This window comes from Topomyia yanbarensis, chromosome 2, assembly GCF_030247195.1.
Source record: "Topomyia yanbarensis strain Yona2022 chromosome 2, ASM3024719v1, whole genome shotgun sequence".
NCBI classification, from domain to species: Eukaryota; Metazoa; Arthropoda; class Insecta; order Diptera; family Culicidae; genus Topomyia; species Topomyia yanbarensis.
The window spans coordinates 379,010,506-379,123,091 of record NC_080671.1 but is presented as its reverse complement, the minus strand read 5'-3'; the positions used below and the strand labels follow the sequence as shown (position 1 = coordinate 379,123,091).

Below are 112,586 nucleotides of genomic sequence, written 5' to 3'. Positions count from 1 at the left end.
TTGACCACGATTCACTTTTTTGGATTTTGGCACATTTTTGCCTTTCTCATATAGAAAGGTTATGCAATCACTCTGAAAAACGTCAACCTAATCCCGGCCCGGAGGGCCGAGTGTCATATCCCATTCGACTCAGTTCGTCGAGATCGGAAAAAGTCTGTATGTGTGTGTGTATGTATGTATGTGTGTGTATGTGTGTGTGTATGTGTGTGTGTGTGTGTGTATGTGCGTATGTGTCAAATAATGTCACTCATTTTTCTCAGAGATGGCTGGACCGATTTGCCCAAACTTAGTCTCAAATGAAAGGTGCAACCTTCCCATCGGCTGCTATTGAATTTTGGATCGATCGGAATACTGGTTCCGGAATTACGGGTTTCAGAGTGCGGCCACACAGAAATTTCTCATATAAACTATAGGAAAAATTAAAAATAGAATTTTTATTTTTGATGTTAAATGTGTTCAAGGTGCATGAAACGTCGAGATTTGATGCAAACTCGAAAAAAAAATTGACCACGATTCACTTTTTTGGATTTTGGCACATTTTTGCCTTTCTCATATAGAAAGGTTATGCAATCACTCTGAAAAACGTCAACCTAATCCCGGCCCGGAGGGCCGAGTGTCATATCCCATTCGACTCAGTTCGTCGAGATCGGAAAAAGTCTGTATGTGTGTGTGTATGTATGTATGTGTGTGTATGTGTGTGTGTATGTGTGTGTGTGTGTAAGTATGTGCGTATGTGTCAAATAATGTCACTCATTTTTCTCAGAGATGGCTGGACCGATTTGCCCAAACTTAGTCTCAAATGAAAGGTGCAACCTTCCCATCGGCTGCTATTGAATTTTGGATCGATCGGAATACTGGTTCCGGAATTACGGGTTTCAGAGTGCGGCCACACAGAAATTTCTCATATAAACTATAGGAAAAATTAAAAATAGAATTTTTATTTTTGATGTTAAATGTGTTCAAGGTGCATGAAACGTCGAGATTTGATGCAAACTCGAAAAAAAAATTGACCACGATTCACTTTTTTGGATTTTGGCACATTTTTGCCTTTCTCATATAGAAAGGTTATGCAATCACTCTGAAAAACGTCAACCTAATCCCGGCCCGGAGGGCCGAGTGTCATATCCCATTCGACTCAGTTCGTCGAGATCGGAAAAAGTCTGTATGTGTGTGTGTATGTATGTATGTGTGTATGTGTGTGTGTATGTGTGTGTGTATGTGTGTGTATGTGTGTGTATGTGTGTGTGTGTGTATGTATGTGCGTATGTGTCAAATAATGTCACTCATTTTTCTCAGAGATGGCTGGACCGATTTGCCCAAACTTAGTCTCAAATGAAAGGTGCAACCTTCCCATCGGCTGCTATTGAATTTTGGATCGATCGGAATACTGGTTCCGGAATTACGGGTTTCAGAGTGCGGCCACACAGAAATTTCTCATATAAACTATAGGAAAAATTAAAAATAGAATTTTTATTTTTGATGTTAAATGTGTTCAAGGTGCATGAAACGTCGAGATTTGATGCAAACTCGAAAAAAAAATTGACCACGATTCACTTTTTTGGATTTTGGCACATTTTTGCCTTTCTCATATAGAAAGGTTATGCAATCACTCTGAAAAACGTCAACCTAATCCCGGCCCGGAGGGCCGAGTGTCATATCCCATTCGACTCAGTTCGTCGAGATCGGAAAAAGTCTGTATGTGTGTGTATGTATGTATGTGTGTGTGTATGTGTGTGTGTATGTGTGTGTGTGTATGTATGTGCGTATGTGTCAAATAATGTCACTCATTTTTCTCAGAGATGGCTGGACCGATTTGCCCAAACTTAGTCTCAAATGAAAGGTGCAACCTTCCCATCGGCTGCTATTGAATTTTGGATCGATCGGAATACTGGTTCCGGAATTACGGGTTTCAGAGTGCGGCCACACAGAAATTTCTCATATAAACTATAGGAAAAATTAAAAATAGAATTTTTATTTTTGATGTTAAATGTGTTCAAGGTGCATGAAACGTCGAGATTTGATGCAAACTCGAAAAAAAAATTGACCACGATTCACTTTTTTGGATTTTGGCACATTTTTGCCTTTCTCATATAGAAAGGTTATGCAATCACTCTGAAAAACGTCAACCTAATCCCGGCCCGGAGGGCCGAGTGTCATATCCCATTCGACTCAGTTCGTCGAGATCGGAAAAAGTCTGTATGTGTGTGTGTATGTATGTATGTGTGTGTGTATGTGTGTGTGTATGTGTGTGTGTGTGTATGTATGTGCGTATGTGTCAAATAATGTCACTCATTTTTCTCAGAGATGGCTGGACCGATTTGCCCAAACTTAGTCTCAAATGAAAGGTGCAACCTTCCCATCGGCTGCTATTGAATTTTGGATCGATCGGAATACTGGTTCCGGAATTACGGGTTTCAGAGTGCGGCCACACAGAAATTTCTCATATAAACTATAGGAAAAATTAAAAATAGAATTTTTATTTTTGATGTTAAATGTGTTCAAGGTGCATGAAACGTCGAGATTTGATGCAAACTCGAAAAAAAAATTGACCACGATTCACTTTTTTGGATTTTGGCACATTTTTGCCTTTCTCATATAGAAAGGTTATGCAATCACTCTGAAAAACGTCAACCTAATCCCGGCCCGGAGGGCCGAGTGTCATATCCCATTCGACTCAGTTCGTCGAGATCGGAAAAAGTCTGTATGTGTGTGTGTATGTATGTATGTGTGTGTATGTGTGTGTGTATGTGTGTGTATGTGTGTGTGTATGTGTGTGTGTGTGTATGTATGTGCGTATGTGTCAAATAATGTCACTCATTTTTCTCAGAGATGGCTGGACCGATTTGCCCAAACTTAGTCTCAAATGAAAGGTGCAACCTTCCCATCGGCTGCTATTGAATTTTGGATCGATCGGAATTCTGGTTCCGGAATTACGGGTTTCAGAGTGCGGCCACACAGAAATTTCTCATATAAACTATAGGAAAAATTAAAAATAGAATTTTTATTTTTGATGTTAAATGTGTTCAAGGTGCATGAAACGTCGAGATTTGATGCAAACTCGAAAAAAAAATTGACCACGATTCACTTTTTTGGATTTTGGCACATTTTTGCCTTTCTCATATAGAAAGGTTATGCAATCACTCTGAAAAACGTCAACCTAATCCCGGCCCGGAGGGCCGAGTGTCATATCCCATTCGACTCAGTTCGTCGAGATCGGAAAAAGTCTGTATGTGTGTGTGTATGTATGTATGTGTGTGTGTATGTGTGTGTGTATGTGTGTGTGTGTATGTATGTGCGTATGTGTCAAATAATGTCACTCATTTTTCTCAGAGATGGCTGGACCGATTTGCCCAAACTTAGTCTCAAATGAAAGGTGCAACCTTCCCATCGGCTGCTATTGAATTTTGGATCGATCGGAATACTGGTTCCGGAATTACGGGTTTCAGAGTGCGGCCACACAGAAATTTCTCATATAAACTATAGGAAAAATTAAAAATAGAATTTTTATTTTTGATGTTAAATGTGTTCAAGGTGCATGAAACGTCGAGATTTGATGCAAACTCGAAAAAAAAATTGACCACGATTCACTTTTTTGGATTTTGGCACATTTTTGCCTTTCTCATATAGAAAGGTTATGCAATCACTCTGAAAAACGTCAACCTAATCCCGGCCCGGAGGGCCGAGTGTCATATCCCATTCGACTCAGTTCGTCGAGATCGGAAAAAGTCTGTATGTGTGTGTGTATGTATGTATGTGTGTGTGTATGTGTGTGTGTATGTGTGTGTGTATGTGTGTGTGTATGTGTGTGTATGTGTGTGTGTGTATGTATGTGCGTATGTGTCAAATAATGTCACTCATTTTTCTCAGAGATGGCTGGACCGATTTGCCCAAACTTAGTCTCAAATGAAAGGTGCAACCTTCCCATCGGCTGCTATTGAATTTTGGATCGATCGGAATACTGGTTCCGGAATTACGGGTTTCAGAGTGCGGCCACACAGAAATTTCTCATATAAACTATAGGAAAAATTAAAAATAGAATTTTTATTTTTGATGTTAAATGTGTTCAAGGTGCATGAAACGTCGAGATTTGATGCAAACTCGAAAAAAAAATTGACCACGATTCACTTTTTTGGATTTTGGCACATTTTTGCCTTTCTCATATAGAAAGGTTATGCAATCACTCTGAAAAACGTCAACCTAATCCCGGCCCGGAGGGCCGAGTGTCATATCCCATTCGACTCAGTTCGTCGAGATCGGAAAAAGTCTGTATGTGTGTGTGTATGTGTGTATGTGTGTGTGTATGTGTGTGTGTATGTGTGTGTGTGTGTATGTATGTGCGTATGTGTCAAATAATGTCACTCATTTTTCTCAGAGATGGCTGGACCGATTTGCCCAAACTTAGTCTCAAATGAAAGGTGCAACCTTCCCATCGGCTGCTATTGAATTTTGGATCGATCGGAATACTGGTTCCGGAATTACGGGTTTCAGAGTGCGGCCACACAGAAATTTCTCATATAATCTATAGGAAAAATTAAAAATAGAATTTTTATTTTTGATGTTAAATGTGTTCAAGGTGCATGAAACGTCGAGATTTGATGCAAACTCGAAAAAAAAATTGACCACGATTCACTTTTTTGGATTTTGGCACATTTTTGCCTTTCTCATATAGAAAGGTTATGCAATCACTCTGAAAAACGTCAACCTAATCCCGGCCCGGAGGGCCGAGTGTCATATCCCATTCGACTCAGTTCGTCGAGATCGGAAAAAGTCTGTATGTGTGTGTGTATGTATGTATGTGTGTGTATGTGTGTGTGTATGTGTGTGTGTATGTATGTGCGTATGTGTCAAATAATGTCACTCATTTTTCTCAGAGATGGCTGGACCGATTTGCCCAAACTTAGTCTCAAATGAAAGGTGCAACCTTCCCATCGGCTGCTATTGAATTTTGGATCGATCGGAATACTGGTTCCGGAATTACGGGTTTCAGAGTGCGGCCACACAGAAATTTCTCATATAAACTATAGGAAAAATTAAAAATAGAATTTTTATTTTTGATGTTAAATGTGTTCAAGGTGCATGAAACGTCGAGATTTGATGCAAACTCGAAAAAAAATTGACCACGATTCACTTTTTTGGATTTTGGCACATTTTTGCCTTTCTCATATAGAAAGGTTATGCAATCACTCTGAAAAACGTCAACCTAATCCCGGCCCGGAGGGCCGAGTGTCATATCCCATTCGACTCAGTTCGTCGAGATCGGAAAAAGTCTGTATGTGTGTGTGTATGTATGTATGTGTGTGTATGTGTGTGTGTATGTGTGTGTGTGTGTATGTATGTGCGTATGTGTCAAATAATGTCACTCATTTTTCTCAGAGATGGCTGGACCGATTTGCCCAAACTTAGTCTCAAATGAAAGGTGCAACCTTCCCATCGGCTGCTATTGAATTTTGGATCGATCGGAATACTGGTTCCGGAATTACGGGTTTCAGAGTGCGGCCACACAGAAATTTCTCATATAAACTATAGGAAAAATTAAAAATAGAATTTTTATTTTTGATGTTAAATGTGTTCAAGGTGCATGAAACGTCGAGATTTGATGCAAACTCGAAAAAAAAATTGACCACGATTCACTTTTTTGGATTTTGGCACATTTTTGCCTTTCTCATATAGAAAGGTTATGCAATCACTCTGAAAAACGTCAACCTAATCCCGGCCCGGAGGGCCGAGTGTCATATCCCATTCGACTCAGTTCGTCGAGATCGGAAAAAGTCTGTATGTGTGTGTGTATGTATGTATGTGTGTGTGTATGTGTGTGTGTATGTGTGTGTGTATGTATGTGCGTATGTGTCAAATAATGTCACTCATTTTTCTCAGAGATGGCTGGACCGATTTGCCCAAACTTAGTCTCAAATGAAAGGTGCAACCTTCCCATCGGCTGCTATTGAATTTTGGATCGATCGGAATACTGGTTCCGGAATTACGGGTTTCAGAGTGCGGCCACACAGAAATTTCTCATATAAACTATAGGAAAAATTAAAAATAGAATTTTTATTTTTGATGTTAAATGTGTTCAAGGTGCATGAAACGTCGAGATTTGATGCAAACTCGAAAAAAAAATTGACCACGATTCACTTTTTTGGATTTTGGCACATTTTTGCCTTTCTCATATAGAAAGGTTATGCAATCACTCTGAAAAACGTCAACCTAATCCCGGCCCGGAGGGCCGAGTGTCATATCCCATTCGACTCAGTTCGTCGAGATCGGAAAAAGTCTGTATGTGTGTGTGTATGTATGTATGTGTGTGTGTATGTGTGTGTATGTGTGTGTGTATGTGTGTGTATGTGTGTGTGTATGTGTGTGTGTGTGTATGTATGTGCGTATGTGTCAAATAATGTCACTCATTTTTCTCAGAGATGGCTGGACCGATTTGCCCAAACTTAGTCTCAAATGAAAGGTGCAACCTTCCCATCGGCTGCTATTGAATTTTGGATCGATCGGAATACTGGTTCCGGAATTACGGGTTTCAGAGTGCGGCCACACAGAAATTTCTCATATAAACTATAGGAAAAATTAAAAATAGAATTTTTATTTTTGATGTTAAATGTGTTCAAGGTGCATGAAACGTCGAGATTTGATGCAAACTCGAAAAAAAAATTGACCACGATTCACTTTTTTGGATTTTGGCACATTTTTGCCTTTCTCATATAGAAAGGTTATGCAATCACTCTGAAAAACGTCAACCTAATCCCGGCCCGGAGGGCCGAGTGTCATATCCCATTCGACTCAGTTCGTCGAGATCGGAAAAAGTCTGTATGTGTGTGTGTATGTATGTATGTGTGTGTGTATGTGTGTGTGTATGTGTGTGTGTGTATGTATGTGCGTATGTGTCAAATAATGTCACTCATTTTTCTCAGAGATGGCTGGACCGATTTGCCCAAACTTAGTCTCAAATGAAAGGTGCAACCTTCCCATCGGCTGCTATTGAATTTTGGATCGATCGGAATACTGGTTCCGGAATTACGGGTTTCAGAGTGCGGCCACACAGAAATTTCTCATATAAACTATAGGAAAAATTAAAAATAGAATTTTTATTTTTGATGTTAAATGTGTTCAAGGTGCATGAAACGTCGAGATTTGATGCAAACTCGAAAAAAAAATTGACCACGATTCACTTTTTTGGATTTTGGCACATTTTTGCCTTTCTCATATAGAAAGGTTATGCAATCACTCTGAAAAACGTCAACCTAATCCCGGCCAAAATTTTTTTTCGACTCTCATAAGGTTTCTGGATTTTAACAGGGGCGTAGTTGATTGTTTACGGAGAGGGGTTACCCCCCCCCCTCTACTGTTGACTTCCCTCCTTTAAAAATCTCCTTAAATCACCCCTCAGACCACCACCCCATCCAGCCCTCATACCCCTCCCTTTCAACCCCATCATCTTTAAACCACCACTATATCACAAAGCATACCAATTTAAGCTGGGGAGTCGTTCGTTCATGGGACTTTCGCCCTCCTCACATACCCACCCCCGCATGACAAAATGAGTTAGCAAGCAGATAACATTGATCTAATGCTGATTAGGCTAATGGAGTATTATATTTTTTTATTTCAAGTGTTTCACCGTCAACTCAAGTTCGTGGCTGGCATGCCATTGTGTATAAGTGCAAAGTGTACTAAGAATGTAATGGACATTTCCACAATTATGTTGAACATAAAAAGCCTCCGTGCCATAGTTTAGAGAAATGAGAAAGGCACAATTGCACCGCTAGGTGGATTAAAACAGGTTTTTTTTGAATTGGGCACCCTTTGGCCAATATCGACAATCACGAGAATTTTACCCATCATCCACCGATCACATCCGCTTACAGGAACTCATTAAATTCCAGTAGCCAAGCTTCACATTTGCAAGCAAACTTTCACCTCGTTCGAAAATCGGAATGACCTTTGGCACACCTAGGGCAATGAGCCATTGTTGACCATATGTAGAGCAGAATGCGCCATATTCGTATAACGCCTTGGCCAATTTGAGTTTAGGTTATGTTCAAAAACGAGTATTTAACAATTTTCATATCATTTTCTCTTTTCGATGACCGACAGGGTCCCAAAATAGGCTCATTACCCTATAATGATGCTTTCATTTCGCCACCAGTGTGTATGGGGATAATGCGTACTTGGCCTCGATGCGTGTGCTATCCTCATTGGCTATCCAACTCACGCACGATGACCACTCCGAGGACGTGGAAGGTCAGTGTTTATCGCGATTTCGCATTATAAATAAATGCTGATGTGTAAATTGCTCATTTAATTAAATATTTTCACCGAACACGTCCACCGATCAGCACCACACGTTCACGAGGTATACAGTAGGGACCCTAGCGGCGCCTACAGGATATTCACGAATCTGCGAGGTTACCATAAACTTTACGCAACAACAAGATTTAGTGGAATTAAATGGACAGATGTTTTCCATTTAATTCAACTAAAATAATAATAATGAAGAAGGGTAATTGTGACATTCCACTAAGTCGCTCAAAAAGTTTTGGTCTTTAAATAAATTGTTCCATAAACCCACCATAAATGCAAAAACAGGCATAGGAGATGTATACAAATGTCCTGCCCAATCCAGTGGCGGATCCAGGGGTAGGGTCCTGGGGGTCCGGACCCCCGCCGAAATTTTTTAACCATCTGAGAAATTTTAAAATAGTTTCTGTTTCAAATTCGTTCTAAACTCAAATTAATTCCAAATCAGGTTCGACCACAAAAACTGATTTTAATTAAATGAGACCGATGCAATACATATTATGTATTGTATAATGAACATTTCAAAAACGAAATGTTCAGACCCCTCCGAATTTTTTTCTGGGTCCACCCCTAGCCCAATCTCAGCATTCTTGCATATTTTGCCCTGGTCGCGGTTTGAGAACACATCTCGCGTGTTTTTTGAAAACGGCCAATTGGCGATTTGCGACAAAACTAATATTAGTTATGCGACACCTATGATTCAGCTCATGAACAGGCAAAGTGATACAATTTGTATTTTTTCACTCGCAGGTGAGTCGAAGCTTCCAACATAAACTTCATTTTCTTCTCGGAAAAAGCTTGAAACGGGTAAGAAATTTTGTTTTATTTGCGATTATTCTGAAATTTGAAATTTAAATTTGAAATTTGAAACTATTTGGTCCATACATTTCTTAGAAATGTAATCAGGATATTATGGTGGTTATAAAAATACTTTCCATAAATAAAGTTTCAACTGGAAACCGAGACCCAATTAGTACCCAATTATGTTTAACTCCTTCATATTTTGGACTACGTAGGAGATTATGTTAAGCCTATCAGAGATGGATCAGCTGTGTATTACGCAAAGCTGACACTTTTCAATTAGCCGAAGATATTCTTTCCTCGCGTGATCGGGAGAGTTTCATGAACTTACACCATCTCATGAAGGTTTGGCTTGACTTAGGAGAAAGGATTAATGATGTTGAGGCGACTACGGTATCCAACAAATTACATTTTGGAGCCGCACACATGTAGCTCTGCGAATGATATTAGAAACCACTACGTTTTGCATCCGTTTCGCAAGATATTTACTCATTATCTTATAAAATGAGAGTTTTTATTCGTTTTCGTAAGCAATTCTCAACAAATTCAAAGGTGACTTATTGTTTAAAAGTTTTTTTTTACCAAAGTTTACAGAAAATATATGCACTATGACAGAACAAAATGAAATCAGCAACACTTTACTTCTAGCGCTATCTGCAATTTCAGGCAAACTGTAACTCACCGAAAACTGATGTGACCTACAATCAGCGAAGCCAGATTTACAGACATGTCTGTATTTTACAGACTTTTGATGTCTCCTACAGACGTAGCCAGAGACAGACTGTTTAAAGGGTAATAGTGTTTAGTAATTTGCGCTAGAATAACTGTTTTCGAATACTAGTGATTCCTTCACAATAGAATTCTACTTTCAATCTATTTTTAAAGTAAAATTTTAGTGTAACTAGGATTTACACAACCATCTACAGACTTTTACAGACATTTTAGTTACTCATCTACAGACATTTCAAAAAAACATGTGGCATCGCTGCCTACAATCAGCGAGTATTGAGATATTAATCGAAACGTACACGCCGCACCAACTGCTTCCTAAATGCCGCTGTAAGGTTGCCAGTAAATTTTTGGTTTTACTAGCACATGTATGTGCTATTTGCGTTTGAAATTAAGTAATGTAGTGGTACTAATAAGCCTTCCATGTTGGTTTAAACGCAAGGACAGTTTTTTTTTAAAACAGGATTTGATTAATTAGTTTAATTCAATTAACCAATTTTATCAATTTTGTATTTAAAAAGAATTTTTGAATTATACTGAACGTGGTGAATTTGGCACCACTTGCAACTGGTATAATCAACCTGCACAAAGTGTTGCATAAAGCAGGGCTGTTTTTTGGAACAACGTGTGTTATCAATCAGCCCTTCGTTATGCAAAATCACGATACTATGACAGATGGGCTAAGCGCGGCGTTTCATGGAGCGCGGCCGTTCCTTTCAATCGGGAAAGGCCGCGTGGAATTTTGGGGAAATAATAATGGTTTGTCCAGAATTTCCCCTCAAAGTAAATTTTAACAGGATGTTAATTGGCCCTTTGCAAAGAACACGCGAGTCATAAGGTTGTGAACACTGTGCAAAATATTATTTTGCACCTTGATAATTGCATAAATTAAGGCGATTTAATGACACACTTTAATGAAAACCCGTCAGTAAACAAATTTGCATGCTTGTTCGCGGTACATTCTGCCCCGTTTTCTATTTTTCCTAAGCGATGCGCTTCTCGCCATCATCCCTACAATATATTACTGTTTCGAATTCATTCTTCAGAATGCATTCGGCAGTGGAAACTTGTAGTACATGCAGCACTCATTTTACGCGATCCATTTAGGGGAAGATGGGGTAAAACGCACCCCCTAAGGAAATATTATCATAACTAAGCTACAGAACATCAATTGGGAGAATTTAATTAATGATATCGTTTAGCCATCATTTTCCTCTGTAATCAAAATCATAACGCTTTGCAAAATATTCAAAAACATAAAAATAATTCAATTCCTCAAAATCATTAAAAATCACCTTTTGAAAAATAAGCGGGGTATAACGCACTTGTGCGGGGGCAAAATGCACCACAACAACGGGGCTAATGCACTACAACAACGGGGTAGAATGCACCGCAATAACGGGGCATAATGCTCGGCGAACAAGCAAGTAGTTTTGTTTTCTAACGAGATTTCACAAAAGTGTGCTATTAAATAGCCTTAGGTTATGCAATTGGTAGGTTTTCAGAACGATTTTTCTGTTTTCGATTAAAAACCAGGAAAATCAGAGAAGAGGGCATTTTGCCCCCGATGGAGCAGAGATATAAATTTTGCAAAAAGTGAACTATTTAGTATATTTTTCATATGTAGTGCGACAGAATAATGAGCAACGGTATAAATAGAACTGGAATGCACTGATATAATAGTAAAACGGCATTTATAACAGCTGAAAATCCTTGTTGCACGAGCCACAATAATTACATGAGAAGAGCACGTTATTGTTTTTTGTTTATTTCTCGAGTTGCTATTGATGTACGGTTATCAAACTTTGACAGTGTAAGTTAACTATGACGGAATTTCGACTGGTGTCACCCTTTTCTACAAATTTTCAGCCGTTTTCCATTTAAACAAGGGGTGCATTTTGCCCCGGGGGTGCGTTTTACCCCATCTTTCCCTAATCTGCGGCCAACATTGACAATAAAATTATTAACAAGATTGCTTCAATACATCAATCCAATTCAAATTCTATTTGAACAATATTTTCAAGATGACCTACTTCTGCTTATCACATCCAGAGCTTCGTTGTGCCTCGCACATAGATGGCTGATACGGCAGAAACATGTATGCAAGCTGCTTGTATGCAATAATTTCGTTGAATTTCTTCTCGTATGCAAGTCGACTGGTAGAGGAGAGTATCCCACCTAAATAAATGTTAGTTTTCATCACGATGTGCTGAATAAATGACTAGCATTTCAATTGGACATTAGACGAGATAATGCTCAATGATGAAAGATGCATGAATTTTTTTTCTGCAGTGCAATGTATACGTTCATCCCATTTTTTAAGAATAATTTTGTATTTCTATTCAAATAAAATGCACCAGTTTTTTAATTTGTCATAAAATTTAACTAACGATGTGTCTCGTATTTCTTTTGTTTCGATTATAGAGGATCATTCGCATCTTTTAAAAAAAATTCAACTTATGTCTAATTTCTATAATTTATTTCTGTGAATATCTGATTTGATTCCAAGCAGCACGCCTTGTTACTGTATTGTATTTCCAACTTTCTAGGTAACGTCTATGTTATGGAAAAGCACATATTACTTATATGTATACTTCTCATTTCATGCAAATATTGTGAAAGGACTCGATAAAGGACCATTTATAAATTATGCAACGCGAAAAATGGCCAAAATTGACTCCCCCTCCCCATATAACGAATTGTCACAATTCATCTTATTCCCCCTCCCCTAGTACGTTAAGAATCGCTTGAATTCTGTTTTTTTTAAACGCGTTACGTTACGTTCTAGCCACAACAAGTCACATTTTATCGTACCTCTCCACCTCCCCCGCGGGTGTTGCATAATTTAACCCTTTCATGCCCAACTTTTTTCTAGTGAATGTAGGGCTTCAAAAGTGTTTTTCCCTGAAAACGGTGGAATCAATAAACACGAAAAGTCTTATTTCATAAAGATAGGTGCATCCCTCGCAGTGCTAGAAGCTGCTCAATTTTTACCTTCGAATGCTCAGTAAAATTCCCCTAGAATATTTACAATAGTCCAATTGTGTGGAAAACGTAACCAGACACAATCTAAATTGATAAGTTTTATCAGTTTTCATTAATATTGCAACATATCGAAGATATATGAAAAAACCATTTTGCGTCGTCAACGTAAACTGTCCCTGGCAGCACTGCTCCATTGAAATTCAGTCAGACTAATTGCAATAACTTCAGATCTAGAGCTGATCCTTGTAACTGTTAGTACTCAAATGAAAGGCAATAGTCACATTTATTCGCCTTACTTGTTTTTGTGAGCAAATCTTGCCTCAATCAAAAGTTATAGCTATTTGAAAACGTTGTTGTTCACAAACAACATGGGCATGAAGAGGTTAATAATGGTACCGAATTATAAAGTTCAGCTTTAAAAGGAATAACAAAAGAGATATTGACGACTTGTTGGACAGTTCGTGAAACTTTCGCAAAGTTTCTGAATAGATTCACAATTGTTATAGATGTTTACATACTAAATACTATTGGTCAACTCTACAGTGATTTGTTTCACAATCAGATGAAATGCCCGTAATCATTTCAACATTGCAAACTTTCAACAAGTTGCAAATGCTACTTGGTATATGTATGATAAGTAGAGATATGCGGCATTTTACCAACCTACATAAATTTACGCTAATTTTCACCTCGATTCACTGATTATTATCCATCGCTTTCAGTGTGGTTGTGAGATAATTTACGTGAATAATACGTAACGAAATAATATTTGTAATTAAAAGAGTTTAAACATTATAAATTATGAACTTTGAAGAGAACCGTTTGCTTATTTCAGCTATATCAAGTAACATTATATAAAAATGTTATTTTTGAGGTAGCTAGTCTGGTATACGATAGATGTGCAATAAACGTGCTTTGAACTACACACCTGTTCGAAGAACGGTTCGTGATAGCTCTATCTATTTCGATACCTTATTTTTGTTTACCTCTATGAATCACACAAACAACCCGAAATGGCTAAAACTCAGTCAGCGCAGTATTGCATATCTATGTTAATTATTTTAGTTAGTCCGTTTATTCATACACATCTGCTCCACCACGAAATGAAGCATATCGTTGCTAAACAAAACGCCTCAGATGTGTCATTGCAGCAACTTTTATTTGACCGCTTCGGAAGTAGCACAGTGCATTGAGCGCACAACGTTCTGAAATTCAGGTGAAACCGTCTTAGAGTTTCAGAACAGTCGCACAGTGCAGTGGCCGGACAAAACCCAAAAAAGTATCGTTTCAAAAATTGATATTTTCTATTTTTCTTAAGTTTCTTGTGTATTGAATAACATTTTCTCCGATTTTCGTGACCACATGAGATTTATAATTGCTATGATTTGCATTTTCGAAATCGCAGCATCCACACTGATAATGTAAATTCGTGAATATAATGAAATCGATCATGCAATGCACGAATTCATTCGTCGTTTTCTGCAACGAAGTATTTTCGTGCACTGTAAATAGTAGGTTTCATTCATTTCATGAACAAAAATGGCCGCTTGGTGAACGAAGGCTTTCGTAATAAACGTTTGTGTATATTACGAACAATCTCGTTGGTAGCACGAATTCATTTCGTTCATCTCAGAGAAGTTTTCGTATTTAATGGCGTATTATTTTGACATTCCTCCGTCCGAGAAAAAAAATCAATCTTATTAGCATAAGCATAAGCATTAGAGATCGCCCGTAGTTGCTACTCCGTTATTGACCAGAACCAAATTAGGTTGCAAAATATTCATTGGAACAACAGGCTTGTGAATAACATGATGAGCCACATTGTACAATCTATTCTGATCCCTGCATGCTGATCGATACCGACGCCGGCCACGTCCGAATCATCTACATCTCCACATGTATCACGGGAAGGGGAGAGTTGTTAGTAAGTGTGCCAATAGCGTTATCATGTAATAATTGCTCTGGGCAGCCGGCTGTGGAGAATTTGGAAAATTTATCATTTGTTGTATTAATACGATTAGCAAAATAAGCAACTTGAACTCCGGATAGCCGTCTATAAGGAGCACTGCTTATATTTTTTAATAATATTCAATCACGCGATGAATTTTTTCGTGGCTTCTATCGAGTCGGTGCTGATTTTACCCGGCGATCGTTTGAATAAAATGAGGAATCTTATACAGAAGGTTCATCAGACTCTTCCATAGGTGTCGCGGAGTTGGTGGTTTGGAAGGGAATAGGGTCTAGAATTCGCTCCAAGCAAGCGATACGACCTGTAAGGCATAGTTTATTAGGTAGTAGTTCAGTTAGTTTTCGAGAACACGATCGCTCGAAAAAGAAGATCTTGTTTAGATTTTGGTTCTTTTTAAACTCTGGGCAGCCAGCTACCGAGAGTATCCTATGTTTGCTAAACAAAAGCAACTTCAACTCCACACAGCCGATCGTGGGAATATTGCCTAGAAAAGCTAATCTTATCTGCGTAATGGGCCGGATCACTATTTATTGCGGCACTATTTAGACTAATTTCGCTACTCCTTCTCTACGATATATTTTTTGGGTTGCAAACTACCGAGTGATAACACGTTATACTGACAAAGAGTTATGATAGCACTGGATGTTATAAATCAACGAAAGTATCTTTTTTTATCTTAAATACGTTTATTTAGGCCCAAATGCTTTAGCTTAACGAGGCCGATAATTCATTTTTTTAATTACATGTCACATGTTAGTGGGGGAAGGGAAAGCCGTATTTAGGGGCGGCTTGCTCCCCTCTTATGTAAGTAAAGGAAAAAGGTAGGAAGTGGGATACATATTGTGTAATTGACATCGTCGTTTGCTGATTGATCATTGTGGCGGATATGCACACTTTGTTGTAGTGTTGTAGTTTCCAGCCTGTAATCGCAGGGGCGAGGGGAGGGTCGATATTTCGGATAATTATTGGCACTCTGATGCTGTCATGATGTTCTCTATATCATCTGCATGTGAGGTATGTCATGATGTTCTGGGTAGACGGTTATCAAGAAGGGTATGCACCGAAGACTCGTGAAGCAATGCCATATTGTAGATGCAGGGATAGGTTGGTGAGATTCTACTGTGAATGAGAGAGGGGAAAATGTATTAAACTTGGACATCAATGGTTTTCAAAAAGATATAGATAAGAAAAATATAGGGGTGGTCACGGCTTGCCAGGACGTCCCGGACTGGCACATAGGGTGATCTACCTCGGGCCCGAAAGGAATCTATTAGTTGGGACCTGGCAACACAGTACTCTGCGCACAGCCAAACAACATGCTCGATGTCGTGATAGCCGTTCTCACAAACACAATGATTACTTTCAGCAAGCCCTATACGACGGAGATGCGCGTCAAACGAGTAATGGTTGGACATGATCCTTGACATCGTACGAATAAAGTCCCGGTTCACATCCAACCCCTTAAACCAAGCATTCGTTGATACCTTCGGGATAATGGAATGTAGCCACCGTCCCAGATGCCCATTGCTCCATGAGGTTTGCCAACTATCGAGCGTCCTCTGACGAGAGATACTGAAAAATTCGTTGAAGCAAATTGGTCTTACGTAAGTGTCGCCTTCTAATGCGCCCACCTTGGCTAAAGAGTCCGCCTTCTCATTGCCCGCAATAGAACAATGTGACGGGACCCAAACCAAGGTAATCTGGTAAGATTTTTCAGATAAAGCACTCAGATATTCCCGTATTTTCCCCAGGAAATACGGTGAGTGCTTTCCAGGCTTCGCCGCACGGATGGCCTCAATGGAGCTGAGACTATCCGAAACGATGAAGTAATGGTCTGAGGGCAGGGTGTCAATGATCCCGAGAGTATACTGAATGGCAGCTAATTCTGCGACGTAAATTGAAGCAGGATTATTGAGTTTGAATGAGGCAGCACAAGATTTTCGTTGAAGATACCGAAGCCTGTGGACCCGTCGAGAATTGATCCGTCAGTGTAGAACATTTTGGTGCAGTCGACTTGATGGTATTTGTTATAGAAAATATTTGGGACCACTTGTGGGCGAAAATGATCCGGAATTCCACAAATCTCTTCCTTCATGGATGTATCGAAAAATACAGTGTGATCAGAAGTATCTAAGAGATGAGCACGGTTGACGTTATACGTAGATGAATTGATGTTCTGTGCCATGTAATCGAAGTACAAGGACATGAATCGGGTCTGAGAATTAAGCTCGACAAGCCTTTCGCAATTTGCAATCACCAATGGGTTCTTCAGAATATCGCATCGAATGAGCAATCGATATGAGAGGTCCCAAAATCGATTTTTCAGCGGAAGAACGCCCGCCAGCACTTCGAGACTCATCGTATGGGTCGAGTGCATGCAACCCAAGGCAATACGCAAGCAACGATACTGGATTCGCTCCAGTTTGATGAAATGTATGTTCGCAGCGGAGCGAAAGCAGAAACATCCGTACTCCAACACTGATAATATCGTTGATTGATACAGCCTGATTAGGTCTCCTGGATGGGCACCCCACCATGTTCCAGTTATTGTACGGAAAAAGTTGATCCTTTGTTGGCACTTCTGTTTCAGATACCTAATGTGACATCCCCAGGTACCTTTAGAGTGGAACCATACCCCGAGATAAATATCTCGGGGTATGGTTCCACTCTAAATGTTGAAGCCTGAGCAATAGTTTGATCCATTAATTGAAGCTGTAGTTGCGCTGGTTCACGCTTTCTAGAAAATACGACTAGCTCAGATTTCTCCGTGGAGAACTCGATACCCAACTGGAGAGCCCAAGCAGACAAATTGTCCAAGGTATCTTGCAGTGGTCCTTGCAAGTCGACGGCTTTAGGACCTGTAATAGAGACCACACCGTCATCTGCAAGCTGCCTTAGCGTGCAGGAATTGACAAGACATTCGTCAATGTCATTCACGTAAAAATTGTAGAGGAGAGGGCTTAGACATGAGCCCTGGGGAAGGCCCATGTAGCTAAATCGTGATGTCGATAAATCGCCATGCGAGAAATGCATTTGTTTTTCAGACAACAGGTTTAGCAAAAAGTTATTTAACATTGGCGAAAGACCATGCTGGTGCAACTTCTCATAAAGAATGTTGATCGAAACTGAATCGAAAGCCCCCTTAATATCCAAGAATACTGATGCCATCTGCTCTTTGTTAGCATATGCCATTTGAATTTCTGTTGAGAGCAACGCAAGGCAATCGTTCGTCCCTTTGCCTTTGCGGAAGCCAAATTGTGTATCTGACAGTAAGCCATTTGTTTCGACCCAATTATCGAGGCGAAACAAGATCATTTTTTCGAATAACTTCCGGATACAGGACAGCATTGCAATCGGACGATACGAATTGTGGTCGGAGGCTGGTTTTCCTGGTTTTTGGATGGCGATGACCCTCACCTGTCTCCAGTCATGTGGGACAATGTTACCCTCAAGAAATCTATTAAATAAATTCAACAAGCGTTTTTTGGCAGAGTCTGGCAGATTCTTCAACAAGTTGAATTTGATTCTATCTAGCCCCGGGGCTTTATTGTTACATGATAAGAGAGCAAGTGAGAACTCCACCATCGTAAACGGTGTTTCGTTCGCGGTATTGTAAGGCGACGCGGCGCGGTAGATTTTCTGTGCCGGGGCGGAATCCGGACAAACCTTCTTGGCGAAATCGAATATCCAACGGTTTGAATATTCCACGCTCTCGTTAGTACTGTCTCGGTTTCGCATACGTCGGGCCGTGCCCCAAAGAGTGCTCATCGATGTTTCTCTTGTTAACCCGTCGACAAACCGGCGCCAGTAACTGCGTTTCTTAGCTTTCATTAAATTTTTCATTCGCTTTTCTAATATCGCGTACACTCGATAACTAGCAACTAACCCGTCATTCCGGAAGGTTTTATACGCGGCAGCTTTCTCCGCGTACACGTCTGAGCACTCTTTGTCCCACCACGGGTTGGGAGAACGTTTTTGGGTGTTCACGTCGGGTACTCGTTTCGTCTGAGTTTGAATCGCGCTATCGAGAATCGAGTTGGACAAAAACTTATATTCTTCCTCCGGGGGAAGTACCTGTGTTGAATCGATAGTTTTGGAAATCTCAGCAGCGTAGCTCTTCCAATCAATGTTTCGTGTGAGGTCATAAGGAACATTGATTGGTGCCGATGGTCTTGAACCAGTGGTGATTGCAATTACAATTGGTAAGTGGTCACTACCGTGGAGATCAGATATTACCTTCCACTTGCAATCTAACCGTAGTGATGTCGAGCATAAAGATATATCCAGTGCACTTGCTTGCGCAGGTGGTCTAGGGATCCGTGTCATTTCCCCTGTGTTCAGAATTGTCATATTGAAGTTGTCACAAAGGTCTTGAATTGTCGAAGATCGATTATCGTCATATAGACAGCCCCACCCCGTACCGTGAGAGTTAAAGTCTCCAAGAAGCAGGCGGGGCGAGGGAAGGTGTTCAATCACGTTGGAGAATCTTCGATATCCCATCATGGCCCTAGGAGGAATGTAAATAGAAGCAATGCAAAAATCTTTGCCTTTGATTGTTGTTTGACAAGCGACAACTTCAATGCCTGGCGTCGAAGGGAGGTTGATTCGATTGAAGGAGTAGCACTTTTTGATCCCTAAAAGTACCCCCCCCCCCCATATGAGTCTTCTCGATCCAAGCGGATAATGTTAAAATCGTGGAAGTTGAGGTTTATATTAGAAGTTAGCCATGTTTCACATAGGGAAAATGCATCACAATGATTGTAATTTAGCAAGTGTTTTAATGAATCAATTTTGGGGATAATACTTCTGCAGTTCCACTGTAAAACAGTGATCAGATCCCTGATTCCGTCTAATAAGTTAGCCATCGAAGGATACGATCGCTGTAAGGAGGGGCCATTGTTCAGTCAACTGTTTTAAAAATGTTCTTACTGTTGGTAGAATAGCAACCAGCAAGCTTTTCATAGGATCGGTAATGTTGAAAGCTGTGAATATTCAGTCCACAATGTCAGAAAATTTAAGGAATCCCGTTTTAGGTTGAGTATCTGACTGTAAAATTGGAGCACTTGGGATTTTTGGTGCCCCGGGGAGTGCTGGGAACTCCTGGTTGTATCTCAATTTCCCAAAACCAGGAGGTATTATCTTCGGATTTGTACCAGCACTTCCAGTTAATGAATTATTTTTATTTTGTACCCTTGTTTGGGACAACCTAGGACCCTTACGAGGAAGTTCAGATGAGTTTTGATTAGGTCTTTTCCTAGAGTTTCCAAGCGGAGCCAAAGAATGCCCCTCGCAAGGGTCGTTAGAGGCGTTATCGTCAGTTGGCAAGAGAGCGAATGGGTTTTCGGAGATAAGTGGAACAGCTCTTTTAAGCATTTCTGCGTAAGAGCGTCTGGAGCGATCTTTGGCGGATCGCTTCAGTTTATCCGCGCGAAGTTTGTACGTTGGGCATGTCAAAAGTGCATGCGGATTCTCCCCACAGTAAACACACTTCTCAGCGGGCCTACTGCAAGTATCATCCGCATGGCGTTCCCCACATTTACCGCACCGTTGCTTGTTGCTACAGTAGGTGGCCGTGTGACCTAGCTGCTTGCAATTGGAACAATTCATGACCCGCGGTACAAACAGGCGTACAGGTAGACGAGCTCCTCCCACTTCAACGTAGCTCGGAAATGCAGATCCAGCGAAGGTTACGCGAAACGAGTCTGATGGATAGTAATTCCCATCTTCGATGGACTTTGAGTGCAATTGCTTGCACTCCAAAATCTTAACTGATTGAAGGTTAGGGTCCTTAAAGCGGCCAGCCCCATCATTCATCAGATCATCGACAGTTAGACCCGCATCACTTACCACACCGTCGATCTCCACATCACGAGAAGGGATGTAGACGCGATACTCCCGCGTAAAGAGGCTATTGCTAACGATATCATTGGCCTGTTTCAAGTCAGTAACGACTACGCGCAGTTTATCTGACTGAACCTTTTTAATCTCGGTTACGGCCGAGTAACGTTTTGTCAGCTCCCGTGCAACAGTTATGCTGTTTAACGGTTTATTTTTGGGCCGAAAGTATACCACCCAAGGACCAGCGGATCCATCCTGGTAAACCTTAACTCGGGGGGGCTGTGAGACATTGGGGGGAAGTGGATCGACCATAACATTATCTGTCTCAGTATCAGATATATGTTCTTCTTCCCCATAATATTCGTCTTCGGAGGGTGATCCTTCTGTTTGTTCCATTTTGTTGCGGGAGCAACACGCTCGACCGCACTGTTTAACTTAAATCAAAATAAAAAATCAAAAGCAATAAAAAGAGAAAAAACCTGTTTTAATCCACCTAGCGGTGCAATTGTGCCTTTCTCATTTCTCTAAACTATGGCACGGAGACTTTTTATGTTCAACATAATCGTGGAAATGTCCATTACATTCTTAGTACACTTTGCACTTATACACAATGGCATGCCAGCCACGAACTTGATGAGCTACGTGTCGACGGTGAAACACTTGAAACAAAAAAATATCATACTTCATTAGCCTAATCAGCATTAGATCAATGTTATCTGCTTGCTAACTCATTTTGTCATGCGGGGGTGGGTATGTGAGGAGGGCGAAAGTCCCATGAACGAACGACTCCCCAGCTTAAATTGGTATGCTTTGTAATGTAGTGGTGGTTTAAAGATGATGGGGTTGAAAGGGAGGGGTATGAGGGCTGGTTGGGGTGGTGGTCTGAGGGGTGATTTAAGGAGATTTTTAAAGGAGGGGCGCGAACAGTAGAGGGGGGGTATAACCCCTCTCCGTAAACCATCAACTACGCCCCTGTTAAACTCCAGAAACCCTAAACGAGTCGAAAAAAAAATTTGGCCGGGATTAGGTTGACGTTTTTCAGAGTGATTGCATAACCTTTCTATATGAGAAAGGCAAAAATGTGCCAAAATCCAAAAAAGTGAATCGTAGTCAAATTTTTTTTTCGAGTTTGCATCAAATCTCGACGTTTCATGCACATTGAACACATTTAGCATCAAAAATAAAAATTCAGTTTTTAATTTTTCCTATAGTTTATATGAGAAATTTCTGTGTGGCCGCACTCTGAAACCCGTAATTCCGGAACCAGAATTCCGATCGATCCAAAATTCAATAGCAGCCGATGGGAAGGTTGCACCTTTCATTTGAGACTAAGTTTGGGCAAATCGGTCCAGCCATCTCTGAGAAAAATGAGTGACATTATTTGACACATACGCACATACATACACACACACACACATACACACACACATACACACACATACACACACATACACACACACATACACACCCATACATACATACACACACACATACAGACTTTTTCCGATCTCGACGAACTGAGTCGAATGGGATATGACACTCGGCCCTCCGGGCCGGGATTAGGTTGACGTTTTTCAGAGTGATTGCATAACCTTTCTATATGAGAAAGGCAAAAATGTGCCAAAATCCAAAAAAGTGAATCGTAGTCAAATTTTTTTTTCGAGTTTGCATCAAATCTCGACGTTTCATGCACATTGAACACATTTAGCATCAAAAATAAAAATTCAGTTTTTAATTTTTCCTATAGTTTATATGAGAAATTTCTGTGTGGCCGCACTCTGAAACCCGTAATTCCGGAACCAGAATTCCGATCGATCCAAAATTCAATAGCAGCCGATGGGAAGGTTGCACCTTTCATTTGAGACTAAGTTTGGGCAAATCGGTCCAGCCATCTCTGAGAAAAATGAGTGACATTATTTGACACATACGCACATACATACACACACACATACACACACATACACACACACATACACACACATACACACACATACATACATACACACACACATACAGACTTTTTCCGATCTCGACGAACTGAGTCGAATGGGATATGACACTCGGCCCTCCGGGCCGGGATTAGGTTGACGTTTTTCAGAGTGATTGCATAACCTTTCTATATGAGAAAGGCAAAAATGTGCCAAAATCCAAAAAAGTGAATCGTAGTCAAATTTTTTTTTCGAGTTTGCATCAAATCTCGACGTTTCATGCACATTGAACACATTTAGCATCAAAAATAAAAATTCAGTTTTTAATTTTTCCTATAGTTTATATGAGAAATTTCTGTGTGGCCGCACTCTGAAACCCGTAATTCCGGAACCAGAATTCCGATCGATCCAAAATTCAATAGCAGCCGATGGGAAGGTTGCACCTTTCATTTGAGACTAAGTTTGGGCAAATCGGTCCAGCCATCTCTGAGAAAAATGAGTGACATTATTTGACACATACGCACATACATACACACACACACATACACACACACATACACACACACATACACACACACATACACACACATACATACATACACACACACATACAGACTTTTTCCGATCTCGACGAACTGAGTCGAATGGGATATGACACTCGGCCCTCCGGGCCGGGATTAGGTTGACGTTTTTCAGAGTGATTGCATAACCTTTCTATATGAGAAAGGCAAAAATGTGCCAAAATCCAAAAAAGTGAATCGTAGTCAAATTTTTTTTTCGAGTTTGCATCAAATCTCGACGTTTCATGCACATTGAACACATTTAGCATCAAAAATAAAAATTCAGTTTTTAATTTTTCCTATAGTTTATATGAGAAATTTCTGTGTGGCCGCACTCTGAAACCCGTAATTCCGGAACCAGAATTCCGATCGATCCAAAATTCAATAGCAGCCGATGGGAAGGTTGCACCTTTCATTTGAGACTAAGTTTGGGCAAATCGGTCCAGCCATCTCTGAGAAAAATGAGTGACATTATTTGACACATACGCACATACATACACACACACACACATACACACACATACACACACACATACACACACATACACACACACATACATACATACACACACACATACAGACTTTTTCCGATCTCGACGAACTGAGTCGAATGGGATATGACACTCGGCCCTCCGGGCCGGGATTAGGTTGACGTTTTTCAGAGTGATTGCATAACCTTTCTATATAAGAAAGGCAAAAATGTGCCAAAATCCAAAAAAGTGAATCGTAGTCAAATTTTTTTTTCGAGTTTGCATCAAATCTCGACGTTTCATGCACATTGAACACATTTAGCATCAAAAATAAAAATTCAGTTTTTAATTTTTCCTATAGTTTATATGAGAAATTTCTGTGTGGCCGCACTCTGAAACCCGTAATTCCGGAACCAGAATTCCGATCGATCCAAAATTCAATAGCAGCCGATGGGAAGGTTGCACCTTTCATTTGAGACTAAGTTTGGGCAAATCGGTCCAGCCATCTCTGAGAAAAATGAGTGACATTATTTGACACAAACGCACATACATACACACACACACACATACACACACACATACACAAACACACTTACACACACACATACACACACACATACATACATACACACACACATACAGACTTTTTCCGATCTCGACGAACTGAGTCGAATGGGATATGACACTCGGCCCTCCGGGCCGGGATTAGGTTGACGTTTTTCAGAGTGATTGCATAACCTTTCTATATGAGAAAGGCAAAAATCGATAAGAAAAGTAAAAAACGAAACACTTCACCAGTTGGTTTCTGACGAGCTGGTAGGTGAATTGATCCTTCGTTTGTTTTATCCGTCACCCGCGTGACCTTCATACAATAGAGCTGATATAGCTCGTCTAAACAAAGCCGTCTTTCAGGCAAGAAAACTGTTTAGTAACTTCACTGCACTACCTTTACCTTCACAGGTAATAATTATCACTCGAGGGACTGTTTATTAGTAATGCTTTACTGCAGCCACTGCCACAGCAAGCACCTTCGTACTACCGAAAAAACTAAACCACACCGGAGAGAACAAAAATCACTTATTTCCCGGTACAAAGTTGGGTTACGAATCATCAACGAAAGTATTTCCTATTTCTAATATCGGATTGCTTGTGAAATATACGTATACAAACGATTATATCGAGCATTGAAGGGAAATACAGAGGATCGTTAACCTGATGCACGGGATTGTTACCAATAACGGAACATGAAATAAGATTCTTTAAAACAGACGCGGCGAATTTTTAGTACGTATTGACCCGCGATCATCGATACTAGTCAAATAAATGTCTTATTGGAGCTGATTTTCGAATAACTTTTACGGTATTGTTTTCTCGGCTAGATCTGTTCGTACACTCTCATTCTGCTACTATCGGCAGAAGGCTGATAGCTCCCAGTCGTCGCCGTTCTAAGGACCAAATGTCATCAATAGACTTAGACTCGCGTGGAGTCAAGAGATAGAATTGAAAGCTAACCAATGAACGCGACAGTAAAGCACTTATTCTTCGTGCTGACATAACTGAAGGTAATTGCCAACCGGTCCCCGATCCCTCTCGCGAATTGTCAATTCTCAAACCATATACATGATTGAAGTCATCATTCCACTCAAATAAGGCCATGTGTTTTCCCTAAGCACATTGAATGCTCTGTGGATCAGTTCCCCCGGTGATAAAACAAATCCTAAACAGACATAAAATTGGTTTGCTCAGTCCAAAGAAAAGTTTGCCGACCGGTAGATACGTGTTCCCTTACAGCGCCATCACATCAACGAACACCCAAAATTTACATGCGACAAAATATCTGCAATCCAGAATATAAAATAATCAAAACCTCTACTCATTTGCAATAAAATAAGAAAGCAAAAAAACAGTTAAATACCCAAGGCGGCTCATTTTCAAACATAGTACCGCCGATGAAACACCCAATAAAAAATAGGTGACAAAGGACGCGGACGAAAATAGGTGAGCACCGACCGGCTAGTTTGCCACATATTTTTCGGGCGAATAATTTTGGGGCGACACCTGGTAGTCGCTAGTCGCTGGTGAAACGCCAATTATTTAAATATTCCATTTTTTCATTTTTCGGATCGATTTTTTTTTCTCAGGAATTCATTTTTCTCTTTTTTTATGCACTTTTATTGTCCTTGCATCGGGAATCGATAGCCCGTAATGCGAGGAAAAGATATTTTTGCATTTGCCGGAATTCGATTTTCACAAACTGTCACCACTCGCGTCTGTCGACAATATGCCGAAAAATGCTTTTATAAACCACTTCACTTTGTATAATCGTTAAATTGCACCGTTACTTACACTTTCGATAACCGGGAGGCAGTAAACTGTGCCGAAAATGATGAAAATTAACCGACTCGAAGGGAGCTCTACGAGAGTCAACTGCTCGCGACGAAGATACACACGCGAATCCCCGACCGAGAAAAAATCAATCTTATTCATACAAAACCAACGAGCAGTTCGCGATGGCTCAACTGAATCCGACCGAATCCATATTCCGTATTCTGGATCAACTGAAAGCGTAAGAAGTTCAGGAAATCTTCCTGAAGCCGGCGGACACGAATACGGTTACTTAATAGTCAGACCGATACCGTCGTGATGATCAACAATTATCTTACGTATAGCAACAAGGACGAACGATTCATCATATGTACGATGAATTCGAATATTTTATGAAAATTGTCTGCACGAAACTAATTCGAATATATTCTATTAGTGTAGGAACCTGTTCACAATTCCATGAGCACGACTTACGTGAATATTAGACTTGGATTCATAAACCAGTTCAAGAATACATGAATAGTATCTCATGATTTCATGAACTATCTTTCGAGAACGGATGTTAGATCGTTAGGTACTAATATATTTGGAATCATGATATAATTCAGGAGGATTGAATGCATTCATGTATAAAATTTCGAGTTTTGTGACGTTCACGAGAAAATATCCAGAATGTATTGATTTTGTGACCTAATGCAATGTTCCTAAACCTATGAATAATATCATGAATCAACTTTTGGTTTTAAGAATTATGTTCATAAAATTGTGAATTAATTCATATTCATAAAATCGATTTGTTAATGACATAGCGGAAATCGTAACTGAAGTTCACAAAACAAAAACAAATATTTCCACTAATAAAAGCGTTATTCGGGCGTTAGTGAAGGGAAATTGAACATAGTTATAAAACACTTGATTTTTGTTTGTAGCCCTTGTTTTCGTATCATATAAACGTGATTGTTCCAGAATTCATGGCATTTTATTCACGATTTTTGGGAAAAAAAATTTTCCGTGTGTACCTGGCGTCTAAAAGGGGGTAACCCACGATTCGATCGTTCGTTGCTTATCATTCATTTTAGAGTTATGATGTCTTTATCCAGCTGTTTATTTGATCGTACTACATTCTGTCGCTAGGGCGGCGCTGTTATAAACTTTTTAATTGAACTAGATAGAATGATGGTGTCTACGACGTAATTATGAGTCGGATACCTACAAGTATAGAGTTTTATGCAAACGATTTCACTCACACTACTTGGGGGTTTGTTTTCCTCCAGCTGTCATATATAAAACTGTCAGCCAAATTAAACATTTGAATTAGCTCTCGTAAAGTATTTATAATGGTGTTGAAATGCTCTATGTCGCTGTAAAACTGATCGGGGGACGTACAATTCCGGTTGATCATATTTCATCATGAAAATAATCCGACCGAAAAGTTATTTTCGATTTGTTTTCCTCCATCTATGACAGGTGGAGGGAAACAAACCGTTGAACACACTAATACAGTTACAGATTGTCAAGTACTCTATATGTAACTTCTGATGATATGAGCTTCGTAGATTCTGCGGATTTTGTTAAAAGATAATTTTTTACCCAAAAACATGCTTATTTTAAATCCAATCCTGTTTAATTGTTCAGCGTGTTTCTTCTCTAAGTGATTCTGATCCACTGTGATGAGAAAACCAGAATAAGTACATAATCATCGTCAAATATATAGTTAGACCTCTAATAGATTGGCAGTGTAAATTCGCTTCGCATTTGAGTAAAAGACTTTCTGCAACCAAATATGCATTAAAAATCAAATCATAATCATACGCCAACTTGGATTTCAAAAAGCTATCAATTGTTAATTCTCATCATCTACTTGTCAAGCCCGTTACAAATCATAATCATGCGCCATCTTGGATTTCAAAAATCTATCAATTGTTAATTCTCATCATCTACTTGTCAAGCCCGTTCCAAAAAAAACCCATGCTGTATACTTACAATACGAGAAGTATTACTCAACCGGAAGTCACCATCTAAAAAGGTTCAAATTGTTCATTTTCATCATCTATTTGTCAAGCCCTTTCCAAAAATACCTATATTGTTAAAATTATCGAGAATATTACTCAACCGGAAGTCGCCATATTGAATTTCAAAAGCTGCCAACTATCCATTTTCATCGCCTACTTATCAAGTCATTCCAATAATACCCGGATTGTCAGGATTATAGAGGATATTGCTCAACCAGGAATCGCCATCTATGATTTCAAAAAGCTTCTAATTGTCCATTTTCGTCATCTACTTGTCAAGCCTGTTCCAAAAATACTCATATTGTTAGGGTTGTCGAGAACATTGCTCAACCGGAAGTCGCCTTGTTGTATTTCAAAAAGGTTCCAACTGTCCAATTTCAACATCCACCTGTCAAGCCCGTTCCAAAACTATCTATAAGTTTCATTAACAATAGTGAAATCGGAATCGGAATAACCTCAGCGGCGTACTATAGTGTGAAGGATAACGAGCGGGTAGTCGAAGCCCACAAGAAAAATCTCAAGAGAAACGTGACGAAAAAACTGAATTTAAGCAACGCCTTTATGCAAGATGTAAAAAATGTAAAGGACTAAAAACGTACAAAGTCCAACTCTAAACTCAGCTGTTGACGAAACCGCATTGTTTCATCATGGATGACGAGACATATCTGAATGCCGATTTCCGGCAGCATCCTTAGCTCCTTTTATTCATTGCTGGTCATGAGTTCGACATCCCTAAGGAAGTTGGAAAGTAGAAGATATCTAAGTTTGACAAAAAAATTAATGATGTGGCAGGCAATTTGCTCGTATGGAAAATAGGGCATCCTATTCGTGACAATTAGTTAGAACTAGTTAGTGGGCATGTCTGCTAAACGGAGTCAGTCTCGTACTATTACTCGAAAGGTGTTCTAGAGTGTTACAAGGCTAAGGAGGTTAATTTTGTGCCAAAAGATCTTGATAATTTGACCTTAACCATTTGATTGTCCTAATCATACAGGAACTGAAGTTTCACAATGCAAATTTTTGTTTGATGCTGGCGGATTCATTCTGCTAAGCTATCATGGCAAGGAGTTTTAGATCTTGTCAAATCACCATGTGCAATCGATTCAATTCACGCGGGCTTTAGCATTATCAAGCCCACTTTTTTAATAAAATTCTCTAACATTATCCCTAGTTTATGAATGAGTAAAGTTCATGTTAAATTTAAAATAATTTTTAATAACTCATCTTTTACTATTTAAAATTTTCCAAAACTGATGAAAAATTAAATAAACAATAACCTAACCAAACCAACCATTGTTCGCAAGTGTAATTTTTCCGGGATCATCGAGAGTGCAAAATCCAGGTGGAAGTATATCAAACACCAAACAATAACAAATCAACTAAAATAGTAAGACTAAAAATTCCTCAACCTGTTGCTATTTGCTTACACCGAACAGCCCACACACTGGTTGAATGTGCTTTTCGTAGTATCCGCAAGCCAACCACGTGTGAATTACTTACCCGTTTATTTGATGCTGCGCACAAGTAAAACACACCTGTTGCATTTGTTGTTAAATTATACCGAGGTTTCAACAGGTTAGTGCATAACCACGTGCTCGAACTAGAACAATATCCTCGCGGTTACCATTACCGTGGCTACTAGGATTCCGTTTACAGTTGCCCAACAAATTGTCAAAATTTTCACTTCTTGTTGAAATAAATGGCAAAGACAACATATTTTTTAAGAAATCGATGAAAACTTTGCTAAAATGTTAAGAAAAGTGAAAAAAATCAAAGCCAAAGCTAAAAGAAATATTGAAGATGTTCCATTCTATAAATTTGTGTACCGAAATGATGAGTTACCCTTAGATCCTGCCAGAAACTTCATAGAAGAGCAGATTTGTAAAACTCATCAACTATTGCGAAGTTTAATGCATAATAAAAATTGCATCTTTCTGTTTTAGCAAAAATCAACGTCATCAAACCTGTCTGTTTCAGTAAGGATTATAACTTGCACAGATGCCCTAGAGGCGATGGTCGTGGATTTCGCAACCTATTACTACCGGAAAAACTGTCCTCTTTAGCAAACCCGGAGAACCTTCCGCCTGGCTCGTCATCATCGGCACCATTCGAGAATCGTCTGCCAGATGTGACCAACCAACTGGTTAGGCTTTACAAAGACCTTCGGCTGAAAATTTTCCACGATCTGGCCCTCACAAAACCGGTTCTGATGGGGAACGAATTTTTCCGACGATACGGTCGAGTGGGCCAAGATGGCCGCCATAAGCTTCCCGCTATTCGCCGCAAAAAGAGACCTGCAAAATTTCATTTCGATGAATTCGCTTACCGCACACCGGAGGAAAACGACGAAGCGCTGTTACGCATTCAGCGCCATTTGGACCGAATGATTGCCAAAAGCATCCGGGAAGCGGAAAAACGACGCCGACAGAAGGAAGAACAAGCACGCAAACCACAGTTTGTAAGTACATTTCGGTTGGTTCCCCGAGTACTTTTCAGTAGCAATGACTGCTAGTGGTGCCATTTTCCACCCACCCCGTAAGCTAGCACATCCCTGTTAAACGTTTAGTTTATCTACGATGGTACTAGTTGTAGTATTCACTGCATGCTAATTAAACTTGCCTTCGGGCTCTAATTTATACCAGTGCACATCATCATCGAAGGGGAAAAACGTTTACCCGGTGAAGGTTAAGCGAAAGCGACTCAGTAATGAGCAGTACATCAAAAAACTGAAACTGGATGAAAGTATGTAAGTATGTTTTTATCTGTCGCTGTTACTGGATGTTTAAAACTAATTTTCGCGCTAGTGCGAAATAGAGAGGCAGAGAGAAAGAGAAAGAATTGCTACATTTACTTTATTTAACTCGTTTATTTCACACGGCTAGAGAACAGTTACTTCATAATTAGCAGTGGATTTGTTTGCTAACTTATGGAACTAGATCACGTTTTCTAAAGCCCTGATTTACAGGAAATTGCACGGATATAATGACGTGATGTTAGGTCCCGTGCAAAACTAACTCAGACATGTAAGTAGAGGTTTCCCCACTACCTTAGGTTCTTATTGGTTTGCCCGGTGGACCCTATTTAACAGGGCGGCCTAGATGTTTCTATCAAAATTTCAAATTTTCGTAACACAACAAACAACAAAAAGTAAACAAACAAAGAACTTCCTTTTACAGCTTGGTCTCCCACAACTCTTTACTGCTGATCGTTTCCTACGGTGCTTACAGAGTGGCGGCGAGAAGCTGAGCAGCGACTGGTACTGACATTAGGATGCGAGATACAAGAAACTTGCTAGCAGCATATCAAATGGAGCCTGTCATAGTACATAATAACAGGTAATAGGGGTAGATCCGCTCGGCTTTCCCTCTGACATCATCCCTTTGGTTTGCAGCAAACAGGTTTCTCGCATCTCGCGTCCTACTGTCAGTACTAGCCCCTGCTCAGCTTCACGCCGCCACTCTGTAAGTACCCTTAGATTCGCTGCTGCTGACAATGGCAGGTTTTTTTCCGCCCTGCCGGGACTTCTGAGGGATTCCATGAGAAACTGGCCAACCGCAAAATATGACCATTGTCGATTCGAACGAAACTTCACATTTGTGTTCGGTTTATGAATCTCCATGATTTTTTCTGGCAATTTCAATATTCTGATACAAGGGCAATTTTTCAAAAGGGCGTAGACGTTTCTACTTGCAATAATTTCACTTTTTTGTTCGATTACACTATTTTTTGCAGTAAAACTATCTGAGAACGAAATACAGGTAACTTCTGCACGAAAAAAAATATACTCTGAAAAAATGTGTCATTTTTCACAAAACAAAAATTTATGATAAAAATTCAAATTCCAAAAAAAAAACATTTTTTCTAATCTTTTATAAAACCTAAAGAGAAAAGAAACATGTTGAATGAAATTTCATGATGGAGAAATTATCAGCAAAACAGTTTTTCTAACAATAACTTTATACATGTTTTTAAATTTCATACCAATTGACATACAAAACTGTAATTTTCTTACAGAATATAATACTAAGTATCATTTTAAATCACAATGCATTTAACAAATATCTTCTAAAATGCGATAGTTTTTGAGATATTTGGAATTTTGCTAAAACAAAAACAATGAATGCATGTAATTATGTCCTTTTTAAAAGTTATTCGCGTTATCCCATCATAAATTGTCAAAAGTCGAATGTTTATCGTTTTAAAGACATAAAAGCAGCTTTTTCAGTGTATTTCGATCATATTTTGTCTTTGGTCCCGGAAGAAGATCACGAAGGGCCCGGTGGCCGAGCTTAGATATACTTTAAGCCGGGGAGCCGATTTTTTTGTCGACGTCCATCTCACCTTGAGATGAACCGCTGTCAGGGGAAGTCATTTTTGCACGGGCCTATTGCCCAGTGCCCAGTAGGAGAACCAAGAAGGGGAACCGTAAAAGTAATACTTAACTTGTGTATGTAACGGTATCCAGACGGCTTACTAGAAGAACACTGCTTCACTGATCACTGGTCGGCTAACGGTACTCAGAAACAGAAACAAACAAGAAGGGAAAAAATTGAAACCTCGGCGAGGCGGAAAGGGCGCAAGATAACCTTGAATGCGGATTTGCAATTTTCTTTGTCGCTATACACTGCACAGACTGGCAACAATACACTTGTGTCTCGACCGTGTCCTAAAATTACACTCCCATTCAGAACGAATGTCATACATGGAGTAAAATTACATGATTTACGAATTTCAATGTCATGTAAAATTAAAATCAAACGTAAAACACGTGTGTAGGATGTAGTCTGTTCACAACATAATGTGTCGTCTTCGACGTACAAGTCTTTATTTGAACAATGCTATGAGGCTTTGACCCATGGTGTTAGGCGGGAATCATCAAATTTTCGTCTTGAGAGCAGCCGCTATCCTAGAACTAATATTTTTAGAATCAATAATAATCAGATGAACCAACCCCCTATTTTAGCAAACTCAAATATCTGCAAGCGCTGCTACCTGTTCATCCTGACGAGCAGAAGCAAACTATCCTCGATAAATACGAAAATCGTTACGCAGAAGCCTGCACCAGCTTCGACGAAGATATGCGCCAGCGAACACTGAATCTCCTAGACGAGCTGTCGATAGAAAAAATCGGACACTACCCATCGCACCTGATCAAAAAAATTCTTCCGCGAATCGATGACCGAATCGTCTATCTCAAGCAAGCGCACAAGTTTATCCTGGAAGAGGAAAAACTCTGGCCCAACATTTACCCAGAGGTGATGCTGATGGACTTCTTGTTTGACCCGGAGCACAATGTGCATCGCGATCAGGCAGTCTATTTGACTATTTTGCTAATGGATCTACAGGAAGACTACCGGTATCATGTGAAGCGTTCCTTTCTGCGCTATATCCTCCGGTCCGAGGAAGAACGCAAGCGGCTGCAATTAGCGATTGAACCGCCCGAGTTTCCAATACCGACACTGATTGCGCCAGTTCCATGGAAATGTTCTATTCAAGTCGCCAAAAACCGTTTGGAAGAAGTTTTAATGGTCAACCATCCGGTTTTGCAAGCAATTAACTTGTTATGGCACAAGCTGTACGGTAACTTGCTGGTGGTTGATGCAGCGAAATTTTACAACACAGATATTCCTATGCATGCGGATAAGATCACCGAAGCGATCTACGAAAGCTGTCGAATTACGAGAGATGTGAGCTTCTAAAATAGTAGGTACGAATAGAACTTATACATTTGAGTGTTTCAGATTTTGGTGAACGACTGGATGCCTCGGGTCGCTGATTTGGTGGATGTTATGCGAAAATACTGGAAGGATCTGGTACCACGGAATTCAATCCACGGCGGTAGAGGGACAATTTTCTTCAACTGTATTCACGCGTTGACTTCGTACCATCTACAAGGTCTGATTAAGAAGAGCTTAAATCATCTGGCTGAAGCACTGGAAGTGTATCGTGGAGGGGATGCTCCTCGTGGCGAACATGATCAGCACAAGCTTAAAAAGAAACCATTTATGACGTTGACCGTATCGGTAGTAGGGAAACCCGACACAGAAATTGAAAAAAATACAGAGAAAAGTGATATGTCTCTGTACGAAGCGGACGACGATGATCCTAGCCTTCTGTCGTCGGAATCGAGCGATAATTTACTCACGACGACGGCTGACGAGCGAAGAACTTCGTTTCTTATGAAGAGTAGCGGCAAGATTGCCATATATCCTTACATGGAAGAGTTGCCGGATCTTTTTAAAAACTACTTTGTGAAGATCTTGAAGGTAGGATATAAAATTCCACGATTGGAGTATTATTTAACTCAGGACCAGAAACTGCTGGGATACCTGCATTACATACGAGAAGACAACGTCGACATGGAGAAATTGTACGAAAAGGTTAAAAGTATTGTGTCCGCGAACCAAACTGGACCAACGACTTATTTGTATCCAATGTACGAGTACTACTTTCCGATATTGGCCAACAAAATGAAGGCCATTACGGAAAGTATTTTTTCGCAGCGTGAGCTTCCGTCTCTTGAAATTTTCAAAGACCTCGTAGACAAATTCACCGAATTGCTTCATGGAATCTACTTCCTTCGGGATTTCATTCCTCTTAACCTATTCATGCTGGACAACAGCCGACTGAATCGGGTGCTAGAAAACCTGGTCAAAGAACTGAAAGCTTTCGTAATTAATTACTTCATAACGCTCAATCAGGTGGAGAATCGGCGGTAAGTACTGGAAAGAAACTTATCCGAACGATGTGTGTAAAAACTGTTCGATTGTAGCATCTGTGACGAGTTCGAGGATATGTCGCTGCACGCCGGCGAACGTCCGAAAGAAACTCCGGAAGTGGTCGCCCTCCAAAATTACCTAACGCAGTGTCGCGAAGAACGAATGTACCAGCTGAAGACCGAGATCAAGCATGTCGCGCAGCGTGTTCTCTTCCTCCTGACCTACGCCATACTCGATCGTAATATGCGAAATTCCGAATTGGTCCTCGAGCAATATACCCTACTGATGTTGGGTTTTATTTTTCCAGACGAAGATATCAATTTGAACTCGCGTCTCTTCCTCTGGCCTCAGGAGCTGGAGAAGGTGCTTGATCTCAGCGGTGCCCGTCTTTCGGTGGTACGTGAAAATCTGGAAATGGCCCTCCGTGAACGGCGGGTGCAATTCGAGCTGTATTTGAATACCGAGAAGAAAAAAATGGACCACTTCCGGACACGGGAGATTCGCGAGATGCTCTCGTTGGACGATTTGAAAGAGAAAGTTGCCACGGTTGACGGTTTAATGTTGATACTGGAGGTATTCGAATATCGGGTCACTTTCACGTTTTCAATTCAACCCGTGTTGGTTTTGTTTCATTTTAGAAATGCAGCAAAGAGGCGAAGGAAATCAACCAGGATGAGAATTTGCTGCAAATCGACCAATCGTTTTTCCCAGCGTTGAACGAAATGATCGATAAAATGGCTCCGATCGAACGACTTTGGCATACGGCGTACAAGTTCGATTCCTGCCACGAAGTGTGGTACTTTGGATCGTTCAAAGAGCTGGATGCAACAGTCATTACCGCCGCCGTTGAGGAAATGTCCCATTCAATGTCGGTGCTGTTGAAGGAACTAGCGGGCAGCCCACAGGCGAAACGTGTAGCCGAGCAAATCCGCATGAAAATTGACAAGTTCAAGATTTACTTGCCAATCATGGAAGCAATCTGTCGACAAGGTCTCTGCGAACGACATTGGGTGCAGATATCGGAAGAACTAGGCCAGGAGGTGGATCCAAATGTTCAGAACTCCCTGGGACTGATGGTCGATATCGATATTATGAAGATCCAAAACCGTCTGGAAGAAATTTCCAATGCAGCCGGAAAAGAGTACGAGCTTAACATACAACTCGTGAACATGCAAGAAGAATGGGTTGATATAAAGTTTGCGTGCATCCAGTATCGTGATTCGGATATGTCTATACTGTCGTCAGTGGATGATATTCAGACGCTACTCGACGACCACATCTTGAAAGCCCAAGCAATGCGAGGATCACCGTACATTGCAGCTCTTGGTAGCAAAGCAACGATGTGGGAGGACAAACTAATTTCAATGCAGGACATCATCGATATCTGGCTGCAAGTTCAAGCTACATGGATGTATCTGGAGCCGATTTTCAGCTCCGAGGATATCATGCGCCAAATGCCAACAGAAGGACGCCACTTCAAAACCGTTGACAAACTGTTCCGCAAAGTGATGCGTCATTCGACCACTGATCCCCACGTTATCCAAGCTACCGATTTCCCGGATTTGTTGAACGTGCTGAGGAATGCTTTCAAAGACCTGGAGGACATCCAGCGAGGACTGAATTTGTACCTCGAAAAGAAGCGGCTCTTCTTCGCACGATTCTTCTTTCTCTCTAATGATGAATTGCTGGAGATTTTGTCCGAGACTAAGGATCCCATGCGGGTTCAGCCCCATATGAAGAAGTGTTTCGAGGGTATTAATTCTTTGCAGTTCGACTCACAGATGGAGATTACAGCGTTTACGTCAGCGGAGGATGAGCAGATTCCGGTTACGAGGAAAATTAATCCTGCGCTAGCAAATGTTTGATTGTTTTGTTATTTCTTCATTCGATTGTTTGTCTAAATAGTTCGTTTCTTTTAGGGTTTGGTTGAGAAATGGCTCAAAGAGGTCGAGGTTGTCATGTTGGAAAGTGTCAAAGAACAAATCTGGCAATCGTACGAGTCGTATTTCAAGGATCCCCGCAAGACATGGGTACTGAATTGGCCTGGTCAAGTCGTGCAGGTAGTTTCCTGCTTGAAATGGACGGAAGAGGCGGAGGAGGCCATTAAAAATAACAAGTTAACGGAATATTCGCAACAGTGTACCTCGCAAATTGGTGAACTGGTGGAACTAGTCAGAGGTGATTTATCTGCGGGAGCAACAATCACAATAGAAGCTCTGATCGTGGTGGATGTTCATGGTTCGTTAGTGTTGTATTCCTCATCAACTTGTATACAAGTGACGATTTTTTACAGCTCGCGACATAATCGACTTGCTGATCCAAACGAATATCACCGACACTGGGGACTTCAATTGGTTCTCGCAGCTGCGCTACTATTGGAGGATCGACGATGATGATAAACAGAGTTACGTTTCCTGTAGCATGGTGACCACGGATCTTAAGTACGGCTTGGAATATCTTGGTAACACAGGTCGCCTGGTCACAACTCCCTTAACCGATCGCTGTTTCCGAACGTTGATGGGAGCTTTTAAACTCAATCTCGGAGGAGCACCTGAAGGTCCTGCGGGTACGGGTAAAACTGAAACGTGCAAAGATCTTGCTAAGGCCGTGGCGAAAAAATGCGTTGTCTTTAACTGTTCCGATGGGTTGGACTATAAAGCGCTCGGAAAGTTCTTTAAAGGTTTGGCACAATCGGGCTCGTGGGCGTGCTTCGACGAGTTCAATCGTATTGAGCTGGAAGTACTATCGGTCGTGGCTCAGCAGATTCTGACTATTCAACGCGCAATCGCCTGTAAAGTGGTCAAGTTTACCTTCGAAGAGACTACCCTGAGGCTCGATCCGACGTGTAACATTTTCATCACGATGAATCCGGGCTATGCCGGACGAACAGAGCTCCCAGATAATCTCAAAGTACTGTTCAGAACGGTAGCTATGATGGTTCCGGACTACGCTATGATCGGAGAGATCACACTCTATTCGAATGGGTTTGACGAGGCGAGGATTCTAGCGCAGAAGATCGTTCATACTTATAAACTATGCTCGGAGCAACTGTCATCTCAGTCTCATTACGATTACGGCATGAGAGCTGTAAAATCTGTGTTAACTGCCGCTGGAGCATTGCGGCGTTCACAGCCGCAGCTATCAGAAGCTCAGATTGTCTTACGAGCAATTATCGACGTTAACCTGCCAAAGTTCCTGCAGCAGGATATCCCGTTGTTCGAGGGGATTTATAAGGACTTGTTCCCTGGCGTAGAACTCCCACCGGTAAGTAACGAACAGTGCTGAATATAAGGTCACTAAAACTTCTACCCTAATATCTGTACCCCTTAGCCTGCTCGTGAAGACATCGTTCGCCTGTTGTTGATCGAACTTATCAAGCGCAAACTTCAACCGACACCATGGTTCATCGAGAAGGTCATGCAGATATATGAAATGTTGCTGGTACGTCACGGTCTGATGATCGTCGGAGACTCGATGGGTGGCAAAACTATGGCCTATCAATTACTGGCGGAAACTCTAAGGGAACTTCGCAAAGAGAAAGGGATCTCATGCGAGGAACAAGGCGTCACCTTTAGAATCATCAATCCGAAGGCCATTTCGATGGGACAGTTGTACGGTAGTTTCGATCCAGCATCGCATGAGTGGTCTGATGGTGTATTGGCAAACACCTTCCGCGAGATGGTGTATACTCACAGTTTGGAAAGACAGTGGATCATATTCGATGGCCCCGTGGATGCCGTGTGGATAGAGAATTTGAACACAGTTCTCGGTAATTTATAGGTTTTGGAAGAAAATTCTTATATTGACAGTGAACATTATGTCTCGATCTTCACAGACGACAACCGGAAATTGTGCTTGATGTCCGGTGAAATAATACAGATGACCAAAATGATGAACTTGATATTTGAACCAGCAGATCTGGATCAGGCATCGCCTGCCACGGTTTCGCGGTTTGTATCTAGTTTGAATGGGTTAATTTTCAACTTATTTGACTCCATCTTCAAGTTGCGGCATGATCTACATGGAACCTGCACAACTCGGCTGGATAGCACTACATAAGTCATATCTGTTACACTTGGAAGAACGGGGAGTTAGTGAGATCAACATCGGCTTGTTCGAACAGTTGGCGGAATGGCTTATTCCGCCGGCTTTGAATTGGTTGAAGTCCGTTGACACCGTTCTAACCCTGTCAGAGATGCACCATTATTCCGTTTGTTCACCTGAAATCACCAGAATATTCCAATGAACTAAACACTTCTTTTTTCAGATGCTATCCAAGTTTTTCACTATATTTATATCAAGAGCCTCAAACTACAACCAGATTTGGTTCCAACAGACATTCCTGTTCTGCTACGCTTGGGCATATTTCTCAGTCGTAACTGTCAAAGGACGGAAAATTATAGACCCACTGTTAAGAAAGATCATGTACGGAGCTAACGAGGATCATCCGAAACCAAAACATTACTCTCTCAACCGAGGACAAATGTACCCGGAGAAGATGAACTTTCTCGATTACCGTTTCGATGAGCAGGAAACCTGGTGGCCTTGGTTAAAGTCCGAAGATCTAACGCTTCCGGAAAGTTGTATCGTTTCGGAGCTGATGGTCCCGACAAAGGAAAGCGGGTACATCCTGTACTGGACAGAGATGTGTCTTTCGGCTGCTATTCCGATTCTTTTGGTGGGTCCAACAGGTACCGGTAAAAGTGCAACCATTGCGAGTTACATCCGAGATTTGCCAAAAGCAAAGTTTATTTCCAACATTATCAACTGCTCGGCTCGAAGCACTGCCCAACAGATGCAGGATACCATCATGTCTAAACTGGATCGACGTAGGAAAGGGGTGTTTGGACCTCCAGTAGGAAAAGAGTGCGTCAACTTTATCGATGATGTCGCCATGCCCGCCCGTGATGAATACGGTTCACAACCACCCTTGGAGTTGATCCGTCAGTGGTTGGATCATAAACTGTGGTCCGATCTGCGCGATACATCCAAGATTGAGTTGATTGATTTGTTGTTCGTCGGAGCAATGGGTCTTGTTGGTGGTAGCAACTACATTCCGCAGCGTTTGTTCCGACACACATTCGTTGTATCCGTCGATTCCTTCGAAGACACCACTTTGCTCAGAATATTTACCTCCATTGGGGAGTGGCACTTCGCTAAAGGCTATCCTGACACTGTTTCTCGCCTGTGCAAAAACCTTAGCCAAGCTGTTATCTCAGTATACCGGGGAGCCATTGCAAATTTCTTGCCGACACCAGCCAAATCACACTACCTTTTCTCACTGAGAGATGTTACCCGATTATACCAGGGAATCGTGCTAGTTCCTGCTAAACGACTCCAGGATCCAGAAAAGCTAGTCCGTCTATGGGCTCACGAAACCTACCGCGTATTCTACGATCGACTGATAGATGATAATGACAAGCAAATTCTTCTGCAATTAGTAGACGAAGCGGCCAACACTCAGCTACGAATGAAGCTTGAAGTAGCCTTCGGAGATCGCTTGGAAAGCGGTCATCGAGTTGCCGATAAACATATGCGCGATCTTTTGTTTGGAAACTACATGGAACCGGATGCCGTTAAGCGAGTGTACGACGAGGTGGACAGCTGGACCAAATTGGAAAAGAACATGAACTATTATTTGAGTGAATATAATACTCATTCCAAGTCGCCGATGAATCTAGTGTTGTTCAGATTTGCGATTGAGCATGTGTCCAGGATCTCCCGGGTTTTGCAAATGCCACGTGGACACTTACTACTGGTTGGGCTCGGTGGAGCCGGTAGGCGAAGCGCTGTTAAAATGGCTGCCAATATGGCCGACGCTGATGTATTTCAGGTTGAGGTGACCAGGAGCTACTCGATAAACGAGTGGCGAGAAGATATGAAGAAACTACTGATGAATGCTGGGAATGAAGGAAAATCCACTGTATTCTTGTTCAATGATTCACAAGCGAAAGATGAAGCATTTGTGGAAGATATTAACTCTTTACTGAACACGGCTGACATACCAAATCTGTTCCAAACTGACGAAAAGGCCGTTATTCTAGAGCAGATGCAGACTATTGCGAGACAAACCAACAAACCCATTGACTCGACTGCTTTATCATTGTACAATTTCTTCGTAGAAAGAGTCCGAGAAAATCTACATATTGCACTAGCATTTTCTCCGATAGGAGATTCATTCAAAAAACGTATACGCATCTATCCGTCACTTATCAATTGCTGCACCATCGATTGGTTCACCTCGTGGCCAGATGATGCGTTGCAGAAGGTCGCGGAGAACTTCATACGATCGATGGAACTGGATCAGGAAGCTCCATCAGTTGAACCTTCTACGACATCGCTACAGCCAAACGACGAAGAACAAGAGAAGCAGAAAGCGAGAAAATTAAACCGTCTCGAAAGAAAACTTGTAGAGTTGGTAATGGTGTTCAATCGTGGAGTGGTAGAAAATTCGACACGTTTCTTCCTGGAACAAGGAAGAAAGAACTACGTAACTCCCACGTCATACTTGGAAATGATGCGTTCATTCAATACACTCTATCGAAAGAAATACTCCGAGATTATTTCCCAGCGGGATCGATACACTGTCGGGCTGGAGAAGTTGGAATTTGCCGCCGGCCAAGTGTCGGTAATGCAGGACCAATTGAAAAGCCTACAGCCACAGCTGAAGCAAACTTCGGACGAGACCGAAAAAATCATGGTGAACATCGAACGTGAAACAGCCGAAGCCGAGAAGAAGAAGGAAATCGTTGGAGCAGATGAAACAGCTGCCAACGAGGCAGCCGCGTCAGCTCAAGCCATCAAGGATGACTGCGAGAGTGATCTACAGGAAGCGGTTCCAGCACTGGAGGCAGCACTCGTGGCGCTGGATACGCTCAAACCAGCCGACATAACCGTTGTCAAGTCGATGAAGAATCCACCGTCGGGAGTGAAGCTGGTGCTGGAGGCGGTTTGTGTAATCAAGGGCATCAAGCCCGATCGCAAGACGGATCCAAGTGAGTTGAGGTCATTCCGTGGGGTATCACAGTTCACCAGTTGGGATGTATAGATGGATGGATGAATGTGTTTAACTGTTTCTTTTCTTTTCGATTTTAGCCGGAAAGGTGTTGGAAGATTATTGGGGTCCGTCGCAGAAAATGTTAGGCGATTTGAAATTCCTAGATGGTCTTAAAACCTTCGATAAGGATAACATTCCCGTTCCTGTAATGAAAAAAATCCGCGAAGTGTGAGTACTGATCCAATAATCATAGTTTATCCCATGATTTGCTTCTATAACACCCCATTCCAACAGCTACATAGCGGATCGCGAGTTCGTGCCGGAGAAAATCAAAAACATCTCGATGGCCTGTGAGGGACTCTGCCGATGGGTACGCGCAATGGAGATCTACGACCGGGTGGCGAAGATTGTCGCCCCCAAAAAAGTTGCCCTGGCTGGGGCCGAAGCGGAACTCGCGATGCAGATGGAGAAGCTCAACGCCAAACGGGCCGAGCTGCAGGAAATCTTGGACAAGCTGCAGAAGCTGAATGATTTCTTTGCCGAAAAGTCCCGAGAGAAAAAGCGATTGGAGGACGAGATTGACAGTTGCGAGAAGAAACTGGTCCGCGCGGAACAGCTAATCGGTGGTCTGGGAGGCGAGAAGAAGCGGTGGTCTGAGTGCGCGGCGAACCTGCACAAATCGTTGGAAAATGTGATCGGAGACGTACTGTTGGCTGCCGGATGTGTTGCCTATTTAGGTTGTTTTTCGACCGAGTTCCGAAGTCGAATCATAGCCGATTGGAACCAACTGACCGTGCAGAAGGAAATTCCTTGCTCCGAAAAATTTTCACTTTTGGCTACTCTTGGCAATGCTTTGGAAATTAGAAACTGGTCAAACTGCGGTCTGCCAACAGACGCTTTCTCGGTCGAGAATGGAATAATTGTAAAACACGCCCGACGTTGGCCACTGATGATAGACCCGGAGGGGCAGGCTAACAAGTGGGTCAAAAATATGGAAAAAGAAAATAATTTGAAGATCATTCAACAGTTGGATCCCAACTACATGAGAGTGGTCGAGAATGCTCTGACTAACGGATATCCCGTCCTACTAGAGAATGTTGGCGAAACCATTGACTCCGGGTTGAATACAATATTGGAGAAAAATGTGTTCCGTTTAAGAGGTGCCAACCTGATCAAATTCGGCGACGGTTTGATAGAATACAATGAAAATTTCCGTTTCTACATAACAACGAGTCTAAGAAACCCTCACTATCTGCCAGAAACCGCCGTCATGGTGACACTGATGAACTTTATGATCACGGAGCAAGGATTGCGTTCGCAACTGTTGGCCACAGTTATCATTCAAGAACGTCCCGATCTGCAGGAGAAGAAAGAGTGCCTGATCATCGAGTCCGCTCAGAATCAGGAAGCTCTGTACAATGCTGAAGCAAAGATACTGCAGGTCCTTTCCTCGTCCGAAGGTAACATCCTGGATGACGAGAATGCGATCAACATACTTACCTCCAGCAAACAACTTTCCGAGGAGATTCAAGCGAAACAGCTCGTTGCAGTGGCAACCGAAGCGGAAATCGATGCAGCCAGGCAGCTCTACATCCCGGTGGCACGCCATTCTGCAGTTCTCTTCTTCTGTACCACCGAACTAGCCAACATTGATCCGATGTATCAGTTCAGCCTTACCTGGTTCTTGAACATATTCGTTCAAACGATTCTCAAAACACCTAAATCGGACAGCTTGGATGAACGTTTACAATTGCTGATCGACTATTTCACCAAAGCAATCTACACTAACGTTTGTCGATCGTTGTTCGAAAAAGACAAGCTCATGTTCTCCTTCGTTCTTTGCTCGGGAATACTTCGTGGAGAGGGCAAGATTGACGACCAGGAACTTTCATTCCTGTTGACTGAAGGAATTGCTCTTGAAAACCCCTATCCAAACCCTGCACCGGAGTGGCTAACCGATAAAGCATGGACCGACCTTGTCCGCGCTAGCTCTCTGAAATCTCTGGAGAAACTACGTGATTCGTTCCAAGGGAAGTTGGATCAATGGAGAGATTATTACAATCAAAGCACTCCCGAAGAATGTCAACTCCCGGAACCATATCACGAGCGCGAAGATTTGGTGAAACTCATCATACTGAAATGTCTACGCCCGGATAAGGTCGTACCTGCGCTGCAAAAGTTTATTATTCAGACAATTGGCCAATCCTACATCGAACCTCCCCAGTTCAACCTGCGTACCTCCTATGAGGATAGCTCTCCTAGAATTCCACTCATATTCATGTTATCATCGGGATCCGACCCGATGGATAGTTTGCTCTCATTTGCGAGCGAAAAATATATGAGCGATGATAGTCGGGTCATTTCGTTGGGCCAAGGACAGGGACCTAAAGCGACTAAAACCATAATTGACGCTATCAAACTTGGCCAGTGGGTGATCCTGCAGAACTGTCATGTCGCTGAATCCTATATGGACGATCTGGAGAAGTTGGTGATGGATTCCAGCCTGTACGAACACGTGCATCCGAAGTATCGATTATGGTGTACGTCCTATCCAAGCAAAAAATTCCCGGTCCCGATTCTGCAGAATAGTGTCAAAATGACCAATGAAGCACCGAAAGGTTTGAAATTGAACATGATGAGGGCGTACACATCGGAACCGCTTGATAATGAAACGTTCCTGGATGAAGCGTTCCATGGCGACAAAAACACCACACGGGTATGGACAAGAGGTGTGTTCTCCATAGTATTCTTCCATGCGGTTGTTCAGGAACGCTGTAAGTTTGGTCCGCTCGGCTGGAACATACCGTACGAGTTCAACGAATCTGATCTCAAGATTTCACTGATGCAGCTGAAGTTGTTCCTACATCAGTACTCGTACATTCCGTTCGAAGGGCACATCTATCTGACGGGTGAGTGCAACTACGGTGGACGAGTGACAGATGACAAAGATAGACGCCTGCTCATGTCACTCCTGAACCGAATCTACAACCCGGAATCCATTGATATTGATGAATATCAACTTTCCGAATCCGGCACCTATCGGGTGCCTATCAATCCCGTCAAAGCGGAAACCTTGGAGTACCTATCGACATTGCCGCTGACAGCCCATCCGGAGGTGTTTGGACTTCACGAAAATGCTGATATTACCAGAAACATCGACGAGACCAATTCGGTAAGAATTTACATCGATTTTGCACATTTTACCAATCAATAATTTTGATTTTTTCAGCTCCTGGACCGTGTGTTGCTAACACAAACGCAACTGTTGGCCGGAAAATCTTCCGGAGGTAAAGATGAACAGAAAATCGATCCTGTACTGCTTATTTGTACGGAGATTCTTAAGAAGATACCGGATCCTTTCGATGTCGAAGGAACGGCTGAGAAGTACCCGATCCAGTACACTAATTCGATGAACACTGTTCTACGGCAGGAGCTAACTCGCTTCAATCGCCTAATCAATTACATCAAAGCTAGTCTGGTGGACGTCCAGCGAGCCATTCAGGGACAGATCAGTATGATCCCCGAACTGGACCGAGTGTACCGCTCGATGAACATCGGCAAGGTGCCAGAGGCATGGCTCGCCAAGAGCTACCCATCTTTGAAACCGCTGGGTAGCTATATCAACGACTTTGTTTCAAGACTGGCATTCTTCCAACGCTGGATCGATGACGGTGAACCGAAGGTTTACTGGATTAGCGGTTTCTATTTCACCCAATCGTTCCTGACAGGTGTCATGCAGAATCATTCGCGAAAAAATAGACTGAAAATCGACGATCTGGTAATGTCGTTCGATGTGACGGAATTCGAATCGGAAGATAGGGTCCAGAAGAGGGCAGATATTGGTACATTTGTGAGGGTAAGTTTTCAGTTATTGTTAGATATATTTGCTACATACACACATTGAACAAAACACACATTAAAACACTACCTAAATCGTCATAAACATGCTTTCCAAAGAATCACCGTGTTAAAAACGAGGATTTCGTAACATTTGACGTAAGTAAAAGTTTGCACAATCAAATTATAAAGCGGCTATTCCACTTAAAGTATCAAGCACCGAAAATTACATTGATAGTATCTATTTAAACATGTTTAGTGCAAATCGAATAATAGAATTTACCATCATTTATCCAAACACAGGGACTCTACCTGGAGGGAGCCCGTTGGAATAGAGAACTTAAACACTTGGACGAACCGCTGCCCCGTATACTGTACGACGTGCTGCCCATAATTTCCATGACCCCTACTCCAAAGGAATGTAAAAGAGCAACGGAAGGCTACCGGTATGATTGTCCCATCTACAAAACGAGTGCCCGCCGCGGAATCCTTTCGACAACGGGTCATTCGACAAATTTCGTTATGTTTCTCGATTTGGATAGCGATCAGAAACCGGAGCACTGGATTCTTCGTGGAACCGCTTGTCTATGCCAGTTGGATGATTGATTCTAGATTCCTGGAATTTCTATATACTATATTTTATACACAAACACCAGTGGCCATGAGTGATACTGTTCTCTAATGCATTTAAAAACATAATAATTATACACACTGTTTTAGATTGGCTTGGAAAATAAATATTCTTCAATGTGTATGACACAGCAAACCCCCCACCACAATTAATTTCGTCACATTACTGAGACCTATCGACAAATGTGGAACATATTCTTATCTTATCTCCTTACTCAGCAGAGTTGTGGCCAAACTTCTCCATTGCATACCAGTGAAGGGCAAACATAGGTAAAGCAAGTGTTTTATCTTATCAGGGAGTCGATTACACCTGCGAACGACTGCGCGAACAGGTTCCACTGTGATAAATTCACGGGCTAGCGTCTAGTATTTGTGAAGCATTCAGGAACGTGAGCCGAAAGAAGTGAATTAAGTATAGTTTTTGTCAGAAATTTAATAACCGAGACCGGGACATTTAATTCTAAACAATGCTGCTGTTCAAAAGGAAGGCATTCTACTTCACACTGCTACTAGGTAAACCAAAAGTTACATTTTCGACAATTATTCTAGGAAAAGTTGGTATCAAGTGACTCATCGTACATGTGGGAATTGTATAGTATACATATGAATCATATCGGGTACTAGTTTGGCAAATGAAATCCATTTGATCCATTTATTGTCGAGGATACAGACAAATAATGAAAAGTATCAAAAGTTATTTGAAATAAGCTTCGAATTATTCTGCCATCAACTAAGTTGACCGGAATTAGAACACAACAAGTAAGCATTGATATAAGGTTGATGGTGGAATGTGGGCGCGCTAATAGTAGATTAAAATTTTTTTTTCAATAACAGATATCGACGGGAAACGCGCCCGTTACCCGATCAGAAACACATAACAGAACTATTTCAAAACTATATCTCGCACTGTTACTTGTTATAATTTTCTGTTATTTTAACTACTAACGAGACCAGATTTATGGCACAGCTTACTACGAAAATTGCATTCTGTTATAAGCTTGTTATTTCGTTCTGATCGGGTACACATACGCAACAGCATTGCTAATTACCGGTGAACAAGTCCACATATGCAATATTCGTTGATAGCATATATAGTGAGAGTCAGTACCATGTTGCAAAATACGCTAAAAACCAAGAATCATTTCGTTTATTCCGTTATAATAGCAGTGTATGTAAAAAAAGAGGAATCAGTTCACAAAACGAAGAATCGCGCTTTTCGTATAGGCCCGAAAAGGATATGTACACAAAGTTACTGACATATTGTTAGGAACAATTTAAAAAAAAATGATTAATCGGTCGGGTCGAAAATGGACTAGCTTAATGTAGATAACGATTCAGTATAAATAGAACAGATTTCCCAATCAGAATTTTGACGCTCCATCTGTAACGCTGCATTTCGGTTGGACCTTGAGTGTATCGTCAATAATGAGTGGGGATCTAGAGCTTCTTTCAAATTATTTGCTGCGAAGCTCTCGATATTTTTATTCGCTTATTTTATATTTGAACTCACTGGCAACACCATGGAGTGACTCGGGGATTACGTGCCCCATCCTATTGCTTGTGGTACTAAAGCTGGATTCTAACCCCAATGCGCACTTACCATTCTTTTTTTTAAATTCTTTTCATACACTGGTTAGTTCGACTGGTCTATCTATGAAAGTACCATCTCTATCACTTGAAATACTTGTTTTTTGGCAGCTCGCAGTTTTCAGTAGCAGTTTGATCACTCGCACTACGCACTAACTTAACTTACAAAATATAATGTCTGATTCATGACAGGTTCATCACAAGTAGTTTTGAACATAGCCATAGCAGTTCTCGAATAAATGTATACCACATGCAAACCATTTCATCAAACGTAAACCATTTCCAATATGGTTCGTGCAACAATAAAATAACTATTGCCTGGTATAATATCGAACATAATCATTACGGTTCTTCCATACTCGGACAAACAAGCAACAGGTGATGGCGGCTCCAGCCGGCTGACAAAGGGGGAGGGAACACACCTGACAAAATAGTATCGAATTTTGGAAACTTATTTCTTAACATGGTTCGTATTTAGAGTTTGGCGAATAGTTGGACAAATAACACCATCCTTGAATGCAATCACTATTTTTCTCTACTAATCTTCAGAGAGTTCATTGCGCCATTGATCGTCTTTTACTGGAAATAGAGATACTTTTTGTATTGTTGCTTTTGGTCAATATGAAGGATTTTGCTATAATCAGTTCTGTTAGCGATACAAACCCAAAAAGGATTTTAAGTACTGTCAATGTACAATCCTGTTATTTCGCATTCAAAGCCAAGCATCAAATTCTTCAAATTCAAATGTAATGTTGTGATTGCCAAATAAGATATCAAAATGTGTTATTATGTTGCTGCATCTATATGTTTGTTTGTTTAAAACATGCATGTGAATATTTGCCTTGTTATCAACAGGAAATTTCAACAACGTCGTTTTTTTACATTCGCCAGCAAATCATAATTCTTACCGTTCGGATCCTACGCAAAATTATCTACTAAATCGGTGTTCGTTTTTTTTTGCAGAAAAAGCAAATCGAAACCAGACGTGACGCCACAAACTAATTATGTCGGCACATAACGAACAATGGAAACTAATCAGAACATTCTAAAAAAAATAGTTCCCATTCGTTGTGAATACTTCAAATTCAAAGCAAGACTGTTTTAATTATTTTCGACCCATTAGTTAAAATATTTCGTTCGGTACGTTTCCAGTTTGTAAGTTAGAGCTTTCAACTATACCCCACAAAGGCATGTATGGTGTGGAGAATCCGCCAGCATACATAACTAAACAAACAGTTTTCTATCCACTCAAATTATCACAGTTCCTCAAGAGCAAAGCTGTCATTACATTTACCGTACATGAGTTCGTTATACTTTCAAAATTTCGCTTTTCACAATATATCTCATAAAAACTGTATATCGCTTCTTAGTTACCTGTCTTCAAACACTTCTGAGTATCCAGCTTAATTCTCAGATTAAGGAATCGGAGACAAATAACTTTAAAGTCGCGGTTTGTATTTACTTACACTGCGTCATTCTACTCATGAGTATCATTTGATTTGTTATTACCTAACTTTAAATCTAGGTTCTTTATCAACTTTGCATGGCACCCAAAATTTATTTTTATTTTTATTCAAGACCGGTATTTCACTTATTTTGGGGCTGTGCTAACGCAAGACCTTAGTCAACGCGAGACAAGGCACAACGTCCTGTAGATGGGCAATGTTGAGCTCAAAACCGATATTACGGTAAGAGGGTCGGTATTCCCCGAATTTTCGATACCGGTACTACCCTATGCTTTGCTTATTGCTAAAAAAAATCGAAATGGCATTTGTTCCTAAATTTGCTTTCATTTGGTCAAATAAAGTGGTATATGTAAAGAAATAAACTGATCACCTTGTTGATCTTTTCTAAAATATTAGCATATGTCTTTTACCACAACAACTTCTGATCGAATAGGGGATGAGGGCACGTGCCCCCGTGTCACTCCCTGGAGCCGCCAGTAACAACGAGTTGTTGAGAATGGTCATCATACCAAAATATGCTTTTTCCATATACATTTTGACACCATAGCATTCAAGAACCATACAATTTATGGTGACATACATAAGTAGACCTCTCCATATTTTGAAAACGTTTTGAAATATACAGGGTCAGCTCAGATTTTTGTTTTATGCGTGAATTCAAAAACTTTCGCCAAAAATGGCTTAATTTGGACATGATCTGGAAGTGTATCCAATCAAAAATCGTATTTTTGTTATGTTTCCATAGGAAGATCACTTACACTCTGATTTAATAGGCCCTGCAAGCCCACAAATCATCAAAGGTTATACCTTTGAAAGTTTTTAAATTTACACCTAGAACAAATATTTGAACTGACCTATGTGTATTTCAAAACTTTTTCAAAATGTGATGAGGTCTAATGTAGGGGAACTGGGAGTAAGCCCGACACCCTGGGTAAGCCCGACACCCCACGACTTTTCCCAGATATCAAATTTAAAATCATACAATAATGACAGGATATTATTAGTACGATTATTTTAGGCATTTCGATACACATCGATGCCATAAGGATTCATTAAACGTCAACGAAATAAACAAAACAAGCGAAAGCAAAGTTGATGCGCTTTTGGATGTTATTTTTAGTTGATACATTTTAAGGTTTTAATAACACAAGAGCTTTGAAAATAACCAGTTTTTGTGTCACACATTCTAATCTACTCTCCATATCGTTATTTGTGTGTATTGAAGATAAGTTTGAGTATTTCAAAACTTGGTAATTGAGCATTTAAAAAACAATGTGCGCTGTTGGGGTAAGACCGACAGTTTTTGGGTGGGATAAGACCGACACGGTGTTTAGATGATTGGGTTCGTTTTTGATTCGCTACAAACGATATTTGTTGTGTTCAATCATACTATAATTACGTCATGTTAATAATTGAAATACACGGAAACTATGTTTTTTGCGTTTATTTATCAGTATTATCTCAAGCCGACCAAAAAAATTAAGAATTAAATTGAACGTGATTCATAGTTATATTACAAAAAGAAACGAAAAGTATAATCTAATATGAGATTTTGAAATGATATTGTTGAAAAATTTTCATTGACCGTCGTATTATTGACCAACAGTGTTCCGATAAATCACAACACGAACCGGATGGCTTACTACGAAGCGTGCGTCACTTTCAAGTGAATGAGGCCTAGTAACAGCGTATATAATCTGCTTGCAGAACAGCTCTTCCTCGTTAGAATGGCTATACAATAGAGTAGGACATGGTTATATGAAAAAAATAAAATTTCGCTCCGAGTAACTTTTTGGGTCCCATTTAGCTCCCAGAACAACTCTGCAAATTTTTAGTTCGATCGGTGAAACTATATTTTTGCGCCCACTGTTTAAAGTTTACATGGGATTTCGTATGGGGAAAACGTCTTTTGCAAATTAATTCTTCCAAGAGTCACCCGTTACCTCCTAAAAATAAATAGATGTATGATTTTTATAGGAAATTTGTCAAGGAAACAAAGTCTGGAAGACCACGAAACGATCTGATGCTTGGGGAAAAAGTTATTAAGCAAAAACCGATTGATGCCCTGAAGATTAATGAAAATTTTACTTTTCATAGCATCACTGCTGCTGACGGTCGAATTATATACAAAATCTTTAATTTTCTCTTATTATGTACAAAAGAAGACTCAATTTATCCCTGAAAACTCTTGCGAAGTGGCCAGACGGTATAGAAAAATGATTTGGAGACATTAAGAGAAGATCAAAACAAAATTGCATATAATTGGACAACCAACAACAGTGGTGCTAGAAACAATGAATATTTTATCAATCGTCAGAGCATCAATTGGTTTCAGCTTAATAACTTTTTTCTCAAGCGTCAGATCGTTTCGTAGTTTTCGAGACATTGTTTCTGTGTTAAATTTCCTACAAAAGCCACATAACGGTTTATTTTTAAGAAGCAATGGGCGACTTCTGGAGGAATTATTTTGTGAAAGTTAATTTTCCCATATAAAATCCCATGTAAACTTTAAATAGTGGGCGCAAAAATATAGTTTCAGGGATCAAGCTAAGAATTTGCACAGATGTTCTAGGACCCAAATGGTACCCAAAAAGTTGCTTGGAGCTGGAATCTATTTTTTGTCCCACCCTACTATACAAGTGGTAATAAAGCTCGAGAGAATTACTCGAGAAACCCCGTACCATAATATAAACCATGCGTTAAACATTATTTATTCATAACACCACGCGTTTGAATGTTCTTCGTCTTGCTACGCGATGAAACTACAGAAAGCATGCGTTTGCATCACACATACTCACTTTATCACACATACACAATACATTTTTAATGGAAAAAATTGGACAAAAAGTTCAAAAGGGGGTCGTTCTTGCCCCTTTGGGGTGTCGGTCTTACCCGCAGCGTTTTTAAAATGTCATTTTTCTCCATTTTTTGGCAACCAATAATTTTTAATGAATTAATTTTTTTGAAACGCTGAAAACAATATATTTTGTTAAGAACCACCTAAACAAGGATTATCCACAGAATATACAATTTTAGGAGCTTTGTGGAATTTTAGAAAAATTATTGCGCGTAATGTGTCGGACTTGCCCCGCGGTCTCCTATAGGTAGCAATGACTTGCAGAAAAAATCTCATTAGGGAAAATTTCTTTCCTTTCACAGTTTCAATTCTATCGATTGATAAAATTTTGTTTCATTACACGCCATCTTCTGAAGAAAGCTTCGTTGACACCAAGTAGGCTGTTGCTTTATCCAACTGAGCTATCACCGTAATATTGCTAAACGAGTTTTTTATCATGTTAATCTACAGGTTTTTAGAGCAAGGTAAACCACCAGAGCAGTAATCAGAGGTTAATAGGATTCTTCCATATAGATTACAGGGAAGATATTGAAAAATTTAACTATTTTTTTTATATTGTAATGACATATAATTAGCAAGGGACTGGAAGGTGAAGTATTTTTATGAGCCATAGTACTCAAGGAAGAGCAAGAATTGGAAGTAAAAAAGCTTAGAAAAGCGTGGAGTAGGGTCAATAAACAAGCTTAGAGTTTCCCGGCTACTTAACTCTTTGTCGTCTGCAACGCAGGAGTCAGGATCTTTTGGCATTAAATTCGAATCACCTGAGTCTGCGGAATGTCCGGACAAGCGTAAAGACAATTTAATGACTTATGCTGTCAGTTCCGACAAAGTTTGAAAGAAATCGGATAAGTAGTTTTTGAATGGCAGAGAACACCGCAAATCGTGTTTTTCCAGAGACGTTCCACAAAAAGCTTTATCACCAAGTCGCTTGTAGATATTTTTGCATGAAAAAATTACAGAATGTTATTGAAATGATATAGTATAATGTAGAAAAGTTTCGATCAATTCGCTTCACCCATCTTTCTAAAATAATTTGACAAAAAACTGATTTTTTACGGTAGAAACCTTACCCCCCCCCCCCCTTAATTCGGTTCAAAGAATAGCACTTTTTAATCCCCAAAAGTACTCCTCCATAAGGGTTTTCTTGTGGAAGTTTGGCTTTTGGGCACCACTTCCGTTAGATTTATTAAATGTAGTTGGCGCACTCTCAGAGGAGGACACCTTGGCACCCTTACGAGGCAGTCTAGGGGAGGCTAGCTTTCTCCTCTTCCTGGATTCCCCCGGGTTTACAAAAGATGTTCCCTCTTGTGGATCGTCAGATTCTTGCTCACCACGAGCCAAAAGAGCAAAGAAATTTTCGGAAGGGACAGATGGCGAAGCATTCTTTAGCATTTCTGCATAAGAGTGCCTCGAGCGATCCTTAAGCGAACGCCTAATTTTATCCCCGCACTGCTTGTACGCAGGGCATGATTTAAGAGCATGCGGAGTGCCCCCGCAGTACATACACTTTTCAGTTTCTTCACCGCAAGCGTCATCCTCATGCACTCCCTCGCATTTGCCGCTCCGTTTCTTATTGCCACAATAAGTGGCTGTGTGGCCCAGTTGCTTGCAATTGCTGTAGTTCAGTACCCGCGGGACAAACAGGCGAACAGGTAGGCGAACCTTATCCAGGAGGACATAGTTGGGAAGAGAAGACCCGGAGAAAGTCACCAGAAGTGAGTCTGACGGAGAATAAGTTGTCTTATTATCTTCAGTTTTTGCGGAATACAAGCAGCATTCCAGAATCTTCACTTGTTGAAGTGAAGGGTCCTTAAAGTAGCCAACCACATACTTCAACAGGTCTTCGCACTTCAGACCCGGCGACGACCCCATCGATCTCCACTGCCCTACAAGGCACATACACCCTGAATTACTTCGTAAAGCGCTCGCTGCGAGAAATCAGGTTTACCTGGTCGAGGTCATTTACTATAACGCGTATCTTATTAGCTCGAAAACGTGTTATCTGAGCTACGGACGAGTAGTTAGCAGTCAGCTCCCGTGAGATCTCTAGAATATTGGGAGACTTCGTGTTGGGCCGGAAATACACCACCCAGGGTCCATTTGAACTGGCTGGGTATGTTTTGATGCGGGGAGGATTGGAAGAATCAGAGGAGGAAGTAGTTTTAGAAACATCCATTGGAATATCAGGGGGTTCAGCGATAAGATTTGAGTTATTTTCACCCTCGGCCATTTAGACACGAGGTGATGTAGCGTCTCTATTTATAATCTCGTGATATTTGATTAAGTCGCTAGGTGCTCCGTACTAACGGCACTGCCCGGAATAGACTGACTGAGTGTTTCCACGTTTTCCGAAGCTTATTCATTTTTACTTGTTATTCAATAGATTGAAATTGAAATAGAAATTGAAATACATTAACAATATAGCAATGGCAAATCTAGGGGGAGGGCTCTGGGAATCCGGACCTCCTCTGAAAATTTAACTAACTTGTAGAGAAATTTTGAAATTGTTTCTATTTTAATTCGTTCTAAACTCGAAATAATTCCATACCAGATTCGCCCACCCAAACTGATTTTAATAAAATGAGGATATTACATATCGAAATGTCGGACCCCTCCGATTTTTTTTCTGGATCCGCCCCTGCAATATAGCAATAAAACATAATTTCTGTTCATACCCTAGCAACAATTCAGGTTTTATGGCAGCTTTGTAGCCACTCACAAAACTCAGATTGCACTTGTAGCATGCTATAAAACTTCAATTGTTACTTGGGTAGCGTTCAAAATAGTGACGCAAAAACGTGACATAGATTTTAAATTTGATAATGACACATAGCCCCAGATAATGCAGTAAGAAATATCTATGACAAATTAAAAGAAATGTAAAAATAATCAATTTTGGATTTTCTAGCCAGCATAAATTTTTACATTCCATTGAAATTAAAAATACTTACCAAATCATACTTTCATATAATTTTAGTGGTGCTGAGCATGTGCTTGGACGAAACGGAAGCCAGGCGAAAAATTCTCCGCGGACGCCGGACCATCACTCGCACACATAAACGTACGTTCCCTCTGTGGTGAAGCTTGCAATCGACATACACCGGTAGTATATTCCAAATCGCATAATTTTTTTTATTTTGTATTTTCCAGGTGGAACCGTCATTCCTGCTTGGGCCATCGTCACACTGGTCGGTATCGCGAACATCATCCTCGGCGGGCTCGCCTATCTGGTGATGCGCAAAACGATACTACAAACACCGATAGAAAATGTCAACTCGTACACACCTGCAATGATGCAGGATGATTCGTAATCGTAGTGATCCGTGCGTTGAGAATGCTCTTCTATCGAAAATAACCTTTACTTACTTCTTTTACAATTTCCATACTGTAGTAATGTAAGAAAATGTCAAATGTCAAGCATCATCTGTTAAAAATACCCGATATAGACTGGTTTAAATGTTTTCATTGTGACTGCAAGGATGAATGCTATAATGCTACGCTCAAAATTGGCATGTTGTACGAAATAAAATAACATACGTTAAGAAAATCAAAGTTCAGTGTCTTTTATTCAAAAGTACGTAAGCATAAAACGAGTGCTGATTTTCTGCGCTAGTAAATATAGCACAATAAAATACATGAGTAGTTACCAATCTAATATTGATACTCTTCATCTGAAAAATGTAACTATTTGTTTTAGTACTATCTATCAATTAGTCAATGATTATAATTTATCTCCTTACATTATGGCTGTTACTTATTCCAAGAATGGAAAATTTTTGAACAATTTTTCGCTATCATTTCGAAGGTTACGCCGCTCTGCTGACCATAGATAGATGTATAGAAAAGATACTGACGTCTACCAAATTATACAATTCAAATCTAGCTGTTTAGTTGTTTGCATAACTTTGCCTCTTAATCTTGCAGTTTGTCGTAAAACTTCCATTTCAATAAATAAAACTTAAGCAGGATCTCAATTCGTATTGAATATCTCATTCTTTCATATCAATCCATTCTGCCAACCTTTCGTACATAATTTATCGCCGGCATGCTCGCCGTCGATCGCGCTTAAACGGAGCATTGCATGTCGGAGTTAATTTTCAATTGGCCTGTTTGGTTTTCCCATTTCGTCTCAAGGGCTCTACAAAGCGAAATTGATTTTCCCATAAATTAAATATTCAAACTCTTCACCCAAATCAATTACCCGAACGCGAGTCAAGAGCCGGGGTCGAGCACATCACCCACTGAGGGGCTAGTGTGATATGATAGACTTCCAAATTGAGTCGATCTTGAATTTTTTATCACTGCTTAATCGACGCGGTCAGTTGGTTTTCAATTTTCAATATGTTTTCCCTCGTTTCCGCCGCAATTGACTGTGGTGGAAGAAAAGTGTTTTTTTTTTCAGTCGGAAGGGTACGAGAACCAACAGGCGACACATGATCCGACGAAGGTCAATAGCAACTGCGTTGGCTAAATGTAGCAGCGCAAATTTGCGTTGCTAGATCGCATTGATGTGATAAAATGCGAGATTCGTAAATATTGGCATAATTCATTCACCGTGGTACATTTTCACTTTTCCAGTTGGTTGTAACGATGATAAACAGCACACCATCACAGTCCACGTTGGTCGTCGTACCGCACTGCTCCCAGGGTGAACGTATTTGCGGAACAATTTAGACTTAATTCGTACTACGGAGGGGCCTGGAAACAGATAATACACTTCAGAAGTTTGTTTGCTGTCCATCAAAATAATCTTAATGCGACCGCGAATCAACCATTACCGATGTAGATTTTTGGGGGAGAACAAACCTGCAACCCGCTTCGTAGTGGGATCAGTTCGTTCCGAACGGTCAACGGATTATCACGCGAAATTGGACCGGAGACATCATCCCGCGCGTCAGAGGGTGTGTCAGTACGTCGCTCATTGGTCAGTTTGTCCAGTTCAGTTGAAATAAGCGGTAATCTGTAGTTCATTCACCCAAAATGCACACCCCAGGCTCCTCCGTGTCGGGGTACGTTCTACTGCTGGTAGTGCAATTGGTGTTCATAATAGTGTACGGATTTTTCACCGAATACTCGGAAAGGATATTGCCAAAGAATGAAACAGGACCCGCTGGAGATGGGACTATGGAGGAGAAAATTCTGCCGAAATACCCACGTAAGTGAAGTGGATATCCAATTCCTTTTAAAATCCGAATGTGTTTTAAACTTTAATATTATCAAAGGAATAGATCTTACAAAGTAAGTAAGCAGTTCGAAGGTACATACTTAAAATTGTTTGTTGCCGAAATTGAGTGTGTATATGATGAAAAGGTATTTACTTTCCGCATGTGAATATTGTAATCGGTACAATTACTTGAAATATTTTAGAACAGTGTAACTTATAGTTCTACAGTACTCTATGAAAATGTAGATATTTTTTATAGGTCATATACTGCAACTATACAAAACTGTGATAAACAGCACGATTGCAGAATCTCAGAAATATCACGTTCTTAAGACAGCATTTTTTCTAACGACATTTAATTAGATAGATAATACTAAGTATGAAAAGGTATAAACAGTTAAGAGCCATAATACTCACGTGAGAGCGAGGTTGTTCAAATGATGGTTGCGCAATTTTCATTTATCGTCAAGATGAAATCGCTTTTCACACTGCATGAAGGCGTGGTCGTTAGATAACGTTGCAGTACCAAAGAATATAGTTAGATGCGACGATTAATGGGAGAAATGTTTAACGCATGCACTCTTTCTCACGCATTAGATGAACTAAAGTGTACTGAATCAGAGTCAACTGTACATTTAATAAATCATTATGTTATGCGCGTAAATACTTCATTTACGTGCATAACATAAAACTTGCAAAACACGCTGTATTTTCAGTTTGTTTTTTTAAGATTGTTAATGTAGATAAATCGTTCAAAAAAAATTAAAAAAACTTTTTGGTAAAATAGTGTTTAGTTTTTAAGAAATAAAAATATAGTTCGCAAATCTTATAAATTAAGATGATAGCCAGCTATAGAAGGCATGAAAGAAACTGTTTTCACGCGACTTTTTGAAAAAAAACATAAAAGCTTTAGCATATTGAAATTTTTGCTACGTTTTCATTTAAAAAAAATTGCAAAATTAGTGAAGTGAAGGGTTTCGAACTTTATATATATTTATTTGGAGTTACAAGCGACATACCCCACCACCACGTTCTTCCGTGCACTCGCATATCTGTTCTTCGCTACTAGAGCTGCCACCTCTGGAGAGGCTTTGACCCGGAGATTTTCACTGACCGGACGGGTGCTGGATTTTGAGTGGAACTAGACAGAAATTGGAATCAAAGCGATTGATCGGCATTTTAGAGCACTTTAATCGCTTTTTATTACTACGTTAAAGTAAAGCAGTAATTTTTTCACGTTGGAGTACGGTTTAATCGGTTTAATCTGGTGTAGTATTTCACTTCTCAGACTAAGTAACAAGAACACTAAAGCATCTGCTTCTCTCGCTGTGGAGGATAAGTCTAACGAGCACAACTAACAGAAAAAGGAGAGCAAAGGAGGCTGGGCTGCGGCATCACATGGGAAGCACTATGTGGTGTCGGTTATTCATCACCAGAGGTCGCAACAAAAGGGCAAATTCACCTCCCTAGCTAACAGTTAAGGGTCGCTGCAGGAGTAGCAACAACACCGAGAACTCGTTTGATGTTGACCTAGTCAGTTAAATTAGAACAAATCTGCCTCTCTTGGTGCAGTTGATGATAAGCATCACTAACAGTGAAGTAATTTGGTAAAATTACAGCAAAATAGCTTTATTACGCCATTTTGAGCGACGTAGTGGAATGCAACATTTCAATTTTAATATATAGCGAAATATTACTGTCCTTAATTTGTAGTAAATTTGATTTGTTTTTCATTTTCATTGCTTTGTGAAAAAATCAGATATATACGGGGAACTCATATTCGCCATCTTGAAACCATGGGTTAGTCGGGCTAAATAAATCAAAACCAAAAAAAGTAAAAAGTCTAAGTTAACTATTACTCAGTTAACTTAGACTTTTTAAATATTTTGTGAAGATTCAGTTAATTCCAAAAAAATGAAATTATGCTTCTTCCCACCAAACCCGGAGAAATTGATGTAACACCCGAAGGCTAACAGTTAAATCTGGATATTGATGATTTTTAAGAAGGACATGTAGAGGAGATCACGGCTTGCCAGTACATCTCGAACCGGGATATTGGGTGATCTTTCTCGGGCCCGAAGGGAATCGAATAGTTGAGATCTGGTAGAACAGTACTCGGTGTATATCCAGACAATATATTCGATCTCGTGATAACCGTTGCCACAAGCGCAGATACCACTATCCGCGACCCCAATACGTCGAAGATGAGCGTCCAGCGTGTAGTGATTGGACATGAGCTGAGACATCCCGCGTTAGCACTTCTGTTTCAGATACCTAATGTGACATCCCCAGGTTCCTTTACAGTCGAACCAGACCCCTAGATATTTAAAAGTTGAAACCTGAGCAATAGTTTGACCCATTAATTGAAACTGTAGTTGCGCTAGTTCACGCTTCCTTGAAAATACGACTAGCTCAGTTTTCTCCGTGGAGAACTCGATACCTAGCCGGAGGGCCCAAGCAGACAAATTGCCCAAGGTATATTGCAATGGTCCTTGCAGATGGACGGCTTTGGGACCTGTAATAGAGACCACACCGTCATCTGCAAGCTGCCTTAGCGTGCAGGAATTGACAAGACATTCGTCAATGTCATTCACGTAAAAGTTATAGAGAAGGGGGCTTAGACATGAGCCCTGGGGAAGACCCATGTAGCTAATTCGTGATGTCGATAAATCACCATGCGAAAAATGCATATGTTTTTCAGACAGCAAGTTTAGCAAAAAGTTGTTTAGAGTCGGTGAAAGACCATGCTGGTGCAGCTTCTCAGAAAGAACTTTGATAGAAACTGAATCAAAAGCCCCCTTTATATCTAGGTAAACTGATGCCACCTGCTCTTTGCTAGCATAAGCCATTTGAATTTCTGTTGAGAGCAACGCAAGACAATCGTTCGTCCCTTTGCTTTTGCGGAAACCAAATTGTGTATCTGACAGTAAGCCATTTGCTTCAACCCAATTATCGAGGCGAAACAAGATCATTTTCTCGAACAACTTTCGGATACAGGACAGCATCGCAATCGGCCGATACGAGTTGTGGTCGTAGGCTGGTTTTCCTGGTTTTTGGATGGCGATGACCTTAACTTGCCTCCAGTCATGAGGGACAATATTACCCTCAAGAAACTTATTAAATAAATTCAACCAGCGTCTCTTGGCAGAGTTTGGCAGATTCTTTAACAAGTTAAATTTGATTCTGTCTGGCCCTGGGGCTTTATTGTTACATGATAAGAGAGCAAGTGAGAACTCCACCATCGAAAACGATGTTTCGTTCGCGTTATTGCGGGGGGACGCGGCGCGGTAGATCTTCTGTGCCGGGGCGGAATCCGGACAAACCTTCTTGGCAAAATCGAATATCCAACGGTTTGAATATTCCACGCTCTCGTTAGTACTGTTTCAGTTTCGTAAGCGCCGGGCCGAGCCCAAAAGAGTGCTCATCGAAGTTTCTCTCGTTAGCCCATCGACGAACCGGCGCCAGTAGCTTCGTTTTTTGCTTTTCATCAAACTCTTCATGCGCGTTTCCGCCATCGCGTACTGTCGGTAGCTAGCTGGCAGCCCGTCGTCCCGGAAGATCTTATACGCGGTGGCCTTTTCCGCGTACACGTCTGAGCACTCTTTGTCCCACCATGGATTGGGAGGACACCCGCGAGAGTACGCGTCTGGTATGCGTTTAATCTGAGCTTGCATCGAGAATCAAGCCAGCCTCCTCCGGAGGAAACTCTTGTATCGATTCTACTTTTTCGGATATCGCGGACGCGTAGCTCTTCCAATCAATATTTTGTGTGAGGTCATACAAAGCATTGATTGTATTCGGCGGCCCTGAACCGTTAGCAAAATTAAATACGCCGTGGGGAACAGTGACTACCTTCCACATGCAATCTAACCGCAGCGATTTCGAGCAGAGGAACAGGTCTAAGGCGCTCGGACGCGCTGGAGGGGCAGGAATCCGTGTCATTTCACCCGTATTCAAAATGGTCATATTGAAGTTTTCGCAAAGCTCATGAATTGAGGTAAATCGATTATCGTCATGAAGGCAACCCCATGCGTGGGAGTTGAAGTCACCTAAAACTAACATCGGTCCGGGGAGGAGTTCTGCTATATCGCAAAGCCGTCGGTGGCTAACTCTAGGGGGGGATGTAGGTGGAAGCAATGCAAGGGTCTTTGCCTTTAATTCTGGTTTGGTAAGCGACAACTTCAATGCCTGGTGTTGAGGGGAGGTCGATTCGATTGAAAGAATAACACTTTTTGATCCCCAAAGATACTCCACCGTAAGATTCTTCTCGATCCAAGCGAATAATATAAAAATCGTGGAAGTGTAGGTCTATTTCTGGAGTAAGCCATGCCTCGCATAGTGCAAATGCATCACATTTCAAGTTATTTAATAAGATTTTAAAGGAATCGATTTTCGGGATAATGTTTCTGCAATTGTACTGTAGAACTGTGATTAAATCCGTGATCTCGTTCGATGAATTAGCCATCGAAGGATACAATCGCTGAAAGAAGGGGCCATTTCGCAGTGAACTTTATCATGAATGTTTTTACTGCGGGGAGAAACTATCATCAAGATGCTTTTAAGGGGGTCAGAAATATTTAAAGCTGTAAGAATACGGTCCACAATGTCAGAGAAATTTATTAAGCCAGCACTGTTTTCTTTCTCTGGCTGAGATATGGGAACACTTGGGGTTTTTGATGTTCCTGGAAGTGCTGGGAACTCCTTTTCTGAGCTCAGATTTCTGACACCGGGAGCGACTTGCTTCGGTTTTGCACCAGTACTTCCTTGAGTGGTTATTTTAGGGGGGCCACGAAGAGACACCTTCTGGCCCTTACGACAAGGCTTGGGAGAGGAAATGTTCCTCCTTTTTCTATTGCTTCTAAGCACAGCAGAAGATGTTCCCTCCTGGGATTCACCACAGTCGTCTTCGTCAGTAGACAAGTTGGTAAAGATGTTCGTAGAGGCCGGTGGCGAAGCTATCTTAAGAATTTCTGCTAAAGATCGCTTAGAGCGCCCCTGAAGGGAACGCTTGAGATTTTCCTCGCGCTGTTTGTACGTGGGACATGCCGGAGGATCATGTGGGTTTCGCCAACAGTAGAGACACTTTTAACATCCCTTCCACAGGAATCATCCGCATGATTCCCACCGCATTTCCCACAACCGATTACTAGAAGAACACTGCTTCGCTGGTCACTGACCGGCTAACGGTACTCAGAAACAGAAACACAGAATAAGGGAAAAATACTGAAACGAGACGAGACGGAAAGTGCGCAAGATAACCTCTAACGCGGACGCTCACCACTCTTTGTCGCTACAGACTGCACGGACTGGTAATAAAATACCTCTGTCTCGACTGAGCGTTCGAAATCGAATGTGACGACTACGTGTAGACAAGGTTCGGAATCTGTACAAGAAGCTGATCACGAAACTGTTCTGTGTTGTGATGAATGCTTGCTATAAGTTGGTCTTTTCTGAGAGTGCTCGAAATAAGAAGTCGAAATTTGTTAAATAATTCTTTATCTGAAAGATGATCTGCTGATGTGGCAATTTTGGCACGAACACCGTTGGAAATACCTGGGAAAAAAATTCTCCAGGTTTCAAACTTAACGGATTCAACCGTTCCGTATTCCGACATGATGGTTGAAATGAATTTATCGGTAGTACGCAGGGATAGATCGAGCAGACGCACATTAATCTTATCATTGTCAATATAAGCGGGTATCTTCATTCTAACACTATCATGCTCAACGATGTGTTGCATACTGTTTTCCATAGCAAAACTTTCCGCCATGGCTAATGACTTCCTTGGATGACGACGACTTCCGTAAGTTTAAGCTGCATTTGCACCATTAATAACTGTTCCACTTCGCGAACACTATGGTGGATTGAGCACTGTTTAATACAGACGGCCACTGTATTGTACCGAAGATTGTTCAAATTTTGCTGCTAAATTTCAAACAACGTTCCTTACCGCACCGATGAAAATGCACAGGAAAACATATCGGTATGTTTACTGGATACTAATACTTTTATGAAAAGTCTTACTCGGCAGGAGTTTCAATATCAATGTAATTAATGACGTTTCAAGATCGTCAATTGGTCTTCAAAATTAACATTTACAAGTCAAAATATATAGCTTAAAAAAATTAAAATTAAAGATCTATTGAATAAATATTTTGCAATTTATTCCCTAAAAAACAGCACAGTTTCAGGGAGGCCTCGAGAGTAGAGGATCCCTTAAACAGAAACATGTGAATAAGTTCTCACTTTTCCCCCTTAATTGTAGATTTCCAAGACATTCACGTGATGATCTTCATTGGTTTCGCGTTCCTGATGACCTTCCTCAAGCGCTACGGCTTCAGCGCTTCCGGGTTGAATCTCCTGGTAGGAGCACTAGTAATCCAGTGGGCCATTATAATGCGTGGATGCTACGAAATGGAAGACGGCAAAATTCCTCTTTCCTTGGATAACATGATCGGGGCGGACATTGCTGCAGCAGCCGTCCTGATCAGTATGGGAGCACTGTTGGGCCGAACTACACCGATGCAGCTGGTGATTATGGCTATAATTGAGATTGCCGTCTTCGCTGCTAATGAGTTCCTGCAATTGGAACTGATGAAAATTACCGACGTTGGAGGTTCGATTACGGTTCATGCTTTCGGGGCGTACTTCGGACTGGCGGTAAGCTTCATAATGAGACCCAAAAAGGCAGATGCTAAAGCCGGCCCGATGGAATGCTCTTCGTACAGTTCGGACATAACGGCCATGATTGGAACGATCTTCTTGTGGATCTTTTGGCCTAGCTTCAATTCGGCTCTTGTCGATGGAGCAGAGCAAGAACGAGCCATCATTAACACCTATCTTTCGCTGGCCGCATGTACGGTTACTGCCTATGTGATATCTGCATTGGTATCACATGAGACAAAGTTCGACATGGTTCATGTGCAGAATTCCACACTGGCTGGTGGAGTAGCTGTAGGATCGATATGTAACCTGATGATTCATCCATTCGGAGCGCTGTTAATAGGAGTAATTGCTGGTGTTATTTCTGTTTTAGGATACCGATTTGTGACTGTAAGTTTCTATTGGAATCATGAATGATCATTTTACAATAACGCAAAGTTTTTCTGCAGCCAGCAATGTTCTCAAATCTACGTATAGCTGATACCTGTGGAGTGAACAACTTGCACGGAATGCCAGCGCTTCTCTCGGCAGTATTCTCCGCAATCTATGCTTCACTGGCAACTTCCGAAACATACGGTAGCTCTCTAACCAGCATCTTTCCAGCTATGGAAGCAGTACATCCGGTAATGAATTCAACTATTGGAGATGAATCTGCGAAAGAAATACATGAGTACATTATTGGGGTAAGATGAAGATATTATTTTCAGGACAAACATTTAACAGAAATGAGTTCTCGCAGGGTTTTGGTCGAACTGCTTCCAAGCAAGGTGCTTATCAATTGCTAGGTATTTTACTGACGGTTCTGATCGCCATGGTTGGAGGATTATTTACAGGTATTTTACCTTTACAGTTAGAATTATCACTAATCCTACTTATGCATTACAACTAATAACACGCTAACCAAAAGGCTTTGTTATGCGTCATCATTTTTTCGGAGGTGTTATGCCACCAAAGCAACTCTTTCTGGATGATATCTGGTGGATAGTGGATGCACTGGAAACACCTCCAATGTTACATTCCTCCAGCATGTCCAACTCACAGGTTCCATTTGACATTCTAATAGCGGATATTTTCAAACGAGCAAAGAAAAGATTTAGAGGAAGTAATATGTAATTGGAATTTGTCTTGTGAAGAGCTTTTTGTTTCGTCTTTCGCATCACTGTCTATGTTATGTGTCATGTTCAAAAGTTCAAAACTCTCTAATTAACACAAGTGACGAAAAACTACTAGTTTAAATAATGACGAATGCTATATATATATATATATATATATATATATATATATATATATATATATATATATATATATATATATATATATATATATATATATATATATATATATATATATATATATATATATATATATATATATATATATATATATATATATATATATATATATATATATATATATATATATATATATATATATATATATATATATATATATATATATATATATATATATATATATATATATATATATATATATATATATATATATATATATATATATATATATATATATATATATATATAAGCAGCTATTCAATTCACTTTTTCGTTCACGCTGCTCCAAAGTTCATAAACAACGATGAGATCAGTGATGGTGTTAATTGTTGTTTTCCACTTGTCCGCAGGCTTAGTACTGAAGTCACCGGCAGTACGTCAATTAGAATCTGACGAGCTTCACAAGGATGACGTCTACTGGGAAACACCCGCTGAATCCGTAACGGCAACGTGTTCCGGGTAATTCGGATCTTACTCGGTCTGTACGGAATGTGCAAATCACTGTATCAGAATTTGCGAAATATACAAATTACAATAAGAGAATTCATGTCATAGAATAGAGAAACTGTTTTTTATAATAAAAAAAAAAAATTGTAACTTATGTTTTGTTCGCTTCAGTTACCGAATTATTTATGCTATAGTATTTCCAATAAAAATGCAAATAAACTCTTTGTCGGATCGATTCAAATCTTACTGGAGTAATATATTATTAGGGCGTGAAAACCAACTGTCGCAATATAGCATTTTGTACAAAACGTTACTTACTAGGAACAGATGTCAACAAAAATTAAGGTAACTCGTTCGTCTACTAATTTGTGGAGAATATATAATTAGGTAACTGAAAATAAAAGAAGAAGCGAGAAGACTTGTTTATATGTATTCAAATAGTACAGGTCTCTTAGTTTCCGATTGAACATTAAATAATGCCACATCAAATTGCATCACGGAAAAAAACGCTGCAGAAAATTATCTAGTGAACCGATGCTTTCTAACTTTCAGACAATAAAATGTAACCCATTAGCAAGCTTTCGACATATTTATTTCATTCAATTTCAATACCATAACCGTATGACCGCATCTTACTCTTAATTCCACTCATTACGTTCTGTATAACATCAGGCTTCAGCTTTTTCTGTACGGAAATCCACTTTTTCTACATGTCTTCCTCAGATTTGACCTCCTTGGGATGCTTCCGTAGTGCCCGCTTCACATTCCCCAGTATGATTCGATGAGTCTTAGTTCTGGTGCGTTGGGTGGGTCCATTTACAAAAGTGACCCCGTCGGCGTCGTATCACTCCAGGACAACATTTGAATAGTGGCACGACACTAGATCCGACTAGAAGATCGTAGGGCCCTCGTGTAGCTTCAACAGAGCAAGCAGACGCTTCTTTACACTCCTTGAGGTAGATCTCCCCATTTACAGTCCCGATAGTCACAAACGGCGCCATCTGTTTGCCATAGGAGCAGATCGCTTGCCAAATCATGTATTTATAGGCAAACTTTGAACGCTTCTGCTTCCTTACTTCCTCCGGAACATCAAGCTTGTGCTGGGTGGTGAAGAGCAGTTGCTTCGGTCTTGACGTAATTGTCATGATGAGACATTGCGATTTCGTCAGCATCTGGATCAGATTCAACTTTTTGGCCGTTTCTCTGACCGAAGTATTGGGATTCCGCTTAAACGCTTTCACTACACGTGTGTGATCCTGATCAGTAATAGAACACCCATTCTGTCCAAATTTCTCCTTCCGTTCGATGCTTAGAGTTTGGTGGTAAGGTTTAATCTTACGACTCACTGTTGACTGTACGATGCCGAATTGTCATCGGATGTGCCGATGAGAGAGTTGAGGATTTTTCAGGTGTTTGCGCAAAATCAATTCGCGACCTTGCTTTTCGAGTGATGCCATTTTTTCCAATTTTCGAAAAACTGGCAGCGAAAAAAATACAGTGTAAACAAGACACTCTAAACTACTTCTACCCAAATTTTCAAGAGAAAATACCCAATGTGTTATTTTCTACAGCAATTTTTCCGTTATGCAATTTGATATGGGACAACAGCAAAGTCGACAATAAAGAACTCCGTTGAAAATGAAAATAAAGCAATGATTTGACAAGCAAGAAAAATTTTTTTATTTAAGTGATCGAAAAATCCCCAGAAAATGTACCCTAATAAAATGAAGAACTATTAAACAAAAGGCATATTATACCATAAAAGGTGAGTCGTAATTGAAACACTTTAGAATTTTTGGTAAATCAGCTTTCATTATCGAAATGAAACTAAAGTTTAATGTAGTTCAGTGAAGTGTGTTACAATTAAAAATTGATCAACTTCAGCTTGATTTTCTTGGCGGTATCCAACAGAGAAAACAGATCGAAATGGCGAGTTAAACGGCAATTATGTGAAAAACACCCCTGAGGCAGGATTCGAACCTATTACCCTTGGGACTCCGGCCAAATACACACACTACTATGCTATCCCTGGGCTATGATGACGACACATGATTATCGCATTGGTGGTAATGATCGTACCACTACCTCTAGAGCGAGATCACACACAACCGCCCCGCCATCCAGCACATTTGATCTATTTAATTTCCCCGCTAGACGGCAAAGCCGGTGTTTTATATTATTGTCTAGTGTCTGATTTTAGTTCATTACCCATCGGACTTCGGTGGGTGACAGAGCTAGTGAAGACTATGCATAAATTTTTGTTTTGTAGTTGAGAATTTTTTAATACAATTTTTAGAGCTTAAAACAGCGATTTGTTAGGATAAAAGGTTCCCGAATTCAGGAAAAAAATATTATTTATTCAACTAATCGTTAAGGTACGAGGAGTACTTATATAGAGTTACTGTGCCCTAATTCATCTTAGCACCTCTATTCATCCCACCAATTTGAACACATTAGTTAGAGCAGTGTCTGCTATCTCTATTCAACGCATTACCTCAAATGGTAGGATGAATAAGGGTGCGTTGTACTCTACTTTTCGCTTCGCTCTAACGCGAGTATTTTACATTTTCCAAGCCAGATTTTTTATTGATCTGCTTCTTAAGAACGAAGCAAAGGTGTTGATACCTAGCGCATTCCAATCAGTGTATGCCGAGTTATCAGCGAAATAGTGTGACATAGTGACTAATGAGATGAATAAGGGCACGTCTACCCTACTAATGGAATTTTTTGAGTTTTGGGATTTTAGTTGATCTATTGGTTTCCAATTGTAATCACCGCAAACCTCTTAGAAAAAAGGGGTTCCGGGGAAAAAGTCATGACTCCGCCAATTAATAACATATTTTTATAAACTTATACTTGTTTATTTCCCTGAAAAATCTACTACCAAAATACTATATAATAAAAATCATCGCCTTATGCCTTTACGTAAATTCAAACTTTCTTGACTTTTCCGCACAAAAAGGTATGTAACCCCTTAAGACTTTTTGGTGGTATCGAACGGACAAAACAGTTCAAAATGGTGTGTTAAAGTAATTAAGTGGAAAATCACCCCAGAGGCAGAACTACATCCCTTGAGATTCCGGGCAAATGCAGAAACCCTTATGCTATCGCTATCAAAATAGCAGCGGCGGTTGTGTGTGGGCTCGCTTTAGTTGCAGTGATTGGATCACCATCGCCAATGCGATAATCGTTTGTTCTTCCTGGGACGTCATCATAGCCCAGGGATAGCATTAGACTTTGCGCATTGGGCCGGATTCTCAAGGGTTGCAACAAGCCAGAGCTCTACACTACACTACACTACAAACTTATTGGGCAAATGTCAAGCGGAACCTCGAGAAGACGCGAAAGACAGATGTCAGCGAAATGCAATTCGAGGCGTTCTGTAGCGAGAAAAGTGACCAAAGAGGCTATGCAAAGCTTTATCGAATAAGTCAAACTGAAAGGCCCTGTAATTCGCATTCGCTAACAAAGAAGGTTGAGTGAATATTTTTTCTTTATTCTGTATGAATTGAACTAATTTGCAATGATTTGATTTATTTAATAAAAATCGAAGCGAGTGCAGAGATCGTTGATAAATAAGATAGAGATATGTGACCCCTGGTAGCTTTCTTGTGGGACATCAGTTGGCATAGGAAAAGTTGATCGTCCAGAAAGGTAAGATTGTAGCTACCTGGTTACCCACGGAGGAAAACCTAGTCGCTACAGTTTCAATGCTGTGCGACACCTTGCGAAAGCTTTAGCGATATCAAAATATATTGCATCAACTTGCTGGTGCTTCTCGGCAGCTGGAACTAGAAAACTTGCGTACGTCATCAAGTTAGAAGTGATACAAATCTGTACCGACGTTCATCAATCATGTTGGGGATGAAGCGTACGTGACCGATTCATTATCGCACGAACACGGACGTTTGTATGTTCGCGTTCGAGACCACATTTGAAACTTCGTAAGTGCTAAAACGTTCACCTTATTACCGGGGTGTTATCAAGTTTGTGCGATCGCGGGTCTAGGTGTGCGTTGTTGATCGCGAAAGGCTTAAGCGTTCGCATGTTAGCGTGTTTGTCGCGAGGGCTCGTGTGTTTGTTACTTCGCGTGTATGAAACTGGATTTTGTAACCGTGTGGCTATTCACATATTCGCGTGCGTTCTTGGAGGACCATTGTTTGGATCACGACAAATAACTATTTATTTTGTAGCACTGTACTAGTTGCGCAGCTCAAACTGTAAATTTTGTGAAATTTAGTTTAATAAATCATTAGAGAAATCCAAGCAAACTAACAGAAAGTAGTCTGCTCTCCTGCACGTGATCTTAATTAGAGTCGTACTCGTTTGCCGTACTATTAGTTCGTAGATACCCTAGGTTTAAGTGTAGATTATTATAGTGTTTTTCAATTCAATTAATTCAATGAACTCACTTTTTCAAAGCTTCCACAGTAAATAGTTGAATGTTGCCGATTTGTTATAAATCTTAGCTTAAGTTTAGTAATGGGCACTTCCAACCGCTCTATAGCTCACATAAATCCTAAAATATAAATAAATATAATGTATATAATTCATAAATAGCCTTAGCTAATTTTAAGTTCAATTAAGGATGTAGTTATACTCACTAGATATTGTTAATTTTAACTTTAAATTTTGGGATCATATAAAGTATACCAATTTTTTCACCTCGATCTTATGAATTGCCACCAAAAACTATCATTCGATTGCACAATTGTATTCGCTGTCATACCGCTATGACACACTGTTATGTACAGTTTTTCTAAAAGAGCCGGTCACTACTGCCCAGCGGTGTCAACAACCGTCATTCAAATATTTTCGTTGTACAATTGTGACAGGCAGTGAGTTACCCCATATCACTAGAGTTCCCGGTCATGTCACCATGGAACGTGTACGTGTTGTCCAGAGGATATGAGGGCTTTCTTTTTTTGATTGGTCCAATTGAAGGAATAGACCTAGTCTGCTGATACCAAGGATAGAATGTTCCGGAAGTGACCAATTCATGATCCTGCGAGCGCGGGAGTTTTTAAGTTTACGCTTGAGACCACGTTTAAAAATTTATAAGCGCTGAGACGTGCAAGATCGCGAATGTAGGTGCCGTGAATAGTCGCGAAAGGCTCAAGCATGTGTATGTTAATGTGTTTGTCACCTGTATGTGACTTCGCGTATAAAATTTTGATTTTATAATCATGTGGCGTGTATTCTTGAATGATCGCATGCGGACCGTGAATCTGATGCTTGCTTTTTAGTGTATGGTACAGTACAGATGGTAGAAGAGAGTCAGTTTCCCCATATCACTTGCGTTCCCAGTCATGTCGGCGTGTTGTCCAGTGAATATGAGCTTCGTTGTTTTTTATTGGTCCAACTGACGATGAGTCTAGGCTGCTAGGACCGAGGTTCGACTTCCGGACGTGACCGTTTCATGATCGTGCGATTGGTGGGTTAATGCTTCAGACTGCGTTTGTAAGTTTATAGGTGCTACGTTTACTTAACTACCGGGGTGTTTCAATGTTGGCGAAATAGCGGGCGAAAGTATGTGGAGTTGATTGTTGAGTTTGTGATCAGGTTTGCGTTATCGCGTAGGCTACGAGCGTTTGTACGTTTGTACCTATATGAGAACAGATAGAGTACAGTATAGAGATACAGTAATAAAAGGAATCAGAACATGCCGAATAAAGAAAAAAGATGCAAAGAGATTGATTGGAAGTGTATAAATTGACCGATACTAGTTTGGTATACAAGAGTAATAGAAAAGCAAATGAATAGCAGTACGAAGGAAACAGACTAATGAAATAGAATAGAAAACACATATATAACATGCAATCAAACTAATTTAACCCGTCTAAATGCAGCAAATGTTGTTTATTTACCTTTCCGAATAAATGGAATCAAAAGCACAAATTGAACGCCGGAAGTATTAGCCGTATTCTATCATACACGCCAGTTCTGCATCCATTCCCTGACCCAATGTGCACAGATAGACATACGACTAGCATGTAACAATTGTACACTAGTGCTAAAAACTACAATTATTACAAAACGACAACTAATAGATTTCTACTTATGCATTTATTAAATTAATTTAATTATTAAATTAATTTAATTAGCCTGTGCACGATGACGAAGTCGACCGATAAATGGACACAAAATGACCCTCACTGTAAACCCTGTTCACCAACACTGCCATTAAACTGTGAAATAATGTCATCAAACACGGCCCACAGCAAAAGTCTAAAATTGAACGTTAGTATGGACAGGTGCAGTGTGCGAAAAAACACAAAACATAAAATGGCCGATAAGCCAGGTGGAGGGTCTTGGGGGTCCGGACATACCCCCCGCCCCCCGAAAATGTTTAACTTCTTGAGAAATTTTGAAATAGTTTCATTCATTTAAATTCATTCTAAGTTCAAAATCATTCCAATCCAGATTCGATAACCAAAACCGACTTTAATTGAATGAGGAAATTACATATTACGTATTGTACAATAAACATTTCACAGTCGAAATGTTGGACCCCCTCCGATTTTTTTTCTGGATCCGCTCCTGTGATGCGCCACTATCGGGGCGTAATGCCTTCTTAAAGCAATTGTCTGTCGGAAAATTGCATTCTGCTACAATATTGTTATTTGATTTTGAGCCTAATTTCTAGCGCTATAACGACCAAAAAGAAAGTCAACAAAGAACAGCTCTCAAAGTTATCTACTTCCTATTAAATTTTTTATCAGGTATGCTTCATTATCGACTTGAGAGATAGTAGTAGCATCTAGAAAATACCATTGGGATCAAATCTTTAACTTAATTATGTATTGGACCAATTACATGGGCTTGACATGCCGCGTGACTGCTGGAAAGGACCACCCAATTGATTTTCAACAGAGAACCCAGCAAGTGTGAGCAATCTTCATTCAATCAAGAAAGACATACTTACAGCGCAGGGACTCTGAAGAGTGGCGGCCCAAGTTCGAAGAACCAGGAAATCTGCAGCATATTCACTCATGATTTGAAGAAACACTCGGATTGTTCGCCCTCTATAGCGTAGGACACTGAAAATTATACCGCGATACTGACTGACTACTCCTTCAACAGTATAATTTCAATTGCGTCACACATAGCATGGCGTGAAAAACTTTCCCCAAATATCGCTGATATCATGGTATTAGAGTAAAGTCACCAGAACCAGACCAGAGACTACTAATTGTCAATCTAAATCACACACACTACCCATTAATCCAATTAGCGAGCAGAGTCCTAAAGAGCTGTAAGTATAAAATTAGCTAAGAATTGGATAATCGGACCATCGTTTCCCACCAGCTACAAAGTTATAGTTCTGAATGTAATTCAATTCACTGCTGACTATCCAATTAGTTTGCCAAATTTTCCAGAGGCAATGTAATCCCATCCTAATCGGTATGGGAAGCGAAAAAGTTATCCAACATTAGCCAAACTTTTGCCACAAATTTACTTGCGACACTCGCACTTTTCCTCTTCCACTTGGATTGATTCCTTTCGAAAGGAGAAAGTTTCACTTTCAAAATCTGAACACCTGACCGGACGAAAGAATGCTTCTATTCACCCATGGCGTAGGCAGCCATAAGGAAACGAGCACGCAAATGTGTTTAGAACTCTATAAGCAATGAAGCCATACCGTGCTAATTTTCTATTAACACAGTTGCGTTGCTAAGAAGTGGAAAACGTTGAAGTTGTAGGTACCACCAGACTCGCAAGCATGACTAAACAAAGACTTCCTGAGGCTTACAAAACGGTTGTTTGAAGTGAAAAGTTAAAGTAATGTATTTTTTCACAAAAATGACAAAATGTAAAGAGAAGGGTTTCAATAATGGTATGTACATAGGGTTGATGTTTCTTTATTCAAAAAAGTAAGGGTGCCTCACAATTTCTCCCGTTACTTGGCCAACAACCGATATCAAAATATTTGCGTCGTTGCTCAGAGGCAGCAAAACAATAACTATTGTTGGAGCGAAGTGAAAATTATAATTAAAAGACCCTCTTTTTTGATCCTACCATTTGAGCAAATGCGTTGAACAAATTTTTTTTTTTGCATTTTGCACTATTTAAAAGAAAAACATTTCCGCAAATCTTTAAATGTAGTATTGACTGGCAACTATAACACCATTTGGAATTAACAAAATACAAACGATTTCCCGATTAAATCGCAAAAGAAATTAGATCAGGAATAGTCTAAATTAAACTAACAACATATATTGTGATTCGTATTCTGCAACAGACTAAACTAATTTTCCAATGCATAAACGCACTTCAAGACTTTCCCGCGACAACCGATCCAATAGATAGCCAACCCGCTAGTCAAAACACAAGGAAACCACCAACGCGAAATCAAAGCAAAGAAAGTCAGTTACCGAAAAGGAACTAATTCAGTCACCTTCACACACCTGTCGCGTTACATACCCGCGTACAAACGCGCCACTTCGGTACAAACAAAGACTGTTCCAGTGACTACAGTTTTCCTCTTTCTCCGTGTCCATCCATAGTTATAGAACAAATGAAATTGCAGCCAATAGATAAATCGATACATCAGCTAGCCGTCCGGTAGTCTAATGACCCTCTTGAAACCCTAGCTTGGATGGATCACTGGTGCATAAGCGTAAGCTCTCAATTCAATATTCCCACAACAATTGAACGTGAGATGCACGAGACATGAGTTACATAGCGTGAGACGTCACCCCACCCAACCACCGGCTGCTATTTGAATTAGTTGCAGTAGGTTTTGCTGGATACGAGCCGTTGTGTCATGGTGCGGGTGCTACTTTGGTTATCGATAGTAATCAAGAGTGAAATGCGGCTGGTGCATCGAAAAATAGAAAATTCAGTGAGCATACGAACATGAAACGAAGTACCTACAAAGTGCAGTTGTTGGGATGCGCATATGATATTGGAACTTCGGGAACAAATTTTTGATTATACGGTTTGGAAAAGTTTACAAATTCTACTTCTTGGTCTGTCAAAAGCCGGTAAGTATGATCCAAAATGTGATTTATACTAGTCTACCTCACCTCAACATCTTGTATTTAAACCATCTTCGCAATTATCTGAATTAGATTATAATCAGATTAATTATCAGTCGTCAGTATTTCAATATGTTATGGCCATGTTTTGCATGTAACGATAAAATTGAGAATTATATCCATCTGCCCTCATAATACATGTTGTTTTGGCGAAAAAATACAAATAGCTAAAAATTCAAATAGCTAATTCATCCCAATTTGGGTACAAATTAATTTCGCCATGGTTTACACCGCCACTCTTCGCACAATTGCCCAATGTACACAGACAATCCCGTAACACATGTGATATTTATGCGTATAACGGCAGTACATCAGTATAGATCAACGAAAGTAGCTGGCACATTCAATGGCACTACCACATTTGGCATAATGTCGTTTTACATAACGCCAGTTGACATGGCATAATGCTATTTGGCATAACGCTCATTTTACATAATAGTCATTTTGGCATAATGGTCATTCAGTATAACGACCATTTGGCATAACGACTATTTGGCATAAGCGATATTTGGCATAATTATTTGGAATCCGGTATATGCTGAATGAGCGCAATCGAGAAGAATGTATGTGCATTGGGCACACAGGAAGAATCGTGATTGGCGGCCCAAGAACGACCAACAAGTATATCTTCAATATATCCGATCATTATCAGGAGTCCACAGATTATTCAATGATGAATAAGGATGTCTCTTATATAGCATATAACAAATATTTTCTTTATTAGATGTCTCTTTCTTTAACGCACTAATGATTCTGATTAAATCAGTCTGCTTAGCCATCTTGCTCAGCTCAGAAGCTATAAATCGGAGCTGCAATCATGCAATCCATTTGCAAAGCAAAATTTTGATTCCTTCTGTCTAGTGTGTGAAACGTGACCAAACAATAAGTGACAATGCATAGCAAGTTTATACCCCTATGCGGTCTTGCCAGCAACTGCGGACTTGGCAGTAACAAACACTAACTCAACAACGATCGAGCCCAGTACCACTAAATTAACTGCCATTAACAACAGCGAAGTAACAATGATTATACCAAATGCCGCCAAAACATCAACCACCACCACCAATAAAGCATCAAATGCCGATGAAGAAGCAAGCACAAGAAACAAAAAAGAACACAGAGAGAGAGGCGTGTTAGGAATGGCAAATGATGGTTAGGGACCATTCATAAATTACGTAACGCGTTTAGGGGGGAGGGGGTACGACAAATTGTGACATGTTGTGACATATGGAAGAGGGGAAGTAAGCTAGATCGTTACGTAACATGTGTTTACTGAAGAAAAAAAATCCGGAATTTGTTACGTAATAAGGGAGAGGGGTATAGAGAAATTTGTGACATTTTGTTACATGGGGGAGGGGGAGTCAATTCTGAGCAATTTTTGCCTTTCTCATATAGAAAGGTTATGCAATCACTCTAGAAATCGTCTACCTAATCCCGGCCCGGAGGGCCAAATGTCATATGCCATTCGACTCAGTGCGTCGAGAACAGAAAATGTCTGTGTGTGTATGTGTGTATGTGGAAAGCGGCTGGACCAATTTGCACAAACTTAGTCTCAAATGAAAAGTACAACCTTCTCATCGGCTGCTATTGATTTTTTTTTTGATTGGACTTCTGGTTCCGGACGTACGGGTTGAAGAGTGCGACCGCATAGCAAATTCCCATATAAACTGAAATTAAAAATTCTCAAAGGGGGGAGTAAGGGAAAATTTCAAAATCAAATTTGTATTTTGCATAAGCATAAGCATAAGCATAAGAGATCGCCCGTAGTTGCTACTCCGTTATTGACCAGAACCAAATTAGGTTGCAAAATGTTCATTGGAACAACATGCTTGGGAACAACATGATGAGCCACATTGTACAATCTATTCTGATCCCTGCATGCTGATCAATACCGACGCCGGCCACGTCCGAATGCAGATCTTCTGGGATAGGAAGGAAGATTAGTCCGATACATGTTGCTACTAGAGACCGAGGAATCCTCTGCATCTCCACATGTATCACGGGAAGGGGAGAGTTGTTAGTAAGTGTGCCAATAGCGTTATCATGTAATAATTGCTCTGGGCAGCCGGCTGCCGAGAATTCGGGAAATTTATCATTTGTTGTATTAATACGATTAGCAAAATAAGCAACTTGAACTCCGGAGCACTGCTTATATTTTTTAATAATATTCAATCACGCGGCCAATTTTTTCGTGGTTTCTATCGTGTCGGTGCTGATTTTACCCAGCGATCGTTTGAATAAAATGAGGAATCTTATACAAAAGGTTCATCAGAATCTTCCATAGGTATCGCGGAGTTGGTGGTTTGGAAGGGAATAGGGTCTAGGATTCGCTCCAAACAAGCGATGCGACGTGTATAGCATAGTTTATTAGGTAGTAGTTCAGCTAGTTTTCGAGAACACGATCGCTCGAAAAATAAGATCTTGTTTAGTTTTTGGTTCTTTTAAAATCTGGGTAGCCGGCTACCGAGAGTATCCTATATTTTCTAAACAAAAGCAATTTCACATCCACACAGCCGATCGTAGGAGTATTGCCTAGAAAAGCAAATCTTATCTGTGTAATGTGCCGGATCACTATTTATTGCGACATTATTTAGACTAATTTCGCTATTCCTTCTCTACGATATATTTTTGGGCTACAAACTACCGAGTGATAACACGTTATACAGACAGAGAGTTATGATAGCTCGAGATGTTATAAATCAACGAAAGTATTTCCTATTTCTTATATCGGATTGTTTGTGAAATACATGTATACGAACGATTATATCGAACATTGAAGGGAAATGCCAATAACGGAACTTGAAATTAGATTCATTAACACAGACGCGGCGAATTTTCAGTACGTATTGTTCCGCGATCATCGATACTAGTCAAATTAAAGTCTTATTGGAGCTGATTTCCGAACAACTTTTACGGTATTGTTTTCTCGGCTAGATTGCATACTCTCATTCTGCTACTATCGGCAGAAGGTTGATAGCTCCCAGTCGTCGCCCGTCTAAGGACCAAATGTCATCAATTGACTTAGACTCGCGTGGAGGCATGAGATATAATTGAAAGCTAACCAATCAAAATGACAGCAAAACACTTATTCTTCGTGCTGACACAACTGAAGGTAATTGCTTACCGGTCCCCGATCCCTCTCGCGAATTGTCAATGCTCAAACCTTATACATGATTGAAGTCATCATTCCACTCAAATAAGGCCATGTGTTTTCCCTAAGCACATTGTGAATCAGTTCCCCCGTTAGTAAAACAAACCCTAAACAAACATAAAAATTAGTTTGCTCAGTCCAAAGAAAAGTTTGCCGACCGGCAAATACGTGTTCCCTTACAGCGCCATCATATTAACGAACACCCAAAATTTACATGCAAATATCTGCAATCCCGAATATAAAAGAATCAAAACCTCTACTCATTTGGAATAAAATAATAAAGTAAAAAACAGTTGAATATCCAAGGCGGCTCATTTTCAAAGATAGCACCGCCGATGAAACACTCAATAAAAAATAGGTGACACGGGACGCGGACGAAATTAGCTGGGCACCGACCGGCTGGTTTGCCACCAATTTTTCGGGCGAAGAATTTTGGGGCGACACCTGGTAGTCGCTAGTCGCTGGTGAAATGCCAATTATTTGAATGTCAATTTTTCTTATTGCCATATTTTTTCACCTTTCGGATCGATTTTTTTCTCTGAAAAACCATTTTTCACTATTTTTACAATGTACACTGTTTCTAGATGTTTTCTGTACACTTTTATTGTCCTTGCATCGGGAATCGACGGCCCGTAATGCGAGGAAAAGATATTTTTGCTTTTGCCGGAATTCAATTTTCACAAACTGTCACCACTCGCGTCTGTTGAAAATATGCCGAAAAATGCTTTTATAAACCACTTCGCTTTGTATAATCGTTAAATTGCATCGTTATTAACACTTTTGATAACCGTAAGACAGTAAACTGTGCCGAAAATGATGAAAATTAACCGACTCGAAGGGAGCTCTATGAGAGTCAACCGCTCGCGACGAAGATATACACTCGAATCCACAAAATCAAATTTGTATTTTGGATGCCAAACGACTTTAAAATGCATAAAATATTGAGATTTGATGAAATCTCGAAAAAAAATTTTCACGAGAATTGACTTTTTTGACTTTGGAACATTTTTGCCTTTCTCATATTGAAAGGTTATGCAATCGCCCTAAAAATCGTCAACCTAATCCAGGCGGTAATTTTTTTGGCTTGTAATGGCTTAGGCAGGAGTATGCAGTAAGGGGTTGCTACTTTAAAATTATACTAATTTAAAATTTCTTAACGGATCTTCCTCCTTCATTCGCCGCTGGTTTCAAGCGATGTTTCAGTGTCGACACATAGTATCTAAAAATTGTGGCTGTCGATCCATTGTATGTAATGTACTGAATATGTAATATACATTTCCACCATTGTATTGAACATAATGAGCCATGGAATCGTAGTTAGGACAAATGAGAAAGGCACAATTGCACCACTAGGTGGATTAAAACAGGTTTTGCGTTACGTAATTATGAATGGTCCCTTAGTGCCGTGACATTATTTTTATATATTACTAGCTAATACCCGTCGCGCGTTGCTGCGACTTTCAATGAAATAGGAGGAAAACACAATTTGCTCCGAAGCTCCATCTGGCGGGCAAATAGTCCACAACCAGTAGCACACAAACACGCTCCAGAACAAATGTCTACTATGTATAAATTTTGACGGTAATCGGTTAAGGCGTTTAGGAGTCCAAAAATCATATAAATACAAACATTGACTTTTATATACATAGACATAGAGATAGATGAGATATTTTGATTCCTTACATCTCTATTATAAATATGGCTACTGGTATATTTTGCACCATTACCAATAAAACCTCATTCTTGCTAAAGAAGCCAAATTTACACAAGAATTTTGGGATTCAAAAATAGAGTTGCTCTCGGTGATGCCACGAGTATAATATGTATATGAGAAATCTATTTTTTCACTACCAAGTGGATTTCTTGGTGATTTGTGTATTCAAATAACACCCAACATCTACCTCACGACTGAACGCATTGCTTAATCCAACGGGTAAATACATCTCCTCTGGACAAATTTGCACTTTGAGTTGAGCTTACATATTAATTTTTAAGAAATAGTCCATTAATTATTAGGTAAATTCACAAAATGTTTTCGGAGTCGAAGTCCTTGATTCACGTAGATGTGTTTTTATACCTCGGTATTCAAAATCGGTTTCGTTTTACCGCCAGTAGAGCAACTCTTTGTGTAATGGTCTCATTTTTAGTAATTGGAATAAAAATATAAAATGATTATTATCTGCGCCACTCGTGAACGGATTTCTACAATCTATAGCTTGTTAGACATGTATTTTTGTAAGCTACCTAGTTATTTGCATAAAGCATGACCAAGACGCTTTGTTTACAAGTTATACGCTTAAAACTTGTCATGTTTTGACAAAATCACCAGTATCTCAAAAGGCAAATCCAGCATATCCAAAACCAAAAATAACAGCGTCCAATGGTCACGTTAGATCTTTCATTTGATACCAGTTTTATTAAGACCCGTTCAAGCATTGCTGAGATAGTCCAACAGCTCTTCTTCAAGTGTATCATAAATAAAAATGAATTTATCACGATCTTGAAAAACTCCTATTACTCTTGAGCAATAATAATTAGTTTTAATAAGATCCTACGGTGGTTTCAGTTAAATCCAATGACAAGTAATGGCGTCGTGGATAATTTTGACCGCTTCGAAATGGTAACCATTAGCATAAGAATCAAAATTATAACTTTTTTTTCATATACTGAACTGATTCTCACTGATTGAAATGCATTTCTGAACTAGAAAAATGTTTATGCACGCGTTTAATCCAAAATATGACAATTATGAACAATTACACATACTATAGAATTTTCGAAACGATTTAATATTTTTTTATAAAAATCAATGTTTTAGAGATTGTCTGACGGTGCGTTGAATTTTTCGCACTTTTATATTGCATATTATCGGAAAACTGGCAATCGCATGCAAATTTTCTCAATTATGAGCTTAAAAAGCTGGCCACTTATATTATAGTTTTGTATTTGCATCCATTTTGATAATGGAACATCATATGATGGATATATTTTTTCCCAAGCTTATCTTTTCATTTATACACCAACCTCTCTATCGAACAAAGCAGTTTCATAGCGCACTAGAAGTGTTCTTGAAGAATATCATAAAACTATCAAGACTTATGGTAGTCTTATATTAGTTTTCAGCTGTTGAGCACCACTTTGAGAATATATTGATAAGATCTAAAAGTTTTAAGGAAACCATTGAAAATACTCTTAAGAACCATCTTAAGAATGGGCGTTTTTCGTCTTAAGAGGGGTTTATGGTTGTCTTGAAGCAGTGTTGTAGAGTAATTGGTTTTATGTTCGGTTTTATGGAGCTAATTTTGAAGATATCTTCAAGTGTACCATAAAACTAAATTTGTTACTTGGGCGTCCCGGTTTATATGAGAAATTCTTATGTGACCGCAGCAGTGGCGTAGCCAGAAATTTGGTTTGGGGGGGGGGGGGTTTAATGAAATCGCAAATTTTTTGAAAAAATGCTAAAATTTAATATGAGTTTGATAAATTATTGAAAACTCAAAAACATAAGTAGTCTAACAGATGTCATTCCAGTCTACAAACAAGAAGGATCAACATGGAACAGTTTTCAAACCTCTATAGATTATTTTCTTGTATAATACGTCAATGAAGAAAAAATTGCGATCTTTTAAAGTGGGATAAATGATCTAAAAAATTTTCAACGTTCAAGATCACCTAATATAATAATCTTTGACTTTAAAGGTTTGACAACTTCGGGAAGTTATCAACATAAAACAGCGCCTGCTTTGATATAGAAATTTTAGTGATTAATTCTCATAGAGGTAATTATGGTGAATTAATTTTGCAAAAATATTAAGAGACATGGTGCCTTCAGCAAAGTTTGTGATAATGTCATTTCAAACAATTTTGTTGAAAATATGAAGGCTACAAGAATTCAACATATAGGGATTTAAATGGACTGGGCCTGCTATATTTCTCCTTAGTGAAAAAAAAATTAGGTGAAAACTATTTTTTTCTGCGTTACGGATAAAATTGTTTGAAACAATCATTGCGAGTTGAGAACACAAAACCTATAGCTAAATTATGGATAGATGGAACTGAAACTTGCGTTTCGACTTCATCTCATCAGAATCCGACACTAACTTGGTGGGCGGACTAACCATATTGAATTGTTGTCTAAACTCAACACAATCTAAAAAAATACATTTTCAGCAAATGTTGAAATGTATGCAAGTTTTCGGTAAACAAGCTTATGTTTTATATGCAATCAACCTATTCAAATTTACATTCCCATTCGAAAAATTGTCTCTAATCCATATTTTGAAGCATCTTTCCAAAAATGAGCTCATAATAATTCAGACAATTATTTTATTTTACATTGAAGTAATTTGACAACTATGGGATTTTGGCTAAGAGATAAGTTACAAGATCCCCTTCCCACAATTTTTCTAAAGTTCTCATGACGCTTTAAACACAGTTCTCAATGTAGTGATCAGAGAATATTTTTCCAAAAATATTTTGAGGAATTTTAAATTAAATTCGTCAGTATCAATTTTTTTTTTTTTCAATCTAATTAATTTTGGTTTGGGGGGGGGGGGGGTTTAACCCCCAAACCCCCCCCCCCCCTGGCTACGCCACTGGCACCGCAGTAACCAAACTGTAGCTCCGGAATCAGAAGTCGGAACCGAATGAAATTCAATAGCCTTCAATGAGAGTATTATACCTTTTATTTGAACTCAAGTTTGTAAAAATCGGGTAAGAACCCTCACAGGAGGCCAATGTTATCAAAGCTAATTTGATTGGTCATTTATGATCTAGAGCCGCAAATCCAAGTAATTTTGAACGTATTTGAATACGAATAACATAATTCGGACATTATAGGGTTACCAGTTTATATGGGAAATTGCTGTGTGACCGCACCCTTCAACCCGTAGCTCCGGAACAGGAAGTCCGATCAACTAAAAATTCAATAGCGTTTTATGGGAGCGTTATACCCTTCATTTGAAACTAAGTTTGTGCAAATCGGTTCAGCCGTCTCTGAGAAAATTGAGTGACTTTATTTGACACACACACAAACATACACAAATACATAAACACATACAAACACACATACATACGCACACACAGACATACAGGGACAGGGAAATATATTTCTGCAATACCTTCTGCAATTAACCTTTTCAGCCGTTTTCTTGACGTAATTGCTATTCAGTGAACAGTGTAGGCGGCAAAGCTTGTCTTTTTTGAATAATTCTATTATTACTTTATCAAAGGTTGCTTGTCATTATAAAAAATAAGCGAACATATTTGACACGAGCATCTTGTAATGTTCCAAAATAAAAGTTGGATGGCGGAAATAAAAAAAAAGTTTTTCATGAAAAATACCATTTTTATTGATTTTTTTGTAAATGTCCCGCTTTTTTGAGATCTGTACTGATGGTCAGTTGCAAGTCGATGTTTTGCATGAATGTATTTATCAAACTTTGCAGTCTTTATATATCTTCCACGAAAATTTTTAAAACTATGTCCTAAAGTGGGCAACTATACTTCTTTTACCCTAATAGTAATTGCTATCAAATATGAACAGAAATTATCTCATCATATTTCCATATTGATTAATTTTCAAAGATAATATAGCTGACGAATGTAGTGACATGAACAATTTATAAGGGACACAAGTGAAATACGTAAACCGCCGCCAAAAATTTCTGCAAATAAATGGTATAAGAAACGTTCTATTTCACTGCTTAATGGATTACATCGGGTTGAAACTATTACGGCGACAACGGTTCCCATTAAAGCGCAAAGGAAACAGATTTCGAATAGGAAGATATAAAAATAAAAAGAATAACATAATAGGGTAAAAAAGGTATTTTGGCCCACTTTAGGACATAGTTTTTAAAATGTTGCGAATAAGACATATAAAGACTGCAAAGGTTGGTAAATATACTCATACACAACATCGGCTTACATCTGACCATCAATACAGATCTCTTAAAAAAGTATAATTTACTAAGAAATCAATAAAAATTATATTTTTCATAAAATACTTTTTTTTCTATTTCCGCCACCCAAATTTCATTTTGGCCCGTGGCGGAAATATATTTTGGCCATGGTAACAATTTTGCAAACATATTGTCGCCCACTTCGTGTATACTCGCAGTAATTTAATATTGGTGTAGTAACCTACCATCACAGAAATTAAGAATAGAGAATTATCAAATTCTATTTTTCTTCTAGCTTTCTCTTTTGATTCATCCATGTTATTCCTATTAATGTGACTGAATCTCTGAATAATGACTCGCCATCTCAATCGTTTACCATGTATCTGTCAAGTCATTCCAATCGCGTAACATATCATTGGGCCATTGGCACGTCTCGTTCTCGATTGGAATGACACTGTTAGGTAGATGGTAAACAAACAATTGAAATGACAAGTCGTCAAACTAGAGATTCAACGTCTTTATTCCTATGGACCATTGCAAGATGACGTCAACTGAATAAAAATACTCCTGTCTAATATGTACATATGGTTATTTTTCTCGTAGAAGGCTATTTGCACAAATTTAGTTGATTTCTTACGTCAGTTTCAATTACTGGTCTACTATAGAAAATGTCAGGGTGAACATCCATCTCGAGCTATTGAATTGAGTAAGATCGAATGGATTATTCAAAAGTACTGCCTTTTGACTGTATTGACAGCTTATACCGCTAGTTTGGAATATACTGGTACGGCAGCGAAAGTGTTTCAACGGGATTTCATTCAATTGTGTACAGAAGTATTTTATACATATTTTCTCGAATATGGAAGTCTATGATATGCAACAACAGTATTTATTCAAATGAGCTGAATAATGCCGCGAGCAGCAACAAACACGAGATCAACAACGATCGGGCTCAGTACCACTGAACAAACAGCCATTACCAAGAGTGAAGTAACAATGATAACACCAAATGCCTCCAAACTAACAACCAACACCATCAATAAAGAATCAAATGCCGATGGAAACGGATTTACAAAAGCTAGTTATAAGTTCAAGAAGCAAATAAGAACATGCGACTGTGAGCATCATGAATGCAGTACCGAAGACGACATGGACGTGAGCAAAAACGCGTGACAAGACGGAACGAATGATCTCCATAGTCCGAGCGACAACACAGAATGTTTCACAGCCAAGGAAGAGAATCTCAAGACGCAGCGTCGAGCTGCGGCAACAAGACCCGATAGGCAGGCATTTAGAAAGTTAATTTTAATTTTTACATGGTATAAAAATCATAAAAGTCCCACGACTCAGTTATGCTAACACATCGAGCCGTGTCAAATAAACAAGAAGGAAAAATATGCGAAGCAACAAGCTTTGCCGCCTACACTCTTCATTGAGTAGCAATAGCGTCAAGAAACGGATGAAAAGATTAATTGCAGAAGATATGGCAGAAATGTGTTTTTTCCCTAAATCGTACAATATATTGTGGTCATAGCTTATTGTATGATCTGCGATGTAATTTTTCGTATAATTTACGCAATTTTACTTTTGTCAATTAGTTATGATTACAGTAACATGATTTGTTCAACAAAACATGACGTATTTTAATAACAATATGTTTTGAAAGTAGTTCGCAACATTGCTACTTCCTCCATTTTTTCCATCATTCCTGGAAAGAGGTTGATGAGTTTCCACAATTTTGTGATTTATAATGGTAATATGTACCTGCAACAATAATCGTGGTATAAAATAACTATAATAAGAATTTTTCACGAAAACTGCGACTAGATTTTCAAAATTTTATGTAAATTCGTTTAATAAACATAAAAAAAGTGATTGGGTGGGCCAAAATATGTGAGGTGGCCAAAATACCTCTGTTACCCTACTACAAGGATAAAATATGGACTACTAAAAGTGGCAGAGTCAAGCCTAATGTATCTCGAACTGGACTTTTGGTCTTTTACTGAAAGCGTCAAACTTGTACACTATTTACTCTTCACTATACATACTGTATATCTGTTACAGAATATTTTACTTTTATGCACTGATTCTGTATCCATTCACTTTGAGTTGAATACATTGAATAATGAATAAAATCTTAATTTTTGTTCTACTTATCAGCACATTATTACATGCACAGGACCATCAAAATGTTTTATTCCCTTTTTTGAATTAGATCATTCGCGAAAAATTTCTATTAATTTTTATCCAGAACATTTATGACGCTTGAACAACCCTACCGGGCATATGAGAAGCGACACGATAAAAATAGCGAATCAACGATATAGCTGTATGAACTATAATTCCATGTATTGGTTGCTTTGCTATGAACATCCGAACGCCAACACGCGTACAGTGGCCCCAGCCCGTGCTATGCGGCTTTGGCCACCGCAGTGCCAGACCACTAGAGTCGATGATCTCACGCGGCACAACCCTCGAGTGCGGATTTGGAGAAGCGTGCTGCTCTATTCACCGCGAAGTACCGCTGCCATTGCCGCCGCCACCAACGCGTTTGCGTAGCGATGTTGCGTGATGGTGCCTATCTAAATGCTGTTTATTTTCGCAAAAGTTGTTTGGGTGTGTTTCGCGTGGTGAGGATTGAACCGCCGAGGTGTGTACACATACAGCACAATATCAACCCAGTTCGTCCTCGACAACGGTGTAATGTTCTCGCGAGTTTAAGATCAATCGTTAGTGAAAATTGGGTCTTTTAGCAGGGCCGTCTGCCGCAATCAGAGTACAATCAGTGTCGGTGTTTGTGTAACAAGTTTCTCATTGATAAGGCGTAAATTGAGATAGCAAACCATACCCAGCACCAGCAATTCAAGCGAAGTGATTGAATATGTTTACGGTATACATCCGATGCAGGTTTCATAAATGGTGGAAATGACTCACGTTAAACGGTTCAATTACGCGGCCGTTCGGATGTTGGATTCAATTTAGAAGGTTGAACAAGACAGTGCAGTGTATAACGGGCGCTGTATGCAGAACATTGTGTGGTGGGTATGTCAACGATTCCATCGAAACAACAAACATTTAACAAAAACGAGTTACGACTTCAAACTTTCGCAACGCGAAAATAAACAATTCATTATTGAATGTCGCCCACAACCCCTAAACCTGTTCAGTTGATACCGGAGAAGGTGTAACACGGAAGATTGGAATCACAGATGCTACTCTCATGAAAAAAACCCGTCTAACGTTATGTGACGAAGATGTATCAATACTAGCCGCTTGTATCGTTCTCCATTACACGATAGCTAATTTACCGGAATAATTATAAGCTAATAAGCAAAATAAGAAGTGAGCATTCAAGACGAAACAGATTGATTGAAAGTAAACGTTCTCAGTGAGGGTCAAATGTTGAAGCAATGATGCGTGAATTAGTTTAATTATAATCACATCTGACGTGCAACTAATGATAACCGTCCTGCTTGCAGAACGCAAAGGTGGTTCACGATTTCGTCATGTTCCTACTACTGCTGTACCGATTTAAGTCTGATTCCTAGAGCATCATATGATAGCTCTGCCCGACGCAGTGGTAGGCTGGGAATTGGAACGCTCGGTTCGATTGATAGAATTAACAAGTCGAAGATAATAATGCCTATTGATGCGAAATTTGTAGTGAATTAACGAAAGACGGGAAAATTTTCATAATTTATATAAAATTGGCAAATCAACCCAATTGAGCAGCAGTTGATAATTGATAAATTCAAATTTATTGGTGAACTCGCCGATTGATAAAATTAATTTACAGTTTACATAACGTAACACTTCAGTGTCAAAAGAAAAAAAATCAGCTGATGCCGGTCTGTCATTGTGTGGTGCTTTACTCAAAAGCAGTTAACGATGTCTGGTCCAAAACTCTCAATAAATCCTCCTTCGTCTGCACTCAAAGCGATGAATTACGTTTGTTCAGTGGCTAAATATGGAACTGTAGGACTGATTTCTGTTGACAACATTGTATTGATTGACTTTGGCAGTAATGAAAACATTTATTTCTTAAGGGGTTATATATCCTTGAACTCGGTGAAATTTTGTGATCTTTTCGTGATAGTTTAAAAAAAACAGCTAAGGTGTAACGAATAGAACACATTTTAATGCGTTTGCAGAAAAAATGTTTACCAAAATAGTGAAAACTGACGTAGCTACGACCCCAAAACGACTCTATTCGAATAGTTATATTTAAGGAGTTCCTCTACAAATAACGTTTTTTTGACGCTTTCTGAAGATGGATTGCGGGAGAACTACTTATGGACATGGAATGAGACTTTTGGGTTCAAATTGTTTATTATTGAACTTTCAACATGATTTTTTGTGAATTTTATTTGCTAGTATTTTTTTCCTTGTAAATGTAATTACCAGTTAAATGTAAACAAAATTCCATATCTACAATAGAATACTACTATTTTACAACTTTCTGTGAGTACAGTAGGCGCACAGTCTCTTAGAATTAAAATTGCATTAAACATATGTACACGGAAAATTCGCTCATAAATTCATGAAAAAATCACGATGTCGTGAACTGGACGATTTACGAAAATCGTGACCAAGTTGCTGAAATTATGAATAATACACATCGTATTCATGAAACTATATGTGTTTTCAAAAAACTAGTTCGTGACCAACATATACTAGGGGTCCCATTCCAATGTTTGGTTGGGTTACTGTAGTTGTTCCCTGGACATGTTTAGTTTTTGTTATGATTCTTGTTCATAATTTGGGAATACACTGGTTTGTATAAACTGTATCAACTAAAAGAGCTGACAGTAAAACGATGTTCACGATTTCAGGAGTTTTGTCACGATTTTCTTAATTTCTCATCACCTTACCGTGAGTATTTTATTCATGAGTTTACTATCGGAATTTTCTAGCAGAGTAGTGTGATTTATGTTACTGATTTCTGAATCTTAATCACGATTTTCGTTATTTCTATTCACGATACCCTGATATTTTAGTCACAAGTATAGTGATTAGTGTTCATGATTTCAGGATCGTTGTCATGAATTATATTTTAGTGTCGAATATTATGATTTATTTTCATGATCTCAGGATTTTAGTCACGATTTTCGTAATTTATATGCACGATACCGTGATATTTTATTCTCGAGCTGACTTTCGAATTTGGCACGTGGAGTAATGTAAATCATGTTCATAATATCAACGGTTGTATCATGATATTTGTAATTCCCTTCCGTCTTATCGTAATATGTTATTTTCTAGTTAATATCGGTATTTTACTCGAAGTAACGTGACAATATAAACTAGATCATAAACTGACTTGTGACTGGTTCGCGGTATCTTGTTTTGTGAACTACATCACGAACACGATTTGTGGCTCTATAATATATTTTTGGGGCTCAGAGCAGTTTTCGTTTTCTGTCCTTACATTACATTGAACCGTAGCAAATGAGTAGCGAATGTTCGAAGTCCTAATAGTTTTCTTATAATTGCTGCTCGCACCTATTACTAGTCGCTAGCAGCTGGACATAACTATGGGTCATTCCACGCGAAGTGATCAAAAAAAGATGCAAACTTGAAATCGACCTTCACGGATTTGAACAAAATTTGGAGGAATTGTTCATCTAGGGCCAATATATAAAAACCCAATTGAACCACCCCTCGGGTCATGGAAGCACCCCCCGTTTAGGAAAATTGCGAAAACCCTTGATTTTCTATTGATCATATCTCCCGTTCTATTTACTCTAAAATCAAACCACAAGATGGCTTTTGAAGAAAATTGTTCAAGGAGTCTAGAAAAAATATAATTGGTTGCCGACAGTGCTGCTAACTATGCAATTTTTTCAGTTAAATATTAAAAGTTAATTTTTCTCTTAATACATATATTTTAATTTGGAAAATTTTAATGCCATCGCGTTCCTCAGCCATTTTTACATAAAAACACTTATCGTCCCAATATAATATGAGCGCATCCTGAGATATACCATTTTGAAGGGAAAAACTCCGATTTTCTCATATAAAAATCCATTTTTATTGACCAAAATTGAGAAAATCTTCAAACGGTCATAAAAATCGACCCTAATCTGCTAGAAGCAAACCAAATACGTAGTTTTTCATCATTTTTCGCCTACTTCTCGAAAAATTATGTTTGAACTCAGAATACTCAAGTTGGTTTTTTAGTGTTGTGCGCTTGCGATTTTATATGGGAAATAGCGGTTTTTTCTCTTCAAAACAGTGTATCTCAGGATGTGCTCATATTATATTGCTATGATAAGTGTTTTTTATGTAAAAATGTCTGAGGAACGCGATGGAATTAAAAATTTCAAAATTAAAATATATGTATGGAGAGAAAAATTAACTTTTAATATTTAACTAAAAAAATCGCATAGTTGGCATCACTGCCGGCAAAAAATAATATTTTTTCTAGATCCCTTGAACAATTTTCTTCAAAAACCATCTTGTGGTTTGGTTCTAGAGTAAATAGAACCGGATATATGATCAAAGGAGAATCAAGGGTTTTGGCAATTTGCCAAAACGGGGGGTGCTCCCATGACCCGAGGGGTGGTTCAATTGTCACAAAAATTTGGGTTTTTATATATTGGCTCTAGATGAACAATTCCTCCAAATTTTGTTCAAATCCGTGGAGGTCGATTACACGTTCCTTGATCACTTCGCATGGAATGACCCCTATACATATCTTTCATAGAAAAAATTAAAATTTTGTGAAATGTCAAATTTAATGACCATTGAAAATGATTAGGGGTATCTTTCGAATATCAGAGGCACTCAAGATAAATCGTGGATCATATACTAGGAGTTCGTGAACCAATTCATGAACCCGTTAATATTTTTTGTGAACTATTTCACGAGCACGAATAGTTAGTCGTGAATTTCATACTAGGAATTATAAACTAGTTCAGGAATACATGAATGATGTTTTATGATTTTGTGAACTATTTAACTAGCACGAATCGTCAGCCGTGACTAATTTGCTAGGAATCAAGTCAAGATGTTGACTCAAAAAAATAGTGGCTCAGTGCCAAGGTTTTCCCACATTAAAAATGAAGTGATTGAAGCTAGAACAAACTTCCAACACATTTTAGTTTTATTGGGTGTACGTGTAAGTGGGGTAAAATAAGAAGTGCGTGGGAAATAGCACTTCCAAATCAAATCCACTATCAAAGTATAGTTTTGTCTATGGCACAGTTACCATGCGCTACTGACATTTGATAGATACGACCGTAAGCAAGTCTTTATGGTAGACCGACGAGTGCAGAAATGCCTTTGTACTCTCTGACAATTGTCAAAGTTTTCTATTTATTTCACAAATTATTTCTCCCAAGTATTTATATATATATATATATATATATATATATATATATATATATATATATATATATATATATATATATATATATATATATATATATATATATATATATATATATATATATATATATATATATATATATATATATATGTAGTAAGGACCCGTTTTTATCAGCCCCTTGGTGAATTTTAGGCTGATAAAACCAGTACATTCATAAAATCGGGACATATAATTTTCTTTCTTTTTAAGAAACCTAAGCTCTTAAAATATTCTTCTTTAGTCCCTAGATACAGCCTCATAACCTTTTTTGATTATTTAGCTTAAACTTCCCTTAAGGGGGTCTGACAGCGCAAAATTTAAAAAAAAATGAATTTTTTTTTTGCATATTTCGGATCTCTAAGATAAGAAAAATATGCTCAAGAAGGGATTTGCTCGAATTCAATTTGGTTCGTCTGCTAGAGCCTATCAAACTACCAACTATCAATTTTCATATGAAGCTGATAAAATCGGGCCAAAAAGTTGATAAAATCTAGTCAAAAAGCTGATAAAAGCGGGGGTAGCTAAAATCGGGGTCTGATAAAATCGGGTGCTGATAAAATCGTGTCTTCACTGTATTATATTAGACTTTTCCACATTTTGAAAAAGTTTTGAAATATACATGGGTTAGGTCAGATTTTTATTCTAGGTGTGAAATTAGGAACTTTAACGTTATTTGGACAAGATTTAGAGGTGTATCCAATCAAAAATCGTGTGTGTGCTATGTTTCCTTAGGAAGATCGCTTACACTCTGATTTAAAAGGCCCTACATGACTACATATCATCATAGGTTGTTCCTTAGGCATATCATAATATGTTTTAACAGGTGAACATAGCTCTAATCCCAATAGAAATTTTGTTAAATGGATTTTTATATAGAAAAGAATATCAAAACCAAGGAAAATTGGTAGTATTTTTTCTTTGTTTTGATATTCATTACTATATAAAAATCCAGTTGCTCCAGTTATTGAGCTGGTTTTAGTATCGAAAAAAGTGCACGTGCAAAAGCTAATGCTTATGTAACTAATAGCTGTCATTGCTCGCTACAAGTGCTACTTGGTACTTTGCTTAATCTCCCAAAATATCAATTTTTGCCCATATATGACGTTTGACAACTACAGTCTCGATGTTAAAATGTTCAGATTGAACCATTGAAACCCGTACTATTAAAAATACCCAATAAATTGGAAATTTCGCGCTTTGTTTACAAAAGCCACCTAAACTGATCACGGAATACAAAGACTTTTTTACTGGTCAAGCCAACGTTCAAATGGTGGACGGTAAATTCGCCATACTTCAGCATTCGCCCTTGGCTAAAGCACGCTTCCTTCTCAAACAACGTCATGGAACTATGAAGGTCAGATTACCACATATTAATTCTGTCAGGTTTCTGCTATATTAAGCAACTGCTATTAAGAGAAACATCACACAATATTTCTTTATTTCTAACCTTCAAATATCCTTTTATCTTTCCAATGGCCTTTAAAATATGTCTATTTTAAGAAATCTTCTCGGCCATATTCTGCTTAATCATGTTAAACGCTATTAACTTTACCTTAGGGTGTCCGGCATTTTGCTTTTCTTTTTTAAATTCTGCGCATGATAGTCACTTGCCAATAAATTTTCAAATCAACACAGATCATCTTGCGTGTATAATGCCCCCTTGCATGGCGGTGGAATATATAACTATGTAATTTCTCCAATTATTTTCATGGTTTGTTGGTCTACTTGGTTTAAATTTGGAAGTCTTCGAGTGGTATGAAGAACCATGCTAATATACAACTATTTACACCTGTTCATTGATGGAAGCCCCTTAGTTCAATCGTGCCTAAGAGCCACGAATGGTCTTAAGACGGCCCTGGTTATCTTTAAGTATACGGCTATTGGTACATCAACCCTACGTAAAAATTCCAAAAGAGCTCGATGTAAGTTCCCACTATTTTTCTATAAGAATTTCAACCAAGTTGGAAAGTTGGATTTGGTAGAACTATTGTGAGCAACTTATAAGAATATATAAGTTACTATGTAAGTTTATGAAATGGTTTGAAACTATGTGTGCGTGTAGAATTATTCATGTTTTCACAACAGCTCATCACGGGATAAAACGCCACATTAAGTTCTGGATGGTATGCCCCATTATTAGCACAACTGCAAAGTAACTATTGAGCCAAATTTGAGTAATACTGATTTTTTATAAGTAAACCAAGGTTTCATACAATGTATGACCTTCTTAGCATGATAAAAATTTCAATAATTCAATTGGGACATAAACCTATTGTTATAGGACATACTCACCGATTGCTGTGGGGCATACTATCCTTGTGTTTTGGGGTATATTGCACTATAAGTGGAGACATTTTGCCCTGGGGAAGCGAGGAAACTACAATATAAGCATCTTTGAAAAATATGTAATAATATGTTTATTTGCATGCTTTCAATAAAAAATGAAGTAGGAACTATTTTTTTTATTAATAAATGCTCAACGTTGAAATATAGCAAGTTCTGCTTAAGGGGGGTGTGTTAGACCCTTTTACCTTATCATGAAGCGGATAACACATATTGGTCCATTATTTCTTATCTCTCGCAAGTCGCAATATTTTGGTTTGCACACATTCATTATTTCTCTGATTAAAAATTCAACATGTGGTCCGAAAATTGGAATATGAAAATATTGTAAATTCTTATGAAAGTAATCAAGTCATCAGTTTGTGAGATACCGAAATTCGGGATCAAAATTACAAAATTAATCTTCAGATCCAAAACCAATTAAACAGACTTCGACTAGACTTCGAAATTATGTCTCATCGATTTAACAGTTACCAATAGCCAAATTAAAAATCGTCTTTAAAAAACTGGCTTAAACCACATTACAATGAGATGAGACATTTCTTATACATATGCATCACTCTTGGATCATTCATTAGCTTGCAGAACTCAGACGAAGTTGACACCGTTGGTGGAATGAACACAGTTTCGAATCCTGCACAAAATTATATAAAATCAACGAGATTGATGATATTAAAAAATTATAACGCAAAAAAGATAAAAGTTTTCAAATTTATAAAATGAAGAGAATGATTAATACAAATTAAAATACAGAAAACAAATTAAATAAAATGCACACATATAATAAAATGAATAAAATAAATAAAATGGGATATAAAAAAAAGAATCCAATGAAATAAATTATTAAAATGAATGAAAATAATTGAACTCAATGAATGAAAAATTAAATAATATTAAAAAAATATAAAATTAATAGAATCAATTGAATTGTGTTAAAATCATAAAGTGGATAGATGAATGAAACGAACTACTGAACACATTTAATAAGAATAATAAAATGAAGACACGGGATAAAATGTATGATCTGGAAAAATGAATAACATGAATATAATCAATCAAATTGATAAATTGAATAAAATTAATAAAATGAATTGAGTTTGATTTTTTGTGGGTTTCGAATTCATTTCGTCAGTAGCTAGCACCAACTAGGTGTCTAGTGAGACGATGTATCGAAACTAGTACCCAAATTAGCAATAGTCGGACACAAAAAAAATCCAAACAGTTCACACGTCTAAGCAAACTGACTTGTCCCGAATGTGACGTCTCTGCACTGGAACTGTCCTGTGCGATTCTTTTTTCAATATCATCAAATCTTTTAGCTGTGCAAAGTTTCATTAGGTCATTGAATTCCCCTCCAACCCGGCGACTGAAGTGTTCTTAATGTTATCTTATCAGTGATTAACTGTCAACTTTAACCGTGTATCTTGAACAAGAAATTCAAACTAAGAGTCTATAACGATATATTCTTGCTGAAGAAAGTGTTGAAAGATAAGATAAATATTTTTAAGCAAATTATTTGTTTGATTTTAGCAAATTAATTTGAAATGGATATTACATATATTTATTCCAAATCATTTTTCTGTATTTGTTACTTAAATACCCAAATAAATGGCAAACGACGTGTTTTGCACGTAAGCAATGAAAAAAGAGAGTGTCACATACAGCAATCTCTTCTGCATGTAAATCAGAAAAATCGTGAGATTCAAAGATATGGACGTATTTGCGATAAACGTATTATAGTATTATATCACGAAATGAAAATAGACCAGTAGAATTGGTATGGATCTTGATGATACATGCTATGTGTACTGTAATAAGAAAACCCAATTATAATCCATGTCTCACAAAATGGCTCTCCGGATTCGCTATTGTGAAACCGGACAGGTCAGACGTGCAATGACTGTAATAGCACAGCACAATCAAACATAAAGCCAATAACAACAATTCCCCTATCTTTCAATTTCAGACCAACGCACCAGCATGGAAGTGACGCTGTCGGAAAATGAGGAAAACGCCCTAACCCTGTTCGAGGAGTTGGAAAGAACGGACATCAATACCGTAAACTTAAACGTTGACTGCTGTTGTGGTTTACTGCGGACATCACCCTTCCACCAAGCCAAATCAAAGTCATGCTCCCGGGAGCGGATACGAACCGATTCCGGAGTATCCAGTGATGACGAGAAACACGTCGATAGTTATTCGCATACCTCAGAGCACAACATAGACTGCCACGGCTGCAAGCCCAGTGAAGCGCCGGGGCACAGTAGTGACCCTGTAGCGCACAATCCGTCCCGGTCACATCGGCGAAATGAAAGATACAGAAATTTTGGCATGATGGAATCGAACGTTCTAAACAGTTTTCAGGTTCAAAATTACAGACGGAAAACTGGAAGTGGTTACGATTCTGCCAACTCGTCTGGACAAACCAGCTACAGTTCTACTGCGTCCAGTATGATCGAAGACATTTCGGATAAAATCGAAGAGATTGGAAAACTGGACACAAACATTCACTCGCTTATGTTCAAGTCAGTTGAGGTGCATAATGACATTTTGGTAAGAAAAAAGAAAATATGTTGCTGTCAAATGTTGAAATTTTTAATCCTTTTTCCGCAGTCCCTTGAAGCAACAACGAACCGCCTTTTGGCAGACAACCGTAAGTTTTGTGATGAGCTCGATGACGTCCGTTATTTGGACGATCTGATTACGACTTTAAACGGCGACATCGGTCCCGTGATACACCGCGAATGGCCATACGAAATTCTGTTCGACACACCAATAGAGGAAGGAACGGCAGTTACGTGATCCAGTTGATGTGTGCAGATTATGTTCGAAGTGCAAAACAACCTTGCTGATAAGCGATTATTGGAAAACATGGAGGCAATATAGTGTTACCAATTTCATGTCCACATATAGTGGCAATCTGCAGGAGCCAAAGAATTTTAGCAGTCGAGACAACGAAACGCGACTACAATAAAGCAATATTGTACAGAAAAATTAACAGCAACTGTTTCTAATTGGATTATATCGCACAAACAACCACGTTTCCAATGTTACTTCATGACGCAAGCGAGGGAGGGCGTGAAAGACGGAATAGTGTGAATAGTGTGACAAAACACATGTTCACCTGAAGCATGACCGTTGAGCAGTTCGACTGATAACTTCAAAAACTTTCAAGTTATTCTCTACCGATGATGAGATAAACGATACAGACCTAAATATTTTTTGCTAAAACTGAGGGATATAAATTTTTGAGTGAATTACTTTCGGTTTAAGTAATTGAGTTCTGCAACACACTCCGCGGACCGTACTTATAACACGTGGAAAGAAACCTTCACCTATTCACTCCCGAGGGCAAACATATCAATCGTGTTGGGAATAACAAATTCGGGAATAAGTGTTCATTTTCAAAAGAATGTAGATTGTACCGGAAATAGGTAGTTTTCCAATTCGATCCTTTTTCTCATTGTAGGGTAATGTTGTTTCGTTTTTCGAAATCTTTCTGCTAGTAGCCAAAACTATGTATTTTTAAACATGTCTTGGGACGATTCCATATTTTTTGCTAGTGTGTTGATGAAATATAAAAAATAAACGCTTTGTCCGATCGATACCAAATCTTAAAATATCCCACAAGCTGTTTAGATTTCGATATATCCAGCGTTTTACGGTACCCAAATATAAAATATAATAATACACGGTGTACATTTGAGAGGTTCAGAATTGATGGAATACCTAAGCAGTACGAATCTACATATACTGTATGCAGAAAATCTTTCAACATTTGCACCAGCCGGCATGAAAGAGGTGTTAGATGTTACTTTGTGCTGCGATAGTACTACACACTAGTTGACAAATTGGCTCCTACCGAACTAGCAGGGCCCGTCATTACCTGATCATAAATACATCATCCTTGAGCATTTAAAGGGCTCTAGATATCGTAACGTATCGTATCTTAAATCTACGAACTGAGGCCTTTGTGAAGAAGGCTTGACGACAAGGTTTAATGGATATTCTCCAACGCAGTAATCTCCAAGTTATGTGGATGACGCTGTGAATAAAATAAACCTATAGGAGCAGCGTGGCTTTTCTGAAGCCACATTGTGTCCAGTTTTATCACATCAGGAACGTGGTACCGCGCACATTCAATTTATTAAGAATAACACCTTTGTAATCCCCGTAGTTTAATAATAAAGATCAATCTTTGTGAAATACATTCGTTCAAAGATATCTTCGTGTTGAAATTGCAACCAAGATATATTTATAAAAGTTGATTTTTTGGCATATTGTTACTTTTGTTTTCGTAGATTGTCATAAAGTTATAATAAACCCTGTTTTAATTCAAGGACAAACGAAACCTCGGCACATGCACTTCTGATTTCAATTAGCTCAGTCCGAAATAAAATGCATCAAACTGAGTGGTATTTTTGTAGTTTAAATCATGTGTACTTCTAATATATTAGATAGTTTTTAGTTTTAGAACTGAAGGCTTTCCCCGAAATTTTTGCACTACGTAGAAACCTTGGCCGAACATTAATTCGTTATTCAAATTAAGAAAAAGATTCAGTTTGGCGTGTTGCAGTCTTCGGACATAACATTTATCTTGGTGGCTCAATACAACTCTAGAACTGATTTTGCATAACGGCTGTCAAAGCCGACCAAAACACCGAAGAACCACAATCTTGGCTAAAAGAGGTAATCGAGGTTTTTGAAGGCACTCTTTGTGATAAGTCCCTGCCCTTGTTCATAATCCCGGTTGTATCATAAATCTGAAAGCGTTTGTCGCAACTGTAGATTGCTTGCCAGACCAAAAAGTCGTGGCCAATTTTCAATTACTGTTTGTTTGTATTTTTGGCGATATGAAATTTAACTCTAGCGATAAATGTCAGACACTTTCCAACCGTGGAATTCACTGCCTCGAGTCGTTTATAAGTTAGCAAAGGGATAATTCTTCAAAGGGGATTCAAATTCTTGCGAGCCGTTTTTTTTAGGTTTATATCGCCAAATTTTCTGGGCATGGGCATTTTTCATCTGACCAGTCAAATAATAGCATTCAAATGCTGAGTTTATGGTAAATCTGCTTAGCTCCATTATTCCTCCTTCTGGGCCAAGAAACTATCAATCCTCCAACAACGCAATACACCTAAGGAGGTCAAATTGCTATTGCCAATGCTGTCAGGATACTGCCAACTGCGTGCTAAATTATACGGATGCTATTAAAAGAAACCGAAGACTACATATTAAGACAGAGGTTACAGCGCCTCTATTGGAAGAAGGGAGGAAGCTTTATGTAAAAATGCATATGTGTGTGTGCATCACTATGGAAAGTACCACCTTTACCCGCAAGTGGCGTTGCTGTTACTGTCTCCGGATTCTGGACAGAGTTGCCAGTCTTCTTGATATGGAGTCTTCGAAGAAACGCAACGTATGTTTCTAGCCTGCAATTGCAATTATTATCTTTTCAATTGCCATTATAAAATGTCCTATTTTAAAGCCATGAGTGAAGTGGTTGAAAAGCCGTTGAATAAATAATCTGAATAAAGTCTCAAAAGGATTAAGTAAGATATATAGAAAATGATAAAATTTAATATGAATGACAAAAGGCCCTGTAACCCCAACTTCTCGTATTCGGACAATAGTCGCAAAGGTTCCGTTCGATTTCTAAGATTTTTTCATATTATACAAAGTGCAAAATTTGTATGATTTGAAGCACGAAGCACAAACATTATTGAAAATGAGGGATTTTGGGAACAAAATCAGCCAACTTTTCCGTATTTTCCAAGAAACGGAAATATCTCCATTCAAATACTAAGGTTATGAATGTGAAATTTGGCATCTGAGCTTACTGAAATTTGGCATCTGAGCTTACTTTGACATTTGTCATAATATGGAAGGGGTGGGGGGAATACGAGAATTCAAAAATGAGTGATTTTTTGCAATGCCCTAGTGTCGATCTTGATCTGACGGAAATTCGCCTCCACGATCTGGCACCTCGTAGTAGCACGGATTATATTGAAAGATTCATGCCGAGGTATGAAGAAGTGGAATCCGTCACAAACGACACTTGGATAAACTTTTTTCCAAGGCATTCTCAACAGTATTCGGGTGATGAGAATGTGGATGAACCAACCAATACCGTCTTACAAGGTTTTGTTGGTTGCCAGTTCTGTAACCAGACGGCACACTACGGTAAGCCATGCGCAAAAACAACTACAGAAAACTCATCTACTACAACAAACAACCTTCGACATCTACTGATACACCACAAACCAATAGTTAACATACCTAGAGAAGGAATAAACAAGAAAGAAGACTTCTATACCAAAGTCACTCGAACCCAAAAAGCACCAAATTTCTAACCCAGAAAATCAAATTTGCTCAGGCGACGACAACATGGACGCAAACACAAGTGAGGGTGAAGACAGACGGAATGATCAGCAAGCTAGAGAGGGTAAAACTGACCATTGCTCACCAACAAGAAAGAAAATATTAATACAAGAAGCGGAAAGCAGTGTTCCCAAAATAAAAGACAGCAATTGCATTTGATTATGTTTTATCTTTCGTGACTTGTATATTATTTTCAAAAATAAGCGAATGACCCGCCTGGTTAAAGATTTAATAAATAATAATAACGCATATTGCAAGAACATGTTTTAGGCTAGGGGAAGTACTTCCACGAGCTCAATAACATTATCGAGATGTAACAAAATGGCCCAAGCGCTTTCATTTTTTTAAGAGCATGGTCGTACACTCAAAAAAAGTAAACGTTATGCCTATTGATTTTACACATAGATTTTTGCAATTAACGGTGGCATATAGACACTATTTGCTGGCACATAAATCTAATGTGCGTATTTACAAGAAATATTAATCTTACATTCACATTTCATAACTATTAGGCACATAAAACCCCATTCTATAACAATATGCACATATAACTTATGTGTGTGCATACATAGTTTATACAGGTGACACATAGAAGATATGTGTGCGCGAGATAACAATAGCATTTCGTCTTCACATGAATTTTAAGCGGTTTGAAGCAAATAGAATTAACGTTTGGATTTTGTTCAGTGTAGGTATACATGGATGAACGTGATTACATGTTCACGTTTATGATCTGGTTTGTTTTATTGCGAAGGCACCGAGCGTTTGTATGTTACGCAGGCATTGCATTTATCGCTCATATGAGTAAATGCCCCCGGATAGTTTGCTACTGCGACAATAAAAACTCACATTTTCACACGAAAAGTTATTGGCACTCACACAACTTCTCCGGATAAATACAACGTGTTATTTCTCCGGATAAATAAAACAGCCGGAGAATGAGAGAATGAGTTTATCACGGTATCCTTTTTTCGCTCGCTGCTTTCCTGTCTATCATATTTCTTTGCCGCTTTTCTTTGTAATTAAGTGTATTTTTTAAGTTTTTATTGATTTCCACGATATTAAAATTTTATCACCTTCTCCGGTGAGAAGGAAAAAGTCAAATAAATTTTATCCGGAAAATCATTCTCACGCTATTTCTGGAGACGAAGAATTTTGCGACTCATCTTATCTCGGAAAAGTTGGACCTCGGATAAGCTTCTTCTCGCGTGAGTGAGAGAGAATTACAATGCCTGATGTTACGTTTTTGATCGCGTATGCCAGCGTGTATAAATTCCCCATACCACTAAGTTCTCCGGCTATGGCACCCTGAAACTTGTTGTCATGAGTTAAATGCTACCCATAATCTGTTCATTCCCGTTAGTAGTTTTTTCTCACACACTCGTTTGTGGGGGCCATTCGAGGAAGATGAGCGAGTGGCGACTCAAAATCAAGCAACCAGGAAGTTTGAACCAAGTAAGCTCGACCGGAGTGATCATGTCACCGAACTCAGACGTATGAAACCGAAAATAAAAAGAAAAATTAATTGCTTTAGTGAGTGCTAATATGAGTCCACCTTAGCTCTGGTAAGAAAAGTGAAAAATAACCTGCCAAATAAAGATAAAGAAAATGAAAATAAATTAAGCAGGGATGTAAATATTGACCGAGATTGTTTTTGGTATGCAATAATGCAAGAATATAACCTCAAATCACAGTTTGCAAACCATTTGCGAGTAATGCGATAATGGACGAATAGAATCTGTAATTTAATCCTTAGGTATCCATCTACTTTACCTAACCCTACTATATAGTTTTTTTTGGGAAAATTGGTACTAATTACGATTGGAGACAATGAAGTATAACTAAAAGCTAATTACCACTCCCTATTCACGGAATGATGTCACATGTGGTCACATATCGTAAACCTAAATCTTAAAATGGGACCTCTTTTTGGAAAATTTGACGACTAAACTCGTTCATAGTGACATCCTACGAAGAAGCATTCTCTCAAAATCGAAAGCGTTTCCAATGAACTCCTTACAACCCAGAGATGATGTTTATGTGACGGACGAAAAAGATGTTGTCACAATTGTCCCTTCGACATAGGTTGTAACGATCCGAAGCTGCTCGATGTTCACAAATCTCGGACTCGTGGCGTTAGCATGCACATTCGTTACCACTGAATCGATCAAGTGAGCTGTTGAATCACTTCTTTCCCGTGCTACTGCAAAATGGATTTGATATCTTCAAGCATGTCTTGAAAAAGATTATGCTGACCTGTCTTGCTACCAGGTATATCCCGAAAGCATAGCGAACCTTTTGGAATAAATCTAACATAACTGTTAGATTTATACCAAAAGGTGGGTACACCAGTTATGAAGAAACCGAGAGTTCTAAGCCTATTCGCTTAAGATTTTTGCTTCTAAATGCTTTACAATGGATAGTTGATCATCACATCAGGAACATTAGCTTAGTTGACTATAATATTCGCTACATAAATTGCAAATGAAACAAACTAGCTTGGGTGCATTCCTAGATATTGAAGTAGCTTTTGAAAATCTGTCCCTCCAGTCTATTCTGAAAGCGACGCGCGATCATGGAGTATCTGCATGTATCTCTGGTTGGATGAACGCAATACTTAGTAACCGCATTAGGGACCATTCATAAATAACGTAACGCTTTTAGGGGGGGAGGGGGTACGACAAGATGTGACAAGTTGTGACATAGGGGGTAGGGGGTGTTAACTAGATCGTTACGTAACATGTTTTCATCGAAGAAAAAAATTTTTTTCTTGGAATTTGTTACGTAACAGGGGAGGGGGGGATGGAAAAATTTGTGACAATTTGTTACATAGGGGGAGGGGGGAGTCAATTTTGGGCAAATTTTGCGTTACGTAATTTATGAATGGTCCCTTATTTGCTCATCGCTGAGACAGGAAGAGATAAGGGAGTTGAGTGTTGCGGCTGTTCTCAGGGTGACGTTATGTCACCATTACTATGTAAAACGGTTGCCGATTGCTTGTTGTGGAAACCAGGGGCGGCGAAACACTTTACGCCCGAGTGGGTAGAAAGCATAGGGGAGGGGTCCATTAGTAAGGATTTTTTCCCCTTTTCGCAATGCACACGCTTACACGTTTGTTTATGCAAATCGATTTGTGATACATCGATGTTTTCAAATGTGTGTAGTGCGAGATACATGCGTTGCTCATCAATTTTTTTTGAAATGGTTCAAAATTTCGAGTGGGTAATTACCCACTCGGTTATTTTCGAGTGGGTATTACTACCCATACTACCCACGCTTTTCGCCGGCCCTGGTGGAAACTTAATATTTCGTGTGAAAATTCGCTCTCGAGAGGAGTGATTGTCTGGCTACATGGAGAAACAACAACAAACGCAAGTGAACAGGCCACACTGACTGCTCTCTGATGAAAGGACGTACTGATACTGGTGTCTAATGTCGTGAAATGACATTGGAACATTCTCACTCGCTAGGTAGATACTAGCGATACTACTGTATTCCAAGCAGATTTCCGGCAAAGTTATATACTTCTGCGGTGATGGTCAGGCCCTTAGTTTGGACAAATCACGGCTCAAACCTAGTGACTAGAACTTAGCATTGACAATACTATCAACCTCGTTTGGATTCCGGTATTACCGACGATTTGGCCAGAGCAGGCGCAGAGGTTGACTGGCTCAATTCAATTCAGAAATTCTATTCACAGTGAAGTTTAAGGAATTTGAACATGTGTGGGTTAAATCAAACATTGCCGGCGAAATGCATGTTTTTGCCTCTGTATATTTCCCACCAGATGCTAATATAACATCGTACGAAGCTTTTTTCCAAATTGCTGAACAAATTTTATCTGAACTCCCAGCCGAGGTTAAAGTTCACATTTACGGAGACTTTAACCAACGCAACGCTGATTTTATTCCAGACTCTCAAAACGAACATATTTTAATCCCAGTCGTGGGAGAAAACGAAACATTGCAGTATATTTTCGACAAAACTGCTAGCATAGGACTAAATCAAATAAATCACGTAAAAAATCGACAGAATTGCTATCTTGATCTTTTATTTACAAACATTCAGGAAGACTTCTGTGTATCTGAATCTCTAACTCCTTTGTGGAAAAATGAAGCATTTCGTACTGCTATTGAATTCTCCTTATTCATCCATGAAGTTAAAAAACCCAGAGATTGTGACTTTGAGGAAATCTTTGAATACCATAAAGCCAATTATGACAATATCAGGCAGAAGCTAAGTAATGTCGACTGGCAAAATACCCTTAGAAATGAAGGAAATATTGTAACCGCTGTGGACGTATTTTACAAAATTATTTTTTAGATAATTCATGAAGAGGTGCCTATTAAGAAAAAAAGACGACACGGCAACTCGAAGCATCCCGTTTGGTATAATAGACGAATTAAGAGTTTGAAAAATAGGAAGCAAAAAGCCCATAAGCTATATAAGAAAAACCAAAATAATGAGAACTTGGAAAAATATTTCGACATTTGCGATAAACTAAATATACTAAATAGATTCTGCACTTTCGGATTATAACTCAAAAACGGAATCGCAGATCAAATCTTGTCCAAAGAATTTTTTCAACTACGTCAAAACTAAATTAAAATCAGACAATTTCCCATCAACAATGCACTTGGATGACAACGTACGTGATAGCTCGGAAGAAATCTGCAACCTATTTGCAACATTCTTCCAAGAAATATATACGACTTTTTCTGAACAAGACCGTGATCGCGATTACTTCGCTTTTCTTCCCGATTTTCCTTTGGGTATTAGTGTCAATCATGTCATAGTGGAAGACATTTTCAATTCTCTAAAACATTTAGATGTATCAAAAGGTTCTGGCCCTGATGAAATTCCACCATTATTTATGAAAAACCTAGCAACCGAGTTAACTGCCCCATTGTTCTGGCTGTTTAATATGTCTTTGCAATCTGGACAGTTCCCTAAATATGGAAAAAATCTTTTTAGTGCCTATATACAAATCTGGCAAAAAAAATCTGACGTACGTGCGTGGGATAGCCATAATCTCCTGTATTCCGAAACTTTTCGAATCAATCATTAACGAAAAAATATTTCTTCAAATAAAAAACAGAATTTACAACCTCCAGCATGGCTTCTTCAAAGGTCGTTCGACCTCAACAAACTTACTAGAATTTATTAATTATACACTGATTGCAATGGATAATGGAAACTACGTGGAGGCACTTTATACAGACTTTAGTAAAGCATTTGATCGCATTGATATCCCAATGTTACTTTATAAATTGACAAAGATCGGCATTGAGCCTGGGCTACGTACATGATTAGAATCATATCTCTCCGAACGTCAGCAAATAATTAAATTTAAAGGAAAGCAATCTAATCCAATTAAAGTCACCTCAGGAGTTCCACAAGGCTCTCATTTAGGCCTTCTATTGCCATCTTATGAAGCACGCTGCTTGCTTATCAATATTCAAACATTAAAGGAGCGTAGCGAATTTGCAATGCTCTCATTCATTAATAATATCGTATCGCATCGCATCGTATCGATTCAGCTGAAATTTTATCCAAATTGAACTTTTATGCACCTTCACGACAGCTACGAAATCTAAGTATATTTTCAATAACTCCTTTTCGCACAAACTATGCAAAATATAGCCCCATAAATCGAATAATGTCTATTTATAATCACTATTGCGACTCAATTGATTTTACAATGTCTAAACTGAAACTAAAACAATATTTTATACACAAAAGAAATTCTAACGCGTAATCGGATGATTCTGTAAAAGCCGAAATGGCTTCATTTATACTAAATTCACGAAATATACACATTAGTAATTAAGGAAATCTGTAGTCTACATCGTATGACGAAAATAAATAAATAAATAAATAAATTTTTGGGCCTGAGCCTGCTTTGCCAATTTCAACAAATTGGATATAGGCAAAGATCCGGTTTTGAGCTTCAACCGAGCACTGCAACTATTGGCGCAAGCTACAAACTTGTCGTCAAACAAAAGCTTTTATGGAAAAAGCGAGCCCAGTGATTCCGAAAAGAATTCTTACACTTTTCGAAACAACACTATGAATCATTTTCATGTGATCTTTGTAAATCCGACTACGGAACCTGAAATCATCTGATAAGGAACTGCCAAGTAGTAACTAGATTTTGATTTCAAGTTATCGGTTGTCCTTATATAGACGAAACTGTGTTAGGGCTACTGAAACTTAGTAACATACTAAAGTTTTTAATCTAGTTGGCTTTCTCGCAAGCGATATGAACTACTTGTGAGTTCAACTTCCCTTCCTCCCTCCCTAATCTCCTTTTCTTTCAATCAGGGAAATAATGCGATGATACAGCAAGACATAAATCCCCGATTTCTCATGGGGATCGATTCATTTGAGCAAATATATTCTGATTCCTAATATTCATACAAATAAAATTCAGTGTATTTCGGTTGGTCAAAAATTAGAATATCTGTTAGTAATTTGCATCGATATCTTATAAGCTAAAATTAGTAAATTTTTCGTTTAAAATGACGATTTTTTGCATTTTCGTTAGTTGAAACCTATATTTATACTTTGCCTTTTTTCTACCGATTCACCTTTCCTGCTGCACTTCATGTTCATCTCAATGTGTTTCCAAGTTCTTATAATTTGATTCATTCATACATTGATCATAGTTTACCAATCAAAGAACAACCCTATAGCTACACAGCAACTACTGAAACATCACTGACAAAATAAATTAAACTTCCTAGTCATCATATAAATTTCCGTGACCACCAGCGTCACGGAAATTTAAATTATGACTAGAAAGTTTCAAAGAATGTTTATACTGCTGTCTCTAGAAACACCAAAATAGTAGGAAGACGTCTGACTCTGTAATGCATCAACATAATGAATCACTTCCGGCATGAAGTATGACTTGGAGTGAATTAATTAAAAGTAATAAAAAAAAACTAACCTAACTATGATCGGCTTGTGCCCTGTCCCCCACTATGCAGTAAGTATTTTCTTTGAAAAGGTGAACGCCATAAAATCCCTGCCCACAATAGGATACCAATGTCACGCTATCATTCCGCACTACCCGCTCCACGGATGGCGACACATCAAATTTATTGAACCTTCGTACACAAACAGCACTTTTTTCTAGATACATATCCTTAGGCGTAGGCAGAAAGCCGATACCTTTCAACTTACCGATGAAAGGCACGTCGGTTTGTATTATTTAGGGGTGTATTATTTTGTGTATGCAAAGTCTTCTGCAGAATTGATCAAATGTTATTAATGATAAAACGCTACAGAACGACTAAATTTCACCTGACAATGTACTACACCTATCCAAAAAGAATTCACTTTAGTTGGGTAACAATATCAGCATGAATTGATTCGCAAAAATGGTCACATTTGATACAAACAATGATAAGTGATTCCCGCAAACTATTGGGAATTGAAAAGTATCAACTGTACACCTTGATCCAGCTTTCATTGAAGAATTTACTGGGGGTCCAATTACTATTAGTATTATAAACCATTCTCTACAAGCGGATGAATGAAAAGCAATGGTAATCAGTTATCCTATGAAACGAAAACCTTTAAAGGAACAATATTCTCAATCCAGTGACCCCTCAGAAAGCAATTCCGAAAAAGACATTATGCTTTCAATAACACATTTCCAACCATCATTATGCCAGCGAGTGTGTTTTCAAATAGTTCACCATTCATATGAGCAACGATAAGTTTGCAATCTGATCTAAACATCATGTGGAATCTCCTAGCAGGTAGTTCGCACTGGAACAAACAGAAACAGTTCCGATAGTAATACTTTTTCCAGCAACTGAACAACGTTGCCTGGCACACGCGACCAGACGTAAACATCGCGGAACAATTTCCCTTAACAACATACACCACATTGCTAGGGCATTTTGTTTATATCTAACCTCAATAGACTGCACATACTCTATTCGCGCAGTACCGCGAGACTCACACATTCACTCACGCCCTGCATGATCTATGTAGAAAAGAGAAACGGCCCCAGCAGGATACGGCGGGACAAGTCAGTTCGTGGCACGACAACACCCACAGCGCACGCGAATCTCGGGTCCAGGAAACTTTTTTCGTCAATTTATTCGGAGTGTAACCCAGAAAATTCTGCTGAGGACAAGGAAAACTCCTGAATTAAGGCAAAGTGCATACGCGGAGTTCAACGTGTCACGCGTAGTGCCTATGTCGAAGGCGATAGAAATAATGCCGCTGCCCATCGCAAACTGTGTGTTCAAAAGATGTGTTTAACAATGTTGTGCTAGTGAGAGGGCGGAAAAATGTCAGTTTTTAATGCAGTTTGAGCAATGGGTTCATGAACGTTGTCAGCAATCTGTTATTGGACGGAAACAGCAGCGGGTGGTTGTGCGAGGCAATGAAATAAATGGAACACAACTACCAGTGCAGTTTTGGAAATGAGTTCAAAGCACTAAAATATAGCAAAATTCGCCAAAAACACGACAAGCAGTAACGCGAGCAAGTGCAATAATTTCAAATGAGTACATCCAAACTTCGGGGAAAATCGGCAATACATATTAACGAAAGCGTAATCAGTACCAATTCCAACAACTCGCAGAACACATTGCTCAAAATTGAATCTGTTGTGCCAAAGCTGACCAATCGTATCAATAACACTACCAACTTGAATCATTCAAGTAGGTTAAAAACGTTTCATAGATCGCACAGTACACTTAGTTCTTCCTATTTGAAAAAAGTCAACGAAAAACGACTATTTATAAACCGCGAAGCAGTAGGCGAACGAGCAGGTGAATCATTAAGGGACCAACCGCATTGCATCCACAACGAACCACAACCGGACGGTTCTGTCTTGGTACATAATGGAATTACAACTATAAAGCGCTCGGAAAAAGATCGCGAAAAGCACCCAGATCGTGTCAATCTCGATCGTAAAGGCCTCGGCTCGATTCCGATTATCGATGACGAACCGAATTTACGACTGCTTTCGCTGCAGCACAACCTCATCAATACGTTTCACATTCCAGCCGAAACGGATTCAAACAACAATGAATCGAAGCAATCGGCTCATGGTCACTCACCGTCCGTGTCGGTTACACCCAACTCGGCAAACCAATCTCCCACAGCATCGACCAACAGTCCAAATGCTGTCTCTAACACTACAATTAAAGATGGTTCCACCACCACGTCGCATACTATCTCTGCTGCCGCCAACCATTCGCCATACGCTACAAGTCGGAGTGCAAAACAATTCCTGCGTCAGAAATCTACTTCACGGAATCAACTGTACATGAACAGCAACAATATCAACTATTTAGCAAGTAAAGTTACCTTAACCGCTAAGCCACTTAACGGTCTGACCAACGCCAGTAGCGGTCAATCTCCTACAAGTGCCACAAGCCCAAACAGCACGTTCCTTCAAAAGCCTTCGTCAATCCTCCTAAGTGCTAAACACCGACACTTACTGAAGAAATCCAACAGTTTCATCAGTAATGCAACTTTGTTTCCTTCACCACCAGCACACCAACAGCAGATCACCGCCAATAATGTCATGAAGCTGAAAAACAAACTATTACGAACTCCTTCCTTCAGCATCGATAACCTATGCAGCAAAAGCGAAGCCAATTTATTCAACGAAATAACGAACAGCAATAACAACAGTGGTAAAACGACTCCAACCAATCCGCTCACCAACACCATCAATCATTTCGTTAACCCTCAAAACCACATATCTCCTATCCTGTCGGCTGCTGAACCCCGCTACAATCTGCAGAATCTCGTATTCTTAGATCTGTATGACAACCAGATTGAGAAGATCAGCTGCCTGGATGGTTTGAAATGTCTAACGGTACTACTATTGGGTAAAAATCGCATCACCGACCTCGCCGGGCTAGTCTCACTGCGGCAAACGTTGCGAGTTCTCGATCTCCATGGAAACAAAATATCTAACATCACGTCGAAAGTCAACCAGCTGCAGGAGCTGAAATCGCTGAATCTGGCTGGCAACCAACTGCGGCAGATCTATGCTCAAGATTTCAACGGGTTGGTTAATCTGAAGGAACTAAATCTGAAACGGAATCGAATCAAAAAGATACACGGTTTTGACGACCTACGTAGTTTGGAACGGCTGTGGCTGTGCCACAATGATCTACAGTGTGTCGAGGACATGTCCGCCATCGCTAAGGCTATCAATCTCAAAGAAGTCACCATTGAGAACAATCCCGTATCGTTGGCCGGTGACTGCGTGTCGTTCCTGGTCAGTTATCTACCCGGACTAGTATCGCTCAGTCAAATGCAGATCACTGAACAAGTCCGCCGGGCAGCTTCCGCCTGGCGGAAAAACAAAGAACTATCAGATCTGAACTATACGAATCTTTCCACCGACGTATGTTTGAGTATACGACGGGAGGAGATAATATCCAATGCTAGAACGAACTGGGAATTGCTGAGATCGCAACAGACAATCGCCTGCAGGAATGTTCAGCGAACTACTGGAACTAATCACGCTTCTGTTGGCAAAGACGGAAAAGTTGATTCTAGTAGTACTCCTTCAGATGTGCCCAAAACTAAAGGTAAAACTAAGAAAACATCAACTAACATGAACGGAACTAATAGCACGAACCACCATCGACCAGCTAGACCAGTTAAAAAGCCTCAAAATCGGAAACTCATACGTTCGTCATCTCAAGACAACTCCGGATCACAGATATCTGAACAGGGTGGTGAAGACTACTTCAGACTTCCGCCAATTCTTGCGCCATTCCTTGATCAGAATCCGATCACTGCGGCCTCAGCTAGCAAAATAGAGTCATCTGAGTCCAGCACATGTCAACAACTAGACTCCAGCGTTTCCAGTATTTTCAGCTCGGATAATGAAGATTTGAATGTGAAAGATTTTGAAAATGATGCGGAAAAGGAAGGATCACTAATAGACAGAATGGCAACACCCGTAAAACTCCCTGACACGCCTCCATTGCAAAATCCTGTGGAAGAGGATTTGAAAAATGATGATGACTCCTCCGACCCGGTCGAGCATGACCATCCTGCCAACGTGAATAATCCTGATGAAGCAAATCACGATAAACAGTCAACACTTTCCACGGTGTCGTTGAAAACAACGTCCGATTCAAATGCTACCACATCCTCGAACTCCGACGATCGGTTAATTATCACACAAAAAATGAGAACTTCAGTGCCCGTAAAAAGGTACGGCATCGGAACGTTAGTCCGGACAAACACAGCACGCAGCTCAACCATGAATACCACCAGCAGCTTGGCCAACACATCAAACCTTGCGAACCCAACCATACCCAACCCGATCTCCTCAAATGTTGGGCCAAGTGTTTCCGGCAACGCCGTCACTAGCAGTGGCTATGTAACGCCGGCCAAATCCAAAGTTACGGAACGTGAACGAGAACAAGGTGGGGACTATCTGATAGAAATCTGTGGACGATACCTAAACGTCTACGGAATGGGTGCTCTGCGTTTCATCGACAAGCAATGGAACATGTCTAAAGCCTCCGACGTCCACACGGTAAAGTTCAGTTACATCAACTTCAACAACATCACAGCAGTTCTTTGCCGAATCAAAATCCGTTTTGTTAACGCAGAGAATTTCATCTTCCGCGAGACGAACATAACATGCCTGGGTCAAATCAATGCACTTGCCGAAAGCCAAGGCATAGCTTCGTTGACCATCGACCCAGAGGGTAACCCGATAGCCAACAAAAACTGGCACAGCTATGCGATCTACCGGCTATCGCACTGGGGCCTCAAACAAATCAACGGTATTGAGATAACCGAGGAAGAAGTACGAAGCGCGGAAAACATGTATTCCGGTCTTTCCGATCTAGTTCTCTGGTCACTGCCGGAAGGACTGCTACAACCACTGCTGCAGCGATTGCGTCTAGATGAGACAGCTCATGCCACAAAAATGACCGCAAAGGAATGGTTGATGCAAGCTGATTCCTCCTTGAAGAACGTCGTTGGTAAGGAAGCACTTCAATGGAAAAAGCATCACAGCTCCAGTCAGGATGATGCGACAATGCGCACCAAAGGCAAGGCCTACTTTGCGCGGATGCTAGACAACACGTGCAACGCCGTCGAAAAGCTACAGCAACTGGAAAACATGTGGCCATCGCTGATGATGGAAATGATACGTAACACGCTGATCGACTATTCACAAATCGATGTGTACGTGCGAAGTATGCTACAGGACCTTTCTAAATAAAGTACTAAAGCTGGAATAAGGTAAACTTTCACGTATAGTTAGTACTAGTAAAGTAAAATAAACATCCTGGGCTCCAAAAATAGTAGTCCACTTAAAACTTCTAGAACAAGTTTCGCAAATTTTTTCATATCATGTTCTTACTAATAGTTGTTTTCAACAGTCTTTCCAGCTAAACCGACTGCGTAACTACTTAGACGATTAGACGAAATATGGTTCTGATACGAAACAATCAGCATCGTTTCGGAAAGGAATAACAATACCCCTGCACATATGTGTTCAAATACAATTAATTTTCGAAAACTTCCATGGTGAGATCTTCAGTTAATTATCCAAACCTGCAGGTCCGAAGCTTCATTAGGAAAGTAACAACTAACTATTTATTACTTTTACCTCGTTTTGCATGCGCATAATCAGGTACAAAATCTTCAGGTTCTGCTGTTCATCAGAATTTTAAAGGAGTACAATGGTGAAATAGTTCAAACCCGTAGCGACGGACCTGAGGATAGGTGCAGTATAACTATCAAATCAACGATACCGTTCAAATTTTCGTTTACGTTAATTCTAAGAACATGCGTAGAAAAATTGT

The 112,586-nt window shown here is 39.4% G+C and overlaps 5 protein-coding genes across 8 annotated transcripts; all 5 read left to right on the top strand.

Annotated features, from left to right (window-relative positions):
• The first annotated feature begins 29,639 nt into the window (after positions 1-29,639).
• On the top strand, positions 29,640-46,227 carry LOC131684663 (dynein axonemal heavy chain 3). The gene is made up of 17 exons (XM_058967726.1): positions 29,640-29,799; positions 29,862-30,376; positions 30,561-30,664; positions 32,882-33,605; positions 33,660-34,633; positions 34,691-35,210; positions 35,276-36,496; positions 36,557-36,875; positions 36,931-37,901; positions 37,968-38,406; positions 38,473-38,587; positions 38,643-38,847; positions 38,905-41,632; positions 41,733-41,862; positions 41,929-44,806; positions 44,864-45,490; positions 45,775-46,227. Exons 1-17 carry the CDS (start codon positions 29,667-29,669, stop codon positions 46,075-46,077), a joined length of 12,906 nt encoding a protein of 4,301 aa, XP_058823709.1. The 5' UTR covers positions 29,640-29,666; the 3' UTR covers positions 46,078-46,227.
• Positions 46,228-46,456: 229 nt separating this feature from the next.
• On the top strand, positions 46,457-55,907 carry LOC131681608 (uncharacterized). Its single transcript, XM_058962500.1, has 3 exons — positions 46,457-46,614; positions 54,989-55,072; positions 55,162-55,907. The coding sequence occupies exons 1-3, from the start codon at positions 46,569-46,571 to the stop codon at positions 55,320-55,322; spliced, it is 291 nt and encodes a 96-aa protein (XP_058818483.1). The 5' UTR covers positions 46,457-46,568; the 3' UTR covers positions 55,323-55,907.
• Positions 55,908-56,750: 843 nt separating this feature from the next.
• Positions 56,751-67,231, top strand: LOC131684662 (ammonium transporter Rh type A). Of its 2 annotated transcripts, none has more exons than XM_058967725.1 (5): positions 56,751-57,166; positions 63,441-64,228; positions 64,288-64,521; positions 64,578-64,671; positions 64,746-64,966. In XM_058967725.1, the coding sequence occupies exons 1-5, from the start codon at positions 56,992-56,994 to the stop codon at positions 64,949-64,951; spliced, it is 1,497 nt and encodes a 498-aa protein (XP_058823708.1). In that variant the 5' UTR covers positions 56,751-56,991; the 3' UTR covers positions 64,952-64,966. The 2 variants fall into 2 exon arrangements, with proteins under 2 accessions (XP_058823708.1, XP_058823707.1); XM_058967724.1 differs by lacking the exon at positions 64,746-64,966 and adding an exon at positions 65,481-67,231 and having other exon boundaries at positions 56,761-57,166.
• Positions 67,232-73,946: 6,715 nt separating this feature from the next.
• LOC131684661 (uncharacterized) lies at positions 73,947-96,382 on the top strand. 3 transcript variants are annotated; one of them, XM_058967720.1, is made up of 3 exons: positions 73,947-74,564; positions 95,351-95,937; positions 95,998-96,382. In XM_058967720.1, exons 1-3 carry the CDS (start codon positions 74,480-74,482, stop codon positions 96,184-96,186), a joined length of 861 nt encoding a protein of 286 aa, XP_058823703.1. In that variant the 5' UTR covers positions 73,947-74,479; the 3' UTR covers positions 96,187-96,382. The 3 variants fall into 3 exon arrangements, with proteins under 3 accessions (XP_058823703.1, XP_058823704.1, XP_058823705.1); XM_058967721.1 differs by lacking the exon at positions 73,947-74,564 and adding an exon at positions 86,329-86,710; XM_058967722.1 differs by lacking the exon at positions 73,947-74,564 and adding an exon at positions 86,329-86,714.
• An 11,450-nt stretch (positions 96,383-107,832) lies between these two features.
• Positions 107,833-112,263, top strand: LOC131681607 (GATA zinc finger domain-containing protein 7). Its single transcript, XM_058962499.1, has 2 exons — positions 107,833-112,020; positions 112,161-112,263. Exon 1 carries the CDS (start codon positions 108,290-108,292, stop codon positions 111,998-112,000), a length of 3,711 nt encoding a protein of 1,236 aa, XP_058818482.1. The 5' UTR covers positions 107,833-108,289; the 3' UTR covers positions 112,001-112,020; positions 112,161-112,263.
• Positions 112,264-112,586: the final 323 nt, after the last annotated feature.

What these genes read in the sequence shown, in the direction of transcription:
- LOC131684661 (XM_058967720.1), top strand. Translation starts at nt 74,480, where the DNA reads ATGATATTGGAACTTCGGGAACAAATTTTTGATTATACGGTTTGGAAA. An exon ending in TCTTGGTCTGTCAAAAGCCG is followed by an intron (nt 74,565 to 95,350) that starts GTAAGTATGATC and finishes TTTCAATTTCAG; the next exon opens with ACCAACGCACCAGCATGGAA. An exon ending in AGGTGCATAATGACATTTTG is followed by an intron (nt 95,938 to 95,997) that starts GTAAGAAAAAAG and finishes CTTTTTCCGCAG; the next exon opens with TCCCTTGAAGCAACAACGAA.
- LOC131681607 (XM_058962499.1), top strand. Translation starts at nt 108,290, where the DNA reads ATGAGTACATCCAAACTTCGGGGAAAATCGGCAATACATATTAACGAA.
- LOC131684663 (XM_058967726.1), top strand. Translation starts at nt 29,667, where the DNA reads ATGTTAAGAAAAGTGAAAAAAATCAAAGCCAAAGCTAAAAGAAATATT. An exon ending in TTAATCCTGCGCTAGCAAAT is followed by an intron (nt 36,497 to 36,556) that starts GTTTGATTGTTT and finishes CGTTTCTTTTAG; the next exon opens with GGTTTGGTTGAGAAATGGCT. An exon ending in GAATTTGAACACAGTTCTCG is followed by an intron (nt 38,407 to 38,472) that starts GTAATTTATAGG and finishes CGATCTTCACAG; the next exon opens with ACGACAACCGGAAATTGTGC.
- LOC131681608 (XM_058962500.1), top strand. Translation starts at nt 46,569, where the DNA reads ATGCTGCTGTTCAAAAGGAAGGCATTCTACTTCACACTGCTACTAG. An exon ending in CTACTTCACACTGCTACTAG is followed by an intron (nt 46,615 to 54,988) that starts GTAAACCAAAAG and finishes ATATAATTTTAG; the next exon opens with TGGTGCTGAGCATGTGCTTG. An exon ending in CATCACTCGCACACATAAAC is followed by an intron (nt 55,073 to 55,161) that starts GTACGTTCCCTC and finishes TGTATTTTCCAG; the next exon opens with GTGGAACCGTCATTCCTGCT.
- LOC131684662 (XM_058967725.1), top strand. Translation starts at nt 56,992, where the DNA reads ATGCACACCCCAGGCTCCTCCGTGTCGGGGTACGTTCTACTGCTGGTA. An exon ending in AATTCTGCCGAAATACCCAC is followed by an intron (nt 57,167 to 63,440) that starts GTAAGTGAAGTG and finishes CCTTAATTGTAG; the next exon opens with ATTTCCAAGACATTCACGTG. An exon ending in TACATGAGTACATTATTGGG is followed by an intron (nt 64,522 to 64,577) that starts GTAAGATGAAGA and finishes GAGTTCTCGCAG; the next exon opens with GGTTTTGGTCGAACTGCTTC.